This window comes from Desmodus rotundus, chromosome 1, assembly GCF_022682495.2.
Source record: "Desmodus rotundus isolate HL8 chromosome 1, HLdesRot8A.1, whole genome shotgun sequence".
In the NCBI taxonomy this organism is placed as follows: domain Eukaryota; kingdom Metazoa; phylum Chordata; class Mammalia; order Chiroptera; family Phyllostomidae; genus Desmodus; species Desmodus rotundus.
The window spans coordinates 198,607,391-198,751,569 of record NC_071387.1 but is presented as its reverse complement, the minus strand read 5'-3'; the positions used below and the strand labels follow the sequence as shown (position 1 = coordinate 198,751,569).

The window sequence follows — 144,179 nt, the reverse complement described above, 5'->3', positions numbered from 1 at the left end:
TAAAAATAAGGATTTGACACAATGGTGGACCCTCAGTGACAACTGGCCGCCATCTCTAGATGGAGCTTATATTCTTCCAGCCCCAGACCTAGCTGGTTTATGTTATTTGCTTGGTTCTCGTGTAACTATTTGAGTTTGAGAACGATGTTCTACATCTTTTCCCACTCTCCCTCACCTCTGTAACTAAAATACTTGTTTTCTGTACCTCTAACTTTGCCCTTCTTACCTCTGGAAGAGTTCTCCACCTACCAGAACCTGAAATTGCCTCTTTCTCCTCTCTTTGCATTTCTGTAGCCCAGTGGAGTTAGCATATGTCTCCTGGAAATCAGGGCATGTCAGCATTGCGTGCTCTCACTTTTCTCATTTCTTCAGAGGAGGAAGGTTAAAAGTAGGTCTCTAGAAAAGTAGCCAATGGTATTAATTCTCACAAATGGTGTTTGGCCATCCTGGCATTCAAACCCAAGTCTTGTAACTTCAGGGTTTCTTTTTTTTCTTAATGATGAGTACTTCCTTTACTGGTTTTTGTTCTCTTCTACAATTCAATCTGAATTAATTCACAAAATATTTATTGAGTAATTAATAGGTTAAAGGAACTCACTGTTCTCTGGCTTGGTGTTATTAAATATTCCCTTCTAATTATTGAGAATTCTCATTCTTTGATTGGATACCCTGCCCATAGACAGAAGACAGCCAACAGAGGTAAATTCTCTCCTTCACTTAATATGTAGTGAACATCTACTCTACTTAAGTACCATGTTAGATCCTAGGTGTACAGTGATGAGTAAACCCAATATTCCCTCGCCCTCATAGGGCCTAAAATATACTTGCTTATAAATACATATCCTGTTTTTCTATCAAATTACAAAGTCTTATAGGTAAGGACCTGAGTCTTAATTCTTTTTATGACACAACGGACTGGATTATTCATTAGGTACTACTTTTTGTTATTCATGACAAATGTTCTCAGTTACCTCCCTGAGGATACAAGGCTTGACCCTGCCTTCTCTGCTGCCTTCCAAACCTTTCCTCTGACTACAAGCAGCTGGTTCTCACAGAACCAGAGTTCTTGATTCTGAAGATAATAGGTAGGGCCAGCTTCATGGGCATGTGACCTGGGCAGTCGAATGGGCCCTTGTATTCAGGAGGGCCCTATGCCTGGTTTAACACTCTGCTGTCACCATCTTGAAATTCTTAATAACTTTTTAACAAGACCTCACAGTGACAAAGACTGTCCTGAGAACAGGTTGGGAATGGCAGCCAATATACCTTCAACGTGAACACCGTCAGTTTGCCGATAGGCTCCTCTTGGACGTGTCTTTTTCTGCTCAAATGTAGAAAAACAGTAGGGACATAGTTTGGAAGATCTCTCCATATTTGAAGCTCTTTCTATTCCATGGTGCCAACAGAGTGCTATGCGTTAAAGCCCGATAAAAACAACCCTGGCGCTAAGGTGTTAATGTCATGTTCGTTCACCTAGAGCACAGGCATCTTTAGATTCAGTAGGGCAATGGTTCTTAAAGTGTGGGCACTGGACCAGCAGCATCAGCATCACCTGAGAATGTGACAGAAATGCAAATCCTCTGCCCCTACCCCAGACTTACTAAATAAGAAATTCGAAAGACGAGACTCAGTTATCTGTGTTTTAACAGGCCCTTCAGATTAATCTAGTGTATGCTGAAGACTGGCAGCCCCTGGGCTGTGGCATCGTCAGCCCCTTGAGAGTCCAGTCTGTCTCCACCTACCCTCCGCCTTCTACTGGTTGTCATCCAGATGGAGATTACTGTGCACAGACCCACTGAAAGACAATTGGGAGATACTTGGGCTTAGAGGACTTTGCTTTAATGAACTTACATGAATAGAGGGAGAAACAGCAGACGTAAATTTTTTTTCTTGGGCAACGGATTTGTTTACCCTGCTCCTTTGAAGCCACAGCCAATAATGTAGAAGGTTTTGGTGGCTACAAGCTGACATCTGAGTGAAATAGAGAAGCCTCTTTTAATTGCTCCCTCACACATACACGTGAAGAAACACCATGGAGTCGTTTTGCTGAGAGCAGCCCCACTCCCACATTTTACAAATGAGAAAACCCAAGGCCCAGAGAGACGAACTAACTCACCAAAGGTCACCCTATATCTCCCCTGGCATTCGCTAAAAGAGGAAAGCTCATTAAGGTAAAAGTCAGAGTCACCTTGCTCATCGTTTGGTGCCCTTCATGGCTAGACACTTAGGAAAGCAGCTACCCTATCCAGAGGCTCGAGTCATTGCATTGCCATTGAGCATTCAGTCCCTCCCTGTCTGCTCTTCGGTGGTTTGATTTCAAAACACATACGTATCTTTAAGAGACAGCCCTCACGGTCTCCTTCAGTTTAGAATGTTCAGTTTCTCCTTTGCAGTTGGACATCTCACCTCGGGAAGATGAGGCGGTGGACGGGCTGTGCAGTTGACGATTGACTCTCGCCCTTTGGGAGGAAGATGAGCCCTGCTCGTAGGTGGCCGTGCTCCGCTCCAGGCTGCGTCTCTCCACACCTGGTTCTCGTTTGTAACACCGAAAGTATTTCATGCTTATTAAGCATCATCTGGACCCAATTTTTAAACCACAAGTTTGGCTTGGTTTGTTTTTAATAAGCGGTTACAACAGAGTCCACCTTTTCAGTGGGGTGATGTCTCTTAAACCCAGCTATTGGCATCCTGAAGATTTAGATTAATATGGCGTTGCAGGAGGTTAAAGATGTGAAGGACATGAATCCTGAAATTTCTGACTTGATCCTGCCTGGATAGGACACAGATTTATTTCCAACACATGTATTTGAAGCACAGGATGATGTTTAAAGGAAATTGTGTAATGGTCTTCACTTTGATGTGGTAGTCCACGTCTCCATTATTATGCCTCAGATTTGAATTTAAAGAATCCCTAGATTTTATGTAAAGTTAGTTGGGGGGGGGGGGGGTGCAGATAAAGTCAATAGAACTTCATCATTGCTCAATTTTTATTTCTCAGTATTTTACAATTGGTATCGGCTAATTTTTTGACAGCCAATGGGTCTGTATGTGGTATTTTGTCACTGCGCTTGGCCAACATAAGAAAGCAGAGTTAAGGCATTCATCTTCTTTTCAGAAGAGTGAGTCAGGAGCCTGCTAGTTCCAAGTTAAATATAATTGTAAAGTCACAAGTTTTAAAAAGGATATGTAACTGATAGTTAAATTTTAACAGGATTTTCCAGGTTTCTTTATAATGCATTTTTAAATGCCTGTTGCCTGGTCTTAAACACTCATAACCATTCATGTATTGAGCAAGGCTATTTTAATCCTAGCATGTGAAATGCCTTGATGTTGGGTTAGTATCACAGGTTTGGACCAACGTGGCGCAAGTGTGAAGCCATCTCAATTCTCTTTCCTTAACTCAAAGGCCAGCCTGGATTAATGGAAATATTTACTTTTAATTATAAAATAACTGTAATGGATATTTCCAAGTTTTCCTACCCTCCAGAGAAACAACCCTCGTATGAATGACCAATAACTGAGTCTAAATCCTCTTCCTGTGTGATTTCAAAAGCTTAGTCCTTCTCCACAAGTATTTGCAAGAAGCTCTAAAACAGGCTTATATGTTTCACAGGTCTGTCCTACCATAGCCTTTACTCCACCCTATTGTTCTGATTCAGTTAGTTATCCAGTGTCATAAGCTCTCGACTGCAGTAGGTCAAAGTCCTTTTCACCTTTTACTACTGTATCCTTAATGCCTAGAACAGTGTCCAGCACCTGATAGATAATTTAACCGCTTGCAGAATGGACTGAACGAGTGACTAAATGAGTGAGTGAGTACATCAGAAGCATAGTTAAGGTGGTGATCTGCCTTAAAGTTCAAATTTTGGATTTTATATGAGAATGAGAAGAAAGAGGAAAATCCCATAAAGAGTAACCTAGATTTCTATATTTTTCCTAGGGATTGTCTCTAAATATTATCATTCAGTTATGATAAATTAATTGTTTGTTAATCGATGATATGTTGTAATGATCACTGCAATCATTCCTGTAGATAGGGGATTTGCTTCTTCAATATTTATGAGTTACTGTGTAATATTTTGCTCACAGGTTATCTCAATACATTTTCTCATGGGCAAAACACAAATGGTATTTTCCTTTCCCACTGGGTTGTGCACAGCAGTGGAGGGATGTAAGAGCTTTACAAATGTTCAATAGCATCTTTACATTTTTGTTCCCTTTAAAAGTCTTAATTGCTAAAAGAGAGCACAAAGAAATTGATTTTTTATATCTGTCCGTCCTTTTATATTGCAAAATTACAGATTAGCATATCAAAAAAGATTATTATCTTCCTTTGTGATAGACTCCTCTGTAAGTGCTGTCAATAGTTACCTACTATATGAATCAAACTCTTGAATCTTTGAATAGATTCTGCTACTCTCTCCTATACCTTTAGCTACTGACATTTAAGGCATTTCTTATCTCTGGAGTATATACACATTTTCCAAAATGTTTCTTCTTTCAATATTCACTGTACCTCTCAGAGTGATTTGAATCTTAGTAAGAAATTAAACTGTTGTCCTTTGGGAAAGATTCAGATTTTAGATGTTGGCTCTTGTAAATTGATCTCTTCCATATTTACTGTGTATCTTTTGGGAAAACCCTAATCTTTATGTATCTCACATGTCAGTGGCCAAAACAAAATCGTGTTGAGTCAGCTCACAATACCCAAATACCTTTATTTAAGCTAAAAAGAATCAGATTTCCAACAAGGCACTGGAAAAAATATATTAAAATATCTCCTCAAGTATGATGACTTCCTGTATTCCCATTCAAGACTCAACTTTTAATTTTTTTACTGACCCTTCTTGGTGTCGTGCATTCTTATAAGCACACAGTGCTTTTCCATATGTGGTCTTCTTTGATTGCAGTACAGTTCTGTAAGTCGTAAAGGCAACGTACCATAATGGTTGGGGCACGGGCCGTGCAGTAAAACTGTTATACCTCTAATTAGTTGTGTGGACTTGAGCAAGGTATTTAACCTCTCTGAGCTCAATTTTTTGTTGTAAATAAGTAAAAATAATACTGGTCATCTCATATAATTATTAAGAGTATTAGGCAGGGGAAATGCACAGATAACAGGGGCTACATCTGTTGAAGATGAGGTTCACTCACATCTACATGTGAATTTGGTCGATGTGTACACTGGCTCCAACCAGTGTGACTTTTTCACTCAAACATGTTTTAAAACTCTACGCATATTAGTGCAAAGGCATTGGCCTCCTGCCTTTTAAAAAGCCATATAATATTTCATAGTATAAAAGTGCTCCAGTTTGGTTTTGCTTATGTTTATGTTTTTGCTTTTATTGTTGGCTATTCCGCTATGGATAGCTATTTAGGTTGCTGCTAACATTTTTTGCTATTATAGTTATAATGTGATGAACCTCTTATACATATTCACTTGCACGCATTTACTAGGGTAAGTGCCAACAAGTGAATTTCTGGGGCATCAGGTATACACACTTTTAGTTTCTATAGGTAATACCAAACTGCTCTCCAGAAAAGCTCTTCAGAATGCATTTCACCTCATCTTTGACAACATATTACATGTCACAAAATTATCCAAAGTTTTAGATGGAACACTCAACAAACTGGGAGTAAAAAAAAATGTAGCTCAACATAATAAAGCTCATTTATGAAAAACCACAGTTAACATCATACTCAATGGTGAAAGACTGAAAGCTTTCCTTTAAGAGAGCCAGGCAAGCATGCTCTTATTCCACACAGTATTGGAAACTCTAGCCAGAGCAATTAGGAAAGAAAAAAATAATAATAAAAGGCATCCAAATGGGAAAGAAAACAGTAAAATTATCTCTGTTCACAGATGTAGAAAACCCTAAAGATTTCACACACAAAAAAAACCCTAAAAATTGGACACACAAAAACAAATTTAGCAGTTTCAGGATACAAAATCAACATTTGCATTTCTATACACTGAAAATGAATAATACAAAACAATGAAAAAATCTATTTTCGATGCTATCAAAAAGAATAAAATACTTAGACCCTGGCCAGGTAGCTCAGTTGGTTGAGCACTGTCCCGTACACCAAAAGGTTGTGGGTTTGATCTCTGGTCAGGGTGCATGTGGGTGGCAACCAATTGATGTTTCCCTCTCTCTTTCTCTTCCTCTCTTTCTACAATCAATAAAGCATATTCTCAGGTAAGGATTAAAAATAAAAAGAATAAAATACTTAGAAATAAACCTAACCAAAGAGGTGAAAGATTTACACACTGTAAAGTACAAAATATTGCTGAAAGAATTTAAACAAGACAAAAGCAAATGGAAAGCCAGCCTGTGTTCATGAACTGGAAGATGAAATACTGTTAAAAGATCCATACTACCCAAAGTGATTTACAGATTCAATGCAATACCTATCAAAATTTCAATGATTTTTTTGGATAAGGAGAAAAATTTATCTTAAAATTCATATAGAATCTCAAAGTAACTGAATAGTGAAAAACAATTTTGAAAAAGAAAAGTTAAGTTGGAAGACTCACATGTCCTAATTTCAAAACCTATACAATGATCAATACAGTGTGGTGCTGGCATTAAAGATGGAAGGTAGATTAATGGAGTAGAACACAAAGCCCAGAAATAAGCCCTCACATATATGGTCAAATAATCTCCAACATGGCTGTCAAGACCACTCAACAGGGAAAGGACAGTCTCTTCAACAAATGGTATTGGGAAAACTGGATAGCCACAGGCAAAAGGACGAAGTTGGATCCTTACCTGAAACTTAAACCATATACAAAAATTGACTCAAAACAGTGAAGACCTAAAATTATAAAATTCATAGAAAATGTATAGGGAAGCCTTCATGACGTTGGACTTCACAATGATTTCTCAGATAAGACCACAAAAGCACAGACAATAAAAGCAAAAATAGACAGGTGGGACTACATCAAACTTAAAAACTTCGTGCATCAAAGGACAAAGCTAACAAAGTGAAAAGGCAGCCTATGGAATGGGAGAAAATATTTGCAAATCATACATTTGATAAAGGATTAATATCCAGAACACACAGGGAACTCCTACAACTCAACAACAAACGATCAAAAAAAAAAGTTAAAAGTGGCATTATGATTCAATTTATATGAAGTACTTAGTTAAAATCATAAAGATAAAATGTAGAATGATGGTTGGTTGCCAAGGGCCAGGGGGAGAGGAAACGGGGAGTTACTATTTGATGGGTACTGAGCTTCAGTTTTGCAAGATGAAAAGAGTTCTGAAGATGGAAGACAGCGATGGCTACCAAACAATATGAATGTACATAACACCGTTAAAGTACACACTTTCAAATGACTAAGATAGCAATTTTTATGTTACGTGTATTTTATCACAATTATAAAAACTGGGGGAAATGGTCAAATGAGTTGAATAAACATTTCTCCAAAAAAGTTATACAGATGATCAATAAGCACATGAAAAGACTGAAAAGATACTCAATTTGTCAAGTAACATAAATATTTTATAGAGGATTTTGATTGGGATCCCACTGATTTTACTGAGTAATTTGAAGAAAACTGACATCTTTACCACACTGAATGGTTCCACCCACAAACATGGCCTTTTCACTCAGGCCTTCTTTCATGTTGTTTGATAAAGTTTTGTAGTTTTTTTTCTTATAAATTCTTGCACACTTACTCTTAGACTTCTTCCTAGGCACTTCAGAGTTATTTCCACTATAAATGACATCATTTTTCTATTATATTTTAATTGATTATCGCTGATACATATGGCTTTTTATATATTTAGTTTGTTTTTTGGCTAACTCAGTATGTTTCCTTATTGGTTCTAATAGTGTATTTACTGATTCTTTTCCAGAAGGGTGATAATATCAAAGGTTTCACAAGACTGCAATCAAAGGGTCAGCCCAGCTGCGTTCCCATCCGGAGACTTAAGTGGAGAAAAATCGCTTCCAATCTCACTCAGGATGGCAGAATCCGTTTCCTGGTGGATGTAGGACTGGGGGTCAGCTTCTGTCTGGCTCTCAGGGAAAGAGCCCTCCACTCCTAAAGCCTGTCTATGTTCCTACAAGCCAGCGATTTCCAACTGGTGACTGCAAGAATTTTTAAAACATGCAATACCTGACTATTTTAGTCAGGGGCATTTTCCCTAGGCAAATAAAAACATGACAACAGCCAACACAACAATCGCCATTTCATGTGAATAAATCAAAATTATACCTATTATTTTTGGTCAGATCAGCTAGAAAACATTTGGTTGGTGTGCCCTGAGATGAAAAAGGTTGAAAATTGCCGCTATAGGCTATCCACAGGTCCTTGCTGAGCGGCTTTTTCTAGCATGGTCACCACACCCGCAGCGAGAACGTCTAATGAGAGTCTGCTGGTAAGACCGAGTCGTATATGACGTAACATAGTTATGGGAGTGGTACCGTTAACTTTTGCAATATCCTATTAGAATTATAGGTCTTGCCCACACTCAGGGAGGAAAGCTACACAAAGACATGGATACCCAATGTCCGGGTGTTATAAAGGGGAACACCTTAGACTCTCTCTGTCATAGTCTGCATATGATATCAAATTATTAGAGTACATTAATATTTAGACTACTACTTATGTGACATTTTGTAAATATATTATGTATTTAAAAGTAATGTGTAAAGTTCAAAATTCTACACTCAATTATCAAAGTTATCCAAATCCTCTTTACCCTTACTTATTTTATTTGCTTGATCTATGAGTTTCTGAGAGGTTTTACAAAAGTGCTTAATTATTAATGTGAGTTCCCAAAATTATTATTGTTGTCCTTTTTGTCTTGACAAGTACTTGGAAGTTATGTGGTCAGGTGTGTAGTTTAGGCTGACTATATCTTCATGGTGAATTATTTCTTTTATCTGAACTCTCTCTCTGTCTCTTTTAACGCTCTTAGTCCATATATCTACTTTTGCTTGGTGTTAATATTACTACACCATTTTTATTCCTTTTTCTTATAAGAAAAATAGGCATAGTAATTTACTAATAATTTGATTTTAGTTGTTTTCCATCAAAGACATATTTCCATATTACCCAAAGAGCAAAATAGTTCCACACCGATGGAAATTTTCAGTCCCCCCAACTTCCCACTGCACACACACTACCCTATCGCCTTTCAATCACTTACCATTCAACAGCATGCTTATAGTGCTACTCTTCGATTTTTCAATTTTAACCATAAAAATGAAAATATTTTCCTACAAACACACACACCCCTCATCGTCACCATTTGGATACACCCTTACTTCCTCTTCTCTTCATAGAGCTAAACCATAATATTGGTTGAATCTCTATTTAATGTTTTTATCCTTCTGACAATGTAAATGCTACTTAGCGATGAAGTATATTTCATGCTATAATGAGCTTTTCTTATTTGGACTGCTTTTTGATTTCTCTTGGAATTAACAATTGTCTTGTGTTTCCATCTACTTATTATTTATCACCAAAATCTCCCCCAATTTGGTAAATCCCTCTGGATACATTTACAAAGTTTTATTTAATTTTCCTTTTGGAAAATTGTTTCCCAGAGCTTCTGACACACTCTGCTCTGGACCTGTGTGAGCGGTCAGCAGGCCACAAGGCTGTCCCACAAGGTGACTTCTTGGTGTTTCACTTCCTCCGCCCTCTGTGGCCTGCCTTCCCTTTCTCTTGCGTTGCGTCGTTATTCCCTACATCACATTCTCTTTCTTTCTTAGTTATTCCCACATTTTAGTGGAACACACTCTTTTCTAGCTTCTTTTAAAAGATGAATAAGTAGTGCATTTTTGGGACCCTTGAGTGTCTGAAAAAGTTGCATGCGTGCTGCGCACGGCAGGACGTTAGTAAGAATCCTGGGCTTGAGTCAGAACCTTGTTGTCTTGTGCCGTATTCGTTCCCTTTATGATCGTGGGCAAACCACAGATTTCTCTTTCTGAAATGGATAATAATCCAAGCTGTGCCTGCTCCTAGGGCTCATGGGAAGGGGCTTTGTATGGTGGAAGGTCTGTACAAACAGCAGGTGCTGACACCAACTCTGCTGGCTCGTAGAGCCTGTTGTTAAACTACTGACAGTCTGAAGTCGACCACAGTGAGAGTATTTATGCCATCGAAACTGGCAAGTGCTATAGAGGCTTTTTCTTCTTCTTCTTCTTCTTCTTCTTCTTCTTCTTCTTCTTCTTCTTCTTCTTCTTCTCCTTCTTGTTTCTTCTTCTTTTTTGAGAAAACTCATTTGGGAGCCCACCACTTACTTACAAATGGAAATGATTATTACAATTGTTTTCATTGCTGTGCCCTCCTTGGCATTGCCACGGCCTGACACATGGGCCACCTGCAGCCTTCATCACATTATAACACTACTATATAATAGGCCATGAACTCCTTGAGGCATGGAACTGTCGTATTCATGGAACTATGCCTCCCCTGCACCCCGCTTCCCCTAGTATCTAACACATTGATTGGCACTTCATCGATATTTAATTTTGTATAGATTCCATATAGGCAAAAATGTTTTCTTTCTTTGTGTGTATGAGTTGAAGACAAGAATAGGGAGAAGAGAGTTGAGGGAAGGGGGTAGGGAAGGTGTAATACATGAAACACATTTTGAGAGACGTGCCCCAAGGAGCTGTCCTTCATGGGGAGTTTTCCAGGAGCCAGGCATCTGGCCAAGATGCTGTCTAGATATTACCTTATCTAATCTCCGTGACTACTTACGAAGTAGTTGTTACTCTCCTCATTCACAGCTGATGAAAACGAGCCGTCCAGAGTTGAGCAGCAGGCCCTCTCCCACACAGGCAGAGGTTCAAATCTAGAGGATGCCTTTGCTGCTTACCCATATACCTGCGCTGGGGAGCTGCAAACCACAGTATCTATGAGCCTACAGATTTTTAAGAATTGAGTGAAAAAAAGCCCATTTAAATAAGGGGAGGGGTGAGGACTGTAGGAAATTCAAGAGCCCAGACCCCATCTAAAGGGAATAGCTTTATGACAGACAGAATATGGTCTAGTGAGGCTAGAACATTGGCGTTTTCTCATGAGAAGCCAAGAATCTGGACTTTCGCCTCCTGCATTTCAAATGTGAGTAATAGTTCTAATTAAAACTTTAAAAGACTCATGAGATGAAACATCTGTAAACGGGTTATTGGTTTGCAAACTTTAATATACTGCCTCCCCCAAAATAAGTTTTGAGCAGCCAGGGGGCAGCATGAGGGTGGAAAGTGCCATTGGAGGATGAAACAGACACACTGAAAGGCAAGCCTCCTCCACTTGCACAGTTTTGCCCAGAGTGCAGATGAGGGGCCGGGGGTTCATCTGTCACGTGGACAAGCAAGGCCCAGGGAGGCTGGAGGAGAACGAGGTAAGGCCTCGCTGCTGGTGCACATTCCGTCTTCTCCCGGCATCCCCGGGGGAGGGCACATTCCTCATGGTTAAGCAGCAGAGCTGTTGATTTTAAAGATTCTTAGAATATTCTGTTCAATACCCCAGTTGGTTTGTCTCGCCTTGAAAACGATACAGCCAGACCATCCCTTGGACCGAGGGACCTCGGTCAAGTGAGTGGGAAGACTGTCCTGACTCCAGGTCCCCAGGCAGCGTGTCCTGGGGCCTGGCAGGTCCCTCACCCAGGGCTTGCTTTTTCCTTCCCTGGGAGGAGCGCTGGTCACACTGCCAAGTCACAAGCTACTTCTCCTTTCTTTCCCATAAATTTTAGCTTCTGCAGAAAATTGGAAGATTCACAATTGTCACATGGTGAATCTGCAGTTTCTTTTTCAGTGAAGTTTTAAAATAGTTGCAAAATTACAATTGCCTCTTGAAAATATAAGTAGCTAACCCATGAATCCATGCTTCCTTGAATGCAACTGGCTGCCTGAGATGATTTAGGTGGTTTGGATTAAGGACCGATGAGAGATGATGAGGATGCAGAGAGAAGGTCTCCACAGGTCCAGGAAGGAGCCCCTGATTCAGGGATCTGACTGTGAGTTGTGAAAGGAAAGTCTGGGCCTGTGATGGGCTGTTTCTCTCAGCAGGGGGCCAGTTAAGGAAGCCCAGCTGGATGGGCTGCTGGGATGTGTATTTGGAAAAAGCTTCCCTGCTATTTCTTTTTTTTTAATTTAATTTTTATTGTTATTCAATTACAGTTATCTGCATTTTCTCCCCATCCCTCCACCCCACCCCATCCGAACCCACCTCCCTCCCCAGCCTTCACCCTCCCCCTTGATTTTGTCCGTGTGTCCTTTATAGTAGTTCCTGCAAACCCCTCTCCCCACTATTTCTAATATCCTCTCCTCGTTCCTGCTCGTACTCCCTAAAGCCGAACTGAGAATCCCTGCATGTGGTAAAGAAGAAAGATGAAGTTCCCCTGGGATAGCTGGGCTGTGGGCTGGCCAAGCTAGACTCAAAGAGAACAGTGAAACCATCCCCAGGAAGCTGTGAATAGGTCCTTACTGTTCCCTGCATCCTCACTGTGACTTGGTTGCATCCTAACAGTCCCCCAGGGTCAGGGGGAGGGGGGCGGGGGCAGGGAAGATATCTAGGTACAGTGCTTTACAGAGCAATGATATTGTTCCCCTAGAGTGCAAGGCCCCTGGGAGATGGTACCCTAATGCTGTAACCATCATTTCTTTTTACCATTCACAACCAACCAAGTAGCACTTGCAGATAAACACCCCAGAGGTGTTATGCCACTTTCTCAGTGGAAAGGAATTGAGGCCATGCTGAAGTCTGCTGCAGAGCAGAGCACAGTACAACATCTTCCATCATGAATTCACCCCCTCCACTGCGGGCATGTGACACAGGAGCGGTCCCCACACACCCACACTCTCCTCCTCTGTCCGTTGGCCCTCCTCTCATGCCCCCTCCCACCCCACCTTCCTGCTCCAGTGCATTCCAACACTGGAATGCAGTGCATTTCTAACCGACTGACATGCTGTGCCCATGGCCCCTGGGCACACTCCTGCCCACCCTCTGCAGCACCAGCTCTCTGATTTGTGACTCATTCAAGGATTCCCCTACTCTGAGCTTCAGCTCTATTGTCTCATTTAATCCCCACACCAGTTTTACAGATGAAGAAATTAAGGCTGAGAAGTTAAGGGAATAAGTTATCCAGAATCACAGGTTGTCCAGAATGTAAATCCAAGTTACATCAGACCCCAAAGCATCCCTCTTTCCATCAACATGCACCGGACTAGTCTGCGCACCCAGCCCTTCCTCTCCCTTGCACACCTCAGCTCACTCAGCAAGTGCACTCTCTGTTAAACATTTAGTCACACTTTCTCTGACCCCTTCTCTTTGCTTCCTTACTCAGTTTCCTGATAAAAGGTTCTCTCATATTTTTTCCACTCATTCTTGTTGTTTGTTCAATATGTGAAGAAGTAGTACTAGGCAAGGACCTATTACAGAAAACAGAAGTTATACCCTGATAAGAAAAAAAATAGACTTCATAAACAACAACATTATTCAAAGATCGAGGTACCCCAAATTCCTCTGGAATTTCTATGGAAAGGTACATTCACTTTCTCCTCCTCCTCAAATGAAATATTCTTTCCTTAACCATCAGCAGAAAGTTGATTGTTTTCAGTGTGGTTTAGTTTGTGCTCCCATGCTGTAATATTTCAGCTGGCCTGGGAACCCAATCGCCACACATGCCATGCTAACTCAGAGAAAGGAATCCTTCGAAACCCCATTACAGCTGTGGCGGCTTGCCTGCTTCGTAGAAATGTGTGCTACGGAAGTGCACGTGTGTGATGTCTCCGGTGAAAGTTTGTGTGAGTCAGTGCAGTCGCCTCCCCTTCCCCGTAGTCATATACAGCAGAGGGCCATCACTCACTTTTTCCCACAAGGATAATTACCTAAATGTATTTATCCTCTTCTCTTTCTCAATGGCCTGCCTGCTTGACCAAGGACTTCACAGTTCATTCTCCTTCCCTTAGTTGCCTGCTCTTCCTCATTACACAGCCCCACACCTCACTGAGGAGCGTGCCCACACGGCATGAGGGGTGAGTGATGTTGTAGATAATTGAGACATGAGATGAGATGAGATTCGGGATTCCCTTTCTTGCACCCTGACTCTTATTTTTCAGGTTAGTGTCAGGAAGACATGCTTTGGTGTCCTCAGAAACTACATTTTGTCATAAATGTATTTTTATAAAAGGCTCCTTTATTCATGAATCAACCTCCAGCTATTGTTGGTGCCCAAAAACGGTACTTGCTCAAACATGCACTCCTGGCATAGGGTTTATGAGGACCGGACCTGTTCTGTTGCAAGACCACTTGTGTGGCCTCAGGCAATGAAACAATTCTACCATCCTCTCATGACTAAGACACGGTTGCTTGCTTCAAAAGGAACCTGGTCCCGTGGACTTGAATTTGTTGCAGACTATAATTAAGCTCTAAAAATTGCCATGTATCTAGAAATGCTACTGAACCTCAGAAAATGGATGTTCCTGCGGACTACCACACTTGGCAAGGACTTAATGGAAGAGAAGACATGCGGCGTGGGTCTGAGTGCGTGGGCAGGTGTAGTAGTCTGCTAGGGTAGCCATAAAACACCAGACACTGGGTGGCTTTCCCATAGATCTGCAAGCCAGAAAGCTAAGATCAAGGTGCCAGCCCATGCAGTTCCTAATGAGGACACTTCCTGGATTTTAAAGACCATCTCACTGTGTGCTCACGTGGCCTTCCCACGTGGAAGGTAGAAAGAGCACATTTTCTGGTGCCTTTGCCTATAACAACTAATCCCAGGAGATCAGGGCCCTACCCTTAAGACCTCATTTAACCTTAATTACTTCCTTAGAGGCCCCATCTTGATATGTAGCCAACATATGAATCTGTAGGGGGCACAAACATTCAGCCCATAACGGTACAATTTGAGCAAAGGGTGTGGGGGAAAGTGGTTCGAACCAAAAACAGTGTGAGAGAAAATGAGGAGGTGGGCAAAGTGCGTGTGTGTGCACATCAGTTATTTCTGAACAAATACTTACTGAGTGCCTCCTCTGGACCAGGCACTATTTCAGGCACGTGGGCTGCCCTTATGGAATTATTTCTAGCAGGAGAAAACACACATATACATAATAAGTCAGTTATTTAGTAAGTGTTATTGTATGTATAAAAGTGATGTGAACTGTGGAAATAAGAAGAAAGTGGAGCAGAGACAGAGGTCAAGGGCAGAAATGGTGAGGGAAGAGGCTGAGATCAATTAGGGTGGTCAACATAGGCCTCCTTGCAAAGAAGAGAACTGGGCAAAGACTTGAGGGGGTTAGTGAAGTGGCTTAGTTGGAGAAAGCATTCCAGACAGAGGGAAGATAAAGCAAAAGCATAAGAGGCAGGAAATTCTTGACATTCAAGAAAGAATGAAGATGCCAGTGTGGCCAGAGGGGAGTGAAGGCAGGAGCGTAGGAAAGGTCAACGTGGGCCTCAAAGGCCTCTGTAAGGACTTGGAAGTTACCCTGTGTGAATTTGGAGCCTATGCAGGCTTTGAACAAAGGGGTGACAAGATCTGGCCTTTTAAATGCTCACTTTAGCTGACGTGTGCAGGGCTAGAAGCTGGGAGGCCAGTGGGCATTTACTGCCAGAGCCAGACAAGACATGATGGCAGTTCCCACCAAGGTGGTAGCAGGGGAAGCGGGGGCCATGGTCTGAGTGTGGGTTTATGTTGACAGCAGAGCCAAGAGAACTTACTGACAGACTGTGAAAGGAGGGAAGGAATCAAGAATTATTTTGAAACACTAATTCACAAGAATACACACACCCCTATGTTCATCACAACACTATTTGCAATCAAAACATGCAAGCACCCCAAGTGCCCATCAATAGATGAGTGGATAAAAAGTTGTGGTACATGTACATAATGGGATATTACTCAGTCATAAAAGAAAAATGAAATCTTACCATTTGCAACATCATAGATGGACCTAGAGAAAATGATGCTAAATGAAATAAGTCAGACAGAGAAAGACAACTACCATATGATTATATGATTTCACTTACATGTAGAATCTGAAGAGTAAAATAAATGAGCAAACGAATATAAACAGGCTCATAGACACAGAGAACAGACTGCTGGTTGCCAGAGGGGAGGGGCTTTGGGGAGCAGGGTGGAAAAGGTGAAGAGAGTGAGCAGCACAAATTGGCAGTTACAGACTAGTCATGGGGACGTACAGTCCAGCACAGGGAGTATAGTCAGCAGTACTGTAATAACTATGCAAGGTGCCAGGTGGGCACTGGAAACATCCAGGGGAACACCTTGTAAAGTGTATGGTTGTCTAACCACTATGCTGTACACCTCAAACTAGTACAAAATAACGTTCAGTGTACACTGTAATTGAAAAATACAATTTAAATTTACAAAGGATGACTGTATTATGTCCACACATTGCGCGAGATCATTTCACTACAGAGCATTTCTACCTGCTCTGCCCACACTCCACCTCTGTTACTTTGTAGGTGAGAAATGTGGGACCCGGAGAACCTCCCCGCATTAGTATCAGTTGCAATGCTTAGAAACCAACATTGATTAAAGGATTTAGAACCAACATTGTTTCTGTTTGGAATAAACAGTATAATTCCACTTTACATTGGTTCATATTTTTATTTATGGACATGCCCTGATCACTGTCCACGAAACAGCAACCCACTCTCCCCAGTTCCCTTTCTTAGTTTATTTTTCTCCCAAGCAATTGCCAACATCTAACATGCTATACATTTTACTTACATGTCCTGTTCACCCTCGTCTCCCTCCACTAGAATATAAACGGCAGTTTTTCTCGGTTTGTTCATCTCTCCTGCCTAGAACAGTACCTTGTACGCGAGAGGTGTTCCCAAACGTGTACTCGATGAACGTGTGCATGCAAGTGTGAATGTACAAAGAAAGGAGGGAGGGAAGAAAAGGAAAGGGGCAAAACTGCACTAAGAGCACACATTCCGCACTTCCCTTTGCTAAGGGACAAAGGAAATTCGAACTCTCTGGCTTTTTAGGTTTCATATATCCACACACATACATGGAAATAAAAGAATGAAAATTAAAAAGTTATAAATAAATTAAATGAAGAATTGTTAGTTCTTAAAAACTAAATGCAATTTTTATGTTTTCATGTCCCACAAATTATATTGAGTCTGGGTACATTTTTGTTATCCCAAAAGATTCGAAATCATGCCAGTTTCCACTGGGTGGGAGATGAAGGCTATGGTAGGAGTTAGAGAAGCTATGATATAGATTTTTTTTTTAATGAGTGTTGAGCAAATAAATCAAATGACACTGTTCTTCCAAATAATGCTGAACTATATCAGCAGCATTTAGTGGGTCAGAGTTCTGAAGCCCCTCACCGAAGAAACTGTGCTATGTGCTTATTATGTATGAACCAAAGAATTGAAATTCCAGGGCACAAGGTCAAGACTCAGAAAACTGACCTTTCCAACCCCCAGTCCCCATCAATCAAAACGCAGCACAGCCAGCAGGCATGAGAGAGATTTCCTGCCACTGCATCAGTAACGCTGTCGGCTGCAACTCTTCCTGAACTTGGAAAGGGTCTGAATTAGACCTACCCTTACAACATTTTCAGTTAAACCATATGTAGTACATGTTTTCAGTTTGCAGTTCACAAAGCATGTTTTATGCATCTTACCCATCCAGTGGGCAAGGTGGAGCTCCCTTTCCCCGGGGAAGGGGCACATCACTTAAACCCTTGAGTCCCCATGGTCCCTGTGCTGGGGGTATTCCCTTGGCCGCTCTAGACCATTCTCCTCCTTTCTCCACCCCCTTCCCTTCTCTGCCCTCTGAGCCTGGGAAGCCATTGCCCTGCAGCAAGGACCCCCTGCTGGCTTCTTACTGGGCTCAGCCAACTTGTAGGAGAGAGAATAGTGGAAAGTAAGCCCTGAGCCTTTATCTCCCCCGCTACCTTTCATCCAGGTCACAGTGAATGACCTATACCCCTCTAGACAAGCCACAGCTCCCTCCTGGTGGCATGTCTGGGTTCTAACTCAGCCCCTTCCCCTTGCCCCTTTAGACCTATAGATGGTATTGTGTCAGTTGCCCCAAATACTGCCCTATTTGCTAGTTTTCTTGAAGTTGGCCTTTGCTTTGTACATACTCCCATTGTTAAACCACTCCTGTCACTTAGTTTTAGTGTGTGCTCTGTTTCCTGCCAGAATCCAGCTATACACACCCTTGATAGGGAAGAGGAAGAGCAGGATTTGCACACAGATCTGTTAACTCTTAAGTCCAGGCCTCTGTCCCTCTTTAATGGTCGAGGCTTTCAGGTGATAAAGCTACATGCCTTCAAGGAAACCCGATCGCTCCCTTCACCTTCCAAAAACACAAACCAGCCTCTCTCACTTTGAGTACCATTTATTCAACCTGCCTGCCAACAATTATTGAGAGTATACACTGTGTCAGGCAGTTTTTTTGGGAGCTGGGAATACAGAGATGAACAAGGCACAGTCCCTGTCCTCAAGTTGCTCAGATCAGAAGGTAGGTGTCGCACCTGGACATCCCTGGAAGCTGATAGGAGGTGAAGATCAGTATGTAAGAGATCCATGAGGGAGCTCTTGGGACCAGCACCCAAGGGAGGGCATGAAGGAAATCAGATTAGGGACATGGAGCTGTGATATAGCCTCAATGGGAAGCCACAGCTGGCCCTGCAGAAAGTTCTGAAGCTCAGGTGAGTTTCAGACTTGAACGTAGTGTGAGGGCTGATCCTCTCCACTTCTGTGTTGATCAGTTATTGGAGGTTGCCCACCCCAGAAAAGGGGCATGACTTAGCTCAGGGGGCTCTTCTCAACAAAAGGAATGCCTGCAGGGAACTGTGAGCTCAGGGCCGTCTCCAGAGGCACTTCTAGAATCTCAGGAAATATGTTCTTCATCCTGAGGTCAGAACCATGCCCTTTGCAGTAGGAAAAGTAGAAGAGACAGGTAATTATACAAAAATGTCATTAGGTCAAAACAGCGGGATACAAAGTCAATATCCAGAAATCAACGGCATTTTTGTACACCAACAATGAAACATCAGAAGCAGAAATCAGGGGGGAAAATCCTATTTGATATAGCAACAAGAAAAATAAAATACCTAGGAATAAACCCAACCAAGGAGGTAAAAGACCTGTACTCAGAAAACTACACAACACTGAAGAAAGAAATTAAGGAAGACACAAACAAATGGAAACATATACTGTGTTCATGGATTGGAAGAATTAACGTCATCAAAATGTCCATACTTCCCAAAGCAATTTATAGATTCAATGCAATCCCTATTGAAGTACCAATGACATACTTCACAGATATAGAACAAACACTTCAAAAATTTATATGGAACCATAAACAACCCCGAATAGCCACAGCAATTTTGAGAAAGAAGAGCAAAGTAGGAGGGATCACAATACCTGATACCAAACTGTATTACAAGGCCACTGTAATCAAAACAGCCTGGTACTGGCATAAAAACAGGCACATAGACCAATGGAACAGAACAGAGAGCCCAGTAATAAACCCAAGTCTCTAGAAGTCAATTAATTTTCAACAAAGGGAGCAGCAGCATAAAATGGAGTAAAAATAGCTTCTTCAACTAATGGTGTTGGGCGATCTGGACAAAAATAATGAAACTTGTTCACCAGCTTACACAATACATAAAAATAAATTCAAGGTGGATAAAATACTTAAATATAAGTCATGACACCATTAAAGTCCTAGAGGAGAACATAAGCAGAAAAATCTCAGATATTCCACACAGCAATATTTTCACTGATATATCCCCCAGAGCAAGGGACATAAAGGAAAGAATAAACAAATGGGATCTCATCAAAATAAAAAGCTTTTGCATGGCTAAAGAAAACAGTATTAAAATGAAAAGAGAACCAACTGTATGGGAAACATGTTTGCCAATGATACCTCAGACGAAGGTTTGATCTCCAAAATATATAAAGAACTCACACAACTCCACTCTAAGAAGACAGCAACCCAATTAAAAAATGGGCAAAGGATTTGAACAGACACTTCTCCAAGGAGGACATACAGAGGGTCCAGAGACTTGTGAAAAGATGCTCAGCATCACTAGCCATCAGAGAGATGCAAATTAAAAGCACAATGAGATACCACCTCACACCGGTCAGAATGGCCAATATAAACAAAGCAACAAACAACAAGTGTTGGAGAAGATGTGGAGAAAAGGGAACCTTAGTGCACTGTTGGTGGGAATGCAGACTGGTGCAGCCACTATGGAAAACAGTATGGAATTTCCTCAGAAAACTAAAAATAGAACTGCCTTTTGATCTGGCAATTCCACTGCTAGGATTATATCCTAAGAACCCTGAAACACCAATCCAAAAGAACCTATGCACCCCAATGTTCATAGCAGCACAATTTACAATAGCCAAGTTCTGGAAGCAACCTAAGTGCCCATCAGTAAATGAATAGATCAAAAAACTATGGTACATTTACACAATGGAATTTTATGCAGCAGAAAGAGAAAGGAGCTCCTACCCTTTGGGACAGCATGGATGGAACTGGAGAGCATTATGCTGAGTGAAATAAGCCAGGCAGTAAAAGACAAATACCATATCATTTCACCGTTAATTGGAACCTAATCAACAAAACAAACAAACAAGCAAAATATAAGCAAAGACACTGAAATTGAGAACAGGCTGACAGTGACCAGAGGGGAGAAGGGAGGGAATTTCAGGGGAAAAGGGTGAAGGGTTTGCAGGAACAATTATAAAGGACACATGGACAATAGCAGGGGAGGGATGGAATCAGGGAAGGGAGGTGGGGAGAGTTGGGGTGGGAGGGAAAGGCAGAAAACTATACTTAAACAACAATAAAAAAAATTTTTTTAATGTCATCAGGTCAGCCACGGAGATATGCACAGAGTATTGTGGGTGCCCTGAAAGGGAACCTATTTCAGTTTGGGGAGTCTTGAAAAACACTTCTGAACAAGATTATATTCAACTTGAATCCTGAAGCCTAAGAAGACATTAGCCAGACACAGGAGGTGTGGTGTGCAAGGTCATTGTGGGCGTTAGGGACAGAGGCTGAGACTGAATGCACATGGTGCATCTAGAAGAAGGCTTGTCAGTGCATTATGTTTAAGGTTGGAAAGGCAAGAAATTAAGCTGAGAAAATAAGCAAGACCACATGAGGGAAGCTCTGGACACTGTGTCAAAGGTCTGGGGCTTTAGCCTAGAGGCCAAGTGGAGTCACTGTGAAGGAAGAGAAAGCCTTCCCTGGGACATCACCTTCTTTCAGAGGGTTTGCAGCGGCTGGGAAGGCTCTGGTTGGGGTGAGTTTCAAGTTCTCCTCAGCTGGGTGCATGTTTCTGCCATGATCACAGGCAGCTTTTTCCTTTTGCTTAGCTCACTCCTCTGCACTTTGAAGGATGTTCTCATGGAGAAGGTACCTGCCCAATGGCTTGTCCCACTGCCAGATACAGATCTACTCTTAGCCAGAGTGAGAGCTCGGAGGACTAGATCTCGCTGGGGAACCACCCTTCCACTCTGTTCAATGGCAGGTGTGTCCATCAGCTGCCCTGAGATGCCCAGAGGACAAGGGCTCCTGATCCTCCTGCTTTTGCTCTTCTACCACACTAGCCAAGCCAACAAGTTCTTTTCTTCTACGTGATGCAAACCGGGAGTAAAGTGATTTAATGTGAATCAGAAGGAGGTTAGAATCCTACAGTGGCAACTTTCAAACACGAAATGCTCTCTGGGTCAACCGGGTGTGCAGGCAACATCCTGTGTTGTAACAGATTCAATTGCAGCAGAGGAGACAGTCAAACACGTTGGCCTGTACCTGAGACAACCACGCTTTCTCACTATTCTATTGAGATGACGGTTTAGAAATATGTAGGACAGTTGACCATGGCCTTTAATTCCAGTTAACAGGCTTGGTTTCTAGCTGAACTTTATAGGATTTGTTTGTCAATCATGATTTTTTTCCAAGTTCAGTGTGTTTGATTTAAACTATTAAAGTGTTAAATATATGATGCTGTGAACAGTCTGCACACCTGGGTTCTTCCATTTTCCTGAGAAGTGTCCTTGGGCTCTCCTCACTGGCCACAGAAATTTAAAGATAAAATTCCGTGCAGAACATTTTGCTCTCTTCCAGGGAGTAAAATGAGAAGACCAGGGGGAAAGGAAAGCAGCTTGGGCCAGGGAGGAGCCCTGTGAGGGTCAGAGTTGAGAACAACCTCTATTTGTCCAAGCTGTTGCTATAGATTTAAAATATATAGCCACGCAGTGTTTTTGGCTGATTTCCCAGGGGCATATATGCTCCAAATTCCTAGCCCATCTATCAAGACCTTCAAGTTGTTTAATGTTGCTTAAGACACTCTGGGTGTTGCCAATACATTCTTCCCTACAGGGAGCATTTTTCCCTTTGAATGTTTTCGTCTTGGCTTGTTTGAGGCAAAGGCCTTAAAACACATCAAGCACTTCATTCTGGGTATCACCGCACCCTGACTGCCCCTCCTTATGCTACACCTCACAACGTACAGAAATGAGGCTTTTTGTTCCTTCTTTCATGCACCAGGTCTTTAAGGATTATATCTGTCCCAGATACTAAGCTCAAAGGACTGAGGCAAGTGGAAAAGATCAACAAGTCAACACAAAACCATAACCCGGGGTTATTATTGCAAGAGATTTAGAACAAAGTACTTTGGGAATACTTTTCAACAAGCTTGTCCCCAACTAAATTATGGGCTCATCCCAGTGACTTTGCCTTCTTAGACTCTTCACTGTGCCCCAAATATAAATATCTCTCTTTGAGCTCAGCCCTTTCCAGAAGGGAGCATTATTCTCCAGTCTTTCCAATGAATGGGCCTAGAAAGCCTAAGAATGTTTTATACAGAGCTATTCATTCTTTATTCTATTACAGTTCTATTATAGCCCCCCCCCCCATCATACAGGACACTGGGGGAGATTTTTGACTCTCTTCTCTAAGGTTCCATGTCGTTCCAAATAGTAGTTAAAGAAGCCCCTGGGCTTTTGTGGCATGGAATTCACGCAAGAGGAAGAGAGGCCTTCCTCTTGGAGGGTTCTATGCAGAATATTGAAGATGTGAATTCAGTCATTGGCTGAAGCACAGGGATCTTTCAAAACAGGAAGGAGTGGCAGCTAAATGTTCTTTCAGTTAAACCGTCTGAAAACATAAACACAGGAATCCCACTTCCTTATCAATTTATTTATCTCCAGTGCCTCTGATGGATAAGAAAGGTGATCTCGCATTGTTCGTTTGGATAGGTAACTATTTTACCTAACCTCTCTTGCAACAAGACATTATTTGGAATATGTTATAGGAAAGAAAAAGTAATGCCAATTTTTAAGAATAATTATGGAGAAATTGCCAATGGAGCTGGCATTTCTTTATAAACAGTTGACTTCGAGCACACCAGAGATTTATCGCCTGGAAGCAGGGACGGCCTCATTAGCCTTCACCTTGACGCCATGAAACTACCATTGCTTGCTCTTCTCTCCCTCAAACAAAAGCACTCAGCTCTTGGTTTATAGTACCTATTCCTATGTATACCTATTCCTATCACCAAAAGCCCTCATGCATTTAAATGTCGATGCCTCTCCAAAGAGCCCACAGCCCTGCTGAACCAGGAAGAGAGAGAGCAAACACATGCTTATCTTCAGGCCCAGAGGAACAAACTGCGCCCTGGTCTGAACCAGAGTCTGCAGCTGAGCCAGGCGGCTCGCGGATACTGTCTGGCAGCAGGCCATTGTGTGGCCCTCTGCGGAGGCCCAGCGCCCTGAAAGACTTCATTCACTCCACATGGGTGAGCAATTTCCTCCCAAGTGGCTACTCATCAATGGCAGACCCAATTACAGACAAGATTGATGGGTCTGCCTGGTGTGCTGATCTACCTTCATTCTTTTTTCTCTCCTCACACACAAGAACTGAAACTCTGGGACAAGTCTTGCCTCAAATAATGGGATGACTTCTTTAAATGGAAGGGAAGAGGAAACAAAGAGGAAAGTCCCGAGAAATATTGCAGAAAGTGACTCTGGAAGCACTGACTTCCACGCCACACGCGCACACACACACACACACACACACACCTCAAAAGGACAATAATTCTCGGGGCCAAGAGTTGAAGCTGCTTTCTGACCAGTGTGGGAAAAGCCATCAGCTCTTCCCACTGGGATGCCCTGAGCTCTCGGAGCTGCGTTGTCTCCCTCCCTGCTGGGCTCCTGCACCCTGGGTCTGAAGCTAAGGGGGTGACTCTGCCTTTGTCCCATTTTATCTAGAATAACTTCTTGGTAAAACTCTATTCAAACCCCAAACCCTCTGAATTTCACGTACTAGCATTTTTCTCTGCAAAATGCAAATGTGGGCCTCTTGTCCACAAAAGCAGGAAAAGAGATTTTTTTTCTTTCTTTTGTTGTCCCTCTTTCAGGCTGTCAGGCTGTCTCGAGGTGTCTTGCATCTGCTAGTGAATGTCACACTCCCTTGAGTGCTCCGAAGAACTCAGGCAAGTGGGAACCTTCTGTGCAGGTGTCCCAGGCCTCACTCACCCTGCAGGGGGGTGGAGGGGCGGCATGTGCTTGACCCCTGCCCTGTTTCCACCCGTACCTATGCCCCCACCAGGGAGACAAGACGGCCGCGATAGCTGGGCCGCATCTCAGGGAGCGGGAGGCAAAGAACACAGAGGTGGTGGAAGACGAGAGCACAAGTAAACCAAGGCTCCAAACCCTCTGTGCCTGTGTGATTGTCCCATTGGACTTACTTACAAAACACAAATCCAAAGGTAAAATTATTAAGGATTTTGCGATGATGACCACGGAGCATTAAACCCCACACATGAACCCTTTCCTCAGCATGGAACCCTGAGCATCCGCACGGGACACCCACTGATGAAGCCAGTCCTGTTTTCTTCTAACACAGGAAACATGGATATGAAGGGAAACATTCCAAGAGTTTCCCCAAACATGTAGATTTAGATCAACAAAGGATGCGCGCACACACGCATTTCTGTGTGTGTGACCGGGCCTTCCCTGCATTGTTTTCTTAAACTGGTCGCTCCGACATCGGATTAGAGACAAAGGTATAAACACTGTTGATGGGTGCTGACAGATTATTTTGCCGAAGGGTGTGGTGACTTCCAGCAAACCCCAAGACCAGCTGACTGTGTGTGGTTAGGCAGTGGGAGGCGGGGGGGAACTATGTGCTGGTAAACAGTTTCGTTGGTGAATTATAACAAAGAAAAGCCTAATTTCATTTTCACTAGACTTAAATGTTATGCATGTAATTTTTGTACGTCTGAAATATTTTGCAATGTTTTTAAACCATCAAAACTTTTTTAAAAATTACGACTGAAGCCTTCTGCTTAGTGATGTCATGCAGCTGACACTATTTTAAAATGTCACCTTTCGTGTTGACCTTCATGGGCAGGTTTGTGTCTCCCAAAAGAGGAGAGGAGAGGAGGGCAGGAGAGAAAAACAGAAGGAAAGGGAAAATTAAACCACAATGGAAAAGTAACTTTCCTTCAAGGTGTCATTGTCAAATGTGGCAGCTGGATCTGTCACTTGTCATTGTTCTGGACAAAAACACCTCGTCCCCATGGCATACATTATCAGTGTTCATCATGAGTCCTTTAGCACTTGCTGCTTTTAATGTGCTTACCTTTATGTATGTTGCGGGCCTCATCTTCCCACCCTCAAACAGATCACAAGCCCCTTGGGTTTTATGCAGCTTTGCATGACCCCACAATGCTCAGCAGTGACCAGTACCGTGCATCGTCACCGCCAGGCTTCCTGAAAGCACCAGGAAAATTCAGACAGCTTACACGTGTTGAGGTCCCTCATCTTATCTATCACTCTCATGTGTAGCTAGATTTATGAAATTTAGGTTAGAATCAGATAAAGAGAAAAATCCAAAAACATTTGTGCTGTACATATAAACACATATACAAACTATGCACACATATGTATACAGACAGAGGGTAGCGTTTTGTGAAACTTCAATGCCTACATTATTCAGAGCACACAATAGTTGCACTTTTACCTAAATTATTTCCAAATTAATATCTAAACTCAGTAACTTTTGTACATAATAGAAGAATAGTTAGTTTTTAACTCAGCAAGTAAAACTATATACACGTTAAAAGTTTAGAATTAATTAAACATGAAAAGTTTACAAATATTATAATGAAGCTGACAAAAAATTGAAGTTACACATATCTACAGTCAAATATTTCACAGATTGAGTATTTTTCTTAAGCCAGAGTTGAAATTGATAATAGTAAATAGACAATTTAATGCAAAACACTTTACAAATGGAGAAAAATACTTTTAAAGGAGATTCACCAGACAATGCAGTTACCAGAAACAAGTGTCCTGGCCAGTAAGAAACTCCATATATGCATCCACACAAGGGTGGGTGACATAGACATGGAGATGTTGTATTATGGATCATTCAAAAGACTAACATCACTAAGATCTCCAGGAAGAGGAGGTACTATGTGAAAAGACTTTAAAAACAAAGTTCATTGAGCATTCATCATGTGGATGGTATTCTGGGTTATTTTATTTAATTCTCAGAACTACCCTAAGGAAATAGAGATTTGGTACCTGTCATTTTGCAGAAGAGGGAACCAAGGCTCAGGAAGGGGAAGTAAGCTAGTAAGCAATGGAACCAGAATATAACCGCAAGCCACAAAGTCCAGCTTCAGCGTTTATATTCGCCTGCCTCCCATGGTGTTATTAGTGAGTTTACTCTATGTAAAGCTTGGACCAGGCCACCAACTGCTTCTGCCAGGAGGCCAGTGTGGAGGGTTGCCAGATTTATCAAATTAACAATGCAAGACACCCCATTAAAATTGCACATCACATAAACAATTAATATTTTTTAACATAAGAATGTCCAATTGTTGCATGGGACATACTCATATTAAAAATGATTCATAGTTTACCAAAAATTCAAATTTAGCCCTGAGTGGTGTGGCTCTGTGGGTTGGAGCATCGTCCCATAACCAGAAGGCTGCAGATTCAATTCCTAGTCAGGGCACACATCTAAGCTGTGGGTTTGACCCTCGGTCTGGGAGCATATGAATCCGGCTCCTGGTGCACACAGGACGGCCACCAATCGATGCTTCTCTCTCGCATCAATGTTTCTCTCTCTCCCTTCCTCTCTCCCTAAAAGCAATGGAAAATGTCCTCAGATAAGAGGAAAAAATATAATATGAAAATAAAATAAAATTGAACAGAGTGTCCTATTTTTTACCTGGCATCCCTACTGGCTTGCCATCTCCTAGTACTTCTGAGTGACCATCACAGTATCTGGAATGACAACAGTGTGGCCTTTTGAGACAGATACAGAGTGATTCTAGGCTAACGTCATCATCAGAGACAAGTGTAGACCCTGCTTCCAGAGACAAAATCTCCACTTACTAGCAGCCAAAATGAACATCCCTTTTAAGCTGGCGGATTGGGTCAAATGGCTCCAGCAAACACCTCCTCTCCTAGGCCCTGTAACCCTTAATCAATATTTATAGAATGAGGCCCTGCAGACCTTCAGACTTCTCACCTGGTAAATAATGATAACATTTCACTGGGTTGTTGTGAAGGTCAAGTTATGTAAGTAAACATTTACTGTAAATGCTGTTTGGGGACTCATGTTTTCAGACACATGAAATTAAGAAGTTATATTTTTTCTAAGAACCAAGAATAAATGCTGTTAATTCAAACCACTTTCAGTGGACATTTAAACCAGGAAGCTTAATATTTAAACAAATTAAGAAAAAACTAACATATTTGAAAGTCTATTTTTTAAAAAGAAAGATTTAAATTTTGAAATCAGATGTAAAAAATATCACTTAGCATCTGTTTAAGCAGTTACTTATTAGTAAAAGTAGCTCCTTACACATGATATATGTATTATTTATTTATGCAATGTCAACTATTTTAAGTGATAGGATGCCGAAAGCAAATAATATTAATTAAAGATCTTTTTTCTCTTTTTACCTGAAAATTACAAAAACAATTACATAGAACAAAGATCACACAAAAACTGCTGGTAGCCAAGAGTATTAAATGAGAAGAGGAAAAGTGAATGTGCACATACATACAGGGTGACCGTGAAACAATGGCTGTGGAGTGAGTGCTCTAATTTATCAACATTTTTCAGATATTTCCTCAAGTTCTTGTTTTTTAGAAGTCTTCTGTTTTTCGTTTGGAAACCTCCCTTAAACCTGAAAATAGGAATTTCAGACTCTCTTTGGTTCAGAAGCCAGCATTTTTCTTTAAGAAAAAGAAAACTCCTCTGAAGAAAAGTTCATTGAACAAAAGACTCACGTGTTCAAGTTGGACTGATTGGCCAATGCAATTGGTTCCCCCAAATTTCTTTGCATATGGGCAGCCCTCAGTCTTATCAGAGTCAAAGTAACTGAAATATATTTCTACTGATAGACACTTCTGACAGAGTTTGAAGAAACTCCGACTTTGAAGAGAAACGATAGAGCTATGGGGCAGAGAGAACTAGGGGAAACTGGTGGACCTGCATGTCATCCTGAGGCAACTGAAGAGACGCGTTTGTGAGGAACAGGATGTAGACCTTACAAGGCAGGAAAACCTGGATTCTTATCCTGGCTCCACTACTCACTTGACGGGAGACGCTGGGCTGATGATCCGACCCCTCGGAGCCTCCATATCCCCATCTTTACAATGGAGATGATGATACCTCACAGGGATATTGTAAAGAGGAAATGAGACAACATGGCCAGAAATGCACTTATTTAAGGTTATTAAGTGGTTGTTGTAAACAATGCTCTCAGAATATTTGTAAGGGAGTAAAACCTAAAGGCTAGATAGATTCAATGAGGGAAGATATCATAGGCGGAATTCAAAAACTTTATACAGTGAAGTTCATTGAGGTGCAGCGAGAGGAAACAGGATGGAAAGGTAGACAGAGAGTCCAGAGAAAGAACTGTAGTTCCAGAAAGTTCTGAGGTTAACTGGAACACAGCCAGTTCAGTGGGAAATTAAAGACTTCCACTGTCTGTGCACCCACAGCTAAAGTCATTGTGCACATAGTTGGCCCCACAAAATCACTTCACACAGCAATAACCTCATCTGTGCTGGGCCTGAGTCTAAGTGGAGACAACCCAGGATGGGAGCAAAGACTCGGGAGAGTATAAAAGAAAGGTCTTGGGTTTAGAAGAAAAATTCATGATTGGATGTGCTGCAGAAGGTTTTCCAAGTGTCAACCGAACCAGATGGATGCACTCTGCCTGGATGATTTCACATTTTGCAACAGTTCCAAACTGAAAACAATTGGCAGACAGTCAGGGAGGAAATCAAGTCAAATGAAATCGATTCATTAGTTCAGTTTCATCTCTCCCCTCTGCTGCCCTGCAGGTAGGGATATAGGATGAATGAGGTATTGGGCACCACATTCCCCAAATTCCAGTATGTGCGTGTAAGGCCATCTGAGTGGTTTTCTTGAAGTCCCCTTCCCCAACTAGGCTTAGGGGGAAAGGGAAGTGTCTCCTGCCCCCATCCTAAAAGACACCAAGAACTTTAAACTCAAGGTGCTTTCATCTCCAAAACAGTATGTTCTTTCTCTTTGGTCCATGCTAAAAATGTTCTCCAGTGATGTGCTCCCATTAGCCTTGTCAATCTTCTTATCAATTCATAGCCTTTTAAAAAAATATAACTTCTTATATGAGCTAATAATGGCAGACTTGGATCACTCACTTTGCAAATCCTGCATATTCTGATAACCCTAGTCTAGAATGTAGGTGTTGGCACCTACTGTGTTATTTTTGACTTTATGGACTTCCAGCAGAACTGAAACATCAAGAAAACCCTCAATTAACATCCCATTTCATTAGCATATTGATTGGAAAATCTAAAGGAATATGCACAGATATACAGTGATTTTCAGGGAAGTGGGGGTGATCACAAGAGACTTTTAACTTTCTTCCTGGAATAGCTCTACTTAGTTCAAATGTTTTGTATGTCCATTTTTTCACTATGGCAATAAGGGAAAGAATCATTAATGTGAATGTTCCCAGGATCCTAGGTTAAGGTATTCACAAGGAATGTTGACTTGAATATGAAATCCAAGGAGAGAGACTCTGGCTTCAAGGTAAGGTGAATCTGTAGGTTCAAAAGATGACATCAGCTTCCTGCCCTCTCCTCTTCCAAAAATTGGCTTTTCTTTCCCCTGAGTGGGCTTCATTCCCAGGTAGACCATTCCCACGGGGAAGCAAGTGTGCCTCCAAGAATTTCCAAGTTCACCTGGTTTCTTGGTGCTCACAAAGTCAGGAATAAGGTAAGTTTCTCCTTCATACAGATCATAGTGATCTCCCCAGCCCCAAAGGTTCTCAGTGGCCCTGCTGGAGCCACAGGACCGGTCCCAGTCTCCAGGGAGTGGAGTACTTTGATTGGCCAGCATGTCAAGGGGCTACCATGTGGCAGGTGAGATAGGAGGCATGTGACTGTCAGCCCCATCTAAATACATGTAAAGGGGAAGAGGATGTTCCCTAAAGAGATGTGGGGCAGGCAAAAAAAAAAAAAAAAAAAGGAGGAGGAAGAAAGGGATGGAGGAAAGGAGGGAGGGAGGGAGGAAGAAAAGTAAAAGATGACTACTATCTCAGAAACTCAACATCTTTAGGGAGCATTTATTGACTGCTTACTGCATGCATGCTACTGAATGAAAATCTTTGAAAATCTAGAATTTAACATTGAAAGTTTTAGCGATAAGAAACTTCAAAGATCCAAGATATGATATCATACAATCAATCCTATGATGACTCCCAAACTTTGGTGTGTATCAGAAGCACTTGGAGGGCTTGCTGAAACACGGATTGCTGACCCAGTAAGTCTAGGATGGGGCCTTAGGATGTGCATTCCTAGCAAGCTCCCAGGTGATGCTGATATTGTCAGGACCATACTTTGAGAATCACTGCCCTGCATCAAAGGACTTCATGAAGACAAAAATAAGTAAGGTGGCTCCTACTGATTTGAATCTCTGGTTCAGCAAGAATGGTAACCTTATTTGGTAAACAAGCCAATTCTATTTCTGCATCACAGTTATTGGAGTTCTTGATTTTAGGAACACCCTCAAGTCTATTGATATGTCCTTCACAATTATTCAGGGTATTCAAGAAAGTTTACCCAAGGGTCCACCCTGGAGGGCAGTGAGATTCAATGGCAAATGCTGGTTCTCTGACTGAAGCTAAAGCCTGAAGCAAGTGACCCACGATGACCTTTCCCCACTGTTGCCCCACCCTATAAAAAACAATGCAAGGCCTGGCCAAGTCAAGGACACCATCAGAAGGAAGCCAGCAAAATAGGCAGAAAAGACACCAAGAACTTTAAACTCAAGGTGCTTTCATCTCCAAAACAGCATGTTCTTTCTCTTTGGTCCACCCAGCATTTCTGATGGAAGTTAAATTCTTCTCTGGCGTCCAAGAAAGATTTATGACTAAAAAAGAACAGATTTTACCTGGCAGCGGGTATGTGCAAGGTTTGTTCTCTTTCATAGCAGGCCCAATTGCTCTTTATTTTGCAGATGCTAATATTAGACCCAGTTAATCATTGCACATTCCTTTTATTAGGTGAGAAGCTACATTCTTGAAACCACTCTCAGGAAAACAATACTTTACTTCCAGACCACCCTGAGTTGTAGACTTAGGTTTTCAGCAGTGGTAGCACTGTTGGGCCATGTGGCAGACGTCTGGGCAGCCCAGAGACATCTGCTCTGCAGCCTCAACCCTTTGCAAGTGGTTCAAGAACTTCCTCTTTTCTTGTTCACTTGGCCCAAGGTTGCTCCTTCTATAAACATCCAGAAGGTGTTAGTACCACCAGAGTATCAGACTTTATTGCCTCTTCCCCTGTGGGCAAATCAGCCTGTAATGAGGGCAAGGCTGTTGGAATAGGATGCATTCAATATACTTTATGTGCTGGCCCTAATTCAGACAAGTTAGATCCATCTGACTTTTGTGCAAAATATGAAATTGTTAGGCCATATTCAGTTTCATTAGTTCTCAGTGAATGTCTTGATTTTCATAGTCATTTCTAAGTTGATTATTGGCAAATTAATAGCCAATTTGCCATAGAAATATTGTGGTTAGATTCTGAGCCAGCCCCCAGATGCTTCCGTAACTGGTTTTGTGCCTGAAATACAGTACTACACTAATACTACCGTGAAATCTCATCACCGCATTCAACTCTGCTTTTGAAATTAAAACATCCCGAGTTCCAACTCAGGACTTCAGGGGCTCATTGCTGAGACTCTCCCTCATTGGCTTCTGTTCCAGTCATGGTCATCTGCAGAGCTCCCCACAGTGGGATGGGGATCCCAGAAAGCAGAAACAGGGTGCTAGGGGGAGAAGCTGAAGTCTTCAGTGAACGTTGGCAAGCAGTAGCTGTTGTATACATTTTATATGGTGGTCCCAGTTCTTGCTCAGTGATGGTGGTGGTGGAAATGGGGAGTAAGGAAAGAGGAACAGGAAAAGGTGGTAAGGTGGTCCCTCACCAAAGCAGTGATGCCCACAGGGAGACAAGCTTGGAGTACAATTCACAAGAAGAAAATACTTGGGTGTCTTGAATGAGGAAGTGGCCCATATGCTGACCCCAGTAGAACCAAAAACATGCTGCCAACAAGATCCTTGGCAGAATCTTTCAGTTTAATAAAGGGCATCATAAAAAAGACTTGTTGCTGTGTTAATCCTTCTGGAAACTGTAGGCATAATGGAGTATACAAATTTTAATATTGGTCAAAATAGTAGCTTTAAAATGGAACGCTGAATAGGTGGAAAAATCTCCTATAAGGTGCTCATCATTGGTCAGAATGCTCTCCTGTTGGATTACATTATGCAACATTAACCTTAGCTGTTATTAGTAGAGAAGTGCCTTTCTAATCTAAGGCCTCTAATGAATTGCTCTAAGTGATCATTTTTAAATACTTGATAAATCTCCATGATTTTCTTTATTTCTGTTAAACTCAGCTATAGTTAATGCCAGAATATCCTACCATGAGTAAATAGATGGATTTATTATTTAAATCTAATTTAAGAGTTTTATTTCCTCTGGTGGGGTGGTGAAAAGAACAGATAGACCTTAACCTTCAAATTATGGAAAATATGTACAATGTTCTAGATGTCAGCAAATGTAAGTTGAGGTCGTTTACATGGTTGGGTTATTCAGCTTAAATTTGAACTGTGGCTTATTGTACATATGATGTTGATATACATTGTTTCTAATTGTTTTATATGGTTTAAAAATTCTGCCTTTAAAAAATTTTCAGAAAATTCACATGGCGCACACACATTTTGACCTCCTGAGAAAATTATATTTATATCAGCATTGAGTTTTGGCCCATGCTCCAATATAAGAGAGTTACTGTTTTGAAATAAAGCAAACTTTTATTTTCCCGAGAAGGAAAAAATAAGGAAAAAAAAGATCTTTAGAAGACTCACTTCACACACAAAAATATCTATAATTGACACATCGATTCAAAACATAAATATGCTTCAAAATCATTTATTCCCTTAAGTCTTTCAGCACCTACTTCCCTGCCCTCCCCAGGTTCCTTATCAGACTGCCCCCAGTGGCTGTTTATTGACCACTCTACACCAAGGTCAACCTCATAGATCTACTATTAGTTTGCACAGCCTGCAAAGCATTTGCTATGTATATGAAAGAAGCTTACTTGCTTTCTTCTTTCCCACATAGTACCCTCTAGGTCCCTCTCTCTCTCCTCATTTTACTCTTTCTCTACATCTCTGAGATTCATTTAACCTGACTGGGGCCTCCTAGGTGGGCTTGTGGGTACTGCTCATTCCAGAATCTCATTCCTGGTCATATTCCAAGAACAGATAGACAAGACCCTGCCTGCTCCCAGGGAAAGGAAGCAGACACCACCAGTCCTGGCACAGACTGACTGAAACAGTCTCTGTTTCTGTCTGCATTCTGTTTCCTAAGCTCTAGTAAGATTTGCTTCTCTTTCTTTTTTCTTTCTCTCTCATGTTTATTTCTTCCTTTCTTTCTCTCTTTCTTTCCCTTCCTTCCATTTTTCCCCCTTATATCCTTTTTTTTTCCTTCTCTTCCATTTTCCCATCCTTCCAACCTTTATCTGTGACACTCCTGCATGCTGCTAAGCAGTATGGAGAAGCAGGGAAGATATTAAGTATATACTTGCCTAACTCATACAAGGGAGAGATGGACATGTCAGTGATGAAAACAGGAATCCAGAATTCCATCCCTAACAGAATTCTGCTTGGGAAAGGCTCCTTACAGGCATTCGTGGAAGACTCTAGCCTCTTCGACTTAGTTTACATTTCATAGCGTTTACTGAATTTTATTCAACTTGTCTCTCCAAACATACTTCCCTGGGCCATAGACCATTTCCAGTGAAACTTGGATCATACTTGGTACAATTCCTGTAACTTGGTGAGAATCTGAGACAGGCCATTCATTCCTAAGCAAACTCCTCATTGAAAAGATCACATTTGCCATCTCCCCATAAACACTACCAATAGCTCGACCCTCCCTCCTTCTGATGGTCAGGGTGGTCTGTATCTCCCTAAAACAGTCATTACTGGGACCCTGCTTGTCACTTTTAAGTTGTTGCTTTTTTTATAGACACATTTATTTATTAAACTATGAGCAAGTCTGAATTGTTTGGGGCCAAATGGGAGAGAAAAGCTAATAACACTTGATACTCCCAGCCTTCCCCCACCTGTTCCTTTTAAGTAAAAATCCTTCATAGTGAAACTTATAACAGACAAGGCTTAGAGGTGACTTCTTCCAGTATACTGAATGTAGCTGGACTCACGCAATGTGGGATTTTGGGAAGGGAGCATCAAATTTGTGACTTGAAGCTCTTGCTTTATTACATCATGAAGGTGACCTCTTACCTCCAACCTCTTACCTCTGTGGGTCTGAGGGTTCTGAGAAGTCAGGGGAATTGCTCACTGGCCCACACAGCTTCCTAGAGTTTCACTTTTTAGATAACCCGGATATAATTAGGAGGTAGCCTGGCCCACCAAGGCCACCTCAGGCAGGGGGCTTCTCCTGCAGAAGGGCACTGGTCCTGCCTTCACCTCTCCCCAGACACAGGGAGCACAGAGGCCAGCTGCTCTGTGAGCCACCTGGGAGAAAGACAGTCTCTCTCCTGGGAGTCTAGCCAAGAAAAAGAATGTTTTGTTAATCATTACTCATTATCAATTTGGCCAAAGAATTGTGGGTTTATTTTTTTTCCATCTGGGTGGTAGAGACTCTGAGCAAATTTCATCACATCAACAGCCAGTTTACAATTCTGGGTGGTTTCCCTGGGGCAGAAACTCTCAAACTTGTCCTGAATTTCCAGTGTGATCTCTTTCACCTTAAACCAGATAGACTTGGCGTTTTCAGTCATCTTCTTGACTTGGCAAAGTGGAATTTTCCATGCATCTCTTCAGAGCTCAGGAGGCTTTCTTGCCAATAATAATAATAATAATAATTAAAATATAATTATTATTATTATTATTATAGTTTCCAGAGACTATCATTTTCATTACATTTACCCTAAAATGGAATAATCATTAAAAACACTTCTGTGTATTCTTCTGCCCCCATCACTTGTACCACAGACTCAAGGGCCCAGCTTGCCTTTAGGGACAGGGAAACACTTTGCAGTACTGGTAGTGGGTTTAACTTTTCTTCCTTAAGATTAGTTATCCAAACAGTGACCTTAGTTGATTTAAACAAGCCATGTTGGTTCTTCGGCCATCAACAAATGGAAAAATTCAGTAGGAAATTCACGTTTACTCTCGTGGATGTCAGATACGCATTATTAATGGCTCCAATCCTCAAAGGCGATTAGAAACCTGAGTCAAGTGTTCATCTCTCATGATGGCCCCTGGGGAAATCTCAGGCAAAAATCATTTGCTTAGGTAGGCAGGAAATAATTGTTAGTATTTCATTTTGTCTCATTTCCTGAGAAGACTTGGAAAAGCTGAGAAACTTCCGCTCCTCTGATATAGGATATAGAAAAAAAATCAAAATATTCTGCTTAGAACCCACTAGAAGGCAACTTGAACTTGCCAAGATTGTCCTCATTCTAAGAAAAAATCAACTCATTCAGGCAGAATCAAACTGCACTTTTCTAGAAGGTTAATTTCAGACAGAATTGTTTAAACTTTTGTTTTTACTACAACCCATAGCAGAAATACGTCTTACATAATTTACACACATATATGTATTTACCTGAAATACGTTTTGTGAAATATAACTTGCCCTTAGTACATTCTTTGAACCCTGATATTTTTGTCTCTGCCATTTCATGCTATTCAATTCTATTCCATTCTTTTTCAAATGCTAGCTGTGACCCACAAAATTCATTTCCCAAGCTATGACCCACAGTGTGAAAAAAACTGTTGAAGATGAGGGGTAAAGTAGTAAATCCTTATAAATCCTCTAAATCTTCCCACTTTTATTGGAGATACTCAAACCTCCCCATTGAGGATGTCATTGCCTTGGCTAACAATGCTCTCTCTTATTAAAATGTAAATGAATGCTGAATGAGTCAAAGATGAAACTTGGTCCATCATTTATACTTTTATGACACTGAGTATATATTAGGTTACATCACATCACATCACAGTAGAGAAAGGAGGTCAGGTTGAATAAGGGAGGGGCTGAGAGTAAGAACACAAATGTTCCAAGGAAAGAGTGAGTAAAAAGCTTCTTCTGAGGTCAGAGCACCTTAGCAATCCTAGGCTGTATGAAGGAGGAGAGAACCCCGTACAAAGGGGGAGAGAACCTAGGCTGAAGGCCTCCTAGCCCACCAGCATCCCCTGGCTGCCCTGCTCCACTCCTGCACATACCATGGGGCAGGAATGGAAAGTAGAGTGTAGACAGGGAAGAGTCAGAACCAGGCCCTCTGAGGCCTGCAGGGTTCTTCCATCAAGCACAGGAGAAACCCAGGATCAGGAGGCCCTACCTGGCCCTACCTCTTCCCTGCCCTACACTCTTTCTCCCTCTGGGAATGTTACTCCCATTCCTCTCCACTTTGCTTACTTTTTCCATTAAGAGGTTTCCAATTTGGCCAGCTTTCTGTGGGCCACGGGATCCCTTTCTACCAATACCTCTCCTCTGTCCTTTCAAAGCAACTTGTGCATACGTCCATCAATGTGTGAGAACACTGTGGATGGTCTTAGGTTGTCAGTTCCTTCAGGATCCTGTGGTCATCTCTATACCCAGCTAAGTGAAGACACCCCCTCACTCACTCACGTGTTCTTTCATTCATTTAATACTCGTATAATGCTAGTACACTGGACCAGGTGTAGGGAGTGCACTGATGAGTTGTGCTTGCGGAGCTCGTCTATTTGCTAACGTTGTCTATTTGTTAACGAATAAAGATTTGCCGAATGAATGAAGGGATGAAACAGTGAGTGATAGAACCCTATACTGCCGTATTTTGTTATCTCACTGCTTCATCACACGCCCACCCATACTGGAACAGTTCTAACCATGAGGATGTCCTTCAATCGGATCAGTCTGTTGCCCTGAGACTTCTGTGTATCAGTGCATAAAGAGGAACCACTGGTGACAGCTGCTATGTCCCAGGGCCGTCTCCTCTCCAGATGAAACATCTTCAGTGTTTTCAGTGGTCCTCAAGATAGATATATCAGCAATAACATTAAATGGTTTGAGTTACCCCAACGACCTACTTGCCTCCCTCAAAATGCCCTTCATTTGGTCTCTAATCTCCTCCCAGTGTGACCCCATAACAAGCCCCAGCCTCCAGATGTGCTCACTGTGACCCTGAACTCCGTATCCACAGACCCAGCTTTCTGCCACATCAGCTTCTCCAAAAAACACACTCTCTCATTGACTTAATATGAACAATGGTAACCACACAATCACACTTGGACTCCATGCGTTATTTATCCAGAAATTCCCTTCTTGAAATTTTGCAAGAGCCCTCCCCTCTCCCTCCCCATAAGCACACTTATTTTGAGACATGTCCCTTTTCACATGACTCTGTTTCACTGGCTACAGGAGAGCCCCTGCTAGATTTCCTAGTAGAATTCTTCCACAGACTTTTTCTGAGCATCTCTCAAGTCTAGTAGCAAAAGTCAGAAGAGGTGAGACTCACAGTATTTAAGGGCCATAACTCTGGTGATGCAGGAGAGAAGGTCACCCAAAGAGAAGCTTGGATACTGGAACAGAGAGAGCCCCAGGGCTCTGTGTCCCTTGCCCCATTTATCCTGAAACCCCTCCTTCCCCCATCTGGTTGTTCTTGGATTCCAAGAGCCAGTAAATTCCCTTTTTGCCCTTTTGCCTAATTCCAGTTGGGTTTCTGTAAGTTGCAACCCAAAAATTCCTGCCTAATACACCCCCTAATTTTTTCTTCCTGAACGCAGCCGTGCTGTTCCTAAACCAAATATCCGCATCCTGTTACTTGCGTGTTTTTTAACTCAAAGTCAGGATCTTACATTTGCTGCTGTGGAACATCACTTTGTTTTGTTTGATTCATAATTCTAGTGTAGCTAGTCACAGTTTTTGGTAACAGAGCTAGTCACCCTCATAAGACCCTGCTGGGTAGCAAGAAAAAAATAAATTTTCCAGTAATGGTGTCTCATTCAAAAAAGACTTTTAAGCCGGAAGGAAATGGTTTGGTTCTTTTGAGTAAATTGGCAATTCTTTGGACCACTGCTGCCCTCTTCTCCAAGATGCTGACTGGCCAAAGGAGGGAGTCATGAGACCTCATGATGATGGAAAAAAGTCCCAAAATCCAAGTGAATTCTCTGGTCCTCTTGTCTAGACTGTGGAGCAACTTGTCCAGTCTCATCTCTGAGATGCCAATGGCTCATCTGAGCCTTGGGTCAGCATAGTGCCACCCACAGCTAGATCCGTGGTCCTGGCCATTTACCTGTGGTCACAATTCACTGTATGCTGTAGGCAAATAAAAACAAACCTGGACTTTGTAAGGAGAGACTTTATTCAAAAGGATTGTTGCGAAAGGAGGAAGGATGATTGCAGTAGCAGGAGGGGCTACTGTAAAAGGGAAGATGCCTTGACTGTAACGTCTACAAGCATCTCAAGAGTTCAGCAAAGGGTTTTTCTTTTACAGAGAGGACCAAACAAGGCCAAAAAGAACTAGATGTCGGGAAGTGGAATGAGAGGGTAGTATGATGGAGTAGCAGATCAGAGAGTATTTTACCCTGAGGTCAGCCTATTTTTAAACATTTTTTAATCCTTACCCGGGAATATGTTTACTGACTTTTAGAGAGAGAGAGACAGAAACATCAATGTGAGAGAGAAACATCAATTGGTTGCTTCCTGTACGTTCCCCAACTGGGGACTGAACCCACAACCTAAGTATGTGCCCTGGGCAAGAATTGAACCATTTCCTGTGCAACATTTGGGTGTACCTGACGACACTTCAAGCAACTGAGCCACCCAGACAGGGCCAGCCTATTCTTAAGAGAGGTTGTACACTGGCTCAGGTTTAAGGTGAGTCAAAGCTCAGAGACCTGGGGGAAGGAGTCCTAACTCTTACTCAAGTTTGATTAACAAGCATTTTATTTCCATTGATCGGTAGACAAAAGCAGTTCAGCTAGTCATTTATGAGGCAAAAATTAGAATTTAGAGGGTGTGTGTCTGGCTTCGTGGTAGGTAAACCAGGTGGCGCCAGAGGGTGATTCTTTGCAGTAAGTCCTTTCCTGGAAGACAAAAAAGAGGGGATTTTTTTTTTTTACCCTTCACTCCAAGACCTCTCAGCATGTCCATGTGCCCTTCTGGCACCCAAGAATGACACAAACAGAAGTGGGGCCCCAGGCTCATCTATCAACCTGCCCCTCTGTCTGTGACCCACCACACTGAAATGATGGCTGCCTGGCTAAGCGTGAGACCAATCCCAGGGTTGGCAGGTTACCTCAAGGTACACCTAAGGAAACTGATCAGCCATCCCAATATGACTGCTTATACCTATCTAGATACTCCTGCAGCCCTTGAATTGTTGGCCTTGAACAGGTCCCTAAGGGCCCTGCCGTCTGACCTCCCTGTCCTGCTCTCTTTTCTCCTTCCCACAGCCTTCTGAGGTTGCAAGGGTCACTTTCTCTCCTTCCTTAACATCAGATACTTCTGTGACATCATACCTAAGTTCCCTCTACCCTGTTATTTATATTAAAACTCAGTAATAAAAAAAAGTTACTGAAAACTAAAGAAGTTTAGAAACTCTATTCTCTCTCACCAAACGTTGTCTTTCACAATGTTAGTCTGTGAGCTCAGAACTTTCTATTTTGGAATTTATAATTTCATCATTGCCCTTGTCCTCACATTCCTGCTGCAAAATTCTCATTTTCCCCAAGGATAATGGATGCCTCTGGCAGGCTAGGAGGTCACATAGAAGGAAATTCAAATACAAAGATCATTTTAATATAAATCAGAAATATTACTCTCCATTACACTAACACGGAAATAAAAATGGAACCTAATTGCATCACCCAAATTATTTGCTAACTCTGATGTCATTGACTCATAGATTTGAAAAACTTACCTTTGTATCTTCATGAAGACATTGATAAAAAGGATAAAATTATTGAGTGAGCTAGAGGATAGAGCTTGTAGACACACCAGGAGAAACGTATTTGCAAATGACAGTGATCCACAGTGAAAACATTGTTTGCCTGGCATTTACTCCTGTTAGCCCAGGTAAATCATTTTTGGAAGGTTCTATCAGACAGACCCTAAGTGACCCCCAGTGATCCTCATCTTCTGATATTCATGCTCTGTTTCGGGTGCTACTTGTGAGTTGCTTCTAATCAATAGACTATGGCAACAGTGATGCAATATGTCTCCTTGACCGTGTTAAGTTATGGAAGACTATCTTGCTAGAGACTTTCTCACTTGCTGGCTTTGAGGAAGTAAACAGCCATGTAAGAAGTCCACATCTCAAGGGGATGTGGATAGTTTCTAGGAGCTGAGGATGGCCCCTAACCAACAGCCAGAAGGAAGCTAGAGCCCTCAGTCTCGCAGCCACAAGGAAATAAAATCTGCTAACTACCTGAGAGAGCTTGGAAGAGCATACTTCTCCAGCTGGGCCTCCAGATGAGAATGTAGCCTGGCGGATGTTCTGACTATTGCAGCCTGAATCCAGAGAATCCAGCTAAGACTTGGTCAGATTCTTGACCCTCAGAAATAGCAAGATATATGGTATAGGATACATACAGTATGATAAAGTATATAACAGTGAGATAGCAAATGTATATCGTTTTAAGACACTATGCTTGTGGCAATTTGTTACATAGCATAGAAAACCACTACAGGGCCATCGGTGAGAAAACATAGTGTTCAGATATGTGCCTCGGTTCTACTCCCTGTTTTGGGTCATGTGGCCTCTTTAAGCATGTAGCTGAGTCACTGCTCAGAACAGCTAAGATCTAAGACAAATCCCATTAAACTATGACCAACAATCCCCTTCCCTCCTCTGTGTCTCATTTTTCTCATCTGTAAAGTGAGGACATCCTAGTGGGTGAACTCTAAGAAACTTTTCAGCTCAAAGATCAGATGTCCTATGTCCCCCCCAAAAGACAGATACCCTTGAAATGCATTTGAACTGAGGTGAAGCAGAAGGGAATGAAGTTTAGAAATAATGGAGCAGAGATGAGCAAGTACTGAAGACTAAAAGGAGATTCAGTTCTAAACAGAAAGTTTAAAGAGCCCATGTACTAACAGCTGCACAGAAGCCATTCATGAAATGAATGGCCTCAGACCAGGTATAGACGAGAAGCTGGCACACTAGGCCAGGTGAACGACAGGGCCACTAATGTCGCCCCACTCGGTCTTACAGATTTCATTCTGAAGACATCCAGTTTTTTAAAATCTAGCTCAGATCTTTTCCAGTGAAGAAAAAAGAACTTACCCTCAGCCCAACTCTAAGAAACTTAGCGTGGAATTTCTCCTCATGTTCTCCACCCCTAATAACAGACATTGCTCAGTTATTAGACCGCTGTGATGATTTCTGGTTAGTCGGAAGAGCAGAGCCAATGTTCTTCGAAGTAAACCAGAGCAACAAACTCATGTGAAATAGTTTTGTGGGTCTCCGTTTTCTAACGCTACATAAAGAAAGGCTTTGAATAGTGCTGGGTTCTGGGAAGAACCATGGTGAGTATTTTCTAAGATTTCAAAGTCAATGGGGTATATAACTGGGAACATAAATTCTAAAACCATCTTACGCTGAATGTTGGAAAAAGAGAAGAAAGTGTTCTTTTTCAGTGCGAAAAAAAAAAAAGAGCCTGCTCATTAGGGCCTTAGAATGAATCTACTCTTACAAGTCTAATCTATGAATAAACTAAGAAATAGAACTTTGCTTTAAAATTCCTCATGGATTTACAAGTTGCTATAAGTCCCCAAGGAATGGGGTTTGAGCTGTAAAGTTGCTTGAGATACACAGACCCGCACAGTGTAGTGAAAACCTGAAAAATGATATCTTTCCACAACAAAGACATTTCTGATACCAAAACCAGACCTATCTGGCTTGGTGTCTTCCATGTGAAAGCAGTACTTAGTTTGGGTTTAAGAGTAACTTCATGGTTGGCGGCTCAAGAAAGTGACGATTCTTGAGAGATTGTTGGATGTGTGGAAGTAGAAGCAACAATCTAGATTTCTTAAAAACCTGGGGCTTGAAATCATTTCATTTTTAACTTAAATTGATAATTATAAATGGTCTAGTAATATTCAAAGTTCTTAATTACTTCAAACATATTGGCAAAACCAAAAAACAAATGTACATATTCCTTTATGCCTCTTATCAAATGAAATAACAACGTCTAAGATTCCAGCAAACAGAGAGCACCCATGAATGTCGGCTTCACTTCGTCTGCTGTTCTGTGCTTTATTCACTTTTTTACCAGCTCAGATTTTGTAATGAACTCAGATGAATATTAAATTGTGTTGTTTTGGATTGACATCAGTTAAAAACAGTCACAAAACTGGACTATAGAAGACTAAACCGATCATACTGACTATCTTGCAGATTATACAATCTCTGATGCTAAATCCATTTTTGAGGCCTGCTTTGGCCAAATGCAACATTCCTTTCTTCCTCACCTGATGAAGGGTCCTACTTGGAAGTACTGTGCGACATAGGAAAATGATCGAGTTTGGTATAAGAAAGCCTGGTCAGAGTAAGGATTATTTTATCTTCTGTATGTTTTGATCATTAGACTGAATCAGAAATCTGTAAGCCAGTGATTGGTAGTGATCATAAGACCTTAAACAGACAGCTGGATGCTGTTCATGTGGGAGACTTCAGAGGAATATGCCATGACCCTTCGATCCCTTCAAAATGGGTTTTTATTTACCTTTAAGTTTGATCAGACTTTCTACTTCATGTTTAAGAATTCGATTCTTAAAATTCAGCAATTTCACTCAGTATTTTTAGTCACTTAACAAATACTCACTTATCAAAGAATGTATTGGTGTCCAACTATATTCAAAACACCTTGATAACTAGGGGGAACAGTTTGGGGACAGAAATAAAGAAATAAATAAGACATAATTCCTGGCCTCTAAGAGCAGTGGGTCTAGTGAGAGAAATAAGACATAGTCACAAACAACCACAATGCAAGGCAGGCCATGCCACAAGAGGAGTGTGGAGTGCCTATCATATGCACTGAAAGTTCGAAGGAGAGGGATTACTTGAGTTTCGCAGGACTCAAAAAAGATTCAGCAGTATTTGTCATTAATGCCACAACATGTAACAATCAGAATTATCTTAGAATCAAGGATCTCAGAAGTAGTAGAATTCTGAGAAGTCCAATCCTCTATCCTGTGGTTCCTTTATTTCTAATTATAGTGGGCATACAGTGAGTCTTAGCTGTACGACATAGTGATTCAACATTTATGTATCTTAGGAAGTAATCACAATAAGTCTAGAAACCTTCTGTCACTGTACATAGTTATTACGATGTCATTGACTATGTTTCCTATGCTGTATATTACATCCCTGTGACTTATTTTGTAACTGGAAGTTGGAACTTCTTAATTCCCTTCCCCTTTTCTACCAATCCCCCTTTCCTTTCCCCTCCAGGAACCATTAATTTGTTCTCTGTATGTATGAGTTTGTTTCTGTTTCATTTTGTTAGTTTCTTTTGTTTTTTTAGATTTCACATATAAAAGAAATCATATGATATTTGTCTTTGTCTGACTTACTTTACTTAACATAATACTCTCTAGGTCTATCTATATTGTCACAAATGGCAACATTTTATTCTTTTTATGACTGGGTAGCATTCCATTGTATGTATAAACTGCATCTTCTTTATCCAGTCATCTATTAGTGGACACCCAGGCTGCTTCCATACCTTGGCCATTAATGAACATGGGGGTGCACTTGTCTTTTCAAATTATTGTTTTCATCTTCTTCAGTAAGTGCCTAGCAGTGGAATTGCTGGATCATATGGTAGTTCTTTTTTGTTTTTTATTGTTGTTCAAGTACAGTTGTCTGCATTTTCTCCCCACCACTCCCCCTGACCCTAGCCATCCCCACCTCCCTTCCTTGTTTCCACACCCTCTTGGTTTTGTCCATGTGTCCTTTATAGTTGTTCCTAAAAACCCTTCCCCCCTTTCCCCCTATTATCCCCTCTTACCTCCCCTCTGGTTACTGTCAGATTGTTCTTAATTTCAATGTCTCTGGTTATATTTTGCTTGCTTGTTTGTTTTGTTGATTAGGTTCCACTTATAAGTGAGATCATATGATATTTCTCTTTCACCACCTGGCTTATTTCACTTAGCATAATGCTCTCCAGTTCCATCCATGCTGTCCCCAAGGGTAGGAGCTCCTTCTTTCTCTCTGCTGCATAAAATTCTATTGTGTAAATGTACCACAGTTTTTTGATCCATTCATTTACTGATGGGCACTTAGGTTGCTTCCAGCACTTGGCTATTGTAAATTGTGCTGCTATGAGCATTGGGGTGCATAAGTTCTTATGGATTGGTGTTTCAGGGTTCTTAGGATATAATCCTAGTAGTGGAATTGCCAGATCAAAAGGCAGTTCCATTTTTAGTTTTCTGAGGAAATTCCATACTGTTTTCCATAGTGGTTGCACCAGTCTGCATTCCCACCAATAGTGCACTAGGGTTCCCTTTTCTCTGCATCCTCTCCAACACTTGTTGTTTGTTGATTTTTTTATGATGGCCATTCTGACCGGTGTGAAGTGGTATCTCATTGCGGTTTTAATTTGCATCTCTCTGATGGCTAGTGATGCTGAGCATCTTTTCATATCTCTGGGCCCTCTGTATGTCCTCCATGGAGAAGTGTCTGTTCAAATCCTTTGCCCATTTTTTAATTGGGTTGCTGTCTTCTTAGAGTGGAGTCGTGTGAGTTCTTAATATATTTTGGAGATCAAACCCTTGTCCGAGGTATCATTGGCAAATATGTTTTCCTATACAGTTGGTTCTCTTTTCATTTTAATGCTGTTTTCTTTAGCCATGCAGAAGCTTTTTATTTTGTCATATGGTAGTTCTATTTTTAGTTTTTTTTGAGGAATCTCCCATGGGTTTTTAAGTGAAAATCCAAGGACCAAAGTTAGGGTATTCAGACCCTCCACAATGCCTCTCATTCTGTGTCCTTTGGAAGCTCACCCTCTTCTATTCTGTCATGAAATATCGAAGGTCCTCAAGGATTCATCCCAGGCCATCCAATCCATATTCATGACTTCAGTAGCTATATATATCAATGACTCCTAAATTTATCTCTCTGGACAAGATCTCATTTCTGCATTCCATATATTTCACTGCCCACTTGGCATCTCCACTAGGAAAACTTAAAGGCAGGTTACATTCAATATGTCCAAGATGTACCTCATAATCTTCCACCTCAGACTTGGTCCTCTTTCACACTTTTCCCCTACAGCCATCCTTAAACCCCTACGACCCCATCCCCATGCACTGGAACTAGAGTAGACTATCTTTTCTTGACCCACATCTGATCATTGCACATTTTTGTTAAAACCTCTTAGCAGCTTCCCATTGTTCATAAGTTAAAGACCAAACCCTACACATGGCTTCATGGTTTCAGATGTTTTGGGCTGCAAAGAACAGAAAATCCTCACTCAACAAGCTTAAATAATGATGATGTCACTTAATAAGAAGTCTGTAAAATTCTGGCTCCAGATGGATCATAAGAATTTTCAAGGAACCAGATTCCTTCCACCTTTTTTCTCTATCACTGAATTTTTTTTAAGATTTCCGGTTTGTGATCATCATATTTTTGGTCATAAAGGAAAAATTTTCTTTCCATGCTAATATTTCCTTGAAGTGTTATTTAAGGTGCTTTCATTTTGTCCCTTAATTATAGTGAGAGCACTTTTCCAAGTTTTTTTCAAGTGTGAGTAGGCAGGGGGCACCCACTGTTGCCACACCAGGGCGCACAATTTTGAGAACTCCCACCCCCTTCACATGACCAAAAAGTGCCACAGTCCCAAACCAACTTCTTTGTAAAATAGTAGCAGCCAATGAGTTTAAAGATCAGGAGCATTCAGTTGTATTGGGTGGAAATGTTAACAGAGGTTGGTCAAACATAGGTTGGCACACTGTGTTGCCTTCAAGCTTTCTCCCAATGAGATAAAATGTCCATCAACTGTGAGTTGTAAATTCTCCTCTTGCAATGTACTTTGCTGTGTTGAATGGTTGCAGGCCTGTAACTCAAGACATAATAGGGAAAAAGAAATGCAGGAAATAGGATTTTTTATTTTAGAGCCATGAATTAGAGGAGAGGCATGCCAGGCAGAAAGGCACCATAAGATACCCTCTTTGGGAATGGCATAATGCTGACAGGAACACAGGCTGCCAAGCTAAATACACCATGTTCTGATCCAATATGAACTGCAAATAAAATTTGATAAACAAGAAAGTCATTTGCAGTGAAAATGATATGGAGGAGGTGGTTACTACTTAAAGCCAAGGTGACCTTTCTGACCTCCAAAAGAAGCCAACCACACCAGCCTGAGACCAAGACTTCGATTGAGAAGGGAAAGGACTCCTGTGGTTCCAGTCTAGGCCAAGCATATAAAAGCTGTAGCACAATGACTGTAGCATGAGCTCACAGAAGAAAAGCAGAAGCCAAGATGAAATGGTCTTTCCATGATTAGGAAAACACACTAAAGGCTTATAAGGAGAGCTCTATAAAATTTATGTAATGAAGCCAGGTGGCATTTGGCGGTGAACATTAATTGAGTGATAATTTTGGATGGAAAGCAAACATGAATGTTCTGGATGTTTTCCACAATTGATCAGAAAACTCTTAATTTGTTACAGCTTCTTTGAATTTTGAAGATCATTTGAATCCCCTTCTGCCACTGAAAGTTGACCTGAGCATCCTAGGGTTGACTGATTAGGTATTTTTGAAAGACCCATAATTCCAAGGATCTTATGAAAAAGCGTAAGAAAGACATTGCCACCTCATACCTATTAGGATGGATACTGTAAAGCAAAACAGAAAATAACAAGTGTTGGCAAGGATGTGGAGAAACTGGAACCTTTGTACTGTGTTGGTGGGAATGTAAAATGGTGCAAGTGCTATGGAAAACAGAATGGAAGCTCTTCAAGAAATTAAAAATAGAGCTCCCATATGATCCAGCAATCCCACTTATGGGTATATATCCAAAACAATTGAAAGTAGAATCTCAAGGAGATATTCGCACACCCATGTTCATAGCAGCACTATTAACAATAGCCAAGAAGCAACCCAAATGTTCATTGACAGATCAGTGTAAAAACAAAATGTGGTATATACATACAGTAGAATATTATTTGACCTTAAAAAGGAAGGAAACCTTGACACATGGTATAATATGCATGAAGCTTGACAACATCATGCTAAGTGAAATTTGTCAGTCACAAAAAAAACAAATACTGTATGAGTTCACCTATATGAGGTACCTAGTAGTCAAATTCATAGAAATAGAAGGAAGAATGGTGGTTACTAGGGGCTAGGGGAGGGGGAAAAGAGAGCTGTTTTTTAGTGGGTATAGTTTCAGATCTGTAAGATAAAAAAGTTCCAGAGATCTAATATATTTAACACTATTGAACCATACACTTAAAAATGGCTAAGATGGTAAATTTTATGTTCTGTTGCTTTTAGCACAATACAAAAAAGAAGAAGACATTGACAATTCCCTCATTGGCCATTAACTTCGGGAGAGGATGGGTGAGAGACAAATAACAGGAGGATGCACAGGGAAAAGAACACAGAGAATTTGAAGGAGTTTGGACTTGATGTCCTTCCCACTAACTTGGGAACTATTGAGTCTCTGGAGTGTAAATGAAGACAGAGCTGAGAAAATAACTTCAGAATTAAAAAGGGATTGAAGAGGTTCATGCATGACCTCCCTTCCACCAAGTTCAGGTCTCCTCAGTTCTGAATGCCTCAATAGATCCACATCTCTTGATAGCACAGGCCCACCCACTCTCTCCTCCTTAGAAGCTATACTACCTGAACTCTCAAAGCAGAGTCTTCATAATGATTTTCCTCTATCCATGCTAGGGTGAAGACTCAGAGAAAGTACTGTATCTCAGGAGCTAAAACACAAGAGTGGATTGGGCCTGGGGGGACAGCTGGGGACCAAGTGAGCCATCTAAGGGTAGATATTCATGATTCTTTAGGTCAAAACACTCAGAGAGAAACCACAGGATAAGAAAGTGAAAAGCCAGTGGGTAGGAGCCTAAGGAACAGAGATTGGTATGGACCACAGGCATGAATAGAGGCCTTCGTTCCCCAGGTGGGAAGTATGACCAGTGGAGGTTTAGGGACTCAGTCAGGTGGTCCAGGCAGCAGACCAAAGAGTCCCACAGCACAATGCAGCCGATGCCCCACTGAAAAGCTCTTTCCAAGAGTAATACAGATCACTCCATATAGAAACTCACCTCACACCTCAAAGACGCTGTGATTTAGGACTTCGTTAATGCCTGCCCCCCCTCCACCCCGCTTGGGGTAAGAAAAGCCACCCATTGTTGATCTCTATTGATCACCTTTACATTAGATTGCCAAAATTCATTGCTGGCAGTATGAAAGATACGATTACCTGGAAACTGCCTACTACAAAACAGCTAGATGTGCCAGACGTACTCAAGCATTCTTGTAAATGCATAGGTGAGGCCACCGAAAAGTAAGCGGAAGTTCCGGGGCCCAACATGCAGAAGAAACTGAATGAACAGCAGAGCAGCAAGAGCAGGAGCCAAAGGGCCACTGCTCTGGGCACAAAGTGGGTGGGGAGTCCCCCGGTCCATGGAAACCAGAACTTGGGTTTTAAGAGCCATGCAGGAACCAAGAATGAGGATCTCAGAGAAAACTTACTATAACTATATATCTCTTTTGGGTTATCTTGGGTGACTTTGACCCTCCTGGTCAGAACCAGCCCCCAGCTCTTTCTTCACATTAGCTTATCCTGAAGATGAACATAATGAACTTTCTTCAGTGCCTCTTCTGGATATTCATCTCAGAAAGACATTGAAGCCTCTTAAGTACAGCCACAAACCCTGAAGGCCCTCGGAGTCCTCTAGCTTTGGCAGCATTTAGTCACTCATGACCTCAGCTCTTCACCTTCTCACTCAAGTTCACAGAGATTAAGGACACATCTCTCTGCCCCATTACAAGTCTTCTAGATTCCAGAATCTATAGCCTCAGTGATCCTGGACCTATCTTGCCTTAAAATTAACACTCAAGCCTAGAATGATCTTTCAGAAAAATTAAACACTATACCTTTCAGAAGGAGAGAGCCTGCCTGTTTTTAAAGCCAAATATTATGTTTTTCTTTTAACAAATTTCTGTAGTGACAATGACAGTTTGGTCACGGCCACCTTAAGTCTGGAACCAGCACCCGGGAGAAGAATTGGAGGTCTCAGGATATGGCACCAAACTGTCCTGTCAGGAAACCAGACACCTGAAGGAAAAAAGGAACACACAGCTACAGTAAAAGCAGAGCTCCTTATCAGTGATGTTCCCTCTCCTCAAACAAGGAATTCCGTGTTTTCCTGAGAAGGTAAATATGAGAAGGCCATTAGCCCTAAGATGACTCACTGAAATGCACCCAGAGTAACTGTATGTTCACTGGGAGACCCCATTGGCATTGTGGGCTGTAAATTATGGTCATTCCTGAGAGGTAACAAGAGAGGTTCTGTCAGCTGTGCAATTACTTTGTTTTGGCAGGACACTTTGGAGTCAAGAAAACATTGGCTGGAGTTCAAGGCCAAGATTTTGGATCAGCTGCCACCATAATTTTTCAGAAATGTGATGACTGTTCCTCAAGAAATAGTTTCCTAAGTAGGCTGCAGGAATGTCTCCTGTACATGTTCAAGGGAAATTTAAGGAATGAAGCCCTTGGGGACTTCCCGGTTCAGCCAGGTTACCGTGGGTTCTCAAGCAAAGGGCGAGCAGTCCAAGGTGCATCAGGAATCCTCCTCACCAAGTGCAGTGAAGGAATCAGAGGCTGGCTCTCACTGAGACAGGGCATGCTGGACTCCGTATCTCCTACACAGTGGATGAGCACAGCAATGGAAAAACCTACCAGGGTCACTCAGCTAGATCTCTCTGCTACACTGGAAGTTGCCTGTTAAAGTAAGCTGTGTAAGCTTCCTACACTTGATGCTACATTTGGATGGATGTAATAACAGTGAAGAGGAGAATTATGTGAACATCTAAATGACCCCCAACCCTCCACAAGGGCCACTGGATGTACTGTCTCCATTTGTTGCCCACTCACAGACCTTTATTTATCTATCAGAAAGCAGCACTCATAGTTAAAAAGAAGTCAGGGGATCATTGCACTTTGAATACCCAAGTCTATGGCTTGGCACGGAGAACATTATCTGCCCATTTCTAAGTAGCATGACATTGCAGCTAGATAAACTCTATTATTAACACCAGATATTGTGGTTGTCAAGGCAAACATTTACAATGTACCTGAGTTCCTAAGATAGGAAAAAAAGTTATAAAGTTGAGGTGATGGGAGGCTGGGGGCAAAGTTGAGAGTCAAACGTTGAGTCAGAGATGCTATCACAAAAGTACAGGTGAGCCGCTCGTGAGCCTGAGCAGCCTCGGCCAGTGAGGGCCGAGAGCGAAAACTCCAGCAGCTGGGCAGACAGGTAGCACCCTGAAAAGATGAGGCAAGCTGTTAATTCATTGTCTGTTACTACGTTTATTTCATTAATTTTATGGAATAGAATTAAGTATATTAAAAACACCGTTTGCTCCATAAGAGATTTTGAAGAGACGGTGGTGGCCTCTGAGAGTTCATAGAGTCAGCACAAATGGTTTCCAAAATGGAGGCCAATGCTGGATTCTCCACCCTGTTTAGGGAATTTCACTCGTAACCTTGAAGAAGCTTGTAAAATTTCTGTGCATGACTATGAGTGTGCTTGGTTCTACATTATGCATATAATATTAAGATTGTCGCAAGAGATAATATTGTGCAAACAGATATGGACTGAAGTCTTACTTGGAGACCCAATATATACCAATTGTTTCTCACTGAATTTTTATTTCTATATTCTTTATCATGATTCCAACTTTCCCACACGTGCCGTGTATGGATATGTGGCATGTGGTTGGGGGCTGTAAATTCAGGAGGAGGTAGGGGTCTAAGAGTTTCAACAGCAAAGTTTCCAATTGTGAGGTGGTTGGTGACTCCTCCCTTTGTGCCTTCCTGCTTCCCGTCGCCCAGCTTCAGTGCAGACCCCACCAAAATACTGAGGGTTTCTTGTCAGATAACTCGGGAATACTAGCTGAGGCCACAAAAGCATTTTTGTATGTTAAGGCTTTCTGTTGCAGGAATCAGAACCTTCGATCTCTCAGCAGATACTCAGGGCAAAACTCACTCCAGGGCCATGTTAAGCTGGGAAGTTCATCCTAACAGTCAAGGTTCTTTTCAGGGTCCAAAGCATCCTTCTCTATGAAGCAGGAAAAGAGCACTAAGCCTGGAGCTCTAGTCCTGGTTATCAGCTGTGAGATTGGAGTCCATCATTTAACTTCTCAGAATGGCAGTTTCCTTATCAGTGAAAGAGAAGGTCATTGATGGATTAAGTTCTGGGTTCAGCTGGTGGAAGAAAACGGCAGACAGTGGTGTGCTAGTGACCATTCGCTAACCAGGTCTCTCACGGGAACACACCATGGACTGTAGCATTTACTGATTTCCTGGGTGTAAATACTCATACGATGGTCGACTTCAAGCCACCAATGTGATGTTACTGAATGTGGAGCCAGGAAGAGATAGCAGTTTGGGTTTGAAGCTGACAAGTCAGAATGTGAGGGATCTCTCAAAGGAGGACAAAGAGAAACTATTGGGAATCTGGGCCGGGACACGGGTTTTGTGTGTCCTTTCAAAGAATCAGCCAGAAGATATCTGTCAGTGGGATAAAAACTGGGGAGGGCTGGCCCAGAAGACACGATGTATTCTCACATTACAGTGAACACAGAAGCAAAGTCACATCCACTTCATCAGACAGCAGACTAACACAGTGTTTCTAGACTGAAGGACGTCATGAATTTCAACCATTTTTGCCAACCTTTATATTTTGTACAGTCAAGACATAACAGAAAAAACCCACTAACTAGTATCACTACTGTTTAATAACAGAAAATGTATTTTCACATCCAGACACAAAATCACAAAGTTAATCTCAGGGGGGGAAAAAGGGCAGTGCTTTAAACATTGAATCAATTTGTGTTTATGACTTTCACCTATTATTGTCTTAATTTTTCTTATTCCAGCACAAACTGATAAAACTCCCCCATTGACACTGGCCTGCAGATGGTATTTGGGAAACTGAGCTGTCTCCTTCGTGTAACCTCTCAATGGCTGTGTGATAGGGCAGAGGTGACGGAGGATTAACGGCCAGCCAGAGGGTCTCTGAGTTCCCACTTGCTGCAGCCCTGTGTCGGAGCAGGTGAGCATTCGGGCTCTTTCATGTCCTGACTCTGTCGTTTCCTTCCTGGGGAGGCCAGGGCTAGAGGCTTCAGCACTCAGTGTCTCAGAGGTGGCCGCAGTGCCTGCCTCAGAGGGCTGGGGCAGGGATGGTGTGAGACCAGTACCTGGCAGAAGGTCCCCACCACAGTTGTGAGCTATTTATTGTCCTTGCTCTGTGCCACAATTCTGTGTATGCCCAGGTGTCCTCATCTACGAAATGAGGATAAGGATCAAAAAGGTGCTTGTCTCCCAGAAGAGCCTCAGGGAGGGCCAAGCTTGACACCAAGATCCTAAGAACTTGAGGTGCTCAGGAAGGCTGCCTCCTGAGAACAGTGCTAGTGCTCATTGAGGGAGCTTCTGCTGCATAGCGGGCACTGCTTGAAAATGCTGCAAAGGAGGAAACTGGGACTCAGAATGGCCTGGGGTTTGCTGAGATCCCACAGCTAGTAAATAGAAAAACAGGGATTTAAACTCAAGAGTTCTTTTTATTAGAAGCCATTTAAGAATATACCACTTTTAAGAAAATTTCACAGCAGAGTATTAACATTACAAAAAGTGTATGGCATTTTAGAGGGCAATAATTTCCCTGGTGCAGGAACTATTTTATTTTAGAATCACTTAATATTTGAGGAGCTAAAGGGACAGACATAATCTGAATTGTCAGGGAATTCAACAAAACATACAGATGGCAAACAGTCATATGAAAAGATGCTCAATATCACTAATCATTAGAGAAATCAAAATTAAAACCACAATGAGATACCACTTCATACCTGTCATACCTTCATACCTGGCTATTATCAGTAAAACAACAAACAACAAGTGCTGGTGAGGATGTGGAGAAAAGGGAAACCTAGTGCACTGTTGGTGGGAATGCAGACTGGTGCAGCCACTGTGGAAAACAGCATGGAGTTTCCTCAAAAAATTAAAAACGGAACCTCCTATGACCCAGCAATTCTACCTCTGAGTGTATATCCGAAGTAACCCAAAACACTAATTTCAAAGAATATCTGGAAACTTCCAGCCAAGATGGAGGCGTAGGTAGACACACTGTGCCTCCTCGCACAACCAAAAAAAGGACAACAACAATTTTAAAAATAAAAAACAACCAGAACTGACAGAAAATCAAACTGTATGGAAGTCCAACAACCAAGGAGATAAAGAAGAAACATTCATCCAGACCAGTAGGAGGGGCGGAGATGGGCAGCCGGGCAGAGAGGACTTGTGGCAAGGCAGCAGCAGCTCCCGGACCAGACAACGTGGCGACTGGTGGAGCAGGTGGTCCCACATTCACGTGTGGATAAACCAGGGGCAACAACTGGGGAGCGAGACAGACAGCACAACCCGGGGAAATAAAGCCTCAAACCTCTGACTGAAAACACCTGTGGGGGTTGAGGCAGCAGCAGGAGAAACTCCCAGCCTCACAGGAGAGTTCGCTGGAAAGACCCATGGGGCCCTAGAACGTACACAAACCCACCCACATAGGGATCAGCACCAGAAGGGCCCACTTTGCTTGTGGGTAGTGGGGGAAGTGACTGAAAGCTGGCTGAGAGCTGAGCAAGTATCACTGTTCCCTCTCAGACCCCTCCCCCTCATAGAGTGCCACAACGCAGCCACATAGGTTGCCCGTCCTGGTGAACACCTAAGTCTCCACCCCTTACTACATGTAACAGGCGTGACGAGACAAAAATAATGGCCCAAATGAAAGAACAGATCAAAGCTCCAGAAAAAATACAACTAAGCAATGAAGAGATAGCCAACCCATCAGACGAACAGTTCAAAACACTGATAATCAGGATGCTCACAGAAATGGTTGAGTATGGTCACAAAATAGAGGAAGAAGTAAAAGCTATGAAAAGTGAAATAAAGGAAAATGTACAGGGAACCAACAGTGATGGGAAGGAAACCAGGACTCAAATCAATGGTTTGGACCAGAAGGAAGAAATAAACATTCAACCAAAACAGAATGAAAAAACTAGAATTCAAAAATATGAGGAGAGGCTCAGGATCCTCAGGGACAACTGTAAATGTTCCAACATCCGAACCATAGGTGTGCCAGAAAGAAAAGAGGAAGAGCAAGAAATGGAAAACTTATTTGAAAACATAATGAAGGAGAACTTCCCTGATCTGGCAAAGGAGATAGACTTTCAGGAAGTCCAGGAAGCTCAGAGAGTCCCAAAGAAGTTGGACCCAAGGAAGAACACACCAAGGCCCATCATAATTACATTAGCCAAGATTAAAGAGAAGGAGCAGCAAAAGAAAAGGAGACAGTTACCTACAAAGGAGTGCCCATAAGACTGTCAGCTGATTTCTCAAAAGAAACCTTGCAGGCAAGAAGGGACTGGGAAGAAGTATTCCAAGTCATGAAAGGCAAGGACCTACATCCAAGATTACTCTATCCAGAAAATCTATCATTTAGAAGGGCAGATAGTGCTCTCCAGATAAGGTCAAGTTAAAGGAATCCATCACCAAGCCCTTATTATATGAAATGTTAAAGGGACTTACCTAAGAAAAAGGTCAAAAACTATAAACAGTAAGATGACAACAAACTCACAACTATGAACACCCAAGCCTAAAAAAACAAAAACAAACTAAGCCAACAACTAGAACAGGAACAGAACCACAGAAATGGAGATCACATGGAGGGTTATCAGCAGGGAGGGGGAGGGGGGAGAATGGAGGAAAAGGTACAAGGAATAAGAAGCATTAACTGGTAGGCACAAAATAGACAGAGGGAGGTTAAAATTAGTATAGGAAATGGAGAAGCCAAAGAACTTATATGTACGACCCATGGACATGAACTAAGGTTTTGAGGGGAGGGACTGAGGGTGGGAGGGTGTGTGCAGGGTGGAGGGGAATAAAGAAGGGGAAATGGGACAACTGTAATAGCATAATCAATAAAATATATTTTTAAAAAAAGAATATATGCACCTCTATATTTGTTGCAGCATTATAGCAGATATGGAAGCAACCCAAGTACACATCAATTGGATAAAGAACTTGTGGTACATATAAACAATGGAATATTACTGGGCCATAAAAAATGAAATATTACCATTTGTGACAGCATGAATGGACCTAGAGGGTATTATGCTAAGTGAAATAAGACAAAGACAAATAACAAATTATTTCACTTATATGGGGAATATAAAGAACAAAAAAAAACAAACAAAACAGAAACAGACTCACGGGTACAGTGAACAAGTCGAGGGTTGCCAGAGGGGAGGGCTGGGGGACTGTGTGAAAAAGGCGAAGGGAGTAAGAAGTTACAAAATAGTCACGGGAATGTAGAGCACAGAATAGGAAATACAGTCAATAATATTATAATAACTATGCATGGGGCCAGGTCAGGAGGATCACTTTGTGAGCTGTATAGTTGTCTAACTATTATGCTGTACACCTGAAACAAATATAAAATAAAAATAGATAAATAAGGCATCAGGGAATTCTTCGAAGACCAGCAGCTTGGAAGTTATGACGCTAAAGGGATAAATAATGAGACGCCACCATCAAGCTCTACCTGATTTTGCATTAACTGTACAAGCAGAGTTTACACCACCAAAGCCCTGATAAGAATCAGTGAAGAAAACTGGAGGTAAGAACACTGGGATCTGGCAAATTGGAGCACATTTGCTCCACCCAAAGGCATTCAAATTCCTTTTTTTTTTTCCTAAGCACTAGCTGGACAAACAAAATGCACCTGCAGACCACCCACTCACAACCCCTGAGACAATAAACACCACAAAATAAGGTAGAGCTCACCTGGGGTTGGGTGGACAGGGACATTGACAGAGGAACCCAGATGTGGGCTGCGGATGAAGGATGGACCCACCGGAGGGCGGAGGGCGAGGGTTTCCGGGAAGCAGGAACAATGGGGCTAAAGAGGAGCAGGCAGGAAAGTGCAGGAAATGCTGAGTGGTGGTGAGTAAACCTGTGGGAGTCAGTCAATTCCAGCACAATTTGAAGGAACCAAATGGTGAATAATCGATTAATAAAGCAAGATTGAGGGTGCAAGGCCATGAACACCAGGCACAGACTATGTAATCTGATCTGTGAGGACTGGGAGTCATTAAAGGTCATTGAGCAAGAGAGTGACATTACCGAAGCCCTATTTTAGGAAGACCGACGTGGCAGTGGAAAGGAAATGAGTAAAGTAGGAGCACTCAGAAATAAGAAGTTAGGAGGCTGCTCTCTGCCAGTTTGGGGGTAAGGTGATAAAGGCCTTGTTCAGTGGCAGTGAAAAGGGGGGACAAGGAGGGCAAGTGAAATGGGAATCGGATTAATGTGGAAGGCGATGAAAAGGAAGCCAGGTCTACCTTGAGAAAACTGGGCTGGGCAGTTTGGCACACTGTCTAGAACCAGCAGCCTCACTTCAAACTCCAGCTCTGCCACTTAGACGCTGGGAGCGCTTGGTCAAGTTACCTAACTCTCTGTGCCTCAGATTACACACCTTTAAAGTGAGGAGAATGACCATGGTCCTACTTCACAGGGCTCACAAGATAGAGAACCACAAGGGCCAAATCGATGAACACACTTAAGGTGCTTAGCCCAATCTCGGCACATACAGACTCTCAATAAATAGCTGCCATTAACGAATGGAGAAGACTTGTTCGCTTGCTCATTCTTCACTGTCCTTCTGAATGAAATGCTGAGATGAGTCATAAAGGGGTATCCAGTTAACATATGAGATGGCAAGTTCTATTTAGATACAGGAAGTATCTATTTAGATACTTCCTGGATTTTTGCCTGAAAACATAAAATGCTATTGACACCCAGGACAACCTGGGTCTTTCACCCGCAGCTGCTTTTTCTCAAGCGTTCCCGGGGCCGGTCCGCCCCAGCCCTCAGAACCCGCACTGCCACTGTACTAACAGATGTGGGGGTGGGGGGTGGCAGGGACCAGCATGCAGCCTCTCAGATCTGCTGACCCCACCCTCATTCCGACTGTCGGAGGTCCTTTTGGAGGAGTGTTTTGTCCCTGTCTGGCCCCTGGGCCTCTAGGCCTGGGAGAAGGAGGCTCCGCTAAGTGTCAGGAACTTGGTGGCTTTACTGTGGTCATTTTCCACCACACTGTATGACTCCTGTTCTTTGGCCCACAGGAGTAGCCGTGGAATAAGAGCCCCCTTTTGTCTACACTGGGAAATGCCCCCATCCTCTAACACCCTTATGAAGCGCTGCTGTTGCACTGGGCAAAGTCCCAGCACTCTCGAGGCAGACCTGGAGTGAGGGCAACCAGGGGACACGTGAGGGTCCTTTATGTTGTAGGGAGCAAGCGCTGCTAGGACAGATCACAGCTGCCAGGTCGCTGTCCCAGGGGGGTGAAGTCCAGGGAGGAGTTCCCAGGTCCCTCTCAGCTGGGGGGCAGAGGGCAGGTGTGTGTGACAGGTGTGACCCACTGTTCCAGCTGGGGCACCTCCATTCCACAGAGAAAGCAGATTTGAATGAAACTGATCTGTCCCTCTGAGCTTCAGAGGCAATGTGGCCATCACTGACCCCCTTCTGGCCCTTGTTGGGACCCTTGGCATTGGGGTTGGTATACAGAAAAGTGACCTCTTCTTCCTCATTGTCACTCTTCCTCCAAAAAGGCAAGACTACTTGTTCTGAAGTCAAATTGCCTTGAAAGGTCCCCAAATAGGCCAACTGAGGGTTTTATCTCCTCTTCCAAGGAAACAGGAGAGTGTAACAATGACGCTATTGAATGCTTCACTGTGTGCTAAGTTTGAAGTCCTCAGAGCAGCCCAGGGAGGGTGGGACTGTGACTGTCCCCATTCTCACCCAGTCTGCACAGCCGCAAGGGTCAGAGCCAGGCTGTAAACCCGAGGAGCCTGGCTCCAGTGTGTCTTCCTCTATGAAATGGGAGCAATAGAGCTGCAGCAGCCAAGGATGGTCAGGGATGCACAAAGCCTACAAAAGGAATTATTTTTCTTGGTTCTAGTTTGGTGCTAATAGATGGTTCATTAAATTGCTATTTTTTTTTAAGACACACAGACACTGGTACCTCTCCCAATCCAATAATAGTTGCTATTTAAGTCAACCCCAGAAGCCCATGAATTTGGGTTAGGGTGGGGCCCTAAATCAATGGTGTCTGGAGTTCCCTAGGGCTCCTCCAAAGGACACACTTCCCCACTAGCCACAGTCATGAGGCATCTTTGGCCCATCATGGGATGTTGGGTATGTGTGAGATGGAAAGATTCAAGGAAGCCCTGGTCCCCAAGGCGATATGGAAAAGTAGTGGGAATACTCTGTGTTATAAACTGAATGTTTGTATTCCCCTAAAATCCCTCTGCTGAAGCCTAACCCTCCAATGTGGCTATATTTGGAGATGGGACTTCTAAGGAAGTAATTAAGGTTAAATAAGGTCATAAGAGTCATGCCCTGATCTGATAGGATTAGTGTCCTTAGGAGAAGAGACACAAGAGATCTTCCCTCCTCCCACACACACACACACACACACAGAGGAAAGGCCATGTGAGGATATGGCAAGAAGGCAGCGTCCACAAGTCAGGAAGAAAGCCCTCACCGGGAACCAAACCCTCCAGAACTGTGAGAATTAAATGAGTGTTGTTTAAGTGCCCTATTCAGTGGTGTTTTGTGCTAGCAGCCCAGGGGGACTAAGACATCCTGGGTTTCCTGGAGGTTTTCCTGGGTTCCTCCATCCTTGCTGGCCCAGCCTTCATTCCTGCAGTGCCCCCCACAGCCTGTCCCCTACGCCCACTCTCAGCCCCACCCCCACCCCGTCAGCACCCTGCTGCAGAACCTTCTCAGCCTGCGGCACCCAGTGTGAGTGGCTACTGCGCTCTCAGGAGACCTCGCTGGCAGGCACAGCCGCAGCAAGACAAGGGGGCATTGCTCCCACCACAAGACCTGCCCTGTGTTTCTGGGGCTTAAAATAAAACACGAGTAACTTCCAGATGGTGAAGCAACTTTTTTCAACCCAGAGGCAACTGTGGCTGCTTGAAGCTGGTAGCCTGCTTAGCATGGTGCTCCTTAGAGTGACAAAACTAACTAGGACCTCTTCAGAGTGGGCAAGGGACGTCGTGAGTCCACCAGGCCGACTGCGGAACAATGCAATGCTCTCAAGCTGCAGGGACTCGTGATGCTGTTATTCACGCAGATTTCTCCCCTTACCTGCCAATTCAAGGTTGACCCTTCATTTTAATAAAATTACTTCCTTATTTCTACAAATTTTTCTTTGCTGGGCAGACATTCTTGAGTTCTTTCCATAGGTACCATTAGAACAACAGAGTTCCTTACATCCACTAGTTGATCTTTTCCTTAAACTCCTAGGATGGCAGAAAGTCCTCAGAGAATATGGATGTGGACCGTGTATGGTGGTTGAATTACAAACGGAAAAAGTTTCTGTGGGGTGTATTTTTTAATGAGAACACATTGTTATACTGTGAGCATGTGGCATCCTTGCTGAATAAAAACATGTACAAGAACACATACACATTTATATCCAAACACCAAATGAAGTAGATACTTTAAATGACCAGTTTGCACCAGAAATAAAATATATTATACAAAACAGGGGTTATATCCACAGTCATTAATTCTCATTTTCTACACAACAATAAATTAAATCACATTATATGCAGATAGTTCTACTTACATTAGAATAATAAATTGTATGTAGCTTGTGCAGCTCTTATTTCATTTCTACCAGACTCACGGTAGGTCTGTGTTTAAATTACCAATGACTAATGCGCCCGGAAGACAAGGGCTGCAGAAGGACTCCCCCACAGTGTCTACACCGAGCCCCCTCGGTTCCACCCAGCCACCGCGCACAGGGAACAAAGCTCAGATTCCCAGGACCCAGCAGGGGGGTCTGCAAGCTCGCAGCCTCTCCAGGCGATTGAGGGCACCCCATTGCTACTTTGTAAGTAAGACACACCACAAGGAACATGTTCAGATTTGGCACTGAATAATATATGGGACATCCTGCTTCAAAATCCAAAATTTCCTTCCTCAACCTTCTCTGCCCTATTACTATGTGCTATGACAGCTTTGTTCTCCTAGCAAATAAAAAACAATCTGGTAGCCTATGTTGTGACTTACCCTTGGTGAATGGGCCCTTTATTCCTTGTTGCATAGAAATTTAGGTCTTTAAGCATGTGAATCAGAGCAATGCAGCATTTTTTGCCAAGTCTTAATTCTGCTTGTTCAAATCTCTCCCGTAGGAATCATCCTGTACCTGATACATCAAAGAGCTAGTGTAACATATGGATTTTTACTTCTGAGGCTCGGCTCCCATTGAAACCCTTGCCCTGTGTTTGAAGCAGCTTAAAACAGCATCAGCTCATTTAGAATTACTTTGCCTTTGGTATGAATTAACATTAGTGGTTAACGAGAGATTTGAACAAACTCCAACTCAGCACCTTCGGAAAGTCACTCTGACCCTGGACTCTAGCTGTGGGGTATGCCTGCAAGACATACCTGGGAGATCAAGACGCTGAAAACCAAAGCCAGGTTTCTTGGAAACCACGCATATCACGGGCGGGAACTGCCCCGAGGGTGTGTGGTCAAGTGAACGCAAGGGTTCTGACCACAAGCCAGCTCCATTCCCACAGCCAGCACCGTGCTGTCTTCTTTCCCTCCGTGGAAGTGTGGCAGTCCCACTGCAAGTTTCCGCCTGCGTGGGCAAGACGCTAGTGCGTTTTTGGAGCCATGGTGGATGGTGAATAGGGGTGGGGAGGGAGGGGTGGGGAGGACATGGCAGCTTGCCATGTACCCTCTTCTGTTTCGTTTGGACTTTCGAGCTCCTGATTCTTCTCACTGGGTGTGGCCTAAACTCCTTGCCGAGTCTGGCTGTTGAAGAGGGACTAAATGATTGGTTATTCCGCACTTCTAAAGACCAAATAGAAAAGAAACAGATCCCCTGAACAGCACCATCTCGTGCTCTCTGCTGCGATGCTGCCCCTGAAACATAAGCCATGTTTTCAAGACAATTTCAGTTTCTTTCCACTGAAAAAGAAGCTCAGTTCATTTCCAGCTTCCTCGTGAAGCACTCAACCACAGGGCATAACTGAACAAACCATGAAACATAGATCAAAGGGACTAATTTGATTGTCATTCGGCTTTCTAACTGCATGCGCTCAGCATCTAAGTTCTTTGTATCCCAAGGAACATAGGTAGGCGTGCCTTTCGTTTATAAACTCTCCCATAACACCGGCAGCATACTATTCTCTTTGTCTCCTGAGGACCCTTCCACAGATAGCCACTGTGTACTCACTCACCAGAAGGGGATGCCACTGGAACCTACTTCCCGAATTCCTGTTCCGTCTGTATGAGGTCTTCGCTGTGGCCTTCATTTCACTGCCAACGGCCTGCCTTACCCTCCCCAACCCTCAGCAACCAGGAGGAAAGTGGTGAATTGGGGCAAAGACAGCACAGGTGCCTGGAAGAAGTTTATGACCCTAGAAGCCTGTGAATAGGGAGCAGTGTCTGGACGTAAAGTCTTTGAATTTTAGAAATTCATTTCCACATATTCCTCTCCTCCCTCCATTCAGTATCGCTTCTGAAATGTAAAGAACTATTTCAAAGCCTGTGGAGCCATGTCTGTGGTTCAGCAAAGGACAAGCTAATGGTTCTTCTGAGAAGCATAATGTTTACAGGGGCTTCCTCGGGGAACCTGTGGTCAGCCTGGGGGAAGATATGCACTCTAAACAGAAAGTGTTTTCTGAGTCCAGGGGGAAAAAATCTGAGAAGGTGACAGTGATGATCGTAAAACCTGCTGCACTCACTGCCAACACCAAGGGTATGTACCAAAAGGGTGTACCTTTGACCTGTCTCCACGTCAGCTGACGTTTGGCCGGATGAGAAAATACTGATGAAGTATCTCTTTTAAAACCTGAACACCCTGGGCTTCAGGGTAAAAATTTATAGAAAGATTTAAGAACTAAGGCCCTATTTATTTTTCCGCATGATATATGGCTACTGGCGGAGTATAAATGACTAGTTGTCAAAGATGTTGCTCAGCAGTTAGGAACTTAACTCCGAAATGTTAATCTCCACAGGTCTGAACCCAGGGTAACCTTGGGCCAAACACCTACACTTTAAGCGAAGACTTCCAACTGAATGGAGTTTTCAGAATGTAAGAGAGGTTTGGTACTCACGTGACGATTTCAAGGAAGAAATAATAGACAGCAGACATAAACAATCAATCTTAAGAAGCCTAGAATTGCTTTAAGATTGGCAGAGAACGGCGTCCATATATGAGAAAGCTCATGATTTGTGTGCCGTTTTTAAGACTAAGTTCTCACCTATTTTTATGATTTTATCTGGAGATAGTAGTATAAGTTTAGAACTATTCCTCTACCTAAAGTAGAAATAAAAGATATTTGCTGTAAAAATGTTCGAGTTAATGGGCCCTTACATAGATTATAGAAAGATTAGAAATGTTTAAATGCAAAGACTGCAACCAGGTAGTGTTTTTCCCCCTGAAATAAGCACATAGGCTCAAAATTTAAATGTTTTTTACAAAGACAAAATAAAAGAAAATGAATATTTCTAAAATATATGAAAAACATCACTGAAAAATAAGCATTAGAGAGATAAGTTCTCCATTCATAAAAATAAACTGGATGCCAACCTTCCATTCTGTTTGCGCTTTGAGGGTCCTGAACAGTTACGTGCTTTGCTTTCCTCAATGCTACTTCCCACATTCTCTTTCTACAGTAGAATTTCTGCCGCTTGCCTTTCTTGCCTTCTTTTTTTCTACCCTTTTTGAATTCAGGACTTCTTCCTTTGCCTCTAATGTGGACAATGACCACTTAGTTGTTTTGGTTGATCATCGTTAATTCTTTTAGAGCGTCCTCCAGCTGCCTGCATAACATTTTTAAACTATAAAAGGGACATACTCCACCCAGAAATAATCCATTCACTTTGACTGGCTGACGTAGGAGTGACAGAGGCCGACTCTTCCAGGAAGCAATCTGGGGCCAACTTCCAAGACACACGGCTTTTACTCATCTGCCTCCGTTGTTGCCTGTGTGGACTACGACCACCACGACGGAGGAACTGCTTGAGCTCCCCTATTTACACAGGGTCTTTTATAGACACCAGGGTCATGTTTAAAGCTATTTTCCAGATGCTCAAAACGTTATCGAGGACTGAGTGACTCAATTGCAAGGTGGTATGCTAACCCAGAGATGTCTCATTCTTCCCTCACCATCTATTTTCTCCACAAATCATAAATCAAAGTTGCAATCTGAATTTAAAGCTATGTGCAGAGTACTGGGTGCAAAGTAGATACTTAGTAAATACTTATTCAACTTTGTCCAAGTTCCTCATAACCACACCCACAACCACTGTTCTACAGGTTATTAGTGGGTGATTACAAAACTTTATGGAGTTAACTGAAAGGGACTATAGTATCTATTTAGATTTCTTCTTTTAACCAACCTTATCACTGTAAATTTCAGTAAACTGTTATGTGTGAATTTTTTTAATTTATCATCTCTGTGCCAACTGTCAAGCTTTAACTCTCTATAAAGTTCTTCTTGAGGAAAAAAGGCTGCCTCCCCTTATAAAATCCTACTTAATTCCAGTAAATTTCACCCCTGATCCTGAAACTCATTATTTGGCCAGAACTGGAAGAGGCCTATCCCTAAAACAGCTTGCATGTAACACATGTACTCAAGTTCATGTACTCCTGTACAGTCTGTAATCTGAGTACTTTCTAGGTCTCTGTAATTGAAACAGCAACTTGCATTTGGGTACGGCCAAGGGAAATAGGGCAACGGGGAGAAAAAGAGAAGCCTCTTTCATCATTGTTGCTTCGTTGTGCACTTTACCCATGCTTTTCAGATATAAGTGAAATTCAATCTCTAAAGTGAAAAAATAGACACATTTTCTAATAGCAAAATATAAGATTAAAATACTTAAAACTAAAATGTTAGTGTGAAATAGGGCTTTTTTACATTTAAAAGATGAAACATTCTAGATTTGTTTTTCTTGTATAAGTCCTTTTATCTCAGTGATAGTTGCAACTGCCCCGAGGAGCTGTGATGGGACGCTGAAGGAGACAGCAAGGAAATCTTTTTTCAGGATGTGAAGTCAGGGCCTGAACGTATACATAGGACAGAGCGTCCTCCACTCAAGTTGGTCGGCCAGCACTAGAGAAAGGAAGGCTGTATTTCCAACCTTGAGACTTTTCATTACATTTTCCTCTTCTCGGGTGTTAAATTCTTTCTAAGAATATTCTACTTGTAAAAATGATTTTACTCTAGCTATAAAACATTTCATTTAAGGAACCACATTTTATAGCCTTGTTCAACATGTCCCCAAAAGCCATCAAGATATGGAGACATCAGATTCTCAAAACATAAATCAAATCATATGCCCTTGAAACAGTATGCATGTTTAACACAGTGACACGATACACTTACATTGGTTTGTCATGAGATGAAAGGCCGAGAGGCATATGATGATGAATAATAGTTCCTGAGCTTCTAAAGAAATTTTACAACGAAATGACTAAATGCTTAAAAGAATGAGTTCTTCAAGAGCCCCTTCTGTCCCATGGACCTCTTTCATCCCATCAACCTCCTCAAAGAACCGCAAGCCGAAAGAAAAGCCGTCCTTTTAAGCCACCGAAAAATGGGATCTGATGGAATCTTCCCGTAACTCCCGATGTTTTCCAACGTGACTTTCTTCTTGCTGGTTTCGCCTCTCAATGGTTATTCTGTATTTCTTCCTGGGTAAAGGGAAAGTGAATGTAGTAATAAAAACCTCACTGGGCTACAAAATACTATGGTTTCTCTTACAAAGAATGCCCTCAAGGGACATCTGGGTTTGGGTTGATAAATGAGAAGTGACAGAATATGAAACCCTGGTCAAAGATTAAAGTCGTGTGCCCCAAGGCAATATGCCCTTATTCAAGGAGAAAAATTGGCCTGCTTTCCAAAATGCCATAGAACAAGCCTTCCCCTTCTTCCCTGGGCGCCTGGTGAGTTCGGTCTTGTCTATTCTGCCACAGGAGCTCCCCCAACTCCCAGGATATGCCCTAGATAAAGATCAGATTACATGTACTGGAACCAAAGGAACAGGAATACAATTGTTCCCACAAAGAGTCACATACACCCAGAAGTACATTTCCGTGCAGAAATGAAGAAATCATGGTCTAATGACTTAAGACTAAGCCACAACCTCAACCACCAAAGATTACAAAGGAATGGACCGCCCTCATGGTACAAAATTGTCATTATCTTGGACACACAGAAATATTACAATTTTACGAGCCTTGGGGCTTAACCACAGTGGTAACTAAGTGTGTGGGTTCTCCGAACACTGAGCGCAGACCAGCCTGAGAGCGCGGACTGCTCCGAGCTGCCGCCTCCTCTTCTACAGGTAAACCAGGCCCCCATTTCTGACCTGGAGAAAGCCTGAGAAGGGGGTAATCTTCTTCCCCTACGTCCAGATTCCCTCTCCCCTTACACAGTTAGTGGGTGGTAGGAATTCAGGTCAGAATATTTGTCACCAAAGGATAGTAGCATCTCTGTGGCTCCCAGGGGGATGAAATGTAAACCATTGCACCTCTCCCTAGCATGCTGACCACCAAACCAGGGGTCACACCAAAAGATGGGTTTGTTCTTCTAACCACCATGCTTTGGGGGTTAAGAGCAAGATATGGGCAAGTCACAGAAGGATCATGCAAAGGCAAGTGACACGGCAGTAACAGAGTGAATTTTTAAACCTTGTAATGAGGTCCTAACCTGAAAAAGTAGAAAGCCATTAGCAAACCAGCTCCTAGTAAGGCCCCCACAACGATTCCCGTCACCGCTGACTCTTCTAGGCCACCTGCTTAAAAGAGAAACATAGATAATCAGAGTTCATTTTGAGAAACCGTTAGAAATGCCCCTTTCTAACTTTTCATTCATTGAAGAGTTTCATTCACTGGAAGACGTTTCTCAGTTTCCCACGTGAGGCAAGTTTGCCTTTCTTTTCAAGAAAGATCTTAGGGGGTCCTGCATTCTGTCCAAGTGCAGAGCTTAAGAAGCATTCAGGAAAATACTGGATGCGTAAAACACCTGCAACAAGACAGTGAAGCAATGGGAATAAAGCCAGTTCAAGAAGGGTCTGAGGAAAACTGGAAACTGAAGTCTTCAGACCTACCCACTCTTGTTCCAGTTTATAGTCAGAGAGGACACGTGGACAGACCGCAGAACTGACCCCGCCCTTCTTACTCCCAGACGGGTAGGGGCACTTCAGAGTGCTAGAAGATTTGCTGCAAACTTCATTGGGTTCATGTTCTGTTTTTGGAAGTTTTCTCACCAAAGCCAGAGTTTCGTGTCAAAATATCCTATATAGCTTTGTGAACATGTGAGTAACAGTTCAAAATAATCAAGTTTAGCGGCGTCCCAGTTATTACATAAAAATGGTAAATAGCTAGCTTGTCTGTAAAGAGTTCACGGTACAACCTTCAGTGTATCATCTTATTTAATTCTCAAAACAGTCCTAAGAGTTGGGTATGTTTCCTTCCTTTTATATAGGGGAACACAGAGGCTTGAAGAAGTACAGGAACACTCCTGGGGTCACAAAACCAGTAAGTGACAAGGCTGGGACTTCAAATCCAGGCCCAGTAACTCCAGAGACTCTGTTCTTAACACGCTCTGCCTTACCCCTTCCCACAGTTTGAAGGCTGTTCCTGAAAACACAGTGTGCACACCTCCATTAACAAAAGTGACCACCTGGCCATTTGTAATCCCCTTATAAGAACGTCCACGTATTTCTACATCAATGACAAGGCTGCTCATAACTAACAGATGTAACACTTATTTGCCGATGTGTAAATCGGTAGGTGTTTAAGGGGCATCATCTGTTTGGTTCTGAAGGCTCGGAGGATAACTACCAACTTTGAACATCACAATGAGACTTGTTACAAGAGATAAGTGAGCGAGTGATGCCCAGGGTTTGATATTCCGATTTTCTCTGATGGGGCAAACTCAGATTCTGAGTGCCGTTCCCCTGTTCACCTCTCATAGCAAGTCTCATTCTGATTTTCAGGTTACTTATCGTAAGAGATGCAGAAATGGGGAGAAGCCTTTTACCAGCTTGGAAAAGGATGGAAGAGAAGAAAGACCTAAAAGCTTCTGAAAAAGGTGGGACGCAAGTTGGTGAACTGTTCCCGTGGGTTTCCCGCATCAGAAAAAGAAATCTGAGCTCCCGGATTACACATCTCCCAAACTGGCATCACCCCGCACTCTCGATGACGGAGCCGGAGTGAATTAAGGCTCTGAACTTACATGATTTGCAGGGAGAGCTGTTGGTGTGCTCCACAATCCTGGTTTCGTCTATTCTCAGTTTCAAAGGCCCCCAAGGATATTTGACATTGGGCCGCATTTCGAAACGACCTTCTTTTCCAAAGTAATCTCCAATAACCTGTATGAAAGGCAAAAAGCAGATATACAAACTGAGAGGTCAAAGTCACCTCTTTCCAAAGGAGGCACAGGGTGGGCTCCCCTACGGTGCATGCTGACCCTACAGGTATGTTTACAAGGACTCCATAAGTCAAGATTACAGCAGCCCATGTGCTCTTAAGGTGAGCACAACTCAGGGACAACTGTGGTTTCCTCCAGGCAAGGAAAATAGTCAGCCATTGGGAAAGCCGGGGCTGAGAGAGGCACTCACAGGCCCACAGCCTCACAGCACCCAGTCGGCTCCGCGTATAACTACAGCATTACAGAAAGAGTCTCTTAGGAACTTCCTTTAAACCCTCCCCTGGTGGGAAGGCTACTCCTCATCCTGCCTTTGGGCATGATATGCTTCTCGCTGATCAATTTATCCTATTTGCACCCCATTTCCAGGCTGAACTCTTTTTCAGTTGGTTCCTCCAGTTCCTGAAAGACCAGCATTCTTTTATGTGCAGTTCAAGGTTCTCTTGCAGTTTCTAGTTTAAGTGATGTTTCCTCCCACCAGGTTCCCAGGGCCTGTTTCTCTTTTGTCTGGGCACCAGCACAGCGCCCCAGAGGGGCCCGTGGCATCTCTGCCACTCTCCCGGGACCAGGCGCAGCAAGCACTCACAGGCTATTCCATGTCCTGGTAAAAAGAATTCTAGATAATCTCCCAAATACCACCACCACTGGCGTGCGCTGAGAACTCACCAAGTGATTTACTGCACTCCTGGACCCTCACAATGACCCTAGAATAGACCACTACTGTCCATCTTTTGCAAGGAGGGGACTAGAATATACGTGAGATCCAGACTAGTCCTAGTAACATTGTTCGATCTGGACACTGCCTACGTCTATCATCTTTATTTATGTATTTACCATTTAAAGGTAACATGGTAGTTTCCTAGGTTCCATTTCATCTCGTGCTCTCAATAATCCTGTGAGATCAAGGAAGATATGATTTCCACATACCAGCCAAGGAAACTGAGGCAAAGAGCTTACACCCTAGTAAGTGTCAGGGACTCATCTCTGCATCCAGAGTATTCTTTTCTTTTCTTTTCAAGATGCAACCCTGAAACTCTACCATCTTTTGAACTATTAACACATGCCCAGTGTGTAACTCTCCACCAAAAAAATTCTTTTTTCAAATTTTAAGGGAGGAGATAGACAGTTTCATTTGACCTGTCTCATCCAATGGTCCTTCCTGCATCTAAGGAGTCAGGTAGGATTTGTGGCCACTCAAAAGGTAGGATTTCCCCGCTTGGGATGAACATGGGCCCATTTCCTGAAGCCATCCCTGATACCCTCAATGGGAAGTGAGCCCCCACTTGGAGGCGGCCTTGGGGACAGCTATTTGGACACCAGGACAAACACATCCCTGGGGATCTGAACAAGCGGAAGGAGCAGCTGGGGCAAACGCCTGGCTCCTCACCTCCTGGGTGCCCGCCTCGGTGTCGGTCATGGCGATCACAGAGAAGTCCCCATACCGGTCTCCGTTGGTGTCTATGGACACCTGCCCAGCAATACCTGAGGGACGAGATGAGAAGAGCGCCCAGTTAGTTACTTAAAATACCGCCTGCTGCCAACAAAAACAAGAAAACGAATTGACGGGATTTTTTAAACAGATTCGTGCCACAGGGACTCGCATCAGACGCCGAGCGTTTTCGTTGGCATTTGGGAAGACATTGTAATTTCATCTGTGTCTGCATTCCTAAATTCTTCACATTTCTCCATTTAATAATGAAAAGAAAAGGAAATAAATGACCTTCTTTGAGAAATATGTTTTTTAAAAAAGAAGAGTAAGGCTAATCCTGGAAGCAGCAGGCTTATATCTGAGTTTTCTATTAATTTAAAATGAAAACAAACGGCCAAGAGGGAGAAGTGGAGGTGGCTCGTTCCTACACTTGTCGTGGGTTCCCATTATCACTAGACAAACTTTATAAAGGAAAACCCACTCCAGGCCCAGGACTCCGTGAACGTGCTTTGCTCTGGGCTCCTTCGACGCACAGGAGAACAGAGGGCCTGCCTCAGGGATCGTGGGAGTGTGTTTATTCATTGTTTTGTTTTTGTTTTGGGAGAGTTTTTTCCAGTTTTATCAAGATATAATTTACATACATCAATGTTTGAGTCTCAGGTATACAGCCTACAGTTTTGACTTACATATATTGTGAAATGATTATCACCCTACATTTAGTTAATATCCATGATCTCATGCAGACACAATACAACATCCAGTGTTTATCCAAATGTTTTCTAGGTGATTACTAAGTGTTGACTACGAGGCAAAGATGAATTGGCCCTATCCTCCACTCAAGAGCGGGGCAGCCAAGAGTGGGGACTTAGCCTGTAGACAGTGGAACCCGAAGGTTTGCACTGGGATCCCAGCTTTCACAGTTACAAGCTCTGCGACCTTGAACAAGGGCTTCGCCCTCTGAGCCTCAGTCTCCAGGACTATAGAAGAGTCACGATAGTACCTCCCTGCCAAGAGGCCATTGAGGACATGAAACAGGCCCTTTCAACACAGGTTTGAGAGCAGTTAGTTGTTTTCTCCTATTGTTAACACTGCTGTTGCTCTGCCTCAAGTCCAGGAGAGGACATCTGACCACACTCACACTACTCAGGGGAGGAGGACTCGGTGAAGAAGCAGGTCTTTTACAGGAACACTGCTGGAGTGTGTGATTTGGACAAGCAGCCATCAGAGAGTGGGAATACTTGAGGCAGAAAGGCCAGCCTTGTTAGTATTTACAAAGGCACAGAAGCTGGGAGGAAGGAGGTTTCTGGGAGATGGCACATGTGCATGGAAGGGGCAGTGAAATGTATGGCTGGAATAGAGTGGCTGGAACGCAGAGGGCCTGTGCTCACTTTGGTTAGCAACAGTGGCTGACAGCAGCTAATCCAGAAAAGCAAATAGGTGTCATTAGTCAGTATTAAATGTCTACAGCACAATTTTCATTAACTAAATAATAGAGTGCCTATATCAGCTACATTCTAAGTAACTAAGGCTATTTGTTTTCTTTGATTTCAAACTGTGGTAGAGTTCAGTGTAATTGTTAATTGATTTTTCCATTGATCTGGTTCTCTCCGGAAGTAAAACGAATGTCTGGGAAAAGGGATCCCAAGGGAAAGTTCCATCCTCGAGTGTGGTTTGGAGAGGGCAAGTATTTGGGTTTACTGTCCGTGGGCTGTGGTTTGAAGGCCCGCCGATTTTTCCAGACTTTGCTCTACTTTGCCAGAAAGAGAATGGAGCTACCATTCATCTGAAAGTTTTGTCTTCTTAATTTAGACTGGTTACAAAGAATATATCTATCTCAAACTTGTTTATCCTTGACAGCCTGTACAACTTGTAAATCATGTCATTTTTTTTAAATGCATCTATCTCCAAATATATCATTTATCCAAAACCTTTTTTAATTCTGTTCAGAGGGGTTTATGATGCTGTGTTCTATAAGTGTTTTTGCAGAGTATTTTAGAAGTCAAGGTGGCCCTAGTAATCCAAGACCTCATTATACTTTAAGCTATTACAATTCCGTCAAGAAATGAGGTGAGGTCCCTCAGGGCGGCCACTTAGCGAGTGAGACCTCACCTGAGAGGTCACCTTAGACCACTGTACCTAAGGTGCGCTTGTCAGGCTGACAGCAGAATTTTCCTGCACATCAGTAATGAGACTTCCCCCCTCGTTTCTGTGGGCCTGCCGTGGAGCTCAAGGTTTGAGCCACAGTTCTATTTACCTTGTCACTCTGACCTCACAGAGGAAATTGAGCTTCTTCTCAGGCCATGGTTGAGAGTTGGTCATAGGTTTCTCGGTAATAAAATCTAAATTTGTCAAACAACATCCAGAGTATTTTTCCCTTGAGAACTTAATGGTCACTTATGGTGACCATTAAAATTAAAATTGTTTTTAATTTTAGAAAAGTGAAAGTTTTCTTAAGAGTTTTTTTATGGGCTCCCCTGAGCTTGATTACTATGTAGCAAATAAGATGGAAACTTACCTTGGCTTCAATTATCTTTACATCTGGACAAAGGAGATTCTAAGTAGAAGCTGAACTATAGCTTGGTTGTTTTAGAACTCACTTCATATTGCCTGTGCAGACCTGGCCCAAGAATGGAAGATCAGGATGGCCTGTGGGTGAATGTAGTCCATGCCCCCTACACGAACTGAATTCCAGCCATTGTGGGCAGACCTGCCCTTCCCTTAACAACCTCCCTCAAATGGCCAAGAACAAACGACCACCCCACATAGTGAGGAATAGCTAAGAATGGGATGTGGCCTGCCAAGACTGTGTCTACACACACACACCAGTTTATGGTGTATTGGGCACAACTTCTGGGAAAGTTGACTCTGTCCTAATGTGCCCCCTGAACCATCCCACTTGATTCCAGCTCCTCACCTGAAGCAGTCAGAGGTCACGCAAATCCTGGAGGCTTATTTGTTCCCATCCTACAATCTCTCTAAAGTTAAGCAGATGTCAAGGCAGATGTCTAGTTCTGAGTAAGGTGTGGCATCCACTAAAACTGCCTAGGAGAGATGAAATCTACCAACAGTCACCATAGCTGTGGCCCAGGCATCTCTAGATGGAACCTGACCCCTTTGTACAGCTCCACCCCTTCTACTAACTGAGAACAGGACGAGACAGTGGGGGGGATGGGAATTTCAATTGAAACAAAAAAAGTGTGTGCCTCAAATCTAGACTTGGCAGTACTTGTTCCCATCATTGAAAATGTCACTGGTTAGATTGCAAATAAATATAGGCCTAACCCCAGTGCATGAAAGGCATCAAAGGAAGAGTTAGCATGATGTAGGACTGAAGGGACTCTTGTCAGTCATCAGCTATTCTAACCGCCTCCTGATAGGTGATGAGAGAAGCCGAGGGACTGAGGGTGGAGTCAGGGGCTAGGATGCGGGTGTTCTGGCCTAGTGATCTGTACTCTATGTCAGTGGTTTTCACATGATACCCATCAGCATACTATAGTTTATTTTCCACACAGCCCCCATAAGGACCTAAAAACTCAGGACTGATCATGTCCTTCAAAACCCTCTGGCGGCTTCTATCTCACTCCGGGTGGAACCCAAAGTCCTTGGCGCAGCTTCCGGGTCCCCATGATCTAGCCCCCACCCTAACTCTCTGACTTTGACTCCTAACGCTCTGCCTCTCACATGCTCTGCTTCTGCCGCCTTGCTCATCCGGGGGCACAGGACTCTCTCCACCAGACACACTAAGGGTCTCTGCATTCACTGCTCCCTCTGGAATGTTCCCTCCCAACCATAATTTCTTTCACTTCCTTCAGGTCTCCTCTCAACTGCCACTTATCAGAGAGACCTTTCCTGATCACTCTAAATAAATTAGTAGCCCCACTTGACATTTCCTATCTCCCTATCCTGCTTTATTTTATAGCCCCTGAAATGGCATATTTATCAATAACTGCTTATCACCAGTTCCCCCGACTACCATGGAAATTCATATGATTGCAGAGAATGTCTTTAGTTCACTACTAAATACTCAGCACCTTCAACAGTGCCTGGGCACATAGTAGGTGCTCAGGAATATCGGATGGACGGACAGACGGATGGATGAATGGATGGATGAATGAATAGGAAGCTGAAGTCTGCAGGGCTCTGGCAGCTGCATCATTCTCATGCGGAGTCTCATGTTAATTTTCCTGGAGTGCTAGCGAGGCCAGAGGAAACCAGCACTTCATACACTGTTAGCAAGAATGTAGGCTGGCCGACCTCTCTGGGAGACATTTGGCAATATCTAATGTACTTTAAAAGGCACCAACATACTTTTGGACCCAGATATCCCACAACTAGGAAGGTTCCCTGTTGGATGTACTCCCAAAAATCCATCCACATGTGTTGGATGCTGTGATAGTATTTTGCATAATAGCAAAAACTGTAAACAACCGGAGTGTCCATCAGGAGACTGGTTAAAGAAATTCTCCTACAGCCATATGGTTGAAAGATATGGAACTATCGTCAATAAAATGTACTCATATGGAAAATTCTCGGCACTCAAGTAAAAAAGCTATGACGAAGCATGGCATTCGTGGTATGATGCCTTCTGTATGAATGTGTTAGATAAGATATAATATAAATGCATATGTGCTGGCAAAAGACACAAAATATTTTTAGACCGAATCATAGGGAGCTGTTAATGGTGATCACATTGGGAGAGGGTACTAGGGCAGGGAGGAGAGCTTCCACTTTCCATTTTGTACAGTCTTGTACTATTTAAGTTTTCCAGCCAAGAATATTCTCATTTTTGTATAATTTTTTAATGTCAACAGAGGTTGCTTGAGTGATGAGATGATGGGCCATTTTTTGGTTGTTGTTCTTAGACTTCTCTGTTCTTAAGAAAGCCGCAGTGAATAGACATCCTTTTAAAAATAAAATAAAAGCAGAGGGCTCGCCCAACCTGCTCATCATCTCAGACTACACAGGTTTAAACAGAGAAATGTATACCTGGAATTTTTCCTTTTAAAACTGATCACAGAGTTCTTCACAAACTGATTGCTTGCTGTGAATGAAGCTTGTGAGGAATTTAATTTTAAGAAGCAGGGAGTTGTTACCCCAAAATCAGGAGACAGGACACTTCCTATTTCAGTGGGACTCTTTCAAAGCCCTAGCAATGTCTTATGCCATTCAGTTTTCACAGCAAGTCTGCAGGGTGGGCTGACCTTGACTTACTGTCCTGACTTGACCGCTGAGAGAAGCAAGGTCCCACGGTTGTAAGAGAAACAGAACCAGTAAGAAGCAGCTCGCTGGGCTGCAGAGTGTCGTTGCTGAATAGACTGAATCCTCACCTTCAAATGTTCTGTTCCAAGTCTGCTGGATAATTTTCCCTCCATCCTTCTTGCTGTAACCAGCTCTGAGTACTTCGTGTAAAGCCAGGACGTAGAGGAGAATGGCATCATGGAATCCTTCAACAAACATGTTAACCTGGAAAGGAAACCCCAACCGGGTGAGACTGAACAGCAAATGACTCATGTGGGGGGGGATAATATGAGTGAATCAAAATGGGTAACCAGTTAGACCCCAGGCCCGCAAGCACGGCAGAGGTGGGCAGAAGAGCCACTAACAAGAATCATGACATGACATGACATGACAGCTCTGGCTTAGTGAGGAAAACCCTTCCCCAGTTTGGGAATTGGGAAAGAAGACAAGATTGGACAAAAAAACTGGACCTGTTGACTAGGTTAAGTCAACAGGGACATCAGCCTTTACCCGTAGCTCCCGCTGCACATGTGCCTCCTCCATCCCCACATGGCTCTCCTCCTTGAGCCAACTGAGTCCAACCTTCCCCTGAGGTCTTCTCCACTTTCAACAGCCCCTCTAGGCTCTCCATGCTCTGAATGTGGAATATGACTAAAATTCACATTAGGACCCATTAATTCATATTCAAATGCTGTTGAATGCCAACTAGAATGCCAAGGACATGGAGCGGAGTGGGCACTGCCATTCCTGCCTGCCAGCATCCATGCTCTCTATCCTGTCAACAACAGCATCTCAGTTTCCCTTTCTAATGTGTGTTCTGAGTAGCTTCAGTGCATCTGAGCATGTCTGGCTCCGCTCCCTGCCACGCGCCAAGGACAGGAATGGGAACTGGTCTAGACCATTGTTTTATCCCAGTTGAGTCTTGCCTCAAGTAAGGTAGCCCTTGCCCTCAAGAAACACAGCTTCATGTGAACTTGGGGAAGTCACTTAAATCTCTTTGAGCCTTATTTCTTTCCATAAGCACCGTTTGGTAAGTTCTAATACCATATTTAGCCCCAGTGTAACATTCACTGAACATGAAATAAGCAAATACAATTCTGAAACACTTCGTTGCTTACAAATGCTGTACAAAAGTACAAAAAAATTGAACCTTCTTATTTCAGGAGAAAGTGTCAAGAATAGCATACCATACAACAGAATGGCTTGGACATCCGGTGGACGATCAGGTTGAGATTTTGTGAACGCTGTTCCCTGCCCCACCCCAGCTCAAATACAAAACCATTCACAGAAGACACAGCTCAATGTCCATCTCTACTTGGCCTTATCCCACCCACCCCAAAGGACGGTAAGTCTCGTTGGTGTCCCAGAAGGAAATATTTCAGATTTGTCAAAGCCTGCTGCTGAGAGGCAGGTTACAGTAATGGTTACACAGCCTGGGTCGCTACCCAGCTTTGCCACTTCCCGGCTGTGTTTCTGGACCTCTCAGTCTTCCCATCTGGAAAATGAGGGAAGTGGTAATGCCTATCTCCTGGTGTTGCTGTCAGGCTTGAACAAATCCGTAGATGGAAACGGTGCCTCACAGTGAGGACTCACTGTGAGTTTTTGCTGTTGTCATTGTCTACGGAGAGAGACTGGCACCCTGGTTATCTTGCAGTAACCAACTTACTGGCATAGCACATCTTACTGACCCATGTTACACTTATCGGAAACAACGGCTCCTTGTTCATGCTTTGACACCCCAAGTAGTTCTCTTACTTCCACAGTGTCTACCCTTAGTTCCACCCACGTATGGGTGCAGCCCAAGCTGGCCAAATGCTCTGACCCTCTGGGACGAGTGGAGGGTGGAAGAGAGTGCTGGTTCACAGGAGACCTCTGAGTTAGCTGCTCTACCCAAAATCTAATCCTAGCCCTGAAGAGTGACTTAATCTGTCCAATCTTTGGTTTCCTCATTGGTTTAACGGGGGGTTAGTGCCTATTCATCTCACAGAGCTCTCCTGGAGATTAAATAAATGAGTGCATGTAAAATATCTAAAACAATTCCCGAGACCAGGAAAGCAAATCCTAGGCAATCGCTCTTGCTCTTAGCTGTCAAGCTTAATTCTCAGAGTCATTATTTTCTTAGGCAGAGCGGAGTGTGTAGAAATAACATCTACTAGTCAAAGATAATTTTCTGCTGATTCGGCTATGCTAATTCAATTCTCCAAAGGTATATGAAACTTTCACTTACACCATGAAGTCATCCTGGCTTGAAAAAGCATGCATGCTGATGAGTTAGTGAGTTTTAATAAGTGAACTTCAGCTGTGTAACTTAATTCTCAGGCCCACTAAAAAAAAAAAAATTTCAAAACTCTTTCTTCTCTTTGGTAAATATATAAAAACCACCCTGCTACAGAGGGAAGTCACAGAATCACAGAGCCGTGGAACATGGAAGATGGAAGGTGCTTTAGAAAAGCTCTGGTCTGATCCTCTCCTTACTCTGAAGACCAAAGAGCATCGATCACTCTCAACTTCCTGCAGTCTGGAATATAGGGTTGTCCCTTTATGCTCCTTGTTCCCGGAGAGCCTAGGATAGCTCCTGCTTCAATTGCAAAGTACCAGCAGCTGGGCATCACCTGTCTGCCTCTCTTCCTCCTCCTCTTGACTGCTTCTCAGAATCATAACCCAAGACCACCATGCTACTGTAGGCCCCTGAAGCTCTGGATGTGTCCCCAATACCACCCTTCACCTGGCCCTTCCCTTCCTTCTTCTTGATGTACCCTCTGAGCTGCCCCCTCTACAACCAACGATGGGAAGAATGATCATCTGGCTGAGAAGCATGAATTTGGATTACTTTTGTCCTACCAGGTTTATGGTAGAAGAGAATAGATTGGTTCTGAACATATGCCCAGCTCTGAAAATTCATTCTATCTTAATTTGCAAATGGATCACAAAATGTACTTTCTTTCCTTTTAAAGTAGCTAAGTGTCTCCCTCTCCTGCCAAAATTAGCAGGACAGCTGCTGGCCCCCACCGAGGTTTGCTGGCACCCCAGCCTGCTGCGGAGGAGGTCTCATCACACCTACCTCATAGGACCTCGAGCCAGAAGCAAAGCCCTAGAGGCTCTCTTCTCTTGAGGAGAGCATTCTCACATCCACACGTGTTTTTAGGTGGGAGGAAAGCCCATTAGCAGATTGCAGACACTGAGAATTGGAAGTGCAAATGTATAAATAAATAAATCAGAAAAAATCCAGAGCATTAAATTGCCTTTGAAACACTTTCCACTGGACCTCCAGGCTCAAAGGAACAAGGTCACCCAGTCAGTCCTCCTGCCTCTGGTCCTGACTGACAGATTGCACTGTCGTTACTGAGGACAGGAATTGGGGTTGCCTCTCCCGACTGCCCTGTTCTAGTACTTAGCATCATTTCTAGCCAGAAAGCTCTCCCTTACTGTCATTAGCCATAAATCCCAATTAAATTCCTCAGTGCAGCCACGCCCCTGCTAAATGCTGAACAAGCAGTGATGGGAACAATGAATTCACAAGCCCTGGGAGTTTACAGTCTCAACCAAACAGTGTCCCGGCTCCAAACGGACACGCAGATGGACTCCGTGCAAGGAGGCTGTGAAGTGGCCCGTCATGAGGGACCAGCCCCAGGCAACCACTGTCTGTGCGGTGTACTGTTAGAATGAGACAGAAATCACGCAGCGTCTCCTGCTCGTCCCGGAAACTCTGCCAGAACCTGGCAGCGCGCTGGCATTCACTCCCCCATCATTTCATCTCAACTCTCTTGGTTTTTCCTCTGTGGCTGGCCAGCGGCAGGTATGCCAAATGAAAGAATGCCGTTTTTGCCTTTGGCCTTTCCCTCTCATTGCACTTGTCAGTCATGTCTATTTATTACTGTGGGGTTTTTTTAATCTAGCATGGGGAAAGTTCAGTAGAAATCTTGCATATTTTAACTGAGCACAAAGAGTGGCCATTCATGGCACGGCTCCTATCTGTGACAAGAGTGGAGTCTCTCTCCTTTCTCTTTGAGGAGGCAAATTCCAGAGGAATTCCTCAATGCTGTGTTGCAAAGACAGAAGTAAAGAATGTCGCCTGGCTCGGCTGTCCTGTAAAGTGAGAGGGAACAATGTGGCAGTCATCTACCTCCCAGGTCCTCTGGGTGTGTGAGAAAGCCTGCGAAGCTCTCACACAGAGGCCATGGGGAGAAAGCAACCAAAGTCAAATGCAAGGCTAGGCTGCCCAGGGTCTTGCTTGTGGTGTTCACGTGAACTCAAACATATCACCAAGTGGTTCTATCTTCCTTCCCACACACCAACGGTTCCCAGTGCAAGTAAGGAAAGTGGAGAGTTTTGGTCAGCACATCTCAAGACTCTTTTCAAAGCACATGACCCTTAACCTCCCACAGAGTTGAAGAGAAGATGGAGGGAAGGGAAATTTGAGAGATGAATTCAGGACCCTTCTTTCCCCGTCACAGCAGAAACAATGGCAGAAGCATCTTATCTAATTGGTAGTAAGACCCTGAAAATTAACCTTGTCCTCCACTCCTAGGCCACAGGAGACGGTGGCCAGCAGAGGAGGGTGGCCTGGGCATGCAGCCCAGGCAGGTCAAAAGTTAAAGAAGATTATGCATTTGATGAGCACTGTGCCCGTGACGTCCATACAATAAAAATATATTGTTTTCATCCCATTTTCTTTTGAATCATAAAATTTTAAATCTACACCTTAGAGTAACAGCAGGAACTCCATAAATCAAGTGATATCACAACCTCCTCAACACCAAAAAGGGGGTTCTTACTCTTGCTGACAGACACTGTAACATTGGTCCTTCTACACTGGGCCTGCCTTCATGAAATTCACCCTTGTCCACTTGCTGACTTCTTTTAGCCTTGTAGAGAGTGAAGCTGAAAGTCTTCACCCTCCTCCCGGTTGAACTCTGAGAAACGTGAAGGACAGGTGTCTTACTAACAGTCAGACAGAAGAGCAGGGAGAGAGCCAGGGTCCAGCCCTGCGCTTGACCGAAGCACCACCATTCCGTCTGGCAGACTCTCTCTCCCCACGCCGAAGCTGTGCCTTATGTGGGCTGGGGGTTTGCCCTGACTCGCCCAAATGGCTGTGGGCATCCTGGGCTCAGCTCTGCCCCTGTCGCGATGCCCTAGGCTGAACTCAGATCTTACAACTTGCAGTGTGGCCACAAATTTTTTCTATCTCATCATCTGAAACAAAATGGATCTTTAAACAAAAGCAGTCCTGGGAAGATCATTAATTCAAGTATGGCCGTGCATTCATCTCCTCTACTACAGCACCAGGCTCCCCTTTAATGAATGCAACTGCAGCGCTGAGCACAGGGCCTCAGAGCCGGCGTATGGCATCCATTCACGTGAGCAAACCTCAGCACGGAAAGCTGCAGGGCCTGCCTGTGAGGAGAAACGAGCTACAGGAGAAGTCCATGCAGCTGGACACTTGGAATCGCGGAATCGCTGTGTGTGGAGCACAAGCAAATGAGAATGACTTTTAAAAATTCTCCCAATGCTCATGCAGGAAATTCCTCTACATGCAGTCATCTGATATATTTGCCTTTAGTGTGTCACACACACACTAGATATGGATACTCCCCACCACCCATCATCATCACTCCTGAAGGTTTAGCTGAGAAATGCACATACTTAATGACACCATAACCCCGGCTTTTGGGTGATCAAATGAGCGGTGTCCGCCCTCAGCCCTGATATCCACCAGTGCCCAACGAGGTGTCTCCTTGGAAAGCTTGGTGACCTGACCCCCACAGTCCACTCTGGACACACGCTGGCCTCCCTCCCAGTGGTCTGCATTCCTGTCAGGCACAATGTTGAGGGGGATAAACACATGCCCCAAAACCCAGCAGGAGGAAGGCAGAGGCGGACCAGGAAGCAGGCGCTTTGCAACACCCCTGCTGGGTGGTGAGGCAGACCTAGGGCAGGAAAGGGGTGAGTCAGTCAAGGGGAGACAAAGACAGGGGAACACAAGAGGACAACTTCTGGACTCAGGATTTCAGAAGGCCAAGATCAGAAGGAGCATGTACATTCTCATTTATCCAAGTTGATGACATCCTTTTAATCTGGTCCTGAGAACTTCAGAGAGCACCCCTTGAATTTCCTGAGTCACCTGAAGATGTGATTATAAGGAAGTAAAGACTTTTTTTCATTTCTGTTTTACATATTAAAATGAAACCACTCCCTTTTTATTTAAGGATTTCGAGGTGTGGTAGAGACTGAGCTAATATCCAGAACCCCAACTCCTCGTTCAAAATTGATTTATTCACTCACTGTGAACAGTCAGCAGCCTAATCCCACTCAATTCACAAGTCAGAGTTTCCCGAGTTGTATTCCACAGGGCAGCAGCATTCCTCAAAATGCTAACAGACATTCTAGAAATGCCAGAATTCTGATTAAACAGGTTTACAAATGCTAGATTGCATACAGTCAAGCAGTTCTCTTTATTCCCAGGTAATAATTATAATAGCTAACTTTTACTGAGCAGCTCCTATATTCTAGGAGCTGAACTAAATAGAACCTAAGTTCCATTGCATTTAGTCCTTACAAAACTTTCATAGATGGGAACTGTTATCAACCATCCTATGAGAGACACTGACTAACATCCCAACAAAAAGAAGAGATCGTCAGAGGATGTAGTCAAAACTCCGGAAAATGTTAGGTGGGCAGGTTCTTAAGTAGGAATTCAAACTGGGCTTACCTAGTAATGTCATTTATCCTATTAACACATATGTTCAGCCAACTAATATGGGAAAACAGCTTTGTGCTCTATTTTCTGTCTTTAACTAGCCACTACTTGAGTAGCCCTACAAGTTGAGTGTGTGGGCTGGAAAGACCAATCAGAGTCTATAAACGACAATCTGAAGATTGACAATGTACTTCAGGGTGAGGGAGGGACAGAACCCACACCTGGAGAGGGAATGAGAGGTCTGAAGAAGAGAGGAGGAGAGGGGACATGAGGGAACAAGCTAATTATCACTCCTCTCTGAAGCAAATCTCTGAGCCAGCAGCTAATACAGCGTGATTCAGATCAAGTGAATCAGGATTTTTGAAAAGTCATGGGCTCGGCTAAAGTTGACCCTGCTCCAGCTGTGAGTAAGAGGCCTACTATGGCAGAGAAGCACCTAAACAAGCTGGATGTGGAGGATGAGGGCCCTGCTTCAGAGACCAGTCAGCTCCAAGCACATCAGCAACCAGATCATGCAATAAAAGATCTACTGATTTAATGCTTTCTGGCCAGCACTCAATATGAAATATAAGGAACTTGGTTTTAGAGGATCTTTATTCTATATGGTCTTGATTCTTGATGATAATCATAGTAACCTTGATAAATAATAATACATGTAGCAAAGCTTCATTTACCCTGTCTCATCAGGGGCTAGTAAAAAAGGATGTTCCATACAAGCAAATATTCCAGCTTTTTAAAGGTTTCTTCTCCAAGTATCAAAACTCTTTGAATATAAACAGCTTTGATGGAAACACTAACCACATACTTCCTTGCATTGGTGACAGAAATATGCTGGATGTGATATTACTGTGACTCTCTCCATGTAAGGCTATGACAACAGACAGTCCGGGAGCCTCCACCATAACTGGAGGGCGGCTTGTGCTATTTGCCCGATGCTGGCACCAGGCTTGAGTGTTTCTAGATCATCTTTCTTCTTCCATGTTGACAGAACATGAGCTGGGAACTTCCTTCCTGCAAGGCTTCTTTCCCTTGACTTGTACGTTCTCACCCACAGGTCTATTTGACTTTTGTGCGCTTGCATACCCTGCCGCCCCACAAGCTCCTTGATGTACAAGCCCCGTGGAGGGTATGTTAGTGTCCCTAGGACCTAGCCCTGCCTCTAACACAGACTGCACTCACTTGAGTTGACCCTACTGTCACCTGTCACTACCTGCTACTCTCACTGTGCCTGCCTCTAGCATGTCATCTTCCTCTCTTGTCTTGCCACTACTATTGTTCTGTAAAATGGGGAAGAAATCGCCAAGTGTGTTACAGCTATACTTAAATGGGGTAAACAGATTCTGAGTGAGGATGTGAAACATTCCCCAGTGATAAAATTAATAGATCGTATGTCCATTTTAACTGCTCAAAGGCCTTCTTCACTTCTTCCTTTCTCTTAACTGGGTCTCACAAAGTTGAGATTGCTATGAAAATTGCTTCAGCAGCTACTGCTAAGGGAACGAAGTCTAAGGTTCAACAGCCATACAGGATGCTGATACAGAAACTCGCAATATGATTTGCAGCCAGTAAATGAGTGAACTTATATTTTTTTAAGTCTTTACCCAAGTTTGCTACCAAGAAAACAAATAAAACAAAACTAAGTATCTTCACCCTCACAAGAAACTTTATTCCTTACATTTTTAACACTGTTTATTGATGAAATTAAGGAATTATTGAAAACTTTCAGGTATGATATAAGTATTGTCGTTATTTTTAAAGAAAGCTCTAGTAGTGGCAGAGGAGTTTGTATTAATTTAACCTTTCCCCCAAAATTATATATTCTGGACAAAATATTTTTAAAAGAACTAATCGAAGGCACTGGAAAGTAACCAAAAGCAGGCAGAAACTGGAGGAGATTTGACCCTTGAAAAAAGGGACCATATTGCATGAGAACTAAGTGTAAATGCCCTTTCTTCAGATGGCGCTGCTGATGGGCAGCTGGAACTCGAGCAGAAAGTCACAGGCTTCTGGGCTTTGGAGTCCAGAGCCAATACTGAGGATGTACAATGAGGAAGTGAGTCCTGGGGAGCAGAGAGCCGCAAAGGGTGGAGTACCCAGATCTGTCCCTCAACCTCTGTGGTCCTCAGTTGGTTCCCAAATTGCACACGCACAGGGTCCACCCCAAGGCAGCCAGTAGGAAGCAGCACCAGACGGTTGAAGAAGCTGAGGAACACCTGAACCGCTGCCTCTGCTCAGAAGAGAGTCTGGAGCTTGAATACCACCCAGTCAGAGAAACTGGGGGATACCTCAGCCTTCCCAGTAAAACTCTGCATGGGCCACACCTTAGAAGTAAAGACTATGCCCAAGGACTAAGGATTCATCTGAATACTAAAAGCAAACTAAAGCAGAGCCATTTTCTTTCTTCTTAAAAAAATAAAATCAAAGCATGCTTCCAAAAATTCAAAGTGGGTAGTCAGTAAAACTGCCTGCTGGAACAAAATTTACTCTTCAGAGGAACAAAAGTGAATACAATCTGTATAAAATATCGTCCACAACATCTAGTATAAAACCAAAATTTACAAAAACTAGACATGTAGGAGCAGAGGACGTGATCCATCATCAAGGAAAAATAGTGAACAGGAAGTGACCCTGAGCTGACGCACATGCTGGGATTCACCGATAAGGACTGTAAAGCAGCTGTTGTAAATACAGGGTCCGGCAGAAGCAATGCCTGCGGGAGTGTGGTTGGCAGGGTGATAATAGGGGTGTAATAATTCATAGTTTTAATTTGAACATTTCACCTAAAATGTCATATCATGTGTTTGAGTGTGATATTGCTACATTACAGAGTTGCATGCTTATGATTCTGTAATAAAAGATTTTGTATTAAAAAGGGGTATTATTTGCACCGGACCCTGTATGTTCAAGGGCTTAAAAGAAAAGACAGCTACAGAGAGGGACTAAGTGGGGAATCTCAGCAGCTAAATGGAAGTTATAAAGAAAAATAGCAGAGATATTCCAGGGCTGAAAGGTACAGTATTGAAAAAAAATTTTTTTCATTGATAGGCTTAAAAGCAGTTGGCATCCATGATCTTAAAGATATATCAATAATAAATATCCCTATCTAAAGAACAAAAACAATAAAAAATCAATATGCAAAAACCAATTATATTTCTGTATACTACTAACAAGCTACTGGAAAATGAATCTTTATTCTGCTTACAACAATATCAAAATTATTATCAATAAATTGAACTAAAGATACACTGGACTGCCACACCGAAAACTACGAACATGACTGAGAAAAACTAAAAATGGCTGAAATATATGAACAGGCGCCCTGTGTTCATGGATTGGATATTTTTAAGATGTCACTTCTTTCCCAAATTAGTTGATAGTTCAATACAATCCATATCGACAATCCCAGGAAGTTTCTTTTTTAGAAATTGATAAGTGGATTGTAAAATGTATATCAAAAAAAGAAAACACAAACAGGCAAAACTGTCTTGAAAGAGAGAACAATGGAGGGGTGGGGAGAAAAGGCATACAACTGTATGCATACAACTGTAATTGAATAACAATAAAAACTTTAAAAAAAAGAAAGAAAGGATGAACAAATTATAGGACTCGTCTTACCAGCTTTCAAGATTTACTGTAAAGCTACATTACTTAAAACACTATGAAATTAGTGTAAGGACAGACAAACAGATAAAGGAAACAGAAAAGAGTACGAAAACCACACATACATAGTCATCTGACTTTGAACAAGGCACTTGATCAACTCAATGGGAAACCAAAGTCTTTTCCACATATGATAGGACAAATTGGTAAAAATATAGGAAAAAATTAAACTTTGATTCCGACCTCTCAGCATATATAAAAATTCATTTGAGATGGATCACAGATCTAAATATATAGCTAAATCTATAAATCTCTGAAAGAAAATAGGAGAATATCTTTCTGTCTTTCAGGTTGGCAAATTTTTCATAAAGGGAATACAAAAAAAACACTAAAAATATTTAAGAAGACTTTATCAACATTAAAACTCTGCCTGTCAAGAAGCTCCATTAAAAATATGAAAAAGCAGGGGAGGGAGGTGGGTTCAGCTGGGGTGAGGCGGAGGGAAGGGGAGAAAAGGCATACAACTGTAATTGAATAACAATAAAATTTTTTAAAAAATATGAAAAAGCAAATGAAAGACTGAAAGAAAGTAATTATTGTACATGTATATGACATATCCAGAATATTTTTAAAGAATTCCTTAAATCAATCATGAAAAAAGATAAATAACCCAATTTAAAAATGGTAAAATACTTTAACAGTGAGAACATAAAAGTGAAGTAGCCTTTACTTTTATGGCTACTTAAAGAGGGTAAAAGATCACTAGTCACCAGGGGAATGCAATTTAAAAGCATAATGCAGTACCATTTTACATTCATCAGAATCACTAACATTAAAAAGCTGACAACACCAAATGTAGATGAGATTGTAGAACAACTTTAACTCTTGTACACTGCTGGTGGGAATGTAAAATAAGACTACTGAGGCAATTTCTTGTAATGTTAAACATGTATCTATGCTACAACCCAGCAATTTCATTCCTAAGTATTCATGCAAACAATAGAAATGAAGACATATGTCCACAGTAAGACTTACACCAGAATGCTTATTGCACCTTTGGTTATAATAGTCCCAAACTGAGGTGGGAAGGAGTCCATCAAACAGAAATAGAAAAGCAAATAAGCAAATTATGGTACATTTGCATAATCTACTATTACTCAACAATTTAAATGCGATTACTCAAAAATCTGCATGCAACACCATGCAAAATCTCAAAAGCAGCAGAAGATGGAGTGAAAGAAGCCAGACACAAGAGGATATACTACATGATTCCATTCATACATTATGTGCTATATGACTCCAAGAATGGGCAAAACGAGCATGGTGGTAGAAATAAGAGTAGTTACATCAAAAACAATAAAATACGTAGAAATAAATTTAACAAAAGAGTGGAAAGATCTGGACACTGGAAACCATAAGACACTGATGAAAGAAATCGAAGGCACAAATGAAAATGACATCCCATGTTTTTGGATGAGAAGAATTAATATTGGAAAGACACCCATACTATTCCCAAACAATCCACAGATTCAATACAATCTCTATCAAAACTTCAGTGATATTTTTCATATTAATAAAACAAAAAAATCTTAAAAATTTGTATGGACCACAAAAGATCTTGAACAGCCAAAGCAGTATTGAGAAAGAAGAACAAAATTGAAGGCATCACATTTCCTGATTTCAAACTGTATTAACAAAGCTACAGTAATCAAAACAGTATGGTGCTGGCAAAAAAACAGTCGACCAATAGAAGAGAATCTAGAGCCCAGAAATAAACCCAGAGATATGATCAACTAAATTTTTGACAAGGAAGCCAAAACACACAATGTAGAAAGGTAGTCTCTCCAATAAAACTGGGATATCTGGGTAACCACATACAAAAGAATGAAATTGAACACCTATCTTTACCACTCACAAAGATTAACTCAAAACGGGTAAAAGACTTAAATAAATGTAAGACCTGAAACCATAAAACTATCAGAAGAAAACATAGGGAGAAAGTTCCTTGACACTGGTCTTGGCAATGGCTTTTTGGACGTGGCACCAAAAGCACAAGCAACAAAAGCAAAAACAAATCAGTGGGACTACATCAAACTAAAGAGCTTCTGCACAGCAAGGGAACCATCAACAGAACAAAATGGCAACCTATGCAAGGGGAGAAAATACTTGCAAACCTTATATCTGATAAGGGATTAATATTCAAAATATACTAGGAACTCATACAACTCAATATCAAAAATAAAAACAATCTGATTAACAAAATGAGCAAAGGACCTGAAGAGACCTTTTTTTCCCCAAGAGAACACACAGATGGCCAACACGTACATAAAAAGGTGCTCAACATCACTAATCGTCAGGGAAATGTAACTCAAAACCAAAATGAGACACCACTTCACACCTGTTAGAATGGCTATTACAATTAAAAAAAAAAAGACAGAGATGACAAATATTGGCAAAGATGTGGGGGAAGAGGAAAACTTGTGCCCTGTGGTGGGAATGTAAATTGGTAAAGCTATTATGGAAAACAGCATAAAACTTCCTCCAAAATTCAAAAATAGAACTACTATATGATCCCAGCAACCCCACTTCTGGGAATTATATATGAAGACAATGAAATCAGTGTCTCAAAGGTACATCTGCACCTCATGCTCACGGCAGCATTATTCACAATAGCCAAGACGTGGAAACAGCCTGAGTCCGCTGACGGATGAATGGATACAGAAAATGTACACATGCATATAACATGTAATATACACACATATACATATACACACATAAACACCATATGTATATACAATATACACACAATGGAATATCATCCAGCCCTACAAATGAGAGAAATCCTGCCAGTTGTGACAGCATGGAGGAATGTGGTGGGCATTATGCTAAGCGAAGTAAATCAGACAGAGAAAGGTGAATACCGTACGATCTCACATGCGGAATCTAATAAAGTCAAATGCATAGACACAGCGTTGAAGGGTGGTTGCCAGGGGCCAGACAGTGAGGGAAGTGGAGAAACGCTGGTGAAAGGGAATAAACTCTCAGTAACGAGTGGAGTAAGTTCCGGAGCTCTGAGGCACAGCATGGTGGCTGTGGTTTACAGTGCTGTGTTGTACACTTGTAATCTGCTGAGAGTACATCGTAAAGTCCCCACCGCCACCACTAGAAAAGTAACTGTGTGAGGTGATGGACGTGTTAACTAACTGAAACTAACTTTTCGTGGTAATCATACCACAACATGTATATGTACATCAAATCATTATGCTGCATGCCTTAAATTTACACAACTTTATTTGTTAAGTATCCCCCAATAACTTGCATCGTTTGGCTTGTAGGGTGTGAATGCACTGGGAAGAGACACAAGGGAACTCGGGTCATGCCAGTGTCCCGTGCCCTGATTGGGGTGGCAGCTGCACAGACACGCACGTGTCTCAAAGCCGATCAAGGTGTGCAGTTACGAGCTGTGGATTTCACGGTACATATGTTGTATTTTAGTGAAATAATTCAGAGCCTTATCTTTTAGATACATACTGAAATATTTACAGATGAAATGAGGATGCCTTGGATTTGCTTCAAATTTTTCAGGGAGTCAGATAATGGTGGGGAATGGTTATAGATAACATTAGACTGAGTTGAAAATTGTTGGAGCAGAGTAGGAGGGACATGGAGTTACACTATACTGCACTCGCTATTTTTGTATATATTTAAAGTTTCCATAATAAAATGTTTTCTTTATTAACCAATTCCCTAAATGAATAACCAAAGCCTGAAAAATTGTGGAAGCCTTTCCAGTCAGTGCTATTGGAACATAAGAACATACATAACAATACACTCAACATTCATGTTTTGTCCAGTTTTGTGTTTTCTATCATGTAACCAACTTTTTCATTTTAAACACGTAATTATTTCTAAAATACATTTTTTAAAAAGACATTAAAAGAGCTCAAATATCAACCTAAAAGAACAGGGCTACACCCCAAGTGATCAACACTCTTCTCAACCCCATTTGGGATCCATCATAATGAACTGATCGAAATCATTCTGGAACCCATTTAAGACAGCTTTTGGAAACTGTGCAAGTAATGAGTTTCATATGCTTTCTAACTATCAGGAAAAATAGGCATTCCTTGTAATTATCACGAAAGTATCCCTTCAGGTCTATGGTTTGAGAATTCGGTTAAGGCTTCAAATTTCAAGAAATGCCCCATAGTCTTCACAGGTTGTATCATGCTACACCTTACACATTTTGAAGAGGATGATCTTGTTAAGATCTTTTCTTCATAAGAAAATTGTTCCACTCCCTTAGGAAATTACTATAGTACTTTATTAAAACATTTAGGGCTAACACACTCTACTAATATAAGGAGAACGGTTCTCTTAAGAGAGTTACCAAAACTATGCAGAGTATTCTAGATGCAGATGTATCAGGACTCTCATGGAGGTGGTCCCAATATGTTGAGAGGTAGAACGACAGCAAGCTTAATAAATATATTGGCCACAATATAACAGAGACCCCTAGGTACATTTCTTGGGTACTTGCATTATTTTAACCTCATAGGCATTTCATAACAGTCCAGAAGAATTACAGAATCACAAAAGTTTCTAACTTGAAGGGAATTTGGAACTCATATAGTCCAACCAGTTTATTGCATAAATGATAAAGCGAAGCCTGCAACAGTTGCCTGGTTCACTCAACATTGCAAAGAGTAAGGACAGAGCTGCAAATGGAACTCAGGTCGTCTGTCTCCAAACCAGCACCTTCGCCCTCAGTACTGATTTGTTTAGCAAGCCCAGCAACTACCTAAAGACCAAACTAACACCCAGGGATAGTGCACCAAGATTACCAGCCTTTTCTTTCGAAGACTTAATATGACTTCTCTAACATATATATAGGATTTCCGGGATGTTATCTGCATTTCAGAAGAGAGGGGGAAAAGAGAAAGTTTGCCCTAGCAAAAACCTTTTTAATTGACTGTCAGGAAAATAGGTTCAAAAGAAAGGAAAAGGAAATATTGGATACCAGATTGTTAAAGTCGGCCCCAAGATTGCTTTAAAAAAAATTGTAAATTGACATAAAGGCAGGGGGAAAAGCTTAATCTCCTTGAGCCTACCGCTCATGATGTCAATCATCATTATTTAAGGACCTGCTCTATTTTTTTAAGAGCTGAGATATGGAAAAATCCTAATCAGAGACTCTGTTCTCAAGGAACTGAGACATCAAAAATCCTGTGTCAAATATCACTGCCGTCTGATGCAGGGCTCTCCCTCTCTCCCAGGGCATGATGAATACATTACGGAGGCTGGCAGTCAGCTCACATTCTTCCCCTCCACCCACACTACTGCATTCATACTGGGCCATTTCAATGTCCCTGTACATTATCCATTCATTCAACACCATAGCCTCTTGGCTTCCTGACCACCATTATTTGGTGAATTTCATCTCCACTCAGTTTCATCAGCTCACTCTCTCACACACATACTCTAGACCATACAGTTCACTTGGGAATCTTATTCATGTGCAGGTTCAGACTCAGTAGGTTTGAGGGATGGGGTGCTAAGGTTCCTCATTTCTACAATTCCCTGGTGAGGCTAATGCAGCTGGTCCACAGAACACCCTTTGAGCAGCAAGACCCTAGACCTCACCATGGAACGACTCCACCTTCACAATCCTTGAAAATCTCTTTCTGACGCCAACCTCCTACTTCCTACTTCTTTTTGTGTACAGAACAAGTTCTTTGAACTCACTTCCATCCTCCCTGACTCCTCTCTGTGCATGGTCCAGCGGAGCTCAGAATGGAGAAGGTCGTAAGGGGAGGGAGGATGAGGCAGGGTAGACACAGTGTTGCTCAGGCAGAGAGGCCAGCAGGAAATTGGAAGCAGGGGCTGTCACTCAAGAGGTTGGACTTAGAGATATAAATTTAGATGTTATCCACACAGAGATGAAAATCCCACCCAGGCAAGTGGCTGTGCTGCCCAGAAAGTGTTTGGAGAGGAAAGGGCCAAGGGAAGAACCTTGGGAAACACTATTTGTGGAGCAAGTGGGAAAGGAGAGTCGTGAGAGAAGACTAGCAATGTAGGCAGAGAGCTTGGAGATGGTGGTGTCTCAGCAGCCAAGAGCGGGGCAGATTTCAAAAAAGAGGGGACCTTTCCAAACAACTCCTCTACAGAATCCCTCCATTCGAGCCAGGCTCTTTTGCTATTCCCTAAACGCGTCTAATGCAGTTCTACTTCTAGGCTTAGATTCCCTATTTGAATAATTCAGGAGGCTTGTCTGTACCCATCACTTCTTCCCATCCTTCAAGAGACACGCGCAAGGGTGTGAACTCTCCTCACAGGACCTGGGACAATGCCAAGACCAAAGGAGGGACTTGGTAAGTGCACAATGGTAGGAGACAGGTCCGATCAGTAACCTTCCATGGGCTTTACTATCTACATGGCAATACACAGGGTCAAGGGATCAAAGAAAACACATGGGCACCCAAAGGGCATATGAACCGGGTCTAATATCTGTTCTACCAAGAAATCCTTGGGCATATGGTTCCCGTAAGTACATGTCACTGCTGAGTAGAGAAAAGAAAAAAATGGCCGGAAATCGAAATGAATGTAATTTGTTGGGCAACAGTGGGTAAATTGGGTTGCCAATCTGACACAGGGCCATTTACTAATAAATGAAATCTCTTTAAGGTCTGTAGGACAGGGTGGAAACACAGCTATCTGACTTCAGTGACTTAGTAGTTATCCCACACAGAGATAACTGGGTAAAGGAAATAGTTAATACAGGTCTCCAAATTTAGGTCAATTGTCAAATTGTTTATTATACCAAAAAAAAATCTTATGCTCACCTCCTCCCTACCTTTAAATCACAGCCCGTGGGAGTGAGATTTTTAGAACTTCACAAAATGAAGCAAATTTCACTCCAGGGAGGGGGAAAAAAATCAGACGATAAAGACTAATCCAAAATAATTTCTTATAGCTTGAGCTATTTTCAAATGTCCTAACTGGGAAGGAGGTTGAGTCCCCAGCAATATATTATTCTAGTTCTTCTCCTTTTGCAATTGGCTGGAGCCCAGAAAGGAGGTCATTTAGAATGGCTACTGTACTGTGCTCGCAGGCCCCGGGATGCTCTGCTCCCGGCTGCCGGGCCTGTTTTCTTTGGACACTATCACTCGAAGCGCTTAAGCTTATAAACTCCTTTACAATCATTTTTCATAACTTCCAAGAGCAACTCAGTGTGGTTTTCTCCATTTCACAGATTAAAGGCTCTGGCACACAAGGTGACATGCCCCGGGGTCATCGATTGTTTTAATGCCCATCAATTAATATTTATTGAACCACGAGCTGGGGCTCCTCCGCCACATCCACCCACATGGACAGCAACATCAATGGCCAGGCCTTATGAACCAGGACTCTGCCCTAGGACTTTAAAAACCTGTGGCTGCTGTCGGCATCAAACACCAGAGTTCTCTGTTAGTGCAGTGGTCAGCAAAGTTGGCAGGGGCCTGTCGGCCTCCCCTCTTCCCAGCTGGAAGGCTGGACACATGGGCATTCCCTTCTGGTGCCTGTCAAGTTATGTGACATGCAGGATCCTTTTGTTGCAGCCCTGTACATAAAACACAAAACTTCACCTCACGGAGTTCAAGTTCTGAAAGTACGGCGCTGCTCCAGCCAAGGGGTTGCGGACTAAAGAACTGTTTCCTGTGCAGAGCTCTCTTGTAGAAAGAAGAAGTCCTGGCTCATCTACTCCACCTGACAACAAAACAGCACCCTGAGATTTGTTTACTTTTCAGGGGTGTCCAACCCACGGCCCAGGATGGCTATGAATGTGGCCCAACACAAAATCATAAAGTTACTTAAAACATTATGAGATTTTTTTTGGTTTTGTTAGGGTTTGTGTATTTAATGTGTGGCCCAAGACAACTGTTCTTCTTCCAGTGTGGCCCAGAGACGCCAAAAGGTTGGACACCCCTGCTAAGCCTTCCTTTTCCAGGTTCCTCCTTTCAATGCAGCCTCCTGGTAAAGCTACTCTGCTGGACGCCCACTATCTTTGTGTAAGTGAGTTCCTTGCCAAGGAGAAAGAGGGATGCTAAGATGCTGGGGCTCCAGGAGCACAGAGGCATGGGAAGGGGAGAACGACAAAAAAAAAAAAAAAAAAAAAAGGAAATCTGAGCTTCCATCCTCTATAATTTTGCCCCGAGCTTCTTCACTTACACTACTGGGTATAATTGTTAGAACTGACACATGTTCCTTCTGCAGGCCGACTGGTAATGTGTCTGCAGTCCATATTTTAAGTGACCTGACTATCCTAAAAAGAAATTGACTTGGGTTTCCATTGTGAAGAACCTGGCCAAATGTGCTGAAATGCCCTTCTACTCACGCAGTGACAATGTGTGTGGGGGGGGGGGGGCAGGGGGAGAGGGTAACAGCCTAGCCTTTCAATTGTGAAATGTATTTCCACACTGCATTGCTATTTTAGTCATGCATATTTGAGTATATTGTCGCCATTTTTGCAAAACATCTTTCTAACTGAAGTTACATCACCGTACATGACAGGGGCGGTGGGGGGCGGAAACCCACAGTGATGGTCCTTTGAAAGGTCAAAGTGAAGCCTATTGTTTGGAAAAGCCATTTCTCATAGGTACAGTGGGTTTTGCCTTGAACATTTTCAGATTACGCCAGTTCAATATGTTTTTGCAATTAATAAATCCACATTTGCCAAGATGTGGAAGTCACAAGCAAATGGATACTTACTTATAATCAAACGAAAAAACTTTAATCAGGAGATTCCCAATTTGTCTTAATATTCTAATTTAGTACAAATAAAGCTATTTAAAAGATACAGAAATAAATAGCTTTAAAGCAATTTTCTATTCTATTTCAAGAAAATGAGGGTGATGTTTTTTGGCTTTTAGTACACCTTTATTTAAACATGTTTTGAAAGGTAACTACTATTCTTTAGCTGGACAAAAAGCATGATTTTTAATAAGTCATTCCTCCAGCAGTGCCTGGCCCACCTGATTACATTTTCCTAATAAAACTAATCTTATTAATATGTTGGCATGTGAACTCATTATTTTTCTGTTGTTAAACGCCAACTTGTGGTTCGCTTTTATTCTTTCAAATACAATTAGCAAAGCTCTCCAGCGCCTGAAAGGGCCTTTTCATTTGGACAAATTATTCTCTGGCTGGTTTTAAAGAAAGGGGGTGAGGGCAAAGGGGGGTGGCATTGGAGGGGGAGTCGCCTTCTTTTCTGATGGTGCTCTGGCAGACACAGAAGCCTGCCTGTGCACAGTCTCCCCAGAAATGGGGCAAATGTGGCCTTTATCTGCTACATTTTTCTCTTTCATTAGTTTTACTGAATAGCTAACTTTTTAAAACTTCAGTAAGAGTATAGAGTTCCAATTAAATGACATTATGTAAGACAAGAGGGGGCGAAGTGTCTGGCCAAGGTTTTATTGATGATCTGATAATTTTTCAACTAATGTCCCCTCCCACACTGCTTCTGTGCAAAACCAGTGTCAAAATACAAGCTCATTTAGACAGTTTAACTGCTGGGCCTTCCCCTCGTTGAAGGAAATGAGAGCGTTGTTTTTCAACATTTTGGACTTTCTAAAATGTAATGTCTGGCCTATCTAAACAATGATTTATTAAACCCTGTCCCTGTTCAAATACCTTGGCTAGATAAATCGCCTGCTCCCCAAGCTCCAAGTCCACATGCAGCTGCCAGAGGGAGACCCAGGGGACAGGGAAAACCCAGTGACATCCTACCTCTCTGACAATGCCGCCCTCCTACGCTTCCAGCGAGCTGCTGGAGTATTTGTTTAATTAGTTAAATTTTTGACTTTTAAATAACAAGAAAAAACAAGCTATGGGTGGCCCGCTAACCTCAAACGAGCAAATATCCAAGGTTATAAAATCGCCCCCTGCTCAGAATACCTGGTTAGAAATAAAAACAGCATTTACCAAATTCTACCCCACGACAAGAACAGAGGTCGCATTAAGAAGTATGAAACTGAATTGGAAAGCTGAAGTACTAAGGATGTGCATTATTTCATTAAAAAATGGACTCCACACACTGCTTGCAACTAAAATACCTTTCCCTAACAACAATAACAACAAAAAGTCATCTCTGAGATTCATTAGAAAAATAACTAAAAAAAACACAAACGCTTTTGATCTTAAAAACTAGGTTCTAATTTTGTGTCTGCAAACTACACTTGCAGCTGTATCCCTGCAAACGCACACTGGACAGAAAACATTGTGATTACTTACTTTGTACACACAAAGTTGAGTTTTGCATATACAGTTACACGCCATAGAATGGCGACTAGTTTGGACCTGAAGAAGAGCTGGTCCTTTGTATTTTAGAGCTGGAGTAATGAAAATCTCCAAGACAGCTCTCTGATGTAATGGCACAAGCAGTAAAGACCTTACTGGGGTACAATTCTTCTAAAATGGTGGGGTGCGGCTGGGTGGGGGGTGATTGTTTCACTGTGATCTTTCAATAAAGGGTAAGTAAATTCCACACCCAGACAACAGCAATGAGGTGCAGCCTCTATGGCAGAGGAGGCAAACGCAAGGCCCACGGGCCAAATCCGGCCCTCCACCTTGTGGCACCTTGTTTCTACCGGGCAGCCCCACCAAATGCTCCCTTAACTGTAAGGAGTAGTTCCATTTATACAGTCCTAAAATGACATTCGGCCCTTTGAAGGCAATGGCGAGACTGATGTGGCCCCCGGTGAAAATGAGTTTGACCCCCCTGCTCTATGTTAAGACTAAAGTTAGAAAAACACTTTCAACTCCTAACAGAAACCTGAGAATGGGAAAGCCCCTGGAAGGAATGGCCCAAATCTTGGGTTTTACAACAGAAGGAGCAGTATGCATAAAAGGACCCAGCCAAGGGCATTCTGGGCCCAAGTCCACTGTGCCAGCCCAGAGTCAGGAGCTCTGCCTCCCCCACCAACCCCACCCCACCCCCACCCCATCCCCCCCACCCACCCTCCACCCCCACCCCACCCCCACCCCCCCCTGCCTTCTCTCCAGCAGCTCCATGCAACTGGGTTGCCTGGGCTCTAGCTGCAGTGATGCTGTGGGGAAGTTACTAGGGAGGGGATCCTCCTCAGAACAGAAGGCCTCTGCCACGGACGGTTGTATCAGCAGGTAGCCGAGCCCCACATGGGAACTCTCTCAACATTTATGTCTTCAAATGTTGTTCAACTTTTTTTCTGAAGTATTCGAAGAGGCTTAAGAGATTCTAGAAAGGGTATAAAATTTCTACTGCTACACTGCTGATAAATTACAAATAACCTGCCAGGGCACGTCAGCACACAATGCAATCAATACGCAGGTGATGCATTATGGAAATGCACACTTGAAACTTGTATCATGTGTTAACCAACATCACCCCAATAGTTTAATTTTATTTAAAAAATTTTTCTCCAAATCCCCACCAAAACAACAATAAATGAATTTTTTAAGGTGTAAACTTACAAGTCAAAAAAATCTGGAAGGTGGACGGGGTAACTGACTCAATAGACCTGAGAAACTAAAACCAAGGCATTCACACAGCTGAGAACACTCCAACAAGAAGCAAGGACCTCCTGTCCAGAGGCTCTAGAAATGGGGACACTAGTCACCTCCAGTCCGGGAGCATGCCGGGGGCAAGGGCACTGAAAATGGCAGGATTGCTTGAAAATCTGTATAAGGAGCACTTAAATGTCCCTCCACACCCAAACCTTAAGAGGACAAACGGCCCCTTCCCACCCAGGCAGAAGACAGGAGATTTATTCTTTGAAGATGTTGACATAGGGAAGATCTGAATGGGTGGGTACTGGGCACAGCTAGAGAATTGGTGCTTCATAAGACGGGAAACTGAGGTATGAGTGAAAAGTCTGCAATCCTAAAGGTGAGACTGCCTGCCCCTGGATGTGGGGCAGCCCCCAGAATGGCTGACTCTCAAGAAGGGGTCTGGATGACAATTCTTCAGTGACACTGACCAGCCTACGAGAAATAGCTGCCAGGTTATCATAATTGGAAATCACCCTTTGACAAAGCTAGCCTGAGCCCTTACGACCCCACAATAAGCTCCACCACTAGGTCAGTTCCCATACACACAGATATTCTGGAGAGCTCCTTAACGGCTCACCCTCAGACACAAACAGATAGCCATGGATTATCAACAGTTTAAGAAAACCTTGTAACGTGAAAAAGAAAGAAATCAAAATTATCTTTTTAAAAAAGAACTTGAAAGAAATAAGCAATGCAGGAAGTGAAAGAAAACTAAAAAAAGAAAAACTTATCAACAAATGTAAGGTAGCAGCAACTATAAGCCCCTATTTTTTTATGTGCCCTTAGAAAGAAAAATTATGACAGCCCACCAATTATAAAATGAACCCCAACTTTAAAATATGAAAGAAGTGCACTCTAGAACTAATGAAAAGGTATCCTCAGAAAAATAAGATACTGCATCTAGGAAATAAGGTAATTTTTTTAAAAACAGAGGCACTCAGAGAATAAAAGAGAACTCCTGGAAATTAAAAACATGATAGCAGAAATTAAAAACTCAACAGACAGTTTGGAGGATAAAATGGAAGCAACCTCTCAGAAAGTAAAAGGCAGAGTTGGAAAATAGGAGAGAAAACTGAAGAGTTAACTGAGGAGAGCCTACATCCAACCTTTAAATTTCCAGAAAGAGCAAAGTGCCCAGCACAAAGATTTTTAAAAGATCCACATCAGCGCACACCATTGTTAAATTTCAGAAGACCGGTGAGCCAGCTGCCTGCCTATTCGATCTCCAGTTCATTCATCCCCTCCCTACCTCTACTCCGCTGTGCCCCACCTCAGACGGGGAGGGCCCTGCCAGGCTGCACTTCCCTGCCAGCTGACTTCTGGTTGGTTCAGATAACAGAAGCCCTGGAGGAAAAGCCAGGAAAGAGGGGAGCCGGACTACCTCTCCCTCTCCCTCTTTGCCATAGGTAGCATCTATGGCAGGGGCTGTTTCTTCCCTGCTTCTGGCTCCCATGAGAGCTCTAACTCTTGGATCCTGGTAAAACTCTCTCTTCCCTGTCCCTCTAGCTCTGGAAGTGGTCTTAACTTTTTGCTCTTGCTAATCTCTGGCTTGCCTTACTCTTCAATTTGGCATGTCAACACTTCTTACACCTTAAAGCTAGTTTCTCCCATTAAATTTCTTCTGTTGAACTATTTGGTGTAGACTAGACCCTGACTTGTATAATCAACAATACAGAGAAAATGCCAAAGGCTTCTAGAGATAGATAAAAAAGAAAGTAGCATGACAAAGATAAATAATGAAATTGGAAACACCAAAGGCTGCAAAACAATACAGCAATAACATCAAAATTTTGAAGGAAAATCATCTTCAAACTAAAATTTTCATACCCAACTAAATGACCAACAAAATTTTTTTTTAATATTTTTGGTATGCAAAGTTTCAAACAATTTTCCACTCATACCCTCCTTTTCCTTTAAAACTAAGGTGAAACTCCAACAAAGAAGGAGATCAGTATCCAAGAAAAAGAGACTCCAGTACAGGAGAAAACTGAAGGTTGATATTGAAGGAGGAAGCAATTACTCTTAACTGGGGCAGGAAGACAAAGGGCTGAAAAAAATAACAACATTATGTAAAATTTTTGATTAAGAGAATGAGAATGAAATAGTAAGAGCTATATGAAAGCAAATTAAAAAACTAAGGAAATTATTAACTCCAGAGAAAACAAAAAGCTACATAGGAAAGAAAATATAATCGTAGAACACTACATAATTCTGTTGTAAATATAAATATGGCATAATAATACTAAAAACTCTGAATATGGGAAGTGCTTTATTTCAGATTTTATTTTGTGAATATTCCTTTAACTAAAAACCATGTAATAAAATATTTCCCTGGCTGGTGTGACTCAGTGGATTGAGCGCTGTCCTTGGGAAGTGAACCAAACAGTCACTGGTTCGATTCCCAGTCAGGGCACATGCCTGGGTTGCAGGCCAGGTCCCCTGTATGAGGCATATGAGAGGCAACCACACATTGATGTGTCTCTCCCTCTCTTTCTCCCTCTTTTCCCCTCTGCCTATAAATAAAAAATAAAAAATAAATATTGGAGGAGGAGAGGAAAAGTATTGGTAGAGAAGGAGTGTGTAAGGTAATCAAGAGATAATATGAACACTTTTAATATCAAAAGCAGCAATATAAATCAGCTATTTTGGAAATATGAAGAGAAGTCATTGAAAACATTAAGGATTATTGCCTCTAAAGAATGGAAGTCAGAAGTGGAGGAGAAGTGGATACATTTGTGTTAACTCTTATAGTACTTTGAATTTATCTTTAACTCAGGGTGGGCTTTTAATTCATTTTATTCAGTCTGGAAAGTCACGTATTACTTTGATTTAAACAACAACAACATCAGGAAGGAAGGTGAGTTTCACCCAAGAGCAAAGCCAACTGTTAAAAGTCCAGCTAGTAAATGGGCTCAGAAGTGCCAAACACAATAGGGAGGATGGGACAAGGCCAAGAGTGGGATTTACAGGACCAAGAAGTCAGAGCAACTGCCAGGGGGAAAGATATCTCCAACCCTGGCTCAGTCTAAACTGAGAATTAGTAGCAGGGACAAATTGAAGTCTACCTCTTAAAAACATAATGTGAAAACACTGAGAATTGGAAAGACTGAACTGATTCCCTAGTCCAAAAGGAAGAAATGAGGAAATGCATTTCCATCTCTTTCATCTCCAAAATAAAACTAATGGTTTTAGAATGTTAGTTAGGAAATAATAGAGCCTTTAGCTGTTCTTCGTTTTATTCCAGGAGAGGGACTCCTCTCTTCCGTGCAGGCCTGCGTGCACCTATCCGGGTGAATAAAGCAGGCCCGAGACAACAACTGGACAAATAGCATGTTGACCAGCCGTGGCCTAGTTCAATGATTCCTATTTTTTGCAGCACTGGCCTCGCTCAGAATCAGACAAGGGATGTTGGGACCCCTCTTCAGAAATATACACGCGTGCCCTTACACACAAAAATTTGTACATAACTGTAAAGAACTAATGCACCCCAAGTCACGGAACCCTCATCCACTTAAAGAGGTCATGGAAGCTTGCATGACTTTGGAAGTAGCGTCTTACCAAAGTGAACCCGCTCTGCTTTGTTTCATTTCATTTGTCTGGGAACCGTGATATTTTCACACATGTGCCACAGCTGGTCTGCTACAAGATACACTGTCCAGACCTCTGTGAGCGGCAGTCTGTCAGAGCGCTTTACACTGAGGTGCACGACGTTTCATGTCCATGCTGGCCCAGGAATGGAGCTCTTGTGGGCTCCAGAGTTCACAGCTGCGGGTGTTTATACACCTGCTGAAGTATTTTTAGGTGATGAGGACCCCACCCCAGACAGGACCTCTGCATGGTGCAGGATCAATCTCACATCCCTGCTCCCAAAGCCCTCAATAAACAGCATCTGATGATCTAGGAAATGACAGGTTACACGTCAGGAGAAAACAGGTCGCTGCAGATAAAGAGACAGAGTCCTCAGCAGACTTTGTCACATATGTGAAAGAGTTGACAGAAACTGATGTCTAAAAAGTGTGTATTTGGGCAGGCAGGGCACAAAGAAAGGAAGGATGTGCTTCAGCCTGTGCGGCCTGCCGGGCTCGCTTGTAGGGCCTGAGACACTTAATCTTTGGGTCATGGGTGGCCCCCATATTGGGCACATTGCTATTAACAGATTGGTCAGACTGATGTAGTGGAAAAAGAAAGGCAGTGAGCCGGGAGTCGGGGGTGCAACTAATCTTGGCTTGGCCACCGCACGGCGCATTCTAACACAGAACACCATGGTGTTCTGGAACCGGAACCACTGCGTGGCAGAGGCCAAACACCTCCATTAAGACACCCCTGAGTGAAAGTCGCTGCACATGTGAGCCACCAAAAGAGAGCCACCAGAGAAGCCGGGGCGGGCACTTGGCAAACACTGTCCAAGCCACACTGAGCGCCCCACCAATACCTGAGAGCCTCTCTAATGGGGCTTAATACTAACTTTAGGTTTCTGATGACCCCCCAGAGGGTCTTCAGAACCCCCACTGGAAAATTCATTATTACCCCCAAACACCATCTTTCACAGTGTAAGGGAAACTGAACTCCTGGTTCTGTGGGCCTGACAAGGTCTAGGCACAGGACTCTGTCACCCCCAAAGGTGTTGTACTGGTTGCAGCACATTGGTTACATTTGGAAAGGCCACCTCACCTCCCTGGGCCTCAGTTCCCACCACTATACAAGGAGAGAGTCGGAGTCTATGTCCTCTGGTTCAATAATAACTAAAATAATGTGCACAGTAATAATAGCTTCCTTATTGGCTGCTTCCTACGTGCCGAGCATACAGGAGGGGAATGCAAACGTGAGCAGTAACACGTATGTTTCTACTCACACAGAGTTTGCAGTCTGACGGCAGAGGCCGCGTTAACGGGAAACCCCACACCTATGGTGAGGGGTTACAGCCGGGGAGGCGAGCCATGAAGGAAAGGAGCAGAGGGCTGGGAGACAGTCTGCGGAGTCGGAAAAGACTGTCTTGAGAAGGTGGGTGTTTAAGCTTGGATCTGGGGGGTGAGTAGGAGTTCTGGGTACATCAGGCATGCAAGAACATCACATCCATTGGTCTGGAGTACAAGAAACAAAGATAAAAGAAATAATAGCTACCATCCCTTGAATATCTACTAAGGACCTGGCATTGTGTTAAATATTACCTGCATATATAATTCTCAAGTTCTTTCTCAACAGCCTTCTCAGTTAAAAAATTATTATCCCCATTTCATAGTCAGTAATCTAAGGCACAGATTTTCAGAAATGTGCCCGAGATAAGAATAGTAAGAGGCAGGGCTAGGTTTACGCATTCTCAAGCCTGCATGTTTAACCATTAGGCTACACGGTCTCCAGCGGTGGCCCCTGGGCCCTAGTAAAATGTAATGTATCAGAATGGAATTGGTTTGCATCTGGTTCACTAGTAAGAGGACAAAGGTACATTTTAAAATGTTATCATTTTACCCACAGGGACGGTGGAGAAACTGTCCTACGATACATGTACTAATAACTAGCCCTTTACAGTACACGCAACACCCACAGCCCCAGTGACAGCCCAACTCAGCAGTCGTCTCTTCCCACACCACACCGTGCACGCGCCCAACCAGCCACCAGGGGGAATGAAACAAGAGTAGATATTTGACCCAGAGACACTAATGTACAGGCTGCAATAGCCTTGGAGATGACCCAGCCCGGAAAGCTCCACCTAGACAAACTTGTACAGGTTCAACCAACCGCAATTATATTCTCCAAAGTACGGTATGGGAAATGGAGAAGCTCAGAGTCCTGAGCAGTGCTGTGTGGCCCCTTGCCCCTCTGTGGCAGCAAAGTGCACTGGAGGCAGCAAAGCAATGGCACCCAGTGAGGGGTGGTCAGCTGTCTTCCGTGCCACCAATGAGATGAGTCCCTCTGTTTCATCCATAGCCTGGCCTAACCTTCTGACTCTGGCCCACTCTTGGCAAATGCCTCCATAACAACAGCACTAATTGAGTGGGCGCTCTGGATACAGAGAGACCAGAGTGATTCCAGGAGTGCAGAGATGATGGAAATTAGAAAAATGCCATAATGCAGGTGACCAAAGGTACAAACTGAAACTTGTAAGATGAGTGAGTTCTGGGGGTCTGGCACACAGCACGATGGCGATAGTTAGCAGGACTGTAATGTACGCTTGGAAGTTGTAAGAGAAAAAAATTTTTGTAACTATGTGAGGGGATGGATGTTAACTAAAGGAATTGTGGCGATCACTTTGCAATATATGCATGCATCAAATCATTACGAAGTACATCTTAAACTTATACAGTGTGGTATATCAATTTATCTCAACAGAGCTGGAAAAAGAGAAAAAATCTAGCAATACAACAAACTATAACAGAAGAAGGAAAAAACATCTGATTATCTCAATAGATACAGAAAAGGTATTTGATAACATGCAAATACCCCAACTACACAGGCGACAAAATTGCATAGAATTTAATACATAAACACATACATACGTACAAATACAACTGGGGAAATCTGTGTAAGGTCGGTGCGTTGGATCAGCGTCCATATCCATTTGCCTGGATCTTATATGTAATCGTCCAAAACGTTACCAGTCGGGCGAACTGGGCACGCATACCAGCGATCTCTCTGTGCTACATCTTAAAACGCAGGTAAATATGCCGTTATCTCAATTAAAAAGCCAACACTTAAAAGGGTAAGAGATGGAGATGCAGGGAGGAGGGTGGGAGAAGGAGGGAGGTGGAGGAAGAAGATACCAACTTTAAGGAAACAAAATTTCATTAATCTATCAAAATTTGGTAAGTTAAAAATACAGAATAATAATTTTATTTTAAAAATTATAGCCACTCCATCTTTCCAATGTTTCAACATAGGCTCATAAAAATGTTAAAGTTTCAGAGCTTTGCATTTTGAGAAGATCACCTGCCGTCAGCAAGCTAATCTGATGAATGTGATACCAACAAAGATGACATAGAGCAGGGGTATAATGCAACTTATAATGCCTGCAGTAAAATCCTGCGCCCAAGGCCTTCCCTTCACTTACATTACATAAACTGTGACTTTGTTGTGTTTTGTTTCGGTTATCCTAATAAAAGCTGTAATTTTGCCAAAAACAAAACATCACGAACAAGGAATAAAATGGAGCCTCCAGATTTCACAAAGCCTCTCCCAGAAACCCCACAGGCAACATCATGCTCACTTAGCGGGATGAACAGATAGGAAATCTGTTGTATGTTCTTCAAATTAAAGTTAAGAACAAGGCAAGGATGTCCACCATCACTGCTCATATTCAATACTGTATCGGGATCCCAGCCAGGTCCATCAAAAGTTTTTAATTTAATTAATGATACTTTACTTCATTTAATAGACTTAATTAAGTATACTTTTTTATTGTTGTTCAATTACAGCTGTCCCACTTGTTCCCCCCATTGCTCTCCCCTACCCCACCCACCCCCCTCCCACAGTCAATTCCCACCCCGATGTCCCTGCCCATGGGGCCTTTATATGTGTTCGTTGACTTGCCCATTCCCCTTCTTCCCCCCTTTTAATTAAGCATTCTTAGAAGAATTGAAAAGAAACAAATTTGTCCCTATGGGATGGTTTAGAACATGTGTGGTACATTTTAGAACTAATCAGAGAGGCCATCAAAGTCTCTGGATGTGAGATGCAGAGCAGCGGCTGAAGAGCCCCCTGTGGGTGTCACGAACTTCAGTTCTCAGCAAGCTGATGAATACAAGGCGCAGAAGCAGGAAGACCCGGAAAAGCGCTGAGCCCTAGAATGAAGACTACCAAGTCTTGCTAGTCTTGTGAAGCATCTCCTGCTGCATTCGATCAGAGCGTAGCACAGGGATGTCCAGCCTTTTGGCATCTCTGGGCCACACATTAAACACACAAACCCTAACAAAAACTGATGAGCAAAAAAAAAAGGTCTGTGCATGATTTTCGTGATATCCGCCACCACAGGTAAGAAATAAAAAGTTCACACATAACAACCCTAATTATGCAGTGGCCCTCTCAATAATCTTTTAAATTCGTCAAGCAGGTCCCAAGTTTGCAATCACTAATGTGGAAAATTCACATATCTAAGTAATAAAACTTGGAAAAAACTTAGTAACAAAACTAAGTAATGTTTTAAGCAAATTCATGATTTTGAGTTGGGCTGCATTCATAGCCATCGCAGGCCGCGGGTTGGACACCCCTGGACAGCACAGGGGAGTGCCGGCCACACTAGCTCCTGGTCTTGGGCGCCCACACTCCCTCTTCCTCAAAGGTCCCCACAACCGCCTGTCCACCTGTCTGCACGGGCCTGATGAACCTCCACAGGTGGCACTCACAAGAGCCCGAGAAGCACATCATCACTATGAAAAGACAGATGCATCTTCAGAACTGCAATAAGTTCTTATAATGAGTCTGATTGATTTCTACATAAAAATGATTGTTTTTATTTATAAAGTCTGTTTTGGATGATCCCACCGGCAGAGAGCAGCAATATTGTAACCTGCAATACAAAGAACATCTAAAGCACTTGGTTTGGAAAGGACTGTGGATCTTTGCGGCAAGCCTACCGTCCCAACGAGATTTTCCATCGACTGCCCTTAAATAAGATTTACTATTCTGAATACAGGAAAACTGATCACCAAAAAGAATTACCCCACAGTGTGTTGGAATGCCCACTTTTGCCCAATGAGTATCATGACATTGGACAACCTATACTGAAATACTTGAACTTCAACAACCTCAGGAAGGACGCCCACAAAAAGACCACATTGTTGAGCTTTTAAGCCATAAAATGAACATAAACCTGGTAGAGTAAAATAAGTCAGTGGCCCATGTAAAAGACTTAGATGTTTTCCATTTGGCCCAGGCCACCTTAGCACCACTAAAGGAAGCTCGCTGCCTTTGGTGTTCTTCCACACTCCTGGGGCAAAGGCTCTGGGTGATGATAATATTGCCATAGGTTTCCTTGAACCCGGGCCGCATTACAGCAGGCCTATTTCTGTCGTGGTTCTGAACACACTGTCCAGTAAAGTGGCCTCTAGTCACATATGGCCTGCGAGCCCTTGAACTGAAGATCTGCTACAAGGGTAAAATACACATTGGAATTCAAAGACTTTGTACAAGTAAAAGAATATACAATCTCATTCATAATTGTTACAATGATTAAATGTTGACCTAATATTTTTATATGTGAGTTAAATAAAATGTCTTATTAAAATTAATTTCACCTGGCCCTCTCTAGTGTGGCTCAGGTGGTTGGAGCATTGTCCCACACATGGGAAGGTTGAGGGTTCAATTCCCAGTCAGGGCACATACCTGAGCTGAGGGTTCAATCCCCACTCAAGGAGCCTATAAGAGGCAACCAATCGATGCTTCCCTCTGACATCAGTGTTCCTCTCACTCTCTCCCACTTTATCTCTCTCTCTCCCCGTCCCCTTTCTCTCTCAAAGCAATTTAAAAAATGTCCTCAGATGAGGTTAAAAATAATAATAATAAATAACTAAATAAATTTTAAAAATTAATTTCACCTGGTTATTTTAACTCGTTTATATGGGGCTACTAGAACATTTAAAATTGCATATGCTCTAACTTGTGACTTATACTGCATATCTCCTGGACAGCGCTGGCTTAGAAAGGCAAGAGGTATTTTAAATGATGTATGTATAATACCTACCACCTAAGACAGTGGTAAATATGTTTATAGACCCTTGTGTATATAGCAACAGTATAAAAGGACATCATTTGTTGAGTTCCAACTTTTTGACAGGGGTCATGCTAAATGCTTCAGATGGATTATCTGTAATCCTCCTAACAGGGGAAAGAATTTGGATCAGCAAGACTAAGTCATTTGCCCCAGATCACACTCGTAGAAAGTACTAGATCCCGGCTCTGACTGGAGGTCTGCCTGAGGCCAATGCCTGTCCCCTGTCGAGATGCAAGGGGAGAAACTGGGGGAAGCTCTGTTTGGACGTGACCGTCTCTTGTAAAGCCGGTCAGTATCTACCTTGGGCAGGAACTCTCCAAGCCATATATCTGTCAGTCAGAAGGTGCTCCCACAGAGCCTGGACTGGTTGGTGACTGCCAGAGGGGAGGGTGTTGGGGGACTGGGTGGAAAAGGTGAAGGAATTAAGAAGTAGAAATTGGTAGTTACACAATACTCACAGGGAGCATTATGCTAAGTGAAATAAGCCAGTCAGAGAAAGACATATGATCTCACTGATATGTGGAATCTAATGAACAAAATAAACAAAATAGAAACAGACTCATAAATACAGAAAAAGGACTGACAGCTGTCAGAGGGGAGGGGTTGTAGGGCCGGATGGAAAAGGTGGAGGCATTAAGAAATACAAAGTGGCAGTTACAACACAGTCACAGGGATGCAAAGTAGAGCATAGGGAATGTAGTCAATAACATTGCGACAAGTATGCACAGTGCCAGGTGGGTGCAGGAAACATCAGAGGGAACGGTTTGTAAAGTATATGAGTGTCTAACCACTATGCTGTACACCTGAAGCCAGTACAAAATACTACTGAAAGTAAACTGTAATTGAGAAATTAAATAAACAAGTAAAGTTTGAAAAAAAGTTAAGAAGGTGCTCCTGTTCCAGGCCGGACGCCGTGGAGTGAGCCGTTCTGGAGTGGCACAGAGGGGCAAGGGGCCACTCGGCAAAGTGCGTCGGAGGCAGCAGAGCAATGGCACCCAGTGAAGTGCAGTCAGCTGTCTTCCGTGCCACCAATGAGATGAGTCCCTCTGTTTCATCCATAGCCTGGCCTAACCTTCTGACTCTGGCCCACTCTTGGCAAATGCCTCCATAACAACAGCACTAATTGAGTGGGAAGCTCTGGAATACTTGGGTAGGAAACAGCTCGCAGCCAAGGGGCAGCGACACAGCCACAAGAGAGAAGCAGGCTCGCCATGGAGCTAAGACAGTCTGCCAAAAGAAAGAGTCTTCTAAAACCCAAAACATCTTCTGCCACCAAGCTTTGGAAAAATTAGGTATGCGAACCTTTGGCCCTCTTTCGTGCATCTTCTCCCCCAACAGGCTCCCGGCTGACTAAGTGATGGAAGTCTACAGACATCTGCTCAGCATTACCGCAAGTGCCCACGAAAAGCAATTTTCCTTCCTACAGCCGTTGGAAAAGCGTAAGTGCGGGGTGGGGGTGATGGGGAGGGGGCGGGGGCGGGGAGGGAGGGAGGAACGCTGGCCAGAAAAAGAAACACACAGAAAGCACAGTGACATTCAGACATGAACCTAGGAATTTCTGAATGGTTCAGAATGGGACACTTTGTCACTTCTGATTTAATTAGAAGACTGTTTCCAGGATGCTGAAGGTCTAGGCTTGTAATCAAGCACTTACGTAATCCTCCTCATTGAGCCCTTGTTTCTCAACAGAACTTTTCACCTCCATGGAAAACTTCTCAAACTCAGGTTTCACTGTCCTCAGTAGAGTGATTGTTTGGAGGGATGAGTATGCCTGCTTAGCTTCAAAGTCGTGTTTGTCTCCTCTCTTCCACGAGCCATCTCCTACGGGAGAAATAAAAATATTTATAATCCCAAGCCAGTCACCATAAAGGGGCCGTTATCCTCTTTCAACTGCGATGTGTCTCTACAAGTTACTCTTGGCAACCATGACAAGAGGCATTGTCATAGTTTTGCACCTGGGGATAATGTGACAATGTCACCATCCTCAAAGGAGAAGAAGGCTCTTTAGGACACGTGTTCCTTTGAAATGTGAGAGAAAGGAAAGCACTGTGGAGTTAACTACCTTATAATAAGCATGTAACTGTAATTTTCAGCCCCCGAGAACTGCAGCGTTGCAGGGGCAGGAAGGAAGTTTCATTCCTCCTTGCTCGCACTCAGTTTTTAATAGCTGCCATCATCTGGGGAGGTCAGCCGAGTGTTGCTTTGGGGCAGTGAGCCTGATGTTGTGGAGATGTGGTGGCAGGCATGGCTCTGTGTGACAACAGGCATGTGCAAGTATGATAACGTTGGCACTGTTAAAACAAAAGAGTTTGAGATTATTGATAGTTCTTAAAATATCGCTGGAATCTCTTCGGAGTGAGGAGTAGCTTAGGTGAATGGGAGAATTTGCATCTCTAGCTCTGGCGCCATCCTCAAATTATCTTTTGGACAGTGTGTAGCAGTGCATCAATAGTAACAGAATGAAAATCGCTAACATGTATTGAGCAGATAGAGGATGATACCATCATCTCCACTGAGTACTTTATGTTTAGAAACTACTTAAGCCTCACAAGACCCAGTGATGTGGGTACAATTACCATCTCCGTCTTACAGATGCGGAAACCGAGGCGGGAGAAGTTGGGTGCCCTGCTGCTTCACAGCCCTCCCTACACAAAAGCAGAGGCAAACCACATGGGGGAAAAAATCATTACTCTTCTCTTCATGATTTCATTTTTTTGGACAGTACGTGGCCTTCGGGGCCCCATTCTTTTGGGCCTCTACCTTTTGACAATAAACTGTTGTTTCTATGAATTATCGGGATGATCCCTGCAGATCTAGAAATAAAACAAGGAATTCAGCCTCTGCAGTCCAACACCAACATCCTTTGTTCGCGCTGAGCCCCCAGTCCATGGCCCCCGCCCAGGCCCCGTGGCTGAGCAGTGAGGATGGTTCTGCAGTGCGAGGCCAGGGCTCTCACTCTCCTCTTAACAGGAAAAGAGAGCTGGCGGCCTTGGAATTCCTATCACAGCTTAAGTCAGACAAATATGGACCAACTGAAAACTGTGTTCAAAGTCCGTGGCAGCTGCCACAGTGGGCATCATAAGTGTCTTGAACAGTCTCCACCACCTTCAAGAGAAGGATTTAGAGACAGACATGTAACAGCTGAAGTTATCACAGGCTAGCAGCTTCCTGGGGGAGGGAGGAAAATCCACGGATATGAAGACACAGTGGAGAGCACAGAGGAAGAGACAACCAGCCCCACAGAGAGAGGGCTCCCTGGGAGGAGGAGGAGGCATCAGCTGGTCCTAAACGGGTGAGTAGGATTTCACCGGAGAAGAGGGCGGAGAGGTGCCCTTGGCAGACCTAAGGCACAGGCTGAGGCACCAGTGTTCATGACCACGGTAGGCAGCGAGCCGCTAAAAGACAAGACAGAGCTGAGGACAGAATTCATGAAGGGCTAGAGCCGTTCTCAGTGAGCTCAAGATTAAATCTCACGCCACCAAACTTGGCAAAGTTTGAACTTGACAAAGTCCTCCTCCTCCCACACGAGGCCTCCCAGATGCGGAGGGGGCCTCAGTGAGGAAGCAAGCAGAGAGCCAGTGATTTGCGCATCTGCCACCGGCCAGGGTGAGCCCAGCTGGTGCTCGGGACACAGACATCGTGGCCTTTGTGACGGGGCCAGATCCACGTGCCGGGAAGACCCCAAAGTCTGAAAATGTTCCTCGTCCCGCGGAGGAACCCATTTCTCATAAGCATGCAATCAATATTTATTGATTCATTTTTAACTGATTTGAGGTATCAGGACTCAGCAGGAGTAATGTTTCTTAGGCAAAGAGGGTCAGTCACTCAGCTCTGGGAAAATTCTCTCCTGGGAAGACTGAACCCCACTGGCCCTCCCAAGGGCTGTGCAATGTCGTTAGAAAGTACACACGGAACTGGAAACAGCAACTATCTCAGTTACTAAAATGGGGAAAACATTTGTTTTCTAAGGGAAAAAAAGAATGGGAACAGTAGTGCTTAATAAATTTAAGCCAAAATAAACAGGTATCAGTCCCACACTTAACAGACACTATGACTTCCTGCTTTTGTGGGGGTGTCTCGTTGTAAAGTGTCAGTAACATCTCCCACGCGGGGCACAGGTTGGCTTGGCGTGACGCCCCACCAGTGGGGCGAATTTAGTTCCGTGGACGCCTGGGTGCCCCGGGAGATCAACGGGTGGAACGCAGAATGACATGATCAGAGCCGCGCCTTAGGAAACAGCAGTGGACTAGAGTGGGGAGACACGGGAGGTTCACGGCCACAGTAATCAGGCAAGAGGTTGTGAGAGGTGAAATGTGGGAAGACACCCCCCACCCCAAAATTAAACATGGTTCTCGGGGGCGGGGGTAGAACCATAGGCAAGTTTACATTTCCTTCCTTGTCGTTTTCCTTTCCTTTGTGTGTGTGTGTGTTTCTGAATCTGGGAAGTTTTCAATAATGAATATTTACTGCTTTTTTAATCAACAAGAGGGTGAGCCTTTGAGAATGAAAGCAGAGGACTATGCAAGAGGAATCTCAAGCCTCCAGAAGAATGGGGGAGTGAGGGACAGCAGAGAGGGAGGCGCGTCACCAGCTGCAGAGGAAAGGAAAACGGGGTGTCACTAGAGGAAAGAGCAGAATCAGATGGAGGAGGTGGACGTGGAAATTATAATGATTTCAGGGAGGGTCCTAGTCAATCCAAGGTGATGACTATGGAATGACCAAGTGACATCACCAGTCTGGGGTGGGAAATAATGGCCTAAACAGAAAGAGGAGTGAAAAAGCCCAAGAGGGTATTGGATGTCACTTCTATATGGCTTAGAGTTAGCACCAGGGACTGGCTGGCTGCCCTTGGTGAGGGAGTGCAGGGCAAGAGGGAGGAGCCTGAGCACAGACACGTTGGGGATGCCACTTTCAGAGCAGGAGTAGGAGGAGATGGAGCAGCTCACAGAGAACCAGAAAAATGTGGTGCCACCAAAGCTAGGAAAACAGCGTTTCCAGAAAGAAATGGATGGAAACAATACGGAATGTTCTAAAGCTCCAAAATAGCAGTCACTAGCCAAATGTGTGACTAATTAAACTTTAATTGAAATTAAATAAAACTAAAACTTTAGTTTCTCAGTTGCACTTGCTACATTTCAACACAGACTAGAACAAGCTACTATCCCAGAAGGTCCCACGGCACAGCACTGCTTTCCAGGCATGAAGCATGGCCCAAGGTAAGGCTAATGGCCTTGGCAATGAGGCGGTCACCAGTGACCTTAAGGATAGTGCTCTCAGAGAAGTGGTGGGCACTAACATCATATCTTTATAATGGTCCTGAACCAGGGATTAAGAGGAGGAGAAAGAAGTCTTCTCGTGATAAGTAGGGCAGAGAAGGTGAGTCTTAACAGCTGTTTCGGGAATAAGGGAAAGCAAATTTGCTTGGCTTGGCTTGGCTTTTTCTGATTTGTTTTCAACATTTTGAGTGAGAAGGGTACAGAATATTTGTGAAAGAGGAAATGACCTGCTCAGCACTATGCCCTGTGCTCAGCAATCCTGCGGCCAGGGAGCTGGGGCTGGCGGGGGGGGGGGGGGGGGGAGGGGGGGGGGGGGGCGCGGGGAGCCGGGGGCAACTGGTGGTTCCCACATTGGGATAACTGTGTCATCCTGTAGCTCTCACTCCTTACCCAGGACCCAGCACATAGTAGGCCTTCAATAAATGCAGGCTGAGTGACTAGCTGCAACATCACTGGATACATCCAAGAAATGAATGCCTGGAGTTCGTCTGGGCTGGTGCAGAGCGCCACGCCTCCACGCCCGAGCTACCCTCTCCAGATGTCCAGGCACTACGTGCCTGCCATGAGCGAGGCTGGTCCGGTTCCTCCCACCAGCAATGACAGCACCAGGTACTGGGTGACGCCACCGTGAACAGCTTCGCCTGTACCGTTTCGTTCTTTGATCCGCATAAAAACTCTGTGAGGTAGATTTAAGTACAATCCCTGTCTCACAGAGGAGGAAACTGAGGCTCAAGGAGGTACACGTGCCCGAAGTCGCTTAGCTAACAAACAACAGAAGCAGGGTTCAGAGGCCAGCCAGACTCCAAGCGCTGGTGCCGTGCCTGCTCCACATACAGTGCGTCAGCGTTTGGGGTGTTCGAAGATTTAAAACGGCAAATGCAGTGGGGTGGCAAAAAATGTTAAAAACAAAAGGAACGGGAAGAAAGATCAAATGGGGAAGTGCCTAAATGTGGCTTAACAACTGTTACAGTTGAAAGATTGTGTCAGAATTCTTTCTTTCCTCATTGTCCCAAACTGACTTTAATGTGCATACGTCACTTTGATAGCAAAACATAATAAATCCAATCCCTCCCCTTCTCTGCCATTTTTCCACTTCTACTGAGTCAAATGATTTGTGTGCATCACCTAGCTGTACCGTACTTCCATCCTCACCTTCATTGGTGTCCTCAGAGTTCTCAGGAAGTCAGGAAAGTTCTGGACAGTCCCAGACGGCATTGCCCAAGTAACCTTCCATGCAACTTACATCCAAAGAAGACAACGCCAATGAATGAGAATGCCGGCAGGTGCTATTAAAAACTCTCCAGGACAAAATAAATCATCTTCTCTCTCGATTTTTTTAACCTATTTTTTCAATCTTACTTTCCATCACTGGAATTCCCCCATAATATATTCTGAGCTCCTGTAGCAATATAATCTGGACAGATATGAGACTATTTCTGAGTGTTCGCTAAGACACAATAATTGAGTAATCAGGAAATACGAACACACCATCAGTATGTTTTTTGAGAATCCAACATCAAGTAAATATCGATAAAATAGGACATTTTTGCAGAATGGGTATAGAGTTTGGTGTGCGGAAGCACAGTGAGAGGAGCGCGTTGACGAATTGTTACAAACACGCATCCGATTCTTAGGGCACAACATCTCAGAGAAGGCCCTTCCTGAGGGACACGGGACCCGCGCTCTAGGTCACTGTGCCGACCCTAAGGTTCGGTTTACTGCTTATGCTCTGAGGAGGGAAGGTGCCTCAGGGCCTGTGGCAAACATGGACAGTGGCCTCTCTACAGCCATCTTGCCTCCTTCCTGAGCAACAGAATCCTGACATGACGTGGAGTGGCAGTGAGTTCCGCTAAAAGCACACATTTCCTGGCTCCCCCCACGAGTGGGGGTAGGCAATGATATGTCAGCAGGTGTCAGTGAGGGGGGCTTCCAGAGAGCTCTGCCAACAGAACTGAGCCAACTGAGAGGATCTCTTTTTTTGCTGCTCATCTTCCCCTCATTGCCTTGACTAAAATCAAGACATGATCCCTGGTGCCCCAGCCATCATCTCGTGGCCTTGAATGGAAGCCATTCGCTGAGATTGAGGAAGTGAAAACACAGAAGAAGCTTGGATCCCTGGTGACATGATGGAACCACCGTACCCGCCCAGGACGTCCTACAGGTGAGAGAATAAACCTCTACATCGGTTGAGGTCAACAATCACTATTGTTGACCATCTTGGTTATTTTATGCAGATAAACTCCCAATGCATCCAGGTCTTTAGGATGTATTAGATAAAAGTGGATTAATTTGATGACAAAATATGGCCTAACTCAATCTATGAAACTATATCACAGAAAAATGTACAAACTTATTTTTAAAGTTCCATGTGTAATGGCAAAGTAAACTAAGACTGATAATAAATATAGCTAACATTATTTAAATGCTCAACAAGCTTGCTCTCATACACTTCATATCATTTATTACCCAGCCTGATGCCGGAAGGTAAATACTATTATTATCACCACTAGAGGAAACTAAGGCTTGCATGAGAGGGCAGGGTCACGTCCATGTGCCAAGAGCTAGGATATGGCACAGCCTCTCAAGCAGACTGACACCTGAGCCCAAAACCTGAGCAACGAGGCCGAAAAAGGAAAAGAAATGGAATCTGATCAGAAATGTCGAGGATACTGTATAGGTTGTATAAAAGCACACTGTATACTGTGCAACTATGTAATTTTTTAAGAAGCAAAACAACTGAACTCAGAAAAATAAGTTTTAAAAGTTGGTCCAAAATCACCAACAGTGAGTCATATACATGTATATGTACTTAAAGACAAAAAGTTGGAAATTAAAGTACCACCATTGTTATATATTATGCTGGAAGCTCTTGTCAATACAATAGGAAAAGAAAAAGAAATAAGATGTTAGCTATCAGAATGAAGGAAAACTTGTTATTACTTGAAAATGACATAAAAGTTATTGGAACATGGGATTAATATGTGGAATTCTTGCAAAATAAATAAGCAAAACTCGTAGATTTCTGTATAACAATGACAGCTACAAATGCGGGGAGAAAGGTCACAATCACAGCAACAACCGGAAAACATAAAATATCGAAGAATGGACTCCACAAGGATGTTGCAGAATTCAAATGAAAAAAAAGGCAAATCTTTGCTTATGGACATAAGATGAAATTAGAGTAAATAAAATAATTGAAAAGGTAGGTGATACAAAGTTGATAGGGATGTAGGAAAACAGACAATCTCATACGTCATTGCAGAAGTGTAAACTGGCAACCCTGTCTTCGAGACAACTTGGCAGTATCGCTCAAGACCTAAATGTTTATAACCTTTGACCCAGAAATTCTACTTCTAGATATTTATCTCACAGAATAAATATGTGTAGTTTTATGCTACGTGGGACACACTTTGATATGTTCTATTCTATTACATTGATATATTCTAGTCTATTCCATTCGATTACAAATACTGCCCAAATTTCACATGTGTGTACACACATACATGTACACTCCGGGCAACTCCACGTAGCCTCGTTCTTACAGCAAAAAAGCTGGGAACAACACAAATTTTTAAAAACAGGAGGCTGAAAAAGTAAAGATGGCATGTCAACCTTATACAAGACTGTGTACCCATTCTATAAATTGTGTGATCATTTTACTTAAAAATATTTTGTAAATATACATTATATATATAGTAAAATACACACAATGGGCATAGTTCTAAATATTACCACTGCACTTTTATCTGGGTGTCGGAATTATGGTAACTCATTTTCTTCCCCGTGCTTTTCTATGTTTCTCAAATTTTCGATAATACTCACGTGTTGAAATGACCAGGGGAAAGCAATGCAAGCTTTAACTGTAGATGAAAGGACCTGTAAATGCCAGCGCCTGATATCTGCAGTGCATTTGCCCATTTATAATGTGCCTCCAATTCTGTCTGCAGTTGCCAACTTGCAAAATTCAGAATAAATGTCTTTTTCTTTTCATTTTTCACCAGTCTCTACCGCTATCTCAGTGAAGTCAGTGCTGCAGCCAATAATGTGACTACATTCTGATTTGGGGTCAAGAAGTGAAACTGCCACTCTGCTTGTGAAAAAAGAGGTGGGGAGACGATTGTGGCAGCAAGGAGGAAAACACCGGGCATTTGCCCAGAAAGCCTGCAATCTCCAATTTTGTCCACTGCGAGAAAGCAGTGGCGACTTTGGATTCAACAACTTTTTTGGATCGGCATGAAACATGTGTTTTGCTGTCTGCTTACGCGCAATGCTCTATGGCTTAAGTAAGCCAGGGCGTCCGAGCGGGGGCCTGGGGTGTGTATTGCAAGATTCAGATCCTGTCTGACTCTCTCTCAACAGCCAGAGCTGGGAAGAGGAGCCCAGTGTCCACATGCCTTTTGTGACGTGCAGGCGCAGCGCCCCTCAACCGTCTAAGGGCAGTATCTGAGAAAATGGCCCGCAGCCTGACAGGGTCCATCAGAGAGAGCTCCGACCACATTGGGAAAAACGTTTTGTACTTGTGATCTCCATCAACTCCTTAAACACGCTCCATCACAGGCACCCTGGAAACTTTCCCAGACCCACTTTAAGAAAGTAACTGCTTTCAATCCTGTATGTTGACGGTTCATGAACTCCTGTATGGGAGAAGCGTAAGGAGCAGCCGTCGGAAACGACGGGGCCTGGGAGCACTGACTTCCAAAGCGTTGTACCTTGGTTTACAGTAAAGGTTATCTTCTTTGTCTCACAGTGTGGCCCATTCCAAACACGTGGGGAACACGCATAAATACACAAACACACAATCATGTCACTAAAAGTTTTATGCTACGTGGGACACACTTTGATATGTTCTATTCTATTACATTGATATATTCTAGTCTATTCCATTCGATTACAAATACTGCCCAAATTTCACTAAAATTATTCCAACAGGCAATCACTGAGGCAACGTGCAGTATGGAACACACTAGGGAGGGGCCTTTGGGGCCCGGATTTATGACCATTTGCAGACAAGTCCCTTGGCATCACAGGTACATGGAGGGGGGGTTCTCTCTCTCTCTCTCTCTCTCTCTCTCTCACATGGGTTCTCAGAGAAGAAAAACTTAGAAGTGATGACCGTGTTCAGAACCACAGATTTCTAAAACCCCAGCTATGGCAATCAAATGTGTTGGCATAACTCCCACTGTTGGCTCTTTCTGGCCCCTTCCTGACCCCCCAGCCGCGCAAGGGAAGGCGGTCGCAGAGTTACCGTAGGAAGAGCTGTTGAAGAGCTCGATGTTGAAGAAAGCGTAGTCTCCGCTGGTCATCCCGTGTCGGTGCGCCGCCAGCATGATGCCCCGGACTGTGTCACCGCTGGCACACATGATCACCACTGGGGACGGAGGAGCAAACAACACGTGTGAGACACGGAAACCAGGGAGAGGCTGACAAAGCATGAGGCACCTACACCGTCCTCAGGTAGCCTCACAAATCATGTATTACAATAATTACACAGGAGGCAAATAGTAACTTCACTAGAAAGTGAGAAATCTAGCGGATGCCACCGCAACCAAGCGATGGAAGCCAGAGTCACCAATCACGGGAACGGATTTCTGAGCCCTCTAATGTAACACACCCAGGGCCAAAACGGTCAAAATGGGTGGCCCGAAGCTAATCAGGAGGACGCAGCTGCAAACGCAGCTTAGGGACAGTCTGTGGAAGTTCTGGCCAAGCGTTGCCTGCCTCATGCTTTTCGAAATGGTCTATTTCAGGGGCATCGAACTCATATTCACTGGGGGCCATATCAGCCTTGCAGTGGCCTTCAAACAGCTGAATGTAATTTTAGGACTGCATAAACGTAACTACTCCTTAACTAGGGTCAAGGAGCTCTACATCGGCCCTTTTAAGGCCACCGCGAGGCTGATGTGGCCCACGGTGAAGAAGAGTTTGACACCCCTGGTCTATTTCATGAAAAACAAAGACTAGCTGAGGAAATATTCTAGAGTAAAAGACACTTAGAGGAACAGAAAACTCAGTGCAATGTGTGATCCTGGGTTGGATCCTGGACCTTAAAAAAATAATAATATAAGTCTTGCTACATGTTATTGAAACAACTGGAGAGATTTGAGTAAGGCCTGTAAGTTAGATAACAGTATTGCGATTGTGGTAATATTCTTGCTTTCCATAATTCTACTGTGGATTTATTTTTCATAGTTCTACTGTGGATATACTTTTTCTTAGGTGACACAACTACTTAAGAGCCAAGGAGCAGGATGGCTGTACTTACTCTCAAATGGTTCACTAAAGGATAGTAATATATGTGTGATACGTGCGTGTATATGTTTGGAGAGGGGAGGGGAGGAGAAGGGAAGAGAGGGAGGGAAGAGAAGGGCAGGTGAGAGGGAAAGGAGGGATTTGGAATGATGAAGCATAAGTGGCAGAATGTTAACAATTGGCAAAAATCATGGTGAAGTCTATACAGAGGTTTTTTCCTATGTAATTCTTACATCTTTTCCAAAAATGTAAAATAGTTTTTAAAAATACTTCAAAAGAATCACCAGATTTGCCCAATATGAAACAGTGAGGAGCATCAACTGCTTTTTAAACTTAATTGCAGGGTAAACACATTTTCCTGAAGAAGCAAAATGAAGGTTTTAGGGAGACCCTTCATTTGGCAAATCAGAGGATGCAGCGAGTGGCACGGGCTCTCTGCTGTCTTAATTTTGAAACGTTTCTCTCAAACAGTCTCAACATACGTGGGAAAAGATGAGCAAGACTCCAGGTCCCTGGCCACACTCTCTCAATTTTCGTCCACAATTGTCGGATTTGAGAGGCTTTGAGCAGCTCCAGAATGTTGCTGCCTGCCTCATAAGGGCTTCGACAGGCAGGAGTGACGTGGAAACCTGGCCATGACCCAGCTAATTTGATCACTGTTGCTGACTCTTGTCCCACGACGGGGACACTGTTCTGTGCTGCACACACAGAGGAGAGGAGAGACCTGGAGGGGGCTGGGCGCTGTAACCTCGCTATCACCTTCACCGTGCGCCCGCTCTCAGAGATGTGTGTGTTCTTTGTAAAATAGCATGGGTGCTGAGAGACATGAAACAAACTCCATGCTGTGCCTGAGCTGTCTTGGCAACGCGCGGGGGGGGGGGGGGGGGGGGGTTAGGGCTTGTTGGTATTTCGTTTACCGCAACCTGCACTGACAGCATTGGATCGCGGCTCCGACATTCCTCAGTGCAAAGGGGCTCCGTGGGCAGGCTAAACGCTCTGGGGAAACTTGTTTTTAAACAATACAAAACCCATGAAGAGCTATCACTGTGGGAGTGGGTGCTGTTTGTGCCCAGAAACATAGTGATGTATTTGAGTTACACAGTCAGATTCCAAGATGCCTCCATGAGGAAGCTTTCGAAGAAACACCTCATTACTCATTGTGACTTAGACCCTTGTTTTAGCCATGTTATAATTCTAGTCCCTTCCATTAAAAAAGAACCAAGGTGTCCCACAAAACAGCCAAGAAGGGGCTGAGGCTGGACAAGTTTGAAGAGTGTGGATTCCAAGCGGGGCATCCCCAGGAGAGTCCAGTAGACTCAGGCAGACGGTCTGCCAGGCAGACCTCATCATTTGTGTTCAGTTAACCAGAGTGCAGAGTCTGCCTCTAGACCCCCAGGTGCAGAGCATCACTCTGTCGACACATACATGGCAGAGTCTCAATAACCTAACTCAGATATGTTTAGATAATCTGAAACGCAGATTACTTAAATTCAATGAGAACCAAAATGGCCATGAACATATCTGTGTCACCATGTACCTATGCATGCTCACTGAGGAGCAAAATTATAAGGAGTGGGATGTTGGTGAGGATGAAATCAGATTCAGCTAAGTCGGTTGAGTGATTCAGGCATCTAAAGCCATCAGGGCTTGCGAACTCTAAACGTCCATCTAAGAGACATATACCCAGCCCCAGACCAAACAGCCCGGGTCCTCAGGCCAGAGCATAAGCTTCCCTAAGTCCTGGCCAGGCTCTGTCCAACACTGGCCTCTCTGTCACTTCTTTTTTTATTTTTACAGTCCTGGCCCATCTCCATCTCTCTGTCCCTATCACCGCCAAGACCAATGGCTCTGATTGACACATTCTTTCTTTAAGTCCAGTACCTACTTAGACTGAGCAAGAGGGACCCAGTGGCACTGTGTCTATCTAAGCAGCTTTGATTAGTTTAGATCTCATCCACTGTGTTTTGACCGTGTGGTTCAACTCTCAAAAGGAACCTTTAACTCCCAAGTCCATGGGCAGGGTATTGTCTTCCTTGCATACAACCCATCGTGCACATTATGGTTCAGTCTAGGTTGGAGCAAGTACTCAAAGATGCTAGCAAAGCAGTCAGAGAGCAGAACCCTTCTGGATTTGTAGGATAATCCCTAATCTCTTACGCTTGTTTCATTCAAGCCTAATTCAACTGCAAGTATTTTTAGCTACTTGCCTTTACACAGTCCATCAGAAGATTAAAATAGTTTTCACTAAAATAGCATTCTCTTCCTACTCATGTTTCATCAGTTTACATAACTCATTAAACTACAGACTTAAAATAAGCACAACTGGCATAAACAGATTTGGGGGCAGCTCTTGGAAAGTATGTGGCCAAGTGTGAGAGGCCTGCAGCCACACTCGGGAGACGTGTGCTACCTGCCAGTGCTCACCAACAGGCGGCAAGGCTTGCAGGGGAAAGAGAGCATCGGCTAATCCTGTGAGTAGAGGTCGTTTAAGACAGTTTTGAAACAGTTCTGTTTTATTTAAGTATATTTAAATACATAAATACTAATCTGGGGGTCGAATTGTTAGAATTCTGAAAGGGGGGCGGTGTGATTCTAAGTTGCTGAGTAGACTTTTTGCCATTCTGCCCGATTTTCTCCACCTTCTCAAAGACCTTGCAGTGTTCCACCCCCCACAACCCGGTTCCCCCCGTGTCTTCTGTAAGAGGCTCCTCACGACTGCAGCACTTTCTTGCCATCGCTCTAAGACCTGCAGGGAGAGGGCAAAGAGGTGGCTCCCGAAGCCAGTTCAGTGAACCGAACACTTTCCAGGTAGCATACCTGAGTTGGGGGTAGGCATACCTTGCCCCGGTCTCCGGTTTCCATAGTGGAGCAACGTCTAGTGAGGTGACACTCCATGCGCCTGCCTTCATTTACCCCTCTCTGCCCCCACTCCCCAGAGGAAAATGAGTGGACTGTCTGACTGGTGAGTCTGAAATAAAAACCTGGGCAGGATGGCTCGGCCCTTCTTCCTTCCTCTGTGAGATGTGTCTGCGTTCAGAGAGCACACATTACCGGTGACGCCTGTCACGGGGTAAGGGGCCTGTCCTGGAGGTGGGTCTGCAGCTGAACCACTGGTCTGTAGTTTAGTGGATGAACCTGCCTAGTTCTGAGAGAAAGTAACAAGCAGCCCTTTGGGCAGCAGATCTGAATCCATGTTCTCTAATAGTTTTTATCAAAAATAAAAACAGTATTTTCACATTGTCTATGTGACTCCTACATCCATCTTCCATTTAAATCTAAACCTGGAAGAGGAGAGGGATGTTACTGCGCAGGAGCAAAGGAAGATGTACCGTGTGGTGCAAATCGAAACTACGTTAGCAGAAATGAAAAGCCGAATCTCCACAGTGACTTTGGGAGTCATCAAAGAAATGCCTAGGTAAGAGCAATTTTTCCAAAGACAGGGTAGGAGGAAGGGGATAAGCAAAGTACAGGGTGTCAATCCAGGAGATCTAACATTCAAATAAAACAAATTCTAGAAAGAGAAAATGGAGGGGATAAAATTACCAAAGAAATAATTTAAGAAATTTTCCCAGAACCAAAAGACATGAGTTCCTGGATTGAAGAGGCCTACCCTTCAATATAGTCAAGTGCATAAGGCAAAATTCTGCCATAAAAATATATCGTAATGGAATGTGGAACATTGTGAACAAAAAAAAAATAGTCTAAAAATTTCCAGGAAAAAAAATACAACAAACAATAGATGAAGAAGCAGAATCAATTCTGGCTTCCTAATAGCAATATTAGAATTTAAAAGACAATCCTTCAAATTTTGAGGGAAAATAATTTCAGACCTAGAATTCTATAATTACATATAACCGTAGGATAAAGAAATTTTCAGTCATTAAAGATCTCAAACTTTAGCTCTTATTCATCCTTTCTGAGAAAGCTCCTGGAGGATGTACTCTATCAAAACAAGAGTATGAACCAAGAAAGAGAACACAGAAGAATCTAGCTGGAGAGAGACGGGTGGAAATTGCAGGAGGATGTTGAAGAAAGAGCCCAAAGTTACAACTGTGCAGCATGTTTAGAAAGTAACTAAACTGGAGCAGCTCAAGAGACTTAAAATATAAAATGTGTAGATGATTTACTTATAAGTCCATAGGAAACTAAGCAAACAAACAAAAATAGACTTTTTAACCCCAAAGAAAACAAGTAGGGCAAGAAAGAAATGTCATCGTAGTCGCCTGTATGGCTCAGCTACAAATAGCATTTAGAAAGTAATGATAATGTAGATACTGAATACTGCTGAGCTAACCAAAAATTGCAATACAATTATGTTGGAAGGATGACTGGAAGGAAAGCCTGAGTGTGTGGTTAACAGGGAATAGACGAGGACTAAATCAGCATCTCCCACTTGGGATGACAACAGATAAAACCTAAAACGGAAAAAATCAAAAGTAACATGTGATTTAGAGGTAGGAGGCCAAAGACTGACAGGAACTGCTACAAGAGTTACAAATAGTTGCCTCCGGGAAGTGAGACATGGGGAATGGGAGACAGGAAACTTGTTCCCAATGACACGTGTAATTTTCTTTTTAAAATACAGAGCTGTACAACTAACTTTCAATAAAATAAAATCTGGTTTTAAGAAAAAATACTTCCCTCTGGCTGTTTCTACACTACTGAGCAATGGGTTTCATTTGCACACCTGAGATTGCACCTCCATTTTGTTGTGCAACAAGTTCCACCTACTCCAAAGGCTTCCGAATTCCCCCAGGGCAGCCTACAAGGCTCCTTTCTTCCGCTCTGTGTTAGTTACTTCACTTATCATGGGTTCTTTGCTTTAAGACTCTGCTGATGGACCACTTGGTCATTTCCCCCAGCCTCCTTCTAAATATAAATGACTCTGTACTGATATCTCTATAGTTGTTATGTAGGCCCAGATTAACGACATTACTAATAACTAATGAGATAAAGCTACAGCTCTTCATACAAAAGGTGTGTAAAACACTTCTACTTCAGTATTTTATATATAGACAAAACAACTGCTGGCTTTTATTGTTCAAAAAAATATTTTTACACTTGCTTTTTAAAAAATAAATTTATCATTGAGGGTAGAATATTTAGGGCAGTAGTTAGTTAACTATATAACTGAATTGGTTTTAAAGAAAGATCTTTTTCTTTGAATAACTTATGCCCAGATATGTGTATTTCAGTGATATTATGTGTTGGCTAAAGATATGAGAGAAAAAAATGTTAATTATTGACTTCAATGGTAAATACCTAAAATGAAAGAATAATTAATATCCCTTAGTTTGTCTTTATACAGTACAAAATATAGCCAAATGAAATTTTAGTCATATTATTATTTGAAATAGTGGCATTGTCAGTTTTTCCCCTTTCAGAGATTCAAAAATGTGTGATCTGGCCCTGGCTGGTGTGGTCAGTTGGTTGGGCGTGGTCCCACAAACCAAAAGGTTGCTGGTTCGATTCCCAGTCAGGGCACATGCCTGGTTGCAAGTTTGGTCCCTGGTCAGGCAACACATCCATCAGTGTTTCTCTCTCTCTCTCTCTTTCTCCCTCCCTTTCTCTCTCTCAAAATAAAAATAAATAAATAAAATTATTCTGAAAAATTGTGATCTGATTTTAAACATGAACTTCATTCTCAAAAAAAGTGCTAAAAATATTCTCTCCAAAAGGAGTGGTGGGGACTTTCTAGTTCTATGATGTTTAATGTAGAATTTTTAAAGACAAAAATGCAGTCAGTTACATTTTTACACTTGAGTGAGCACAAATCAGAACCACCAAACATCAGCCTGAAGGGGCCTGATTCTCACCCGAACTTGCATGAGGAGGAAATTCAGCCTTAGAGAAGGTAAGTAACTTGCCCAGGCAAAGCAGCTGCAGAATGGAGATGGCAAATCCAGAGCACCTGCTTCTCGCCCCAGGGCTCTTTCCCTAGGATATGGCCTCACCTTCCAGTACAGGTGATTGTCCTATCTATAAACTAATGACCACTGTAATAAAACCGCACGTTTACTAAGCACCGCTGCCCCGGCACCATTCCAGCGCCTTCCGCCTGCTAGCTCAGTTAACCCCCCCAGCATCCCTAAGATGGGGGTGTCCCCAGTACCCCCCCTTTACCTGAGGAACCTGAAGAGCAGTTTAGTGGCAGCCCAAGCTCGCTCTCCCGTGAATGCCTGAGCCAGGACAAACAGTCTAGAAATCAAACTCCACTGAACCCCTGTTTAACCCATTAACTGCTTATCGTAAAGTAATGGTAATTATTAGCAAAAGGGAAAAGATCCCCACAGAGAGCTTTGTCATTAAGCAACTTTTTCTCCTGAGGGTAGGGAATTTCCGGGAGGGAGAGAGGACTTAAGGGAGAAACTATTTTGTATTTCTGAACACCTGCCAAGTCACTGTTGAAAACAGTCTTTAGAGCAGGGATGGTAACCTTTGTCACCTGTAAAATATACAGAGTAGAAGTGGGGGAGGGAGGTGGGACTGGCTGGGGTGGGGTGGAGGGAAGGGGAGAAAATGCAGACAATTGTAACTGAATAAAAATAAATTAATTAATTTAAAAAATACAGATCAGCCAAGCAAACTTTCACCACTAAATTCAAACTTGGAGGGAGGGGGAAATAAAAGCAAAGAGACTGGGAACATCGAAGAGGCTTTTAGAATTAAAAAATAATCTGCAGGGCTGGGGAGAAAAGGCAGAAAACTACTTAAACAACAATAAAAAAATTAAATTAAATTAAATTAAATCTTTAAAAAATAAATAATAATAACAATCTGCAGCAGCAGAATGCAGTCCAAGCCCTCCGAAGCCCCCAGCCCCCCAGAGCAATGCTGCCCTCCCTGGTCCCTCCCCTCTGCCGCCCTTGGTGAAGCTGAGGGGCCCCGTGGCCATGGCCGTGGCCGTGGCCGCCATCTGCCCTCATCTGGAATGACAGATCCCCTCCGCCAGGAATCCCAGGCCACGTGCTCAGGGATCACTCCTGGCATTGAGACCTTCAGGGCAGTGGCAGCGCGGAGGCGTTGGGACAGCTCGGATCTCGCGGGGAGGGGGACACACCCCCATCCCCAGCTAGCCCTGGGAAGTCTCCAACTCCTAGCTCCCGGCCCTGGAAAGCCGAGCGCCCAAGACTCGGGTTCCGGGGGCCAGAGCAGCCCAAGGTCTGCAGTAACCTGGGGACTAGGGGTTAAGAAGTAGGTGTGGGTTTCTCCGCGGGGCGGGGCGGGGCGAGTCCGCAGCCGTTGGAGACAAGTACCCTTTTTCATAATCAGCAAAGCCCGCGCGCCCCGCCTGCTTGGCTGGCAGGGATTCGGCGCAGACAGCCTGGAGTTCGAAAGCTCAAAACTTGGCCACGCATCCCCACTGTCAACACCTCCCGCCTCCACGCTCTGAAAAGTGCGTTCACTACGAGTCCGAGGTGGCCGCAGCGCCAGCCTCCAGGGCTCTCCTGCCCACTCTCACCTGTTCCTGAGACTCCCAGCCTCCAGCTGCACTCCCTCTCACAGCCAGCGCCCAGCTATCGGGCCGTGACAAGTTGCGGGCTAGCCCCGCACCTGGCTCAGCCCCTGTCCACTTCGGTCTCCCGGCGTGGGGTCGTGGGGAGCTTTGCTGGGATTGCTTTGTTTACAATCCAGGCGCGGGCCGGAGCAGAGGCTGATTCCACCAGGTCTCCGCACCCCAAACCTGACACCCGGAGGGAGGGAACTGCGCTTGGCTGTGATCTCAGCCCGCCATTCCCGCAGTCTACTCTGTAGTAAGATGGGGCCATACTGGGGGCTTTCGTGATGCTGTATCCGCGACCACCCGCCTCTCCCACTCCCTGTAGCCCTAGCCACCATCCCCAGCCTTGAGCTCTTCGTCCAGTTTGGCGCTTAGTCAAACCCCTAAAGACCCGCGGAGAAAACTTGGAGAGCACGTGGGAATGAGGTTCAGCACCCACTTCTCCAGAGCGCGCTCCCGCAAAGCCTCCTTCCCGGCGCTTTGGAGACCGCGATGCCCAACACACCCCGGGGACTGAATGTCGCCTGAGTCCAGACACAGCAAGGCATTTTTGTGGAAACCACAGAAGCTCGTTTATAAGAGGCTGGAGGGGCCGTGGAAGGAATGAGAAGGGCGATAAATGAGCCTTTAAAAGAAAGTTGGGATCTGTGGAAGGAGCAGCCGGGAAACCCGGAGACCTGAGCTAGCCATGTGGCGGCGCACGCTTCCGCCCTAGGACGGGGCGCGCGACAGGAAAGGACCAGGAACAAGTTCTTTCGGCCTCCACATGCGTTCAGATCCTAGTCAGACCAGGGCGCCGGTAGTGCTTCCCTAATCGGGAGTGCGCCCCTAATTGCTAGCCAGGCGCAGGCGAGGGGGAGCGAGGAAGAAAAAACCCAGGCAGTTTGACAGCACCTGTCGGAGCTGCGAGTAAGACGCCCCTCCCCCAGGCTCCATCACGTCCCCGGGACCTTCTGCGTACCCCCCGCGACAGCGATGGACTTTGATTAAAGGTTAGGGTAGCCGGACAGAGCACACCCAGGCGAGCCCCGAATACCCGCCCTCCCAGGCCTTAGTGCCGCAGGTGGGGAAGTGGGGTCCACAGAGGAGCGATGGGTGTGTAGGGAGAGCCGCCGAGAGCGGTTGGGTTACCTCCCGCTGGGGCCCAGGGCCCCCTCCTGCTCACCTCGCTCACTGGCCTGGATGTAGCGCACGATGTCGTCCAGGTCCAAGTCTTTGGTCTCATCGAAACTGTAGGAGGACGTATGCAAACCCTCCTCCTGGAAGACCTCGTGGACCCCCTCGAGGGTGAAGTAGCAGTTCCGCTCCAGCTTGTCGTCGCTGTACACCAGCGCGGCGCGGCTCCACTGGTGGTGGCGGAACAGGGCGAGCATCATCTCGCCCATCTTGGCGTACGCGGGCGACACGCGCGTGAGGTGCGAGTATTCCGTGTCCTTGTGCTGGAAGCCGGCGGCAAGTGCCCCGGCGGACAGCATGGGCAGGTCCCAGTGCGACGCGAGCCGTGCCACCGGCGCCGCCGCGTATTCGCACACTGGCCCGAGAATGAGGTCGGGCTTGGAGCCCCGCGCCGCCGCCACGCGGTCCACCAGGCTGAAGAGCGCGCGGTTGCCGCAGTCTGAGTCTTCATAGGTCACCTGGAAACGAGTGCCGGGTGGCAGAAGACGCTGCCCAGTCCCATTGCCCTCCACGCTGCGCAGCGCATATTCGATGGCCGGCCGTACACGGGCCAAGGAGAACAGGTAGGAGTCGTCCTGGGGCAACAGCACCAGCACCTCGATCTTCTGCGGTGGCAGAGCCTCTCTTTCCCGGCGCCCGCTGCTCGGGACCTCGCCCCCGCCGCCACCGCCACCCGCGCTGCCGGCTAGCAATGCCCAGGCAAGAAGGACGCACGAGGAGAAAGTCCGCACCAGCAGGGACGGCATCGTGCCGCAGGAAAGCGCCCGCCCTCACTGCCGACTCGCCCTCTGCCCCCCACCCAGCCTTCCTCTTTCCTTCCCACTCTTCTCTCCAAAGTCCCTGCGCCCCCTTGGGCGCTCCGAGAAAATAAAATACCCCCTTCGCTAACTCGCCAAAAGATAGAGAGGAAGAACAGTCCTTCTTTGCAATGTCACTCGTTTAAAAAAAAAGAAAAAGAAAAAGAAGAAAAAGTTCACCGGGTGTAAACCTGTAGGCCTGTAAATATTTATATATACTTATTATAAATATATATATATTCGCCCTCCCTTTATATATACTATTTTGCTTAGAGGTGGCTTCTATTTGGGCGTTGCTAAGGTAGCTTTTGAAAGCGTATTTGTAAAAGAAAAAAAGTTAGACTTTCCAAGTGCTTGTAATTGACGGTGCATCTCCCTCGCGTTTGATCTCATTGATTTGCGCCGGTTCCTGGATCCATAACCGGCGTTTAAATAGCGTGGCAGCGGCGGAGCATGTTACCACACAAGGCGCGCCAAGGACGGGCTTGTATTTCCAGCGGGTGGGGAGGTGGGGGTGGGGAGCGGTGGGGGTTGGGCTGGGGGAGCCTCTCATTAACATTCTTACATCAGGGCTCCTCCCCGCACCCCTTCCCTTCCCATCCCACCCCTGTCCGTAACCCCTACTCCCCGCTAGCCCTCAGCCTTTTCCTTAAAGCCACAGTCGCCCACGTCTGCACCCGCTGGAGACCCCACGGCACTGCAACGCCTCCGGGGTCTCCGCCTCTCCCTGGCTCCGCACAGGAGCGCTCTCTCCAGCATTAGGCTTTTAAAAAGGAAATGCTTTCGAAAATACACAAATGCGTGCAGGCACGCTCACATCATGCAAAAAATAAACAACAGGATTACAGAAAGGGGTGGTCCTAAAAATTGGTAGTTTCGGTGCAAAAATCCGTAGGTCCGGTTCTCGCTCACCTCTTTCTCAGTCCGGCCACATTCTCTCCCGACGCGCAAACTCGGGCAGGCACGCAACCTTCCCTGTCCCCGGGCGCAAGGTGAGGGCACAGGGACCATGGACTCTGTGCTGGAGCCTCGATCGTGGACCTCGAACGCCCTGCTAGCTGGGGCGTTAGTCGTGCCTTTCCTTCCCCAGTCCAGCGTCGGCGCCCTCTCTCTGGGCTGCAAGGGTTCGCGCTAGAGGCACTGCGTTGCGGGGATGCCCGGGTCTCTGCGCACAGACCCTCTGCCGGCGTCCTGCGAGCAGGAAAGCGAAACTTGTTGCTCCCAAAGGCGAGCGAACGGCTCGGTTTCTGGAGGTGATAAAAAGCCTGAGAAGCATCTCCAAGAGGTCCTCCGAGCTTTGTTTGCTAAACCAGGTAACTAAGTAAACAGACCTTCTCCCCAAATCGTTACCCCGAGGGTCCCCTGGGCGCAGGCGCAGGCGCACGCTCTGCTCCAACTCGAGCGCTCAGAAATCCAACCGCGTCTCCTCGGGAGCGCGCAAGACTATGCTCTGGATTCTGCAGCGCCAGGAAAGGTCTTTCCTCGGAGACCCAGTCCTGTCACTGGTCACAGCCACAACCGCAGTAGAGACCAGGATGCAAACGGCCGCGGAGAAGTCCGTGGCCAGAGGAGTCCGCCGCGCTGCAGGGCCTGTCGGAAGGGAACTTGACCCTCTGAACGTGGTAACTAACACACTGAGGTCATTTGCAAGGTGAACGTGCTACGCTGGACAGGAAAATTCTGAAACTTAAGTACCACAAATTAAAATAAATTGAACATGTTTTAAAATGTCTTTCATTTGACTACTGGGCATCGTGTCCACAAATATGTATTCGTCTTAGACTAACGCCCTCTTTCGGCAGAAACTTGAAGCCAACTGATATCGCTGGTGCCCCCGTCGCAGGCGTTGCCAGTTAGTCTGTCTGTCTGTCTGTTTGTTTAAACGCCGAGGCCCGAAAGAGCAATCGCTCTCGCTCTCGTTCGTGACCGTGAAAAGGCAAATTGGGGTTTCCAGAGATGTGGCAATTTCAGGCATCAGCGCCCGCTGCCGTTAATAGCATCCTCCTTAGGTCTTTCTGGAACCGAAAATGTCATTATGGGTAACTTTTTATCCTCTGGATCATTTAAATTCCAGATTATGCACTATGATTGTTGGTGTAGGAGCCTCTAACCCCTACGAGAACTTTCATTTACTTAATTAGAGCTGCTAAGCAGTAGCAAAAGAGGCATCTATCTGTGCAAAATTTAAATCCACAAACAAGGGAATGTGCACACAGTGGGAATTCAAATTTAGAGCTTCCCAGTAATTCAATCCTCCCTGAACTCCTAGGAAGAGAGGGAGAGAGGAGGCAGGGAGAGGGGGAAGGAAGGAAGAGAGAGAACAATGGCTAAATCCAAGGGTCTTCATGAATTTCCAAACCGGTTGCCAGGAAACGTCAAGGAACCAGGGTTTCCAATTACTGCCGGCTCTGCCCGGCGTCCGCGGAACACCGGCCAATGGCGATACGACTCTGCACACTGTCGAGCCTGGGCTTACTCAGGAGTCTGGGATTCCTGTGGCACCGGGCGTGAATGCCTCCCCCCTTGGCAGGCGGTGCCCAGGGAGCAGAGGGTCACACGCAGGGCAGTGAGTTTACGTTTGGGTATCGGCCTCCCGGTGGCCTTTGGATTAGAGCTCTCAACTTCCAGCTTGTCACTCAAGAGCACGGACAAACCCGGCCGTGGCTGAGAAGAGCCCCTGTACAACCGCCCAGCAGAACCAGAAACGCCAGCGTGACTGCTCTTGCTGATGCTTATATCACCCCTTCAATTTTTCCAAAGAGCAAAAATTGGGGGGGTTTTCAATGAAAATAGTCCCCAGAGGATCGGACGACCCACCAAGTAATATAAGTATACAGATTTTAATATAATGAGTTTACTTTCCATCAAATTAGATTTTTCCCAAGCTGCTGAAAGTGTGTGTAAATATTGTGAGTGTCATGGAGTTCTTCAATCTGGAGGCTGGAAAAGACCTTAGAAGTCACCCAGCCTGTCACCCAGCACTCTCTAGATAAAGAATTGAGGCCCAAAGAATACAAATGGTGTATTTAATAACTCTTCATCCCCTCAGAATATTTTCATGTGGAACTGGATTCCATACAGAGCATGCCCCACCTATGACACCATGTAAAAAAGGGAACAAAGCCAGCTTTCACTCAAAGCAATAACATTCTTTATATCAAAACTTTACTTTATGTGAAGTTTTGAGAATATACAGCACAGTAACGTTACTAATATTTTACAATAGAATTTTTGTAACATTATAATCATGAAAATTAATGAAACCCAGAAAGAAGGGAAAAAAGGAAAAAATGAAGTAACTCATCCCTTAGACTCAATTTTAAAATATTGTTCCTTTCCAATCTGTAAAATACTGAAATAGAGGGGGAAAGCACTTTTTTAACATTCAAAGAATTGCTAACTGTTCACTGAATGCATGCTTTCAAGCTACAATTGCTGGATGAAAACAAAAGAAAGTCACAGAAAACAAAAGAAAGTCGCAAAATAAAATAAAATTAGCCAAATGAAAGCCTAAAGGCAATGTTAGCCCTAAACATGTTGTGGCAGAAACCAATACTTCTTATAGGATTTAGAAATGTTTTCATCAATATCCACGAACCACGTTTTTTTAACTTTAAGTTGCTAAAATAAAGTGACAAATTTTCTATAAATAATACAGTTACTCGTTTTTCAGCTCTGTGAAACGAAACCAGTGTCTAAATTTATCCTGCGGCTACCAGGAGAACCAGCATCATATAGGGAATCTTAACACGCGATCCTTTGAGATGTGTTAGAAATGCGACCAGAGAGAAGTTTTCTCCACCAGCTGTAATCGCCTGTATGATGGTCTCCCTCAGAGTCCTGGTGGCAACTCTAAAGTAAGCCCTTGCAGATTTTCAGAGACAATCCCTTCTCCCTGTTAAGCCAGCCCTGAAGTCACACTGGAGAATGTCCCCTGATGCCTGTAGCCTACAAAGAAAATACCTTCTGAGGACTGAATTGTTGAAAACACACTTCCCCCTAGAGGCAGAAAAGATGAAAGAATACTACACATAACTCAAGAGCATTTCTGCAATGTAACGAGCGTGGAGATCTTATTTGAAACATAGTTGGTGTTTTAGAGGGAACGTTCATGACACCGGAGAAAAATCAGTGAACGCCAAAAATTTGAATTAAAACTTCACGCACACCAATACTGACTTTAATTGGTTTATTTGGTTGTACACTGCATTATTCCTGAAAAAACTTGAGAAGACACATTAAAAAATGTAATTTTAGAAAATTTTCCTCAGGGCAAAATGCAGCCATTGGGTCCTATTCTCTTGGATGCTACTTTGTTTCCCAAGCCTTTACTAATGGCTCCAAGCTCAGCAACATTTCCCTCCCCTGAGTTTCCATAGAGTTACCAATCACTCCATTTTCTTTCCATTTACAGGGAGGGCGTCTGGGTGGACATCCAGTCTTGGGAGAAGTGTGTCTTGGAAAACACGCATTTGGAAGCCTCACCAACACGGCCAGAGGTTATCACCTAGCCTCTTTGACTTCACTTTCCTCACTTGCCTCAATTTTCTTACTTCTAACACAGAGATAATAATATCATCCTGGTGTTGCAGAAGGATCAGAAATGATGGTACAAAGTGCTTCAAATAGAGTAGGAAATTAATAAAGGGCAGTCCTTGGTATTACAGTTTCTTTAATGCCTGGTAAAGAGTGTTATATACCAAGTATATGTTCAGTAAATGCTTATGAAATAAAGGAATATTTCAAAACCCAAAATTATATGGCTATATGTATGTTGTTTGGAATTAGCTATTCACAATAGACTAATCACAATAGACTTTACTTAGTAATGTTGGTTTGGTGACAGTGGCCTTCCTGTGGGAACCTCCTTGGCAATGACTCTGATATTGGCCCTGGATTCCCACACTCAGATATTTCCTGGTAAGCTTGAGACAAGAGCTGATTCAATATCCTTTCTTCTGTCTATGTAGTTTCGCAAAGACAACATGAGCTCAGCTTGCTGCCCCAGAGCTGCCGCAAGAGCTACGAGGCTTCAGAAACTGAGGCTGTTTCCAGCTTTAGGGAACCTGATGGAGCAAGAGGAGACAGGAATACATCAGAGTGATTTTTTAAAAAAATAGGAAAAATTAGAATGGGCAGGACTTTGAGGATGAGGGGAGGAATATGAAGATTGTATGGAAGCAAAAGAGGATTGTACTGGAGTTACAAAAAAGGAATGTATTTGACTTCTAGATCAAGGGAATTATTAGTAATGATAAAAAAGTGAAATGTATCCCAATGTACTAAATACACAGGCTATAAAGATGTCAGGCCCAGGGCTTCATGCGCGTGCTTAACTCTACTTTTTAAACAGCCACAGTGTGTCAAGAACTGCGGTGTTCTAGCTTAAGCCTCTTGTAGCAGACATTCACTGTTTTTGGCTTGAGAGTGGGATGTGACCTAAGTTATACTTAAATCTTTAAGACAGTCAATCATGTTATAACAAACAAGTAAGCAGGACAAAAATATATTTAATTTCAAAACATCTTATAACAATCATTTTCCTCATGTTATTACATCACAATATTGAACACTTTATGCTCTAAATTAACTAGCACTAACCCATTAGAATGTAACTTCCATGCAGGCTAGGATTTTTTTCCCTTTAATCCTGCAGTCTCGCCTTGAATGATATAGGTAGTGGGCACTTAAAATTTTATTTCAGCAATGATAAATCCAAAACAGAAATTAGCACATGTATTTAAATTCATATGTGTAAACTTTTAAAATAATTTTCAGAATATTCACATATTATCATCTTGTGATTACGCAAACAATATAAGAAGTCAAATATCCTGAATACTGACTTTTGTGTCTAAACACACTGATATGCCGGCACCTCATCACTCACAGTTAATTCTTGATTATTTCCTTGCTAATGGGAAAATGCCATGTCAAAAAAATCAGTACGTTATTTTTTGTAATGCTATAAACAGAAATTAAAGGAAAATTTTTGTTACCACCATGTGCGATGTTGGAAGATTTATTTTTTTAATTTCTTTCCAGCAAGTACATTCCACTAGGTATTAAATCTTGGATAGCTGATGCATGAGACTAAAATAGAATAGAATGCCATGAGGAGAACATCAGGACAATTCCTAACATTTGCCCTCTCGTGTTTTTGATGACCATGTTGTTAACATCAAATTTCACCCTGACACTGGTGGAGAAAGTTGTTTCTTCAAGCTTCTTCATTGTTTTTTTTCTTCTTCTTCTTCTTTCTTTTTGTGTCATTTTTAGTATATTTTATTAAATATGCTATTACAATTATCCCAATTATTTCCCCTTTGCCCCCCTCCACCTGGTACCCCCATGCCCTCCAGCAGTCCCCTCTTAATTCATGTCCATGGGTCATGCATGTAAGTTCTTTGGCTACTCCATTTCCTATACTGTTCTTAACATCCCCCTGTCTATTTTGTACCTACCAATTTGTATTTCTAATTCCCTGCACCATTTCCCCTTCTCCCCCTCCCCCTCCCTGCTGATAATGTTACAAATGTTCTCTGTATCTATGGTTCTGTTCCTGTTCTGCTTGTTTGTTAGTTTGTTTTTTAGTTTTAGTTGCTGATCGTTGTAAATTTGTTGTCATTTTAATGTTCATAGTTTTGATCTTCTTTTTCTTATATAGTTCCCTTTAACATTTCATATAATTATGGCTTGGTGATGATGAACTCCTTTAGTTCTACCTTGTCTGGGAAGCAGTTTGTCTGCCCTTCCACTCTAAATGATAGCTTTGCTGGATACAGTAATCTTGGCTGTAGGTCCTTGCTTTTCATCACTTTGAATACTTCTTGCCAGTCCCTTCTAGCCTGAAAAGTTTCTTTTGAAAAATCAGCTGACAGTCTTAAGGGAACTCCTTTGTAAGTAACTATCTGCTCTTGTCTTGCTGCTTTTAAGATTCTATCTTTACCTTTAACCTTTGGCATTTTAATTATGTTGTGTCTTGGTGTGGTCCTCTTTGAGTCCAACTTGTTTGGGACTCTCTGTGCTTCCTGGACTTGTATGTCTATTTCCTTCACCAAATTAGGGAAGTTTTCATTTTATTTTTTCAAATAAGTATTTAATTTCTTGGTCTTCCTCTTCTCCTTCTGGCATCCCTATGATTCAGATGTTGGTATGTTTGGAGAGGTCCCAGAGGCTCCTTATTCTATCCTTGTGTTTTTGAAGTCTTTTTTCTACTTATATTCTGATTAAATGCGTTTTTCTTCCTGTGTTCCAAATCATTGATTTGAGTCCCAGCTTCATCTCCTCCACTGTAGGTTCCCTGTAGATTTTTCTTTATTTCACTTAATGTAATCTTCATTTCTGTCTGGGTCTTTTTTATGCTGTTGCAGCAACCAATGATTTCTTTGAGCATCCTGATAAACAGTGTTTCGAACTGTGCATCTGACAGATTGCTTATCTCCATTTTGTTTAGTTCTTTTTCTGGACTTCTGTTCTTTCATTTGAACTATATTTCTTTGTCTCCTCAATTTGGCAGCCCCCCTGTGTTTGTTTCCATGTATTAGGTTGAGCTGCTTTTACTCTCTTAGTAGTGTGGCCTATTGTAGAAAAGTGTGCCTGTAAGTGAAATCGGAGCCCTAGGTAATCGCCAGGGCAGGGCAATCCGTTTCACCACTTTATGACTCTGTGTGGGGGAAAGCTGAAGAGGGGACAGTGCTGCAACTTCCTCCAGAGTTTTGCCCCAGAGGAAGCTGCCCCCTGGCACTCACCCTGTCGCCAGTCACTTCACTTTCTCCCTGTGTGCCACTTGTGCCCTTCCAGCTGTTGCCCTCGTGCTGAACCCCAGAGAAAGTGGGTCTGCGTGAGTCCTGAGAACTGTGCAGGCCCTTTAAGAGGAGTCTCCTGAGAATCTTACAGTTTCTTCTGGTTTTCACAGCCAGAAGTTATGAGGACTCATCTTCCCGGCACTAGAACCCTGGACTGAGCGGTCTGGTCTGGGGCTGGGATCCTTTGCTCCTGAGGTATCCCTCCTGATTTTTATCCACAACAGGTGAGTGTGAGACTGCCCACTCTGCTGCCTCTCTGTGCCACTCAGCTTCTCTGTCCCTCTCTGTGCCTCCTTTCTCCACGTCTCCGCCCCTCCTACCCATCTGGATGAACGTGGTTTCTTTAAATCCTTGGTTGTCGCATTTCCATATAGCTCAATTTTCTGATGAATCTGGGTGATATTTGTTTTGTAATCTAGCTGTAATTTTTGCTGTAGCTGTGCAAGGAGGTAAAGCGTGTTTACCTGTGCCTCCATCTTGACTGGAACTCTTTTCTTTTTCATAGCTATGTATTTATTGCCATTTTTAATTTATTTTTTCTTTTTTCTTCTTCTTAAAGAAAACTCATAAACATTTCTTTTTTAATTATATTTATTTTTTTTATTTTTATTGAACTTATTGGGTGACATTGGTTAATAAAATTATATAGGTTTCAGTGGTATAATTCTATAATGCATCATATGTATATTGGGTTGGGTGTTCACCACCCCAAGTCAAGTCTCCTTCCATCACCACTTACCCTCTGTTTACCCTCTTCTACCCCCCCACCCCCTTGCCCTCTGGCAATCTCCATACTGTTGTCTGTTCTATGAGGGTTTTTTTTTTTTATTTGCTTAATCCCCTCACCTTTTTCACCCAGCCTCCCACCCCCAACATTGTTATTTTTCAATTGTTGGTAATTCATTTGATATTAAATGTTTTTCTTTGCTCTTCATTCATCCTACAAAAATATTATTTTTGGCCTTTGTTTCTTTTTCACTGTACTAACTGCCTGAGGGGGGAATGATAAAAAGTATTTTAACCCAAATCTGTTGTTTTACAGAATCTTAGAAGTCCTGACATGTGACTTGGAAATGACTTTTTACATGGGCAATGTTTTATATGCAAGTGTACAAATGATTTCAATATGTAAATCACTCATGTTCTCATAAACTGCTTTGGTTTTTTTAACCTCAGATACAAATTTTTCAGTTAACCATATCCTCAGTTCTTGGCACATTCAGTGTCAGCCTGCAAGGTTCTTGTCTTAATGTCTTCCCTTCATTTCTCTCTTCACATTCCATTGACCCCATAGGACTCTCTTACTGTTTTTCACACATGCCATAGATGGGACTATCTTACTGAAAAGCAGTGTTTCTTGTGCATGCGTGTTATTTCCACATAGAAATTGGATTACACTATTTCTTATTTTCACAGAGAATGACATGAATAGATCCTAATTACTATGTGAAAATTCCACGTTATTACTTTGGTTTTAATTTTTAGAACTGGTAATCTTTTTTCAAACTTTATTGAAGAATAATTGAGAAATATGGTTGTACATATTTAAAGTGTACAACTTGAGTGGTGTCATTGTGGAGTGTTTACCAAGATCAAGACAATTAGCGTACACACCCGCCATTGTAGTCAGTTCCTGGTGTGTATGCAGTGACACTGCGTGCAGTCTGCTCTCGGCAGCTTTCCAGTCCTCAGTGCCACGTTACTAACTGTCGTCACCACGCTGCACAACTGACCTGCGGGACTTCTTACCGCTGAGAGTTTGTACCCTTGGCTCGCCGTTTCCTCTTCCCCCAGGGCCTGGCAATCCCCATTTTATTCTCTGTTTCTGTGGAGTCATCTTCTCTTTATTCCACATTGTGACACCATACAGTATTTGCCTTTCTCTGTCTGGCTTATTTCACTTAGCACAATACCCTCCAGTTTCTCCCATGTTGTCCCAAATGTCAGCAATTCCCCCTTTTTGTGGCTGAATCATATTCCAGGGCATATTCATTGTAATATTCCATTGTGTGTTACATCTTCATTATCCATTCACCCACCGAAGGGCATTCAGGTTGTTCCCCTGTCTTTGCTATTGCAGAGAATGCTGTGATGCACCTGGGAGTGCAGATATCTCTTTGGAACGCTGACTCCTTTTCCTTTGGATACAGTCCCAGGAGTGGTTGCTGGATCACATTAGTTCTATTTGTAATTTCTGAGGAACTGCCCCACTGCTTTCTATAAGAGCGGTACTAATTTACATTCCCACCAACAGTGTGTTATCTCTTGTGCTTTTGATAGGAGCATGCACAGCATACTACACTACACTGATTAAGTTTTGAGTCACCTGGGGAAGACGCACGACTCTCTGGCCAAAAACTGAAACCAAGCAGGACAAGCCCAGAGAAGTATTTAGCTCTTCTGTGTTGAGCGAGCCCAAGAGCCTCAGGGAGCCCCAAGGTAGTGGGCTCTACAATGTCACCTCCTTGTGGGAACCGGACAGAAACTCCAGGTACAGACAAAACACAGGCAATGTGCTTTGAGCTTTTGCCAGCTTTTTGGAGGGGGAGGGCAACTACTGAATGGGGCTTCTGAGCCATGGAAGCAATCTGTGACAAAGAGGACTGGTTGTCCATCCAGCACCCATTCTCCCCTTTGACCTTAGTAACAGAGCCCATTTTATCCAAGGCAACAATCCTCTCTGTGAAACACACTGGACTGATTAGGCTCCCATGACCCTAAGCACGGCCATGTGAAGCTAAGGGTGGCTAATCAGATGGAAGTGGAATTTGTTGGTTAAAAATATTTTAGGAAGGCTCTTTAAAGGGAGTCCCTTGGCCCTTTCTCTTCCACCCTCCTGGGAACTTTACATGATGGCTGGAGCTGCAACAGTCATATTAGAAATGTCCTTGGGAACCGAGCCCTCATGCTAGGGGTGGTAGAGCAGAAAAACCGGGGTCTGAGTCCCTAATGATAGGCCTGCAGGCTTCCTTTACAAAAGTGAATAAACACATATTTTTACACCATCCTTTGAGTTTTGGGCCAATACATCCAAACCTAATTTTAACTTGCACATCAAGGTAGGTTGAATAACTTGTAATATGTAATTTGGGCTGTTTGTGGCTTCTTAAAACTTGGTATTTATTTTCCTTTTGTTGTTGCTGGTATACAGAAAAGTATTTTGAAGAGTTTTCTCACTGCGGCATCTATACACCTAGCAGACCAACTGTGGGCCAGAGTCAGGACTCCATCTCTTACCTGGTCTCCCACCTGCCCCCACGATAAATGTGGCCCACAAAATCGTTCTGGGTCCCCAGAGAGCAATGTCAACTCTAGGTCCTATAGCCCTTGAAGTGTTTGATTGGTTATCGTAGTAAATAAGTCTCCCAGGGAAAAGACTAGGGGAATGGTTACCTTATACATTTGCCATGGTGTTGCAGGGTCCTTGCTCCCAGAGACAGAGCCTCCCCTTAACTCAGAAGTCCTGGGTCTTAAAACAGCTTGGGTCTAGAAACTGAGCAAGGGAGCATGACTCTGGGCTGCAGCAGCCTTTTTATCATCTACCTTTGATTTCTCTTGGTCGCATGAATTAAGCAATGCTTGTGGTGCCTGCCACCTGTCTTGCTCCTAGACATTTTCTATTAACCATTTTCTGTTAGCCTTCTTAGCTGTCAGACCCTCTCATCCCATGCCACCCCAATTTCGTAGCCTCGTTAATTCTGATGATTGAAGAGCAGCTGATCTTTATTATGTCTGAGTCCTATTATCTCCTCATTATCAGGAAGCCCAGTTCTACATCAGCATCTCCTATCATCAGCCTTGTCCTATGGGGACAAGTACCAATGAGGATGTCCGGGATTCCGGGGCCCTCCGACCAGAGCGTTCTTTAATACATTGATGAGTGTCTGTCCTCTGGGACCTCCCCAGAACATAATCGGCCGTGGGCTTTCTGGCCTCAGAGTGCATTGCCGCTCTCACATGCCCTCTTCTCTTAGCCTTCTGATCCATTTTTCCACTGTCTGCCACCGCGGTTCTATAATTTCCATTTCACCAAATGTGGGCCCTCCCTTTATTAAACTTCCAAGAGCCACCATTGCCCAGGTCCTTGCCCAGCCATACACCATGGAAGAATGCTCCCATGATAGACTCTCCTTCACTATGCTCTAACCTGCCTTCCTTCAGGCCCCTCAGCATCCAGCTCCCTACACTTCACCCTCCCAGCTGCTGTAACCAAGCTCCTGCAGTCCCTTCCTCAAACAGTCCCTGTCCTTTCTTAGCCAGCCTGAATTTTATGGTAATTTAACCCTAATCATTGGCCTGCTGACCAGGATACAAGATGGGCGTAGATCCTGGGGTGGGGGTGGGGGTGGGAGGTGCGCTTCTCATTATCTCACGTGGCAGAGGCTTCTGCATCGTTTCCAGGCTCGGTCCTTTCACAGGCAGTAGTGAGCCCTCTCTGCGGGCTCAGGAGGCTCAGAGGAATCTGGGGATTCCAGGTTTTCTAATGGGCGCCTCTGTCTCCCAGTCAGGGCCATGAGCTTGGTGCCACCGACGGGATAATGTGGAACGTGTTCTTAGATTTACGCTCCCGGCCCCACCCTTTGATCCCTCTGCCCTCCCCCTGCAGGGGAGTCTATTTGCATAGGCCTCCACAGAGGCCTCTGTCTTCCACATGTAGCCTTTCATTAGTGACTAATACCCCTCAGTTTTTCACTCTGTTATTCTTATTCTATTTCATTAACTGCCTCCAGCAAGAGCCATCCAGTTCCCCAGTTCTTATAATTACTACTTCCACCAAATTTCCCAAACACCTGTGGGGCTGCCCCTACCTCTGCATTCCTGTCCACAAGCCACCAATCCATTCCTTTCCATAGGTACCCATCCCATTACACCAGCAGTGAACGTTTGAATAAATGCATCACTACAATAAGTCAGGGGTGATGAGTGTTCCACCTGCCCCAAGTCAGATGATCTTGCTCTGAAATAGGGGCTCCTTGTAGGGGCTGCCTCTTCATGCCACACCTGTACCCCCTGTCAGAGGTGTGGCTCTCTGAGAGGAAATTTGCATGCAAGAAGTTAATAGGTAAATGTTCTCTTGAAGACCATCTGCGGCAGTGAAGGCAGGAGAATCAGGCAGAGGGACGGGTTGCCCCACAATGTAATTCCACCAAGAGCTTGGGAGCTAGAATGCCCAATCGTGAAGCAAGGCACCCAACTCCACTGACCTCAGGGGTGGGTGAGATCCTGGGTGAGGAGGCTTTCTCCAGCTGAATGCAATACCTGGAGAGCAATTCAGCTGACAACCCTCAGCTACCAACTTCGCAGCAGCTGGTGGGATGAGCGCCTCCGTCCTAATGCAGGGGCCCAGACAGCATAACACGCATTCACAATTGCTAGGGAGATGCTGCAGTTGAAATGCTCTCTTCAAAGCCAACAGGAATGCGAGAATGCTACATGTTGGAGATGAAGCAGCAGTACCCAACAACGGGAGGTAAAATAGAAACACATGATGACTATTATAGGGGACCGGGGCCAGGGTGAGGCAATGGGGCAACTAGGACACCAAAGTTAGAGAAACATTCACTGTCACGGTTGTGCCGGTGAAGGGCTTAGTGCTCGTGTTACCCTGAGAGTGAGCGGCTCCTTAATTTTGTATCCTCGCTGCCTGCTCGCCTCCCCCTCCCCCCTTCCTGCTGTTACGGACAGCAAAGTCCCCGTTGTAAACACAGTGGTCTGACCCCACGTGGAAGGAAATGATTATTATATGTGGGAAAGAGGATGATTCCTGTCACATGTTCATTTTTATGTCTAATTTGGCTGAAAGGAAAAGAAATGAATCTTGGAGAATGACAATGAATTATTTGCTGTTTAATCAGGTGGAGACAGCATTTGCAGTTGTGTAAACAGAGGTTGGCACAGCAAACAGCCCCTGGAAACTGTCGTGCAACTATTGACTATCAAGTTATTTCTCCAACCGGGGAGTTAGCGAACTTTTTCTGCAAAGGGTCAGCTAGAAAATATTTTAGACTTTGCAGGCCATGCAGTACCTGCCTCAAGGACTTACCCTCTGCCATCGTAGCATGAAAGCAGCCGTGGGCAGTCTGGCAATGAGTGGATATTGCTGTGTTCCAATGAAATTTTATTTAGAAAAACAAATTCGTGCCATTGGTCAAACAAGGGTGAGGCCTAAGTTGGTGCTAAGTCGTCTAGGAGTGTTGATCCTGCCTACCAGGGGAAGCAGGCATGCTGTAACACGGCAGGAGCGAGAAGTAGGAAGGGGATCCTGGGCTCCCGACAGGTGCCCCCTCACGGACAATACCAGCGATAAGAAGACAGCAGATGACCACCAGAACCCCTGGCACACGGGCAGTACATCAGGGCCGGGGAGGTGCTCAGATCCTCGTGGATGAAAGGTTTTGTGTCCACTCAGTGGGTAAAGGGCACTAACAAGCTGAGGTACTGCTAAAGACAAGGGGATCGTGGGGTGGTGCAGTCCCCCAAACCCATGTACAGCCTCCTGAATTGGTCCAGAGACAAGGGTTCTAATCTCTGCACCTCTTTCCATCCTCACTCTAGCCTGTGTATGTTTATATATTTTACCCATTTTCCCTTTTTTTCTCTGTTTACTCTGTTCTCATCTTTAGGGTATGTTGGTTGCATTGATAACTTTAAATGTGGCCCGTCGGCTGTGAAATACGGAGATGGGATCAGTACAGAATTAGAGAAATAATGGAGCCTATCACTAAATCATGACCCAGAACCAGGCGGCCTCACTGATGTACCTCAGTCCTGCCCCAGGAGAAGGAGTGAGCGTCTGTTCAGTTAGGAGGGAGAACTCTGCCTGCCAGGCAGCTGACGCTCGGGTTTGGCGATGTAGTGAGGGGACCCTATTGAGGCGGATGACGGAGGCGCCAAAGTACCGGCTGCAGTGAGTATTTGCCAGGTTTCTCCCCCCACAGCCTTCTCAATCCGCGCACTTCCCAAATTTAGGATGGGATTCAGTGCTCTGCTTCCCACTGTGGGAGCCAGGTCAGATGGAGCCTGTCCCCTCTTCACTCCCTGGCCAGCACTCCGCTGTCTGGCTGGTTCTCACCGTGGACCAGGAATCTGGAGGAGGGCACCGGGGTGGCTGAGACTATTAGGAAGGCATGGACATGTCAGGGAGACAGGGGATGTTGGCATCTATGACCCAGGAGTGGCCAGCCTGGCATGCCTCAGTCCCGGTTCTGATTCTCCAGAGACTGGAACTGGCTCTGGCCCCACAGCAGATGCTGTCGGCACTTTGCCCACACGCGGCCCTACCACCTGCGTGTGCTCCAGCCAAACTTAAACTTCCCGTACCTGCATCTCTTCGGAGGCTTTCCCGAAAGCAGGAGCAGGGGGTTGGATTCAACCAGAATGAGGGTTGAACTTGCCCGCATCCACTGTCACCCTCGGATCGGATCGGAGAGCGACTCCAAGCCTCCACCTGCCAGCCCAAATGGTGGGCCCCCCACTCCATAGCTGCTGAATACAAGCTGCCCTCCTTGCTTGGAGAAATAATTGTCAGAGAGTTTGCCATTTTAGCCATTAATCGTTGTTTCATTTCTTTATTATAAAATGTAAATACATGGGCCTATATTTTGACATAAAAAATACTAGGTACTGCTAATAAATTAAGAGGAAAGGCCTCTACAGGGGGTGTGGGGGTTCTATTTGAAGACCTAAAGATGAGCTTGGAATAGTCACAGGAAGAGTACTGAGTAGATTGTTAACATGTTAGATTTTCAGAACTACTCAGAGGAATTGGGCCGGCCCAGTCCTTTCGTTTCATGGATGAAGGGCCTGGAAAGCTCATTAGCGTCCATTGCCACCAAACAAAGCGAAGGCACGAGCCAAGGCGGCGTGACTCTCTCATTCCTCGGTGTGGGGCAGGTGGTTGGGTCACAGTTCATCATGTGAAGGCCTTTCCGGAGTTTTGCTCTGAGCCCGAAGTGTGCAGAGGTGCTACTCAGTGATCATTTAATGTTTGACCTAATTTTCTAAATATAGCATTTTGTCAAATCAATCATTTTTTTTTAAATCTACCACACTTATTTTGCAGGGAAAAAAATGTTTTTACTATGTATTTAACCCCTTGGGTTCTATTTCTATTTGACTTATCCTCTCCTGGTGGATCACTCGTTTTCCCAGAAGCCCCTGTGTTTCCAGCCTCGTTGTGAGCAGAGCTCCTCTGTGACTCAGCAGGACTCATCTATAAGCTGCCAGAGCCACGCAGACCAGTGGACGCTTTGGTAGACACCCTGTCCCATGTCCAGGTGCTGGGCTCTGGGGAAAGACCACAGTACGTAAAATTTACATTTGGGTAGCATAGATGTATTTTCATCATATAAAATCCAGGGTCCTCTTGTTTCTACTCAAAGATTATAAAGCAAAATAATGGATTGATTTCTTTTTGTTTTAAGATTTTATTTCTTTATTTTTAGAGAGCAAAGAGGGGAAGAAGAGAGGGAGAGAAGCATTGGTGTGAGAAAGAAACATCAACCAGCTGCCTCTCGTACGTGCCCTGTCTGGGCCTGAACCTGCAACCCAGGCACGTGCCTTGACGAGGGATGGAACCGGCGACCTTTGCCCTGCAGGACACCGCCCAACCTGCTGAGCCACACCAGTCAGGGTGATTTCTTATTTTATGAACAAGGAAAAAATATGAAAACCTAGTAAAAAAAGAAAAAGTACCAGAAAAATAAAAACAAGTTGCAAAAGCCAAAGGGCATTCAGTATTATTGGGGCGGGGGGGTGGGGGGCTTGTCCAAGGATTGTCCACAGCCTCAGGCCTCCAAGGCACACCA

General features: G+C 43.6%; 1 protein-coding gene across 2 annotated transcripts; it reads right to left on the bottom strand.

The window, feature by feature from the left end:
• Window positions 1–63,384: 63,384 nt before the first annotated feature.
• On the bottom strand, window positions 63,385–128,066 carry NPR3 (natriuretic peptide receptor 3). 2 transcript variants are annotated; one of them, XM_024578431.4, is made up of 8 exons: window positions 126,757–128,066; window positions 117,087–117,209; window positions 108,220–108,386; window positions 75,090–75,225; window positions 69,721–69,815; window positions 68,142–68,277; window positions 66,612–66,699; window positions 63,385–65,593 (listed from the first exon to the last, which is right to left on the bottom strand). In XM_024578431.4, exons 1-8 carry the CDS (start codon window positions 127,511–127,513, stop codon window positions 65,482–65,484), a joined length of 1,614 nt encoding a protein of 537 aa, XP_024434199.1. In that variant the 5' UTR covers window positions 127,514–128,066; the 3' UTR covers window positions 63,385–65,481. The 2 variants fall into 2 exon arrangements, with proteins under 2 accessions (XP_024434199.1, XP_024434200.1); XM_024578432.4 differs by having other exon boundaries at window positions 66,612–66,696.
• Window positions 128,067–144,179: the final 16,113 nt, after the last annotated feature.

Bases quoted from the DNA above. Each gene is read 5' to 3' on its own strand.
- NPR3 (XM_024578431.4), bottom strand. From the start codon at position 127,513: ATGCCGTCCCTGCTGGTGCGGACTTTCTCCTCGTGCGTCCTTCTTGCC. The intron at 108,387-117,086 runs GTAACTCTGCGA...TTTCTCCCGTAG, and splicing joins CTTCAACAGCTCTTCCTACG to GAGATGGCTCGTGGAAGAGA. The intron at 66,700-68,141 runs GTAAGTTCAGAG...TTCTCTTTTAAG, and splicing joins CAGCTCTCCCTGCAAATCAT to CAGGTGGCCTAGAAGAGTCA.